This window comes from Anastrepha ludens, chromosome 2, assembly GCF_028408465.1.
Source record: "Anastrepha ludens isolate Willacy chromosome 2, idAnaLude1.1, whole genome shotgun sequence".
NCBI classification, from domain to species: Eukaryota; Metazoa; Arthropoda; class Insecta; order Diptera; family Tephritidae; genus Anastrepha; species Anastrepha ludens.
This window is the reverse complement of record NC_071498.1, coordinates 16,084,572-16,206,467: the sequence shown is the minus strand read 5'-3', so window position 1 is coordinate 16,206,467 and position 121,896 is coordinate 16,084,572. Positions and strand designations below refer to the sequence as shown.

General features: G+C 36.9%; 7 protein-coding genes across 17 annotated transcripts; 1 reads left to right on the top strand and 6 right to left on the bottom strand.

Annotated features, from left to right (window-relative positions):
• Positions 1–219: 219 nt before the first annotated feature.
• LOC128856534 (sodium-coupled monocarboxylate transporter 1) lies at positions 220–15,446 on the bottom strand. The gene is made up of 9 exons (XM_054091841.1): positions 14,733–15,446; positions 6,317–6,382; positions 6,115–6,234; positions 5,889–6,043; positions 5,561–5,810; positions 5,107–5,487; positions 1,526–1,719; positions 1,273–1,462; positions 220–1,203 (listed from the first exon to the last, which is right to left on the bottom strand). The coding sequence occupies exons 1-9, from the start codon at positions 15,090–15,092 to the stop codon at positions 1,141–1,143; spliced, it is 1,779 nt and encodes a 592-aa protein (XP_053947816.1). The 5' UTR covers positions 15,093–15,446; the 3' UTR covers positions 220–1,140.
• Positions 15,447–30,268: 14,822 nt separating this feature from the next.
• On the bottom strand, positions 30,269–34,002 carry LOC128863531 (neither inactivation nor afterpotential protein G). Its single transcript, XM_054102740.1, has 6 exons — positions 33,928–34,002; positions 33,718–33,849; positions 33,439–33,644; positions 32,108–33,321; positions 31,943–32,029; positions 30,269–31,874 (listed from the first exon to the last, which is right to left on the bottom strand). Exons 1-6 carry the CDS (start codon positions 33,938–33,940, stop codon positions 31,730–31,732), a joined length of 1,797 nt encoding a protein of 598 aa, XP_053958715.1. The 5' UTR covers positions 33,941–34,002; the 3' UTR covers positions 30,269–31,729.
• Positions 34,003–34,252: 250 nt separating this feature from the next.
• LOC128863538 (probable ribosome biogenesis protein RLP24) lies at positions 34,253–35,169 on the bottom strand. Its single transcript, XM_054102750.1, has 2 exons — positions 34,983–35,169; positions 34,253–34,853 (listed from the first exon to the last, which is right to left on the bottom strand). The coding sequence occupies exons 1-2, from the start codon at positions 35,061–35,063 to the stop codon at positions 34,359–34,361; spliced, it is 576 nt and encodes a 191-aa protein (XP_053958725.1). The 5' UTR covers positions 35,064–35,169; the 3' UTR covers positions 34,253–34,358.
• A 280-nt stretch (positions 35,170–35,449) lies between these two features.
• On the top strand, positions 35,450–37,540 carry LOC128863521 (apyrase). Its single transcript, XM_054102729.1, has 2 exons — positions 35,450–36,903; positions 36,978–37,540. The coding sequence occupies exons 1-2, from the start codon at positions 35,831–35,833 to the stop codon at positions 37,273–37,275; spliced, it is 1,371 nt and encodes a 456-aa protein (XP_053958704.1). The 5' UTR covers positions 35,450–35,830; the 3' UTR covers positions 37,276–37,540.
• A 363-nt stretch (positions 37,541–37,903) lies between these two features.
• Positions 37,904–41,735, bottom strand: LOC128863512 (exonuclease 3'-5' domain-containing protein 2). Its single transcript, XM_054102719.1, has 7 exons — positions 39,898–41,735; positions 39,363–39,839; positions 38,828–39,300; positions 38,592–38,760; positions 38,380–38,532; positions 38,142–38,309; positions 37,904–38,079 (listed from the first exon to the last, which is right to left on the bottom strand). Exons 1-7 carry the CDS (start codon positions 40,101–40,103, stop codon positions 37,980–37,982), a joined length of 1,746 nt encoding a protein of 581 aa, XP_053958694.1. The 5' UTR covers positions 40,104–41,735; the 3' UTR covers positions 37,904–37,979.
• A 3,040-nt stretch (positions 41,736–44,775) lies between these two features.
• Positions 44,776–47,341, bottom strand: LOC128856518 (solute carrier family 35 member G1). 2 transcript variants are annotated; one of them, XM_054091823.1, is made up of 3 exons: positions 46,811–47,341; positions 46,430–46,747; positions 44,776–46,371 (listed from the first exon to the last, which is right to left on the bottom strand). In XM_054091823.1, the coding sequence occupies exons 2-3, from the start codon at positions 46,636–46,638 to the stop codon at positions 45,534–45,536; spliced, it is 1,047 nt and encodes a 348-aa protein (XP_053947798.1). In that variant the 5' UTR covers positions 46,639–46,747; positions 46,811–47,341; the 3' UTR covers positions 44,776–45,533. The 2 variants fall into 2 exon arrangements, with proteins under 2 accessions (XP_053947798.1, XP_053947806.1); XM_054091831.1 differs by having other exon boundaries at positions 46,430–47,341.
• A 1,499-nt stretch (positions 47,342–48,840) lies between these two features.
• On the bottom strand, positions 48,841–114,589 carry LOC128863468 (glutamic acid-rich protein). Of its 10 annotated transcripts, none has more exons than XM_054102649.1 (11): positions 107,215–107,272; positions 94,340–95,612; positions 51,557–51,680; positions 51,354–51,443; positions 50,852–51,095; positions 50,278–50,787; positions 49,945–50,082; positions 49,607–49,869; positions 49,447–49,546; positions 49,266–49,382; positions 48,841–49,199 (listed from the first exon to the last, which is right to left on the bottom strand). In XM_054102649.1, exons 2-11 carry the CDS (start codon positions 95,406–95,408, stop codon positions 48,999–49,001), a joined length of 2,856 nt encoding a protein of 951 aa, XP_053958624.1. In that variant the 5' UTR covers positions 95,409–95,612; positions 107,215–107,272; the 3' UTR covers positions 48,841–48,998. The 10 variants fall into 10 exon arrangements, with proteins under 10 accessions (XP_053958624.1, XP_053958616.1, XP_053958609.1 ...); XM_054102641.1 differs by having other exon boundaries at positions 107,133–107,269; XM_054102634.1 differs by having other exon boundaries at positions 94,340–95,655; positions 107,215–107,244.
• Positions 114,590–121,896: the final 7,307 nt, after the last annotated feature.

The following is a 121,896-nucleotide window of genomic DNA, read 5'->3' as shown; positions in this document are numbered from 1 at the left end:
ATAAGAAAGCAAACCTTTTATTTTTATTTATCAAGAAAAGGGTTACTTAAGGGGTTACAAACGTCCAGCAGTGCCAAGAATGCGCTGAAAGAAAAACTGTTTTAAAAGGAATAACAATAGAATAAAAATTAAAAAAAATGTATACATTGTTTATTAGTACTTAAACTTTATAAAAAAAAAATTTTAATTTTTCTTTACAAAAATTAGTATATAAAAAATCACGTAAGCCAAAATGCAATAAAAAAAAAGTTGATCCACAGCCTGCATTATTTCTCCTTGAAATTTTGATGGATCTGTAAAAAGTTAGAAGAATCTTGTAAATAAAGTTGTAGTTATAGTCTGTCAAGCCCGATTTTTGATTTTCGAAAAATTTTGCAATTTACAGCATTTTAAAAAAAGTATGCGTTTTACGTCACAAATGACACACTTTAATAACTAAACATTTTTTAATAAAAATATCAAAATCCAATCTATAGAGAGAAAACGGATAAAAAAATAATCAAAACTATATGAGTTATCATGCAGGCCGTGCCCGAAAAAGTAGTTTCGTGAAAAATGAATTTAAACTTTCAAGTGCATTTCGCTCAAGGTGACTGCCTCACACGAAAGACAGCTACCTGTGCGCATCAAACTCTCGTTGGGCAGTTACCATAACTTTGTATCTATGGGGAATTTTTGCAATCGACTTCCACAGAAATACGCCTAAAACTATAAAGAATAATAATCTGTAAAGCAAAATAATTTTTTTTTAATTCTGGGCGTATGTAACCCCTTAAGGGGGCATGCCATAGTGAACAAAATGTGAGTGAGCTGTTATGTTAGAGGCTAGTTGAGAAAAATATCCTTCAAATCAGTTTTATAATTATGTTATTTCATCGTAATCAAGCCGCTTGACTCTTCGATTGCCTCTATCCACATTTACTGCAAAAAATGTATTAAATTTTATAACAATCAGCTTTCATTAGTCATACAAAATTTTTTGGTTGGCCTTTTTTACTTAAAATAGTTGACTTTTTATTTTAAATCATAAATTCGGTTTTGTATGCTAATGAATAAGAAACATTTTGTATAAAACTAAATACTATTCGGTTGTTTATCAGACATTGCCTTCTAATAGCTATGCCAAAAACTTGAATGCCCTCACAGAGCAACCTCATCGACACGTAGTCTCGCCTTTAATGGAATGTTGTTCTTAAAAGGGTGCTGAAAAACAAAATCACCAATCATCACCTTTCATTGCTGAGCTTATTTAACAAAAAAAATTCAACTCACGCTTGCATGCATGTAATCCTCATCGGTTTGTACATATTTTCTTATGCAGGGAGTCAGAAGCGTCGCGTCCACTTTCTTCGGATCGTGGCCACCCGCTATGCTCGAATACAGAATAGCAATGAAAATTGTGATCAAAGCACCCAGGCAAGTAAACCACATATAAGATATGCGATATAATGGAAATATTTCCCTTCAAAAAGAAATAATTAAAGTTAATATTTTTATGGCAGGGCTTTTACTTTTTAATATTTACTCTGCTGCCGCATTCAGCTCCGTCAAATTGGCGCTACTCAGTTGCAAGCCTGTTCTATCGAATTGGTATTCGCACTGGTCAACAGTGATCTGCTTTGTCTGATACTTAATAGCACCGGAGGCTATAGCCCATTGCGCCTTCAAGCTAATCCATGACATGGCAATAACGCCCACAATGCCACCAGTCAAAGCGCTCTGCGAAAGGAATTATTAAATATGAATTAGTTATTTAGCCAATAATTAAATACAGATTTGCGTAAATATGATGTGTGACTATTACATAATCTGCTTGTGAAGAAATACGCATGCGTCAAACGCCAGTGGTCGCCAGTTCTTTACCGAGAAGCGTTCTCTTGCGAATCCAGTACCTCTCGCTTTTATATGGTAAGCAAATCAGCATATCCATAGACTTAATTTGAATTGGAACTGTTTTTTGTTTTCGCTGGTAGTGATGACATTTTTTTTTTTAATCAATCTTCGCTTCAGTCTTTCTTTCCACTCATTCGGATCGGTGAGAGCAAAAACTTCGCTATTAAAATGCTGAGCGTGCCTCTTCATGTGCGATATGGCATATTTTTGGATTACCGCAGCAACTGGCTCAATACCAAGATCACGTTCGAGATCGCTACTACGCGCGAACTAAGAGCTGCTGACTTGGAGAGAAGAAATCCGGTCCCACTCTCTCTTCTTTGGCTGGTGTGGTTGCCTGCGTGTGAACAGGAGTTTTTCTCCAGTTGTAATTATGAGTTCACCCAAGTCTGACCATCTGATTTCGCACAGTCCAAGCACTAAGAGTTGATAACGCTGAAACTCTTTACATATTTGCGACAGTTTACCTGGCTCTAGTGGGGAGCGCACGTTCCATGATCCTATTCGTGATCCCGTTTTTCAAGCTGAAGGTGGTCATCAGTTTTTTGGTATTGTTATTAGTTAGTTTCTTTGTTTATGTTGGTTTCTGTAATCCGTTATTTTAAGGTGAGTAGGGGATTGGTCTGCTATATCTGATGCTGGCATGGCGTAGGATTTTCCCAGTCGCTTGTGGAAAGGTTATCCCGCCTTTACTCGGTTACCAAGACCTCGTTCGTTTTAAACAGGGGATGCCACGTGAAGGAGAGGTTAACATTTGGGAGGGAGAAGCTATGTATTCGCGTAACCATCCCCATTTGCTCATCTTGAATATTGAATGATGTGCTCCCCTCTGGTTGTATAGCAGTACTTCATTGTATGTGGATAAAACAAATCGCTTGCCCATAAGTCAGATCATATTTCGGTATTTCATTTTCAACTCTTTTTTTCTGTTTAACATCTTCGTTCCATTTAGTTTTTTTGTCTGGACTTGTTAAGTGCAGCACTCAGACAACATTAAGTCCATTGTGCTGCAGTCGGGTTCACTTTTTACTACCGCAGATATTTAGCGGTGTTATGATGTGGGACTCGTACTCCGTTTATGTACAAAGAAAGGTGTATGATTTTGTTGTAGGTAAAGTCGATATGTACCGATTTTGTTTTTAAGTTTATGCCCCATCTTGTTGTCCATTCAGAAATATTGTTGAGGTGAACTGTGTTTTACCAACCGACAAAATGGCCGTGTCGTCTGCAAATGTGCCTTTGGTGCATTTCTGATTGATGGGTAAGACTCAAGTAAAAAAGAGGTAAACGATGAGCCCCAATACATTACCCTGTGGAACGCCAGCTTTAGTTTCTTTGAATTCGGTGCATTTGATTCGAAAAAATCGATCTGACAACTTTGGTCTAAGAGGTTGTGATATTGCGTTAATCTTATTGAAAAGACCACCGTAGTATACTTTTTCGAAGGCTTTGGACACGTCAAGTTAAGGAATGCATCCGCTTTCCTACCGAAACTGCTGACACTGACTTAAATATCAAATTCTGTGGAATAACAAAGCGACAGCAACCAACAGCAGCTTAGCTTAGTTTAAGAATTGTATAATCAAATAAAGTTAGACTCAATTTGGAGTTTCGACTGACAAGTCAAACCGTGAATATTTAATTCGTCATGGAAGACTGTTTTTTCCAAAAGCTTTTTCAAAAACTCGAGTTAATCCGTGGACCTGAACAATAACGTGTTGTGACTATTGGCAAGTAATTTTTCCATTAATTTTGATGTTGCATCGTACATCGGTATGAAGTTACTTCGAGTGCTGGTTTTCCTGGGTTGTTAAAAATGATCAACTCAGCTGTTTTCCAGTAGATGGGAATGTATTTTGGTTTGAAAGTGGCATTTATACTGTTTGTGTCAGAAAAAAGGAACCGCGATTATTCATGAGGAATAAAAGATATATATTTAAATTTTTTTTACATAAAAGTATGTAAAAAGCTACGAGTTGTAATTACTCAATAAGCAGTGTAGTCTCTATCGTTGTCGAGTATAGCCTGACATCTTTCCCCTTGCTTTGAAGCTTTTCTGCGTAGCTCGTCGACAAAGAGGACTAGATTACGCGAACTTGACGCACGAGTTGCTTTAAATCGCGGACTGGCCTTCCGGCAAGATGCGTTTTCATAGTCCCCCGCACATTTTCAATGGGGTTTGCGTCTGGAGACCGGGAAGGCCAAACCATTACTGTGACACCATTTTCTTATTTTGCTGTTTTTCGATGAGTTTTTCTGAGAGTAAAGGTTTTGACGAAGTGGGACGGTAGGATATGTTCAGTTGTCGTTCGATGGTGTTGATACTCATATCTATTATAGAAAGAACTGATCGTGCTTGGCGTAGCCACAAAGAAGGGTCCCGCTTAAAAAGTTGGACGAACACTTACTCCTGCTTTTTTGTCGTCACTCGCTTCAAACCGCATTCGGGAAAGTAATCAACATTTTTGTACACTTTATACCGCTGATTCCACATCACAACCACCTTTTTGGTTTTTTATCACTTTTGCAGCAGCGGCGAAAGACAATTTCAACCCTTTCAAATGCGTGCATAAAAATACAGCCTCAAAACACTTCGCGTACTTCTTACTCATTTTTGTGTGGTTGCGTTTTCGGGAAAGTTTCGAACGACACTAACCTGAGTTAGCACTGGCATCGTAGCCCTTGATTGGGACTATTACGCAGCAAAAAGCAGAACGAAATATATCTTGAATTTACGAGAAAAAACGGGTTTTTTTCTGCTGACACAGACTGTAAGTTTTATTATTTTACTATAATATTTTGAAGAAATTGCTTTGGGATTTCGTTGGTTGTTAGATCGAAAACAGGCGGATTTATTTTAATTTAAGCTTTTTAATTATTTTCATTTCCTTCAGCATTCGTTGTAGTGGTAAGAATATAGCAAAAGAATGAGACGACTCATTTCGCATTGCAAAAATACGTTTTCTACCCAGGAACTGCATTTCTATGTTAAACCATTCGCGACTTCGGTTTCCTAACTGGCAGAGAAATACTTTGTTGTGACGATAAATGGAAGAAGCGCATGGAGTTTTGTAAGTAAAGAGAGAGGTATGTATTGAAGGTGGTTCTAAAAATATATATCTACATGAAATCAAAATGAAGTGTGTACAGTGTCAGCCTAGTTATGAAATAGTCACACCTAGTACATAAAAAATATTTCACATTATTACTTACATTGCCACTTATCCAAGGCATGAAAATGCCAATACTGAATATGCCAAATAGTGGCCCATTGGTAATAGCCTCTAGACTCATGGTCAACTGCAACACAGTTCCCATGTGCTCAACTACATAGACCAGACAAACGCACATTGCACCCATTCCCACCACAACCGATTTCATGATCCAATTGATGGCCGACTCAGTCAGCGGACGTTTCACAAAAGGCTTCACAAAGTCTTCCAGCACCACGGCCGACATCGAATTCAAGCAAGTGGAAAGCGAACTCAAGGCGGCGCTAAAAACTCCCGCGATGAAGAGGCCAGTGAGCCCAGGATAATCACCTAATGTGTCCATTACGAAGAGTGGCAGCAGTTGATCGCGTGCTTTCGCCAGCTGCAGAAATGAACATTTACAATTATTCTTGATAAAGCAATTAAGGCAAAAATGTGTTCAAGTAATTTCGCACCTTTGTGATGAGCGGATCGCAGTTTTTGTATGTGGCATAAATTAGCAAACCATTGTAGCCACAAAGCGCCATCATAACCAATACACCAAGGCAAAAGATTAATAAAGCTGTGCGCGCGGCGCGCAAGGTGGGCAATGCGAGATAACGCTGAATCATATTCTGGGAAACTGCATTGGTCTGGGTCCAGTAGAATACGCCGCCGATCAACTGGGACCATAGCGTATGCCGCACTGTTGGATTTATACTCAAGCTGGGGGGTGAGAAAATGTGGTTTAAGGTTGAAAATAAAAAAAACTCAAGTGCTTTAATATAATATATACGAACGTACTCGGGTCCTTCAATGCGATCTGTGTCCCAAGCGTTCTGTAGTACCACACCCGCTCCACCTATGTCATGGGTACCCTTGATGGCTACCAGTATTAGAGCGCCCACCATTGATACTGTCTGTACCACATCCGTCCACACGACGGCTCTGATGCCACCCTAAGCAAAACGAATTGGTATTCAACTTTAAGTGAGTAATTCAATTTATAACATTTTGTTGGATCGCTCACCAAACTGGTGTAGAAGATGCAAACTATGCAGACAATCGGTGTGATGGTATGCACGGAAACTCCGGTCACTTGATTGAAGGCCAATGCGGGCACATAAATTACGATAGGTAGATATGCGACCTGTGAAAATAAAACAAATTTTTTTGATTAATGTGAAATTCTTACGCTTAGTAATGACAGATTAATAAATTTCATTGCTTACATTCATAACAGCGAACATCACGGACCCATACATGCGTAGACGACGATCGAAACGGCTTTCTAGATACTGGGAAATGAAAGAGAGGTCAAACAAAACTAAGCATTTGCTACCATTAAAGTTGTCAATATATGTACATAAATATAACGGGTGTTTTTTTAGTTATATATAACTTTCGTTATCTGATATATCTGTCAAACCATTCAAGTAAGCTGATATGTTTGACCATCCTGTTCGGGTATACTGAAACTTAGGAAACTTTTCTAAACAACCTTGTGTTCGGTACCACAAAAATTGTAATAGTTATTCCTAAATTTTGCAAGTTCATGTTTGTTAGGTTAGGTTAGGTCTTTGTGGCAGTCGGCTTAGAAAAGCCAAGCCCACTTAGACCATTTAGGTTGTCTGTTGTGGTAACACTGTGAACTGCATGCATTGGCATCACCGGAGCATGTAAAACTTGTCCCAGTGCTGCCCTGAATGTCGGTTTGCAGCTCAAAGTGCAATCAGGTTAAAGGAGGTTGGCTTCCGGAAGCGATCTCTCAAGGGACATGGTGGCATTTTCTGGCAGTTAACATCGTATTTCTCTCTATCCGCAATCTAGAGTTAGAGGGTTGTGCTAGGGCAATCTTTCCAAATACGCAGAATTGGTTCGAGGTGAAAATCTGCACCGAAAATTCTTAGGGAACGCGGGAGCGAGGGAGATATTAACATTTTCTCCGACAGTCAAGCCGACATCAAGGCTCTTACGATGCCATAGTGTAGAACGAAATTAGTAAACTCCTGTATGGAGGAGATCAAATATTTTGGGTGTACAGGTAACATTTCTCTGATCTGGATTCCAAAAAATAGGAACATAGAGGGAAATGAAATTGCTGATGAGCTTGCCAGGAAGGGGCCTCAGAGATCTTCTACCCGGTCATCGACATCCCCCTGTCAGTTGTTAAAGCTGAACTACACAAATTATTTCTCAGGAAAGCGCAGAAAAGGTGGAGCTCCATTTCTTCATGTGCTATTTCGAAAACCCTTTGGCCCCAGTACAATATACGAAGGACTCAGAAAGTCTTTTGGATTCCTCGTCATTCAATTTCCAAACTCGTAGCTGTGTTTACCGGTCACTGGACAATCGCCACACACGCGTAAAAACAATGTTACCATTTAACCCCCATTGCAGAAGTTGTGGGGACTTTTCAGAGCAGGAGACTGTAGAGCACTTTCTCTGTATATGTCCGGGCTTGGGAGCTAGACGACTAAGGTCACTGGGTGCTCCTTTCTTCGACAGCCTGGGGCAGTGCGCCAACCTAAGTCCCATAAATATTCTCCATTATATCAGCAGCTCTGCCTGGCTGTAGATTTCTGCCTGTTGGAGGTCTCATAATGGTATCAAAACGGCGCTTCCGTACTACTTGAGGAGTGCCAGACTGGGACTTCAACCATTTCACCTACCTACCAACGACTGTGTAACACGGGGAGCTTACTGTTAGTGTCCATGGAGCCAATTAGACTCTCTTATGAAGCGTAGGATAGGTTGCATCCCAATAGCGGATAGTTCCATAATGGTATTTTCCCAAAAACCTCGCTCTACTCCTAGCTTAGGCTGGACAATTACAAAGGAAGTGTGTACTAGTTCTTCCTCGTCTCTACAACTTCTGCAATATTCATGCGAAAATATTCGTAACTTAGAAGAACCGGTGGCACAAGCCAAGACCTTCGAGATGTTCTCTCTTGAAAGCTTAAGCAACCCTCCTGATATTCTCCTATCTATTAGCGACCAAATTAGCTTGGTTATAACACGCATATTTTCCTCTCTCCATGACCTATTGGCCTCCTGAAGAATACTATCTTTTATTCTTAATTTGCGTCTGTTTTCAAGAAGTGGAAAATTGGTACCTTTATGGCTAGCTGAGCGGCCCTCCAATTTCCTTCAATATCTCTATGTCCCGGAACCCATATAAGACTGACCTTGAAGACAGTGGTAATATCTTTTAAAGCTGCCTGGCATTCTTGAGCAACCTTGGATCTTAGTATAGCCGAATTCATTGAATTAATGACCGCTTGGCTATCCGAGAAGATATTTATAGTAGTTCTGGTTACGGCGTGTGTGTTAAGGTACACAGTTACCTCATTTATGGCTAAGACTTCTGCCTGATATACGCTACAGTAGTCCGGAAGGCGGACCGATAACTCTAATCCTAATTCTTTGAAAAAACTTGATAGCCTACTTTATTTTCTAGCTTGTCACTCTCTTCTTGACGGGGTGTTAGCCTTGAACAGCCTATTGAAGGTGAGTTTAAGGAAAGAGTAGTCGATTTCTTCGTTACTCATAGTATGCAGTACAGAAGCGTGACCGAACCGCCGGGTCTTCCATAGCGCCATACTATTAAGTCGAAATCCTTCCAGATTTATAGAAGGTAAGTTGACTAGCACTTCGAACGCTTTGTTAGAGATGGTCCTAAAAGCGTCGGTGATGCCTAAAAATGCGGTTTTTGGACCTTGCTCAGCAGTTTCATATTCTAGGTTTCCATGTAAGTTTCCTATCTAGTATGAGTCCATATTAGTTAACGCACAAAAATTATCCCTCAGACAAAAAATTAGATAGCAAAGAGTGACGTTCATTTTGTGCTGGAGAAGTTTAAGCCGGCAATATTTGTTACTTACGAAAACAAACAAATTTATTTGCTGTGGAGTTTGGTATTTTGTGCACTTTTGCCTTTGCGCCGGTAAGAAACTTGCAGTTAATAGTCAGAAATAAAAAATTTACAACAAAAAAATGAGTATATAAGCAAATTTATGAGTACACTCTTCGTTAGGATTGATGGCTTATGAGGAAAAGATTTTTGAAGGTGTGTGTCGTTTAACAAACCTTTATTCGGCCCTGAGCGAGTTCGACAGAACCAGCTGATGGGTTGACGTCACTTGGGATGTGTTTATAAAAAAAATTGAGATTGTGTTTGTGATATATAAAAAAAAATCAACACAATGTCACTTCGTCGCCATCTGAACAACGACTGATTGGGCGAGTGTGTGAGTACATGTGAAATAAATGTGCAAAGCTCATGGTAAAAAGATTTTTAGAGGTGTACTACCTTGCAGACCGTTATTCGCGTCTGAGCGAATTTGACAGATATGCCGTAGCTCCCCTCAAAAAAATTTGTTTTCATCATACCCATCAAGCAAATCTGGTATCTACCATCCTTTTGCAGAACTCGTGTACCGATTCCTCAAGTGACGTGACAGCCTAAGTTCCCTCACAATTTGCTTTTTCACCATAGTTAAAGGCAAACCTGATAAATCTATCATCCTTGGATAGATTATCAGGTTTTCCCAATGAGCTATGGTGAAAAACAAAATTGTGAGAGTAACTTCGGCTGCCAACTCATTTCACCGCTGTCATGGCCAGGGCCATACGTCAGCCAATCAGCTGTTTCTGACCACATCTTCTCAATTATTTTCACCATGGAAGGCGATTTTGTTATCATTAATTTATTTACTAATGTGTCCAAAAAAATGACCATAAATATTTTCTATATATTGACGTTTTTTGCTGACAAATTTACCATTATTCGTTACTGACTACAAACTGCAAATTGAAAAACCGGAGCAAGCCAGACAACAAGCATAAGCGCGCAAATGACTAGATTCAAGAAAATATACAATTTGCAGCCATTTTTGTTCAAAAATGTGTTTATAAAAAATTCAATGATATGCTTTTAACTTTGACCATTAAATTTTTGAGTATAAGAGAATAACTTATTACAAATTTTTGTGTTATTGAACACAATCAAGGCGCATTCATTAAAGGTGGTGGCACTAGACTAACAACAATATTTTGTACGTTTGATTGTCAAAGAAAAGTATTGGCCAAGTAGATAACAAAAACTGAATTCGCCTTGTTTCACTTTGGGCTGACAGCCACATGGACACGGCGAAAAAAATAAATAAATCAGCTGATTTACCGATAACACATTTAATATATTCGCCTTGAACACAATTGATATCTATAGAGCCAAGCAGTCACAATTCTTTAAATTTTAGGCATAAAAATCAAAATTTATATTTTTATTTATTTTATTTCAAATTAAAAATTTATATTTTTATTTTTTTTCTTTCAAATTCAAAATTTATATTTTTATTTACTTTATTTCATTTATTTATATTTATGCTGCAAAATGAAAGTGAAAATAAATTTGTAAAGCAAAACTACTTCATTGATTTTGTGTGCGTTTATTTATTAAACAAATAATTTTGCCTCTTCTAAATTAGGATAGTGCAAATACTTTCCCTTAAGAATTTATTTATCGCATGCGAGAAAAAGTGCTCACGTGCTACTCTCCGCTCATTAAATAGACTCGCTGCTATACGTGAATAAACATGTTGCTGAGATCTTCATTCATAAACCGATGAAAGCTCAATTAACAATCGCATCAACTTAAATGCGTGCATACACATGCATACATACATACATATATGTATATATATAAGTATGCAAGCATTTGGTAGTGGGTATTTTTAAACATTTTACTATTTACTATGACGTGCTCACTTACGTAATAGTGTACATACATATATATGTATGGGTATGTATGGGTAGACACAATTGTTGAATCTTGTGCATTAACTAATCTAATTGAATTGGATTTATCTTTGTGCGAATGCTGCATTTCACTTGCACATGTTGATACATATGAATATATGTACATACGAAGGTAGCTACTTTAGTTTTGAGACATGGTAACACCAGTTTGGGAATAAGAAATCTGACATTTCGAACGTAAATTGTGACATTTTAAATGGTACGATATATTTTTTATAAAGTGATCTTTATAGGCACTTGAAACACTCATCGTAATAAAAACAATTCAATTAGATCGTATCATACACCGTTGCTTGGGCTTGACTTCCTTGGGCACTGGTCATGCCGTAAACCGCATAATTTGAGAGTCACTCAAAAAAGGCTCTAATCGATTAGTGCAAGGGAATATATGTATATAATTGGCGCGTACACCCTTCTTGGGTGTTTGGCCGAGCTCCTCCTCCTATTTGTGGTGTGCGTCTTGATGTTATAACACAAATGGAGGGACCGTTCAAGCCGACTCCGAGCGGCAGATATTTTATGAGGAGCTTTTTCATGGCAGAAATACACTCGGAGGTTTGCCATTGCCTGCCGAGGGGCGACCGCTATCAGAAAAATGTTGTTCTTAATTTTGGTTTTTCATCGAGATTCGAACCAACGTTCTCTCTGTGAATTCCGATAATCACGCACCAACCCATTCGGCTACGGGCCTTTCAAGGCGATTATTAAACATATCGCCACTGTGCCATTAGTAGAAGACGAATCCTTCTCCACACGACAATGCAAGTTCTCACACTTCGGCCCAAACAAGTAAATTTTTATAGCCGCTTCACACCATAGTGTCAATCACGGTTCGCTCTCATTCCGCTCTCTATCTGATAAAATATTTATGATTCAAATATTCATGATTCAATTATTATTATTCCTTACAAAAAATTGCATTTAAGAAGACGAATAAGGTGGAAAATATTAAATCCCTTTAGGTAAAAATGGTAGCAAAAAAGTATTTTCTTACTTAAATGGAAACAAACTGCGAACGATATTAAAAATTAATTTTAATTAATATTTGATGGTAAATAATGGTACAAATAGAATTTATTAGCGGAAATTGCCAAGTCTATTATTAAAACTAGAAATTATTGCACTTAATTCAAGATTTTATTTTGTGAATTAATTTTTAAATTGAAAACTGATCGCTAAATGGTTTTTTATGAGAAGCTTTTTCATGCTGGTACTGTGCTTTGCTAAGCCTCCTCTGGACACTTCATCCCTCCATGGGAAGGTGAGCTCATTAAAAATAATTCCCGTAAATTCCAACTTTTTTATAATGAGGAATGCAATGTAACTCTTTGGGAAATGATAGCTCTTTGCAAAACATGAATTCCGTCTAAACCACCACATCATAAGATATAAAGCTTTGTAAATTCACCACTCATCGATCTCGGATGGCGACAATTACTCTATCATGTCCTGACTTAAGCGGTATGTATTCCATGTCATACTACCATAGTCCTGAACATACTGATGAGCACTCTTTAGCGAGTTGTTGCTAGTAAGCAGACCATTTTAAAAATGAAATGGGTTTTCTACAAATTTTACTTTTCTTCCACTTTTACTCAAAATTTCTAGAGCTAGCAACCCAGTGTCTTACTAAGGGATCCGATTTGTCAAGAGAGAGCGAGAAAGCTGCTTACTGAGCAAACCTTTTATCATTGCATCGTGCGTTTATACCATGATGGAAAGAGAAATGAGATGGCGCCTATCGCGGTACCGATATTTTGCTCTCAGTGAATTTAACAATGACAAATTCTGCGAATTAGCTCATTTGATGACCAGTATGGCCAGTTTACCATTTTCTTAACTTGATTTAGCATTTTTTTGTTGTTATTTAGTCTCGGAGTTTTAGTTCTTTCTTCATGACATTTTTCTAGCCTGTGCTAATTAAAACGTAATGTTTATAATTTTGTAAAATATACATTTTTCTTTAAATTAGTTCAATAATTCACTAAGTTTTATTTAGCTTTACTTTTTTTAACATCTGGTCACATTGTTCGCGATTGTAGTTATTGTTGATGTTCTTCTCCTTCCAGCGGTCAAATCTCTCTTTTATAAGAATCCACAAATTTTCATTAGCACTAAAATCTTTTCAGAGTGACCTTTTTTAAGCTTCTTTTATTTAATAACATACTTTTTTTTTAACTTACAGTTTCGGTAGTTTTAAATTAAAAACAAACAGAAACAAACACCAAACTTAAAAATTTTCGCATTTTGGGTATAAAAAAGCACTAAATTTTTTGCGAAGAGCAAACGGTTGGTAACACTGCACAACTCAGTTAATATGACGTCACGCACTCTCTGATGGGCGCAATCTTGTTTCTATCATTCTTGCATTTATACTATCCCGTTCCACTTACGATCAAAATTAAGTCTAATCGTAAAATGTGAATATGGTAACATTTTATCAGAACTATGGTACGAAGCGGGTCTTCAGCATTCAACAAATCGTTGACTGAATTACTTCTTCGTCTTCAAAAACCAAATAAGTCAACGTTTTTTGAAGCCTTTGATGCCCTAAAGTCATTTGTTTTAGAATTTTCTCAATCGGAGCGGAAAATTGCTTCGAAAAACGGTTTATATGTACCATTGTGAAAAGATGTTTATGGTGTGGCCAATATCAGATCGTTAATCGGCTCTGAGCGAATTTGACAGAATCAGCAGATGTGCTGACGTAACAGGGGATATGTTTACAAAAAAACTGAAATCAACAAATGGCACTTCGTTTCCGTCAGAACAACGACTGATTGGTCGAAGATGTGAATGCATGGGAAATGGTATACTATTGTGTTAGTGGTATACGAAAAAAATTAACACAGTTTTCGCTTATCCTGCTTCGTTGCTATCTGAAATGATAGTCCAGAAATCGATTGAATCTCCCAAGTGACGTAGCAGCTGAAGTTCTCCACACAATATTTTTTTTCACCATAGTTAAAGAGCAAACTTGGTAAATCTATCATCCATGGGTTCATACACATGCGGAAGTGTATTGATTTTCATGGTCAATATTTTTGTAACGCAATTTTCGTTTATAAATATTTATTTTTACTTATACTTGCCCTAACCACCATTAATTCGTGCCCCTTAGATTTTTTCCTGTATACCCCGTTGCAAAATTATAACCAAACCTCCATTTTTTTTTTTTTTTTTAATATAGTTCATACTGCAACCAGAATTTTTCTTAATTTGCTAAATGTTTTTCGCTGAGATATCAGCATTTTTTCTATACCACGTAGATGGTCGAATTTTTTTATATGGAGGGAAAAGCCTAGTACCGTCAAGAAAAAAAATTCCCAAAATTCAGCGGGAATTGAAAAATTCTAAAAACTCTGGTTAAAAAGTTCAGAGCCTTGATAGAATTTTGAAAAAAATTGTACAAAGTTCTAAAATGTATATGGTTTTTTGGTTGTTTTTATATGGTTTTTGCTGTAGTATGAACTAAATTTTTTTTTTCATAATTTACGCAACGCATTTTTATAATTTTTGCGACCGACCAGTAAAAGAAATCATAGTGGATGTTGTTCCACAAATGAGCTTCGAGCTTCATGGTAGAAATACATTCGGAGGCTTGCCATTGCCAGCCGAGCGGTGACCGTTCTTAGAAAAAACAATTTCTATCAGTTTAGCAATTCGTGCACTAAGTGGGCTTTGAGCCCTACCGAATGGTAGTAACGCACCAACATATTCGGCTATAGCAAAACTCAAGCAGCAACCCTCGGACGTACATACGATCGTTTTGCGATTAACAAAAGTAGTATATTTTTATTATAAGCATCAACCAACTTAAACACTTACCTCATACGTCGATGTGATGTTCAACTCGTGAAATACGGGTAGATAAAATACTCCCATAACCACTCCCATAGCCATTACTCCCAGTGAGACATATAAATACTGTATGCCATAGGAGTAGACTTCCGTCGGCAATCCCAATAAAGTGATGCCAGAAATAAAACTCGCCACCAGCGAAAGGGCAATGGGTAGTATAAGCATATTACGTCCACCCATTAAATAGTCGGACTCCGAGAGGCTGCGATGCATGAATCCAAAGTAGATGCCAATCATTATGCAGATCACAAACATAGCTATGAAAACGCCATAATCAGGCCAAGTGAAGCGCTGCAACTTCGCGATAATATCATCTATGTCGGTCATTTTGGTAGGCCAGAATTACCGTTTGCACTACGAAGAATTTATGTCACTGAATCCGTAATTGTGCGCCAGGCGATTGCGTGTAGGTTTTCCACGAGTGGTTCCCGTTTTTAAAGAAATTTACGTTTTGTGTTTGTTGTGATTGTAGAATTGGATTACATATTTATTATACCTTTTTTATTTTTGAAAGTTTCGCTAAGCGCATCCCGCATTAAGCGCGCCAATCCGCGTTTGTCTGCTCTTTTCACAATTTTTACGCGAACTGAGATTTCCAAAAGCGCCTTCTAAACCATTTAAGCATCATTACAGTGCTTTGTATATGTATGAGTGTGTATGTCTTCACTGAAATTTCTCTTCTGCCCTGGCATCAAGAACAATTTAGATAAAAAAGAATTTTAACTCACTAACACAATTGCAATTCGTATTCGTCGTTATGTGCGCTGTTAAGTGTCACATCAACACGGATGGGGTATGCGACTGCATCCAACCATAATAACTGATGATTCGTCACTAACACTTACAAAATTATGTTTATAAATAGTAGGGTGCTAAGCGTTATTTTTTTTTTTTGTTGTTGCATTTTTATCTGATTTAATAAGCGCCTAAAGTCACTTAAATGCACAGTAGCGGTTCAAGAGGGTTATAATAGAACCGACGGTTTCGTTGTATTAAACTTCGGTAAAGCCTTGACCTAAGAAGTCTAAAACAAATTAAAAAGAAAGGTGTACCCAAAATAGTTGCTGATTTCCGTAATATTTTTTTTTCAAATTATAGAGCGAACATATCGCTATTTAGAAGCTTCTTATAATGGGACTATAACGGTTTGCTGTAACCTTCCCTTTGGCGCAATGTCTTTTGCAACGAGATTAGGGCGCGTTTTCCGCAAGGTTTCTCCATATAACGAATACACGGTTTTTTTTTATTATATGGAGAAAACGCCCATCATGCTCAACGAAAAAAACTATCAAAAATTAACGAGAATTTCAAGCTAATTTAAACTGAACTTTATCATACTACAATTTACCAGGCTATAAAAATGAGAACCCAATTTTTTTATTCTCATTAAAAATTAGAAATTTTGATAAAATTTGTGAAAATTACAAAGACAAACGAAAAATTTTCAAAACTAGCCAAAATGTTGCGGTACAATAGTTTTTCCGTAGGTTATATATTACAAAACAAACTTCAGAAAATAAAGGTTGATCAATTTTGATATCGGCCGCAACTGCTCTGTAATTCGGCCATCCGTAAACACCTATTGTGAATGACGTTCTGGAAGACTTCGCTCGGTATCTCGTGAATAATTTTAGTAATATTGGCTTCCAGTGCCTCAACCGAAGTCCAAAGGTGTAATAACATACGATCTTGGTGGCTAATCCACGGCTCCAAGGCGAGAGATAAATTGCTCAGCGAAACGACGACGCAGTAAATCCATTGTTTCACGGGATGTACGAGTATAACAAGTACCGAAGATCACAGGTTTCAATTTCCAACATCAAAAAGTTATTTATCATGAGGCGACAGCGTTCTCCATTCACTGTTACATTGGCGCAAGCCTCGCCTTTGAAGAAATATGGGCCGATGATTCCTCCAGCCCATAGGCCATATAGCGCACCAAACGTCGATTTTCGTAATGTAATTGCACGATTTGTAAACGTTTTTGAGGCCTACTTCTTTCCGTGAAGAAATGTCAATGAATACTTGAAAAAATTATGTATTCAGACAGTAGTCACTAGTGATCTGTCAAAAAAACTCTATTGGAAAAAGTACCTCCAATCTGCTCACCCTTTATTTAAATGGCAAAGAATGATTAAAAGTCGATTATCAATACAAAAAAAAACGTCGCTTGTGATAACTAGACGAGCTTATCGAAAAGATGAGGGGTTGAGAGTGGTCAGAGATGAGAAAATTACTATTAATTAAATTAAATTGGTATTATTTTAAAGAGCTAACTATACAGAGCTACTAAAATTATAATATATTAAAATCACTTTACAAACTTTAAAAACAAAAACTTTGCTTGGACGTAGTTAAATTCATCTCCCCTTTGCGGTAACCTTCATAGGTAGGTAGGTATAGTGGTTGTCGGTTGACACACCTAGGCCTGCTGTTGTCCTCGTTGAACCACCCTGGAATGAAGTTATCATTAATACTAATACTAGTCCTAGGTACCTCGCCTCTTCCCCAATTAACAGTGTGATTCCCTCAAGGGTAGGGGGGTTTAGAACAGGTATCCTGTATTTCCTGGTGAACATGATTAGTTCTGTTTTGTTGGGATTTACCCCAAGACCACTCGATGCAGCCCAACGGCTTAAATCGTTCAAATGCATTATGTTGCCGAGGGTATCTGGGAATTTCCCTCTTATTAATATAGCAACATCGTCTGCGTAGGCCACTACGTGTATCCTCCTTTCCTCTAGATTCTTCAACAATTGGTTCATTGCCAGAATCCACAGCAGAGGAGAAAGTACACCGCCCTGAGGGGTGCCCCTCTTGACGGATCTGCGTATCGTCGAGGGGAACAACGTCGAAATTACGAACCTGCCTAGTAGCAACTGTTCCGTAAATTCCACAAGGCCATCGGCGACACCCAAATCAGTCATCGCGCTAGTTATGGCCTCCGGTAGGATGTTGTTGAAAGTGCCTTCTATGTCTAGGAAGGCCACCCGAGAATACTATTTATTCTCTATTGATTTCTCTATCTCTGAAACTAGAGAATTTAATGCTGTCTCTGTGGATCTACCTTTAGAGTATGCATGCTGTAATCTCGCGAGCAGCGACGGTGTCAAGTTTTCCCTTATAAAGGCGTCTATTAATCGCTCTAACGTCTTTAATGGAAATGAGGAAAGGCTAATAGGTCTGAAGTTTTTCGGTTTCGTATGCAAGCTCCTACCAGCCTTTGGTATTAAAACCACCCTGACTTCCCTCCACCCTAGGGGGACGTAATTTAGTCGTAATGTTGCTCTGAATATGGTTATCAGCAATTTCATAATGTTCATCATCAACACCTACTAACCGAAAATTCTATTGCCTTTCGCCCATTCTGCTCCCATTCCCAGCAGCAGAACACGCCATCAACGAATGTCAATTTTTATAGAGTTCAAGGAAATATCAGTTTGGTTCTATAAATCCTTAAAATATACTAAAATCTGTATTCGCTGCTAATATACAATAACAAATTTTAATTTCATTTTGTAAGTAAGATTTTATAAATTTGAAATATGTACTTCGCACATTTATTTCTATAATCAAAATTACCTGTATTTAGTTGTAAGATATCTACGGTTTCTTTTTTCTCATATGCCCTTATTTAAGAAAACGAGTCGATAGCTTTTCATGCTTGTACTCCCCTCTTTTATATTACGTTTTATATTTGTTTATTCTACTTAATATAAATAAATAAAATAAATCAAAAAAAATTGTAGTTTAGGAAAATATATATTTTTTGGTTGTTTTAAGAAAACCTGAGAGTCTTAAAAAAGAATCTTTGGATCAACAAGTTGATGCTAATGCTTTCAATAAGATGTATATTATGAATTGAATGGAATGTTTCTTGTAGTACGGCCTTCACAGAAACATATTATGCTTTCGCAAAAAACGAGTTGAAAGATTTCGCTTTGCCTTTCGCATTGTGAGTTCGGAGCCCCTCGCAAAATGCAGCAACTTATTTTTTGAAAATTCTTACTAGGTTAAATATATTGCGAATTCCTTTTGTAGATTTTAAGCACCCTAAATTTAATGAAAACATTTTTGAAACGAAATTTCACTCCTAAATTTAATGAACACTTTTTTAAAGCGACATTTCTTCAAGGTACAAAGTAAATAGAGTTGTAGCGGGATCCGTTGAATGAAATACTCCGATTTGTCGATTCTCAAACAAAAGTTAATAGTAAAAATCGGATGTTGTTACATTAAAACTTTTGATTTTTGATTTAATTTACATTAAAATTAAGATGGGTATTTTGTTTGAAAAATGTTGCATAACAAATCTTTGCTGTTATATATGAAAAATATTTCCTATTTTGAACGATTAAGTTTTGAACACTAAAAAACTGATGTGCCTCTTGGCAATCATAAGAAGCTGAGAACCACTTGATTGATACTCGTATGACACTTTTATTTCCAATTATATATCAGTTATATATAATAAATGAAAAAAATAGATATACATATGTAAAAAAATGTACCACTTATTTTTTTAACGAATTTATTTGATATTTGATTTCAGGTTGGAAACCCATATTTCTAATTTACAAACTAAAAAATGCTCAATTCCAAGAGCCGACAATGCGGATTAACATCAGATGAGCTCACCAATTATCCATTTATGCGACCGAGAGCTTTTGTATTAAACCGCCAAATGTCAGGCACCCTCTCAGATATGTGCATTTTGGTTGTGAGCCGCACGCGGGCGTCTAGACCATTACTAATTTAATCAGTGATTCCAACCTAATAATTGGCGGTGTGCTAAACTCGTTGGGTATAGAATCTAATTTGAAATACCCGAGAGAGAATTTGAGTATATAACAGATGTTAGAATGTATATCTCAACGTTTGCGGATCCGAAGCAAAGCTAATTTAAAATGTTTCCCATTTTAAGTAGGAGGCGCCAAATAAAGTACACATCATAGTGGTTATACCCAATCGGAAATCGTTCGCTAAAGTTTAAGAATTAAAGAACATAAAGTAACTTCATAAAGCTGCTATATTAAAAAAATTGGCAATTGCCCTTCGTGTTTTCGTAGCATCGATTGCAAACCAGCGACTGCAAACCACAATTTTCACACCGCGTTGTGACCAGCACTCGTAAGTGTTCAAAGAAATGATTTTTAGACGTGTCGCCCTTCTTTTCCTTCTGGACGTCGACGCAATTTAAAAAGATATTCAAGAATTTCGCTTCGATTCGAATTTTCGCTCGCATGGCGATCGTTCACTGGAAGGAACGATAATACTTCCTCTTCAACTTTCTCTTAACAAACTTGGGAACATTGCAGAGTCTATGATTTTTTATATAGCCTAACTGAAATCAAGCCAACGCTTTAGTGCATGGGAAGATATCCCTATGCATCAGTTCTACTATCTGTGCAACACTTGCAAGACACATCCAAAACTGACTATCTGGCACCCAAAATGGATCTGAACAAAAACTATAAAATACGAGCACCCGACAGAAAGGATGGGCAGACCAGAGTCATATCAGATAATAAAGGTTACCATACTAACGGCTCAAAAATGGACAAAAATGGAACTGGATCGGAAGTGATCCTTTACACTCCCGAACCGCTGTAGCGTCTTCCAAGCTAAGGTCCACGCTATTGACTAAGCCGTCAAACGCTAGGACTAAAGGACTTACCATTTTTGTTGATACTCAAACGGCGATCATGGCACTGGCCTCAGCGTACATTTATTCAAGATATGTTAAAGAATACAGGAGGTCGCTCTCGCCAATTCAACTCAAAACACCACACTTTTTTGGTTCCCCGGCAACTCTGGGGTGGAGGGAAATGAAAGAACGGATGAGTGTGCCAGAAAAGACTCTAGGCTTGACCTTCAGCGAGTGGTAGAGAACATAAGTATTCTTTTAAACGAACTATACACTGGGACTGACTTGAGTGTAATCGCGGATATAGAATAGAAAATAGTCTCTTACTTCTAACTGCAGGGTCTAAAAAATACTCTGGCTAAAACTAATTCTTAAAAGGACAAAATGTCTGCTTGGATTCAACAGCTCAACTACCAGCGTTTTCACTTGTGTTATAACGAGCCGCTGCCCTATTAGCACCCTTGGGAGTAGAATGCGTGCACCTCACAATGACTTCTGCGGGAGTTGTGGAGATGAAAAAGAAATTTAGTCGGTAGAACATCTCCCATGTGAATGCTCTGCAACTTCGTATGTTCAAATCTCGGTGAAACACCACAATGAAGAATGAAGTTTTTTCTAATAGCGACCACCCCTCGACAGGCAATGGCATACCTGTCATGAAAAAGCTCCTCATAAAAAATATCTGCCCTTCGGAGTCGGCTTGAAATTTTAGGTCCCTCCATTTGCCGAACAACATCAAGACGCACACCACAAATAGGAGGAGGCCTAACACCCAACAAGAGTGTACGCGCCAATTCTTATTTTTATTCTTCTTCTTAATTGGCGCGATAACCGCTTACCAGTCGTTGCTTTCTGGTACTAATCGGCACCTGTTGGACACACCAAGTGAAGCCAAGTCCTTCTCCACCTGATCTTTACAAAGCAGAGGAGACCTTCCTTTTCCTCTGCTACCACCAGCTGGTACCGCATCGAAAACTTTCAGAACCGGTTCGCTGCGCTATATCTATGTCGTCGTAAAGCTCATGCAGCTCATCGTTCCATCGCCTGTGATATTCGCCGCTGCTAGCGTGCAAAGGTCCAAAAATCTTGCGCAGAATCTTTCTCTCAAACACTCCAAGCGTCGCTTCATCGGATGTTGTCATCGTTCACGCTTCTGCGCCATACTTTAGGACGGGCATGATGAGAGTCTTGTAGAGTGTTAGTTTTGTTCGTCGAGAGAGGACTTTACTGCTTAGTTGCCTACTTAGCCCAAAGTAGCACTTGTTGGCAAGAGAGATTCTGCGTTGGATTTCAAGGCTGACAATGTTATCGGTTTAAATGCTGGTTTGCTAAATAAACGAAGTTTTTTACAACCTCGAAATTATAACTGTCAACAATGACGTAGGTGCCGATACGCGAGAGCGCCGATTGTTTGATGACAGGAGGTACTTCGTTTTGTCCTCGTTCACCACCAGACCCATTCGCTTTGCCCCCTTATCCAGTTTGGAGAAGGCAGAACTAACAGCGCGGTTGTTAAGGCCGATGATGTCAATATCATCGGCTACACCAACAATTGTACGCTCTTATAAAATATTGTGTCTGAGCGATTAAGTTCTGCGGCTCGTGCGATCCTCCCAACATCAGGTTAAAGAAGTCATACGACAGCGAGTCACCCTGTCTGAACCACGTTTGGTATCAAACGGCTCAATTCTGACGGCGCTGCCGATATTGAGCAACATCATCTTGCATTGCCGTATTAGTTTTGCGGGGATACCAGTTTTAAATTCCCAAATTTGGGAAATTTACAAATTGTCTAACTGGAGAGACTAGTTACTTCTTAAAAAGATCTAAGTGGTTTACGCAACTTAGTTAGAGGATGAAAATCAAATACAGGTATCACAACGGGTCTTAGGGCCACCGAGTGTCTTGCCTTGGACAAGCAACCTGGCTAACCTAACCTAACTAGTTAGTAAAAGCAGTTTTAAGAGTCTGTAATACCATCACACTTAAACAATCCTGCACTAATAAAGGGTCTTTCAAAAGTGGCGCCTAGATCAGTAGTTAATAATTCGTAGATGGTAACTTTTTATGTCAGCTTTGACATTTTTCAAGCAGACAGATGGACACTTTTAGACAAAAGAATAACGCGTTAGAATTACTGGAACTTATTATGAAGATTGTCGATCTTTGAGAACAACATATCGCAAAAGAACAACATGAGCGCACAAAAGTGTCGACAATTCAAAAGTTGCTGGGAAAATGTCAAGAAAATGGTGCTGTCGAGGATAGAAAGAAGACTGGCAGACCAAAAACAGGACGTTCTGTCGAGAAGATTGCTGATGTAGCGGTAAGTGTTGCTGAACTACCTTCAGCATAGATATCTCGAGGTTCTCAACAATTAGGCATTCATAAATCTGTTTGGCGGATTTTACCTGCAGATGACGTGCTCATGGTGAGCATTCAAATGATGAAACCTGAAAGAATCTAAATTTTTCCATTTTCTTTTTTTTTGGTACAACATCTCGGCGCGTATTTTGAAAGAGCCCATAGTTCGTTTATACGTTCGTTTTTGGTCGCGTTTAAAATTAGTTTAAAACTATGCGCGCACTAAATGCTTTGCGGCTGTCAAATGGCCCTTCATTCGCTCTAAATCAAAAAATTTAGGTTTTGCTGCAGATATAACCTTCATGCACTGTAAATATTTGAATGCACCTTCCGCTACATAAATTCAAATAAAACAAAATCGTTTTGTCCATCTGCACAATGAATTGAAAATAAAATTTTCCGTCTTCGTGCCTTCACGTACGTTTCTATTCACGTGTAATGATGTAAGTGGCGCATGTAATGGATGTTGTTGCTATGATGGATGGGTGCAACGTTGATTTGCTGATTGATATTAATTTGTGGAGATTTGCATAAGTAATAAAATATTCCTTGAATAAATTGAGCAAAGTTTTCGGTGCACTTGAATTTGATCCTTCCACTTGAAGGTGAATGAAATGCGGTAGACAAAGATGATTGCAGAAAACTTAATCTCCTCTTTCCTGCATTGGTTTAATAAAGTAAATTTATGTGCATTTCTACTTAGTTACCTACACAAATATATTTGCACAGACAGCAAAAGTAGTGGTCGTTCAAATTTGAGATTTTCAGAACGCAAGCGGATTAATATTATTATTTTTAACCTTTTATTACTTGTTTCTGAACTTTATATGTTTTCGTGATATAAAACAAATTTTGGTTCAACAAGACTAAAAAAAAATGTCGCGCGTTGCTTTTGTGATTTTATTTATTTATTATTTTTATTTTTGTTTCTCTTTTCGAGATATTAATTTTCCATTTCAATCGCAAAATTGTTTGCATTCAAATTGTAATGATTCGAAATCAATTAAAACAAATTTTGATTTGACAAGACCAAAAAAAATTTCGCGCATTGTTTTTGTAACTTTATTTATTTATTATTATTATTGTAGTTTTTTATTTTCTTGTTTTGAATTATTAGTTTTCCATTTCAATCCCAATATAGTTTGCTTTCAAATTTCAATATTTCGAAGCCGATTAAATTGCATTCTACTCGCGGCACATAAATATGTACGTGTAACTTTATTTTGTGCTTATAAGTCCGTGCACACCACGAGTTGAAAGGCAACGACTGCTTCGCGACGATCAGCAACTGAACTGAATGAATGCCATGCAAGCAACCAAAGATAACCACCCCCACCCAGATTCAAGTGGAAGGAGGTTTGCACATACCCGCAGAAGGTACACAGCCACATATCCTCAGTCAGTAATGCATTTTGGCTGCAATGTTTAATATACTCAGGGATTCATGCATACATAAGTAGTGCATATATACACGCGCATGCACATATGTATGTAGCTAAAAGGCGCCACCTTCGGAAAGTGGTCGGAAAGTATAAAAACCTCAGGTACATATGTACGTATGTAGGTATGTATGTATTCTAATAAATAAAAAAGCTATACTGATTTGTTTTTGTACGTCTTCGTAATTATTTTATCAAAAAAATTCATTTATTTGCAATTATATATGCATGTATGTGTGTGTGTGTCGCGTGCACACGTTAATTTATTTAATTATACTTGAGCGTCGTAGGGTCTCGTCGACGTCGAGCGTTTCTTGACCACGCCAGTGTCCACAAACACTGTGCGAAGTGCAATGGACGTCATTGATAATGAACGTGAAAATTGTGTGCATTGCGGTGAAAAAGTTTTGCGCTCTCAATTGAAATACAAAAAATATGTCAATACATACAGAGTTGCACATGGCACTGCGTAAACATTCAAATGGGCATAACTAAGCGGGTAAAATGGGAAAGTGTTTGCCTCTCCCTCTCTTTATGCAAAAGTATTTGTGTGATTTAGAAGCGATTCTAGCGGTATTTCCCAATCACTCATGCGCAAGGAATTTTTCAATTATAAATGCAATGCATATACATACATACACATACATATAAGTAATTATGTGTGAATAAAAAGTTATTGAATCCCGTATATGTATGTATATGAACAGATCGCTTCAATTCTCAATAACAATTAAATTTGATTACAAGGGTAGTGCAGTAAAGTTGAAGTTAGAACAGGTGGCGTTTCCACCAAAAATCCAACATTTGGCTTAACACGGTATACAAGGTGAAGTCCAAAATAAACAACACTGAGCTAAAATAGAAACGACAGGACCTTCTTCTGATAACCTCGAGTTTAATTATTCAAAATACTCCCCTCTGGCCTCGATGCACTATTTTGCGCGATCTAAAAGCTTTTCAAAAGAGTATTTCAGGTCATTGATCGGAATGTCCTTCAGGATGTCAGTACAAGCCTTTCGGATGGCCTCTACGGAGCAAAACGTTTTCCTTTCATGGTCAAATGAAATTATCCGAATAGGTAGAAGTCACAGGGAGCCATATCAGACGAGCCATATGATGGCTAAAATGCGATTTCTAGTCAAAAAATCAGTCACAAGAGTGAATTGATGAGATGGTGCATAATAATTCAATAAGTGCCAGCTTCCTCCTTCCCTGAATAGCGCGAAGGAGGAAGCTGGCGAATTGGATGAATGCGATACAACAAACGCTTAAAAACGCCAAGATAGAAAATTGCGGTTTGGCTCATTGGCACAAACTCCTTGTGGACAATTCCCTTGGAATCGTAAAAACAAATGTGCATCGACTTGATTTTGGACTTCTCCAAACGCCAATTTTTGGGTGGTGGCTCGTCTAGGGCATTCTTTTCGGCGCTTTGACGCTTAGTTCCAGGTTCATGTTGGAAACACCTCGTTTCGTCACCAGTTGCAATGTTGTAAAGGAAGTTCTCGTCTTTTCTCGCCTCTTTATTGAGGTCTTTCGAATGTTGAATTCTGAGCACTTTTTGGTCCTCAGTTAACTTCGTGCGGAATGAAACGAGCAAAGACTTTTCGTAAGCCCGAAACATCAATTAAAATTCGATAAATCGATGTCTTGGAGATATTCAATTTCGATTCTATGAATTTTAACGATGATTTCGGTTCATTTTTGATAAATTTAGGAACAATTTCGCTGGAGTTTTCATTTCATTTTCAACATTTATGTCATCAAAACCATCTCTGAAACGTGTAAACTAAACATGAACTCTTGCACGAGATAGACAATCATCGCCATAAACTTTTTTCATCAATTAAAATGTTTCGGTGAACTTTTACCGATTCTAAAACAAAATTTGATATTAGCTCTTTGTTCGAAACTCATTTTTGTATCGATGACACAAACATACTGACACTTTAAACGCAATAACTTCGCTTCCACTGAACCGAATGTCACCAAGCTTTCACTGGTCCATCAAAACATTTTTATGACGCCAGTCTTGTTTATTTTGGACTTCACCTTGTATTGTCTTATACTCACGTCTAGCTAGAATTCTATTTCGAAATAACCTATTAAAGTATAGTTCATTCAAACAATAGTCAACAGAATTTGTTGGACTCAGACCGAGTATATGGCCGGTAGCCAACAACTAAATGACGCCATTGATTAGCGGCAAGCCGAGCAGCAGTGTTACCTGCATTCTGTTTACCAAACATTTCTAGGGGAGACAAGAATAAAAGGGTACAGGTAACCCTCCTATAACGCGGGACTTCTATAGTGCGTTTTCACAACAACGCGGTTCGCAAAATGCGGAAAATTTCCTTTAACGCGGTACTCCTACAACGCGATTTTCAAATTAACGGCAAAGTTACAACGCAATTTTTTTCTAACATTTACACGCGCATTTTTATTTATAAAAAGGGGATTTCCCGAAAATTAAATTTTGAAAGATTTTTTGGATTTTTATGTTTGTCTCGTCATTCACAGTAAAGAAGCCATGAGAATTACATCACCAAATTTTAAAACATTTGTAAAACAATTTTGTTAAAAAGTTTTCATAAAAGTATATTTTAATGGTAGAGGATTTATATGCTTGTGTTTTTTTGTCTCACAAGTTAATTTCGTGAAAATTAACGCGGATACATTTCATAATCAGTAATATTTTAATTTTTTTATAGCTTAAATCAATTAAATTGTAATTTAGGCCCCAAAAATGCCAAAACGAAAATTTATCTCAATGGAAACCAAAATTTTGGATAGACTTCGAAAAGGAAATGGTAGCTGATATTGCTAGACATTTTAAATTAAATGAATCAACAATAGGAACAATAAAACAAAACGAAGAGAAAATAAAATGTTCGATGTCACCTGAATCATTGGTACTCGCAAAAATCACTTCTCGTCCAAGAGCAAAGATAATGAAACAAACGCTAACGGTGTGGATAGAAGACATGACGAAAAAGCAATTACCCTTGGAAAATAATCAATTATTTAAAGGAAACAGGAGAACCATCAACCGATGAAGACAACCATCAATTTGTGGCTAGCAAAGGATGGTTTGATAACCGACATGCATTACACAATTTGAAAGAACATCCGTAGATGCTGATGCAGCGGTTAAATACCCAGAAGAGTTCGCAAAAATTGTTAAAGAACATGATTATTTACCAGATCACATATTTAACGCTGATGAGACGGGTTTCTGGTGGGAAAAAATGCTGTTAAGAACTTTTATTACGAAAAACGAAAAAACAGCACCTGGCTTTAAGATTTCCATGGACCGAATAATGTAGTAATGGATCTGGTGATTTCATGACCACGCCAATGTTTATTAACCACATTAAATCCACGATCCATGAAAGGATCCAATAAAAACAACCTTCCAGTGTATTAGAGAGCGAACAAAAAAGCATGGATGACTGCCAGTTTAGGAATTATCAACGGTCAAGGAAATCTGGACACAGTTCTCATTTTATAATTAACACTGAGAGCTTGCTGGAAAGCACTATTGCCGGGGGTAGCAGTTCAGGAAACTGTTGCTAATCCAGTAGAGGACGAATATAGAAACGTAGCAATACTGGCGAACGTAATAAGAGGCGATGAATTTTACGAAATTACTATGGATGATATTCGAGAATTAGTTACGGATGACGAAATATATGAAGCAGATTTAGTGGCAATGACAAATGAAGCATTATCTATTGAAGATAGCCCGATGTAGAAAATAAAAACTTGTTACTAAAAAGGGTGAAGAAAATTTTAAATCTGGGGAAGGAGTTGGAAAACAATTTATCTGCCTACTAGGAATCTATAAAGATTTATGAAATGAGGGAAACAGACTTCAATAAAAGATTTTTTAAAACCAGTAATCGCTAAATAGGATCAACCTGATAGCGGATCAAGCTCTGACTTTGAATTACGACGACTTCGAAAAAACGTTTCAAATACAGTCAAATTGTAATAAGTGATCCCGAGGAAGAAGATTAGTTATCATTGTTAACTAGATTTGAAATTCCGGTTTTATTTTTTTTTAGATTTTTTTTTTTGTTGTTTAAATAAATAAATTAGTATTAATTTATGTTGTTATGGTGAATTGAGTAAATGGAAAAATATCTTAAATAAATCTTTTAAAAACTATTTTTTTCAATAGGAACCTAACCCTGATTTTTGTATGAAGTAAAAGTCTCCTACAATGCAGACTTCTTCAGGAACCTATTGACTGCATTGTAGGAGGGTTACCTGTACTCAAAGCATCAGAAGGCGTGGTTCTAAGAATGCCGCTGATACTTATAAGCGCCATACGTTGAACTTTCTGAAGCCTGTTTCTAATCGTAATAATATGCGGTTACACACTTTTTACCAAGCCGAATTAACCTAAGAAGTAATAATTGTACTCTGAGCCATCATTTGGAGCCATCTACCATAGGATTGCTCAATTTTCCTGCAGTCGTCATTATTTATTTTTTTTAAGCAAATCTCACTTACTACCAAAAAACTATATAAATCGAACTTACAAACTTTATTCAAAAATTAGAAAAAAATTACCAAATTTTAATGAAAATTTCAAAATCTTTAATCAGGTTCAAATTCTTAAATTCAATGCATACGACGAACTCGCAAAAAAAGTTCCGTTCTCTTTGCTTTTGTTCTTATGCATTGCAGAGAACGTTAATGTGCATTAATTGTACAGGTAGCATCGCGAAACGTCATGGAGGTGGTCATCAAAAGACTGCAACGTAACGTGAAATAGTTCAAAAAGTGAAGAAGCGACTTGAGCGAAATCCCCGACGAAGGGTCCAATCAAATGGCGAAAGAACTGGAAATATCTGACCATAGCATCCGCCACGTACTGAAAAATGATCTCAAAGTCAAGCCTTACAAGATCCAGAAGGCGAATGATCTCACGCCAAAGCAGCAACAAGTCAGACTTGAGAGAGCGAAGGAGTTGCTTCGCTTGGCCGAGAGCGTTCAATTTCCGAACATTGTGTTTTCTGACGAGAAAATTCCTCAAATTGGGCCATTCGTAAACTGCCAAAACGATAGGGTTTATTTGATCGACCGTTCATACGATAACACTGTGGAACAAATTCAGGTTAGCAAAAATTAGGTCCATTCTGAGAGTGGCGGGTGAAAATAGAGGCGAAATTAGAAGACCCGGATCGCGCCGTTTTTTTATGTTAGTTCGAATTTTTTTTTAATTTCGCCTCTATTTTCACTCGCCACTCTCAGAATGGACCTAATTTTTGCTAACCTGAATTTGTTCCACAGTGTAATTTAAGATATCGATTGGCCACCAGGAGGCAGCACCTGCCGGCAGCACAGGTAATGGTTTGGGCCACTGTAACCGCAGATGGGCGCTCTCCAATCGTTTTCATCCAGCCTGGCGTCAAGGTAAATGCGAAATATTATCGGGAAAGTATTCTGCAGGTTGCTTTGAGGCTGTGGGCAGCCAAACATTTTTGGTGGCAGACCATGGACGTTTCAACAGAACTCGGCACTGTCTCACAAAGCTCGAGTGGAGCAAGAACGCCAAAAACACAACGTTCCGAACTTTATAACGTCCACACAAAAGCTCTCAAATTCACCAGATGCGAATCCGATGGATTATTCTCTTTGGACCATTTTGGAGAGCAATGTCCGAACTAAGAGATTCGCCAGGCTCGAGGCGCTGAAAAAAGCCATTGTCCGCGAGTGGGTCAAAAGTCACATTCGGGCAGCTTGCGATTCGTTGATTCCTTTCTGGACCATTTCAAAGCCGTAGTCAAGGCAAAAGGTGGACATATCGAGCAAAAGCAAATTGATTCTTAATTTTGTATTATTTGCACACATTTTTTACTTTGAATTGGATAAAAGTAATTTTCCAAATTAGTTGATGACCTTTTTAATCGGTTACACTTCGAGTGCCGGATCCTGTAAATTAACATAAATAAAAGCATGTGTTTCACAATTATTTTATAATTATTACACAATTTCAATATTTATTAATAGCAAATATTTGAAATTACAACAACTTTATGCATTTAACTATGTATGTACATATGAACATGCTTCTGTTCAATAGAAGCTCCTTAACTCTTATACATATTTTTTATGCACATACATGCATACACTGTGAAAGGAACCTATGTTACACATTTATTTATATAATATTTAGCTTTAATCTTTTAAACATCATTGATTAAGGGGTTATAACAGTTAGAATTTTCAAAAAACCGATTTTTTTCTTTTTTTTTCTTAATGCAAATATATTTAAGAATACACACAGAAAATTTAATACGAGGGCGAATCAATAAGTCCGTGACTTTTTGTATTTCTGACCTCTTTACTGAAAAAGAAATACTGCTCCTGTCAACAGGCATCTGTCAGTTGACTCCTGTCAAAATTTGAACTTCTGACGCAGTTTGTGTTTTACAGCTACCTTTATCAGACTACCCAGTAATTCACAGTCGACCACAAACGCAATCGTGTAGCAACTTCACAGGAAGGTTTGGCGTTGTTTAATCGCAATATGGAGGATTTTTTGCGCCGTTTTGTAACCGTGGACGAAACATGGATCCATCACCACACACCAGAGACTAAACAACAGTCGAAACAGTGGGTTTCTAAGGGTGAATCGGCTTAATAAGCACATGAAATTCAGTTTTTTCCATTTTCGCCTCAAATTACTGTGTAGTCTGATAAAGGTAGCTGTAAAACACAATATAACTGACGCAGCACGTTCAAATTTTGACGGGAGTCAACTGACAGATGCCTGTTGACAGGAGCAGTACTTCTTTTTCAGTAAAGAGGTCAGAAATACAAAAAGTCACGGACTTATTGATCCGCCCTCGTATCGTTCCGGTGAATATTTTCGAAAGGCGTTTCATTACTCGAAAACGTCTTAACCGTTTAAATTTTTACACGAGCTTCTTAAATATATTTTTTAGTAATTAATCGACGATTTTTTTTACCTATAAATATTTTTTTTTTTTATAAACAATTTAAGGCCGAAATTTTGATCAAAAATCGTTTTTTTTTTTTTTAGAAACAGCCATTATGTCAAAAAAATCATAACATTAACATAACATGCAGTTCAAGAAAGGTAACGCCGCATGAGCAAGATAACGACGCATTTTTTGGTGCGTGCAGCCGGCGTTATCACGTCAAAAATTTATTTTGCTTATTCCTTCGATTAATAACTAGATTTAACATTACTTTAACGTAATCCGTTTGGTTTTTTAATTTTAGAGGATTCGGTTCAGAGATATAGTGGTCACCGCAAGAGGAGCTCCCGAAGATCAGCTGTAGCTCCATTCCAAATAAATATTTTTACTAATACTAAGTCTTAAAATACAGTTAAAAGATAAGATTTTTAGATCAATAAATTTAAAAGTTTTCTCAGGAAAAATTCTGGAAAATTCGCTTTTTCGGCCTTCTAACTGTATATAACCCCTTAAATCGCATTATTATTTACTTTTATTATTCTTCGCTCCTGAAATAATTTATTTCTTTTTAATTTTTTCCCTCTGCAAAATCATCGTCGCGCCACGAATCGCCATGCCAATGATTACCGAGTTGGGATTGCCAGATATGGGTGTCGGTAGCACACTCGCATCTATTATGCGCAGATTTCCGACGCCATGCACCCTAAATTTAAATTTTGTTTACAAAATCGTCTTAAGAAATACTTGAATATGAAAGTTGATTAAACCTACTTGAACTCAGAATTAACAACACTATTATTCGCGGCAGTGCCCATGACACACGTCCCGCCCGGATGATGTGAGCCCAGTCCCACGTGTCTGTTGAAAAAACGAGGTGAAAAGAGACTAATTATTGGCAGATCTTTCAAACTATTTCGTCTTAAATAGCCGGCTTACCTTATCACACACTCCAAATACCGATCACCGGGCATATTTTCAACAAAATCCTGCTCCGTCGGCCCATATTTCTTGCATTCGTTAATTTTCGGCCAATGTATGCGTGGGCGCAATGCAGCAAAGCTTTCGGAAGTGACTACCTCAACAGCGGCACGTATCGCCCGAATTGTACAATCGATATCGCCAGCTTCACGCAAATAATTTGGATCGATGATCGGTTTCCAACGCGTGTTGGCCACACCAATAGTGACAGTGCCACGAGATTTTGGCTGAAAGCATGTCGATATTAGCACGAAGCCCTCTTGCGAGGTGTTATGATAACGCGGAAAGAGCGCACGGAAATACTCCTGCTTAAAGTTGGAAATCGTCATTAAAGCGCGTTCGTCCACTGCGCCGACGCCGAAGAAAGTCAAGCCAAAACTATCCTCATAACTGGAGTCAATGTGACCCAAAACACCGAAATTTCCCAAATGACCATAGCCATTGATCAAATAATTCAAAATTTGTATAGGATTCAGCAGTGAGCGCTGATTTAATGTCGGGCCAACACTGTCAATGGAGACAAAGAGTGGCAGATTAAGATGGTCATGTAGGTTTTCGCCCACCAATGGCAGTTGGAGCTGTTGTGCTACATCCAAATCCTCGAAGAGATACCCATCGCCGATACCAGAAGCGAGTAGTATTTGCGGCGATTGGTACGCGCCTGCGCAAAGTATCACCTCGCAGCGCACATCTATACTGAAAACGTATTCTTCGTGATTTTTCTTATCCATCACGCCTACTAAAATAGATCGCACCTCATTGCTTTCATCGTCGATATACTCAAGGTTCAAACGCTTCAAATAGGCATTGGTGAGCGTATGCAGGTTGCGTCGTTTCAGAGCAGGTTGCAAAAATTGATGGTAAACATTGTAGCGGAGTCCATTCTTAATGGTATAGCGGGCGCGCCGAAATCGCCAAGCTTTTTTCGAAAACTCCTTTTTAAGTTTGTGAAACGCCTCTGTTACTTTCGAATAATCAGGCGGTATTTCCAGTAACGAATGGGTTTGTGTGCGCACCGCAGTAAGAAACGGCCGAATGTCCTTCCAACGCCAATCGGTTAAGTTATGTCGGTTGGCCCAATTTTCAAAATCACGCGGCTCTCCATCAAAATGCAACATATAATTGAGCAGAGCAGAACCACCAAGACCTTTACCACGCGGCAAATATTGACGCTGCAAGAATAACGGAATTCGTATCAATTTAATATCATATACGAGTGTATATATGTGCGTATGTATGTATATGCATACATTTGTATGTAGATATATATGCACTTTTTTACACGCTACCTGTTCTTCGAGTCCACGCGAAGAATACCTTTGCGGCTCGGATAAAAATCCCCAATCGTTGAGACCTTTCTGCTGGAAGGTAGCCAATAAAGGAATTTTGCTTAACAAACCAAAAGAATCGCCCGCTTCAATCAGCAGCACCGACGATGTCGGACTGTGCTTGGAGAGCAGAGACGCTATCACTGAACCAGCTGTTCCAGCACCAACTAAAAAGCAATAAATACTCTTCACATTGCCCATACTGAAGGCCTAATCTATACTTAGATGTGCTACACCTACCCACTACGTAGTCGAAAACGTAGTCCGCTTGGGGGTTGAGCTCATTCGGTGTGCTATCGCCAAACAACGGCACAAATACAAACCACAAAAAGGCCAATAAAGCGATGATAATAGCACCAACAAATAATATTTCTTAAAACAAAATATATATACAAATTGGTAAACTGCAAAATAGTTATTTAAAAAAAAAATTAGTGATTTTATACATACGCTGGAAATGCATTTCAAGTTCGTTATAAAATTTCACTATTCACAACAATTTCGTTTTTATAACTAAAACAAAGTGTACCAGACATAAAGACTACCACTATGAGCACCAAGAGATATACAATGGTGGTGGGGGTGAATGGCTATAATCCAATTACAAAAGCTAGTCGCTTTCTTTATTGAGTCGACGGACAGCACATTTCATGATTCAGTATTAGGGGGTGAAAACAATTGGGCATTGAAATAATTTCTCAATTGCATGTAATAATCTTAGTAAAGAGTAGCAGGAAAATAAAATCATACCTCGCAACAAATTCAAGCCATTAAATATTTGTGTCACAGGTTTTTTTTTATAAATTAATAGAAACATACAGGTTTAAATCCAAAGATAATGTTACTTATAGCTAACCCCCGCAGCACTTGTTGCCCCTAATCTAAGCTTTCATCATTTCAATGTCTTCCATTGTTGCGCCTTCTTCCAGTTTCTTTTCTAATTCGCGCGCATCCACATAGGTGATTTCTTCTTCGGGCAGGTCCTCCTCCATAAGTGCCGCTTCCTGTGCTTCTTCTCGCGCGCGACGTTCTTTTAGACCCGCAGCTGGTGAACGTATAAGCGAAATATTGCGCTGTACGTTTTTCACATCCATCTGGATTTCCACTTCTCGGCCCTTGCGCAAACGCTGCATGACAAAGTTATCTTGGCGACGTTCCTTAATCTCAGTAACCTTCTTAATGGCATCCAGCGTTTTCTGCCATGCCTCTCGACTGTATTTCACTGGAACATTGCGACGCTTCTCGAATTCAAAGCTGGGGTCGATGGCAAGCTCTTTGCCAGCTGCCTTGCGATGAGCTTTAGTCCAGCGCACCTTACGTGGGTTCTTCTTCCGTTTGAATGCTCTGTGACATTTGCTGCGACAGAATCTAAAAATCTAAACAAATAAAATCCACAATTAGTTAAGCTGAAGAATGTGCGCAGATAGGCTAATTTAGCTGCAAAAACCGTTCATAAAACGTGACCGTCTCAAAACAAAAACAAATGCGATACGCAGTGCACTCACCTTGCAGTCATTACGCACAAATTGTATCCCGTGCCCCGGGTAAACTTTGCTTGAGCAAAAGTAACACGTTTCTATACGCATTTTTGCTGAATTTTATTAAAATTCAACAGATTTTTTAATTACGTACACACGTGTTGTTTTTACTAAGAATGACAATTTTAAAAGAAAGATAAACGAGCGAAGCAGCTGTCAAAATGCTAAACATCAAAAATAATTGACAAATAATAACACCAAGAAGAGTTGCCACCGCTATGAAGTACTTTGATGCGATGATTTAATATTAACGAAAGCAAATGAATAAATAGTAAAATAAAGTACAGCAAAGTTAGTTCTAATAGTTACTAACGCTTTTGTTTCAGTTAAATATTATAGAAGTAGAACTTATAAAATTATATATAAAAATTCTTAATAATGAAAACTTAAACACTTTGGGAGCTGCTGTATCGATTTGTGAAACAGCTGTTCAAAATTTGTTAAGTGATACACTAATGGTTATTAGCGCATTTCGTTTTCCTACACAAGATATCCATTAGTGTAAATTGAAAATAATTGTCGCAATACATTTCAATATGTACTGATTCAAAATTTAACTGTGTCAACAAATGCTTTGAGATACGCCACATCAGCATCAACATAACTGACATTTCACCGCCGAGGTCGTGTCTTTTAACCACTATATATTTTTAACATCGGTCATTTAAGTTTCAACGTTGATGTGGCTGGGTGTGCATAATGAAAATATATAAATTGTGGATACGCTGTTACAAACGTATTTAGTGCAGAAGGCGCGCGCTTCGTAAACAAAAAGAAGTTAAGCTTTTATTAGAGTGGTTATTTAGAGTACACAAATGAATTACCTCGGACGCAGCGATAACAAAAGCACTAACCCAAGCCATAGCACTGCCACGCCAATCCATAACAGCTCTTACACATATCATCAGGTCGAGAGTAACCCGCGCTCCACACATCACACAAGTGCATCTCATTCACAATCCGTGATGTACACACGCGATTGGCGTTCAGCGCTACGCACTCCACCTACCTATCGCATTGGAAATCGTACATTACGATTTAACTACCACTTCGCCTTTCTCATCATCTGCGCACTTATATTATGCTTCCTAATTGTTTACGTGCGTACTGGGTCACAATCATCTTCGGACACAGCATGGCTCAAAAGCTATAGCGGCTCAACGTACAGTAGTTCTGCGCGAAGTGCAACAGATAACGGAGATGCTGCAGCATACAACGCAAAATATCCACTCACGCCCCCACTAATAGGGCATGCCTATGAGGTGATATATCGCATCGCTATAATAGCCGATTTGGATACCAACTCAAAAGTTGTAAAAACAGATGGCAGCACAATGTGGCGTAGCTACTTGAAAAAGGGCTACTTAACATACCGTAAGACCAAACCAGAAATAACCATTAAGTGGGACAGTGGTGAGCCTGTAGTTTTAGAATCCGGGTTCGCTCTAAAAGGTCGGGGCATGGAACTATCAGAACTCGTAACGTTCAATGGCAAATTGCTGAGCTTTGATGACCGAACGGGACTGGTATATGACCTCACCAAAGAGAAACCCATGCCGTGGGTTATTTTACTTGATGGAAATGGACACAATGCCAAAGGTTTCAAAGCGGAATGGGCTACAGTGAAAGATGAGAAGTTGTACGTTGGTTCGATGGGCAAAGAGTGGACGACAAGTGCTGGCGACTTCGAAAACGAGAATCCCATGTATGTGAAGGTCATATCACCGAATGGAGAGGTGCGCTCTTTGAGCTGGGCATTCAACTATAAATTTTTACGCCAAGAAGCAATGCAAATCAATTGGCCGGGTTATATGATACATGAAAGTGGCATGTGGTCCAACCACCAAAAGAAATGGTATTTCCTGCCAAGACGCTGCTCGCGCAAAAAGTAAGTAGTTGTCACTTCTGTGCTTTATCTTTGTAACCACCAATCAACCAATTGTTTTTTTTTTGGTTTTTTAGATACAATGAAACGCAAGACGAGCATATGGGTTGTAACTTGCTTATCTCGGCAGATGAGCGTTTTACGAAAATAAACACAGTTCCTCTAGACGCCACGAACTGGGTGCATACGCATGGTTTTTCGAGTTTCAAATTCGTACCAAACACCGATGACCAACTAATAGTCGCACTTAAAAGTGAAGAATTAGACGGTAAGACATCGACATTCATTACAGCATTCGACACTGAAGGACGCACGATTTTGCCAGAGCAGCGTATCGAAACAGAATTAAAATACGAAGGCATCGAATTTATCTAGTAAAAGGAGCATAGCTTTTAATGCAATGAATTTTGCTAGCGTACTCAAAAATGTTCGATATCTAATAATAGAATTACCAACAGTAAACGACCTATGTTTGTATAAGCAAGAATTAGTTTTATCAAGGAAGGTTGCTGTCCAACTGTATAAACACAATATGACGATAGTTTGTTTTGTCTTAAATTTACTCTAAGTATTTATTTGATTTTAGTTATCTGCTTTTAAGCCGTAAGTGATAATTCATGCCTGTAATGCATACGTCTTATAAACATAATATTGTTTAAAATTATTATGAACGAACTGAAAGAAGAGGCTTTTCTTTCGCATTGCCTGTTTTAAGTGTTTAACCTTGTAGAGGTTAAATACGCCGCCAGCTTTAAGCTACAGTTTTGCAAAACACATTCTCCACAATATAAGTAAAAATGTGATTTATTATCTTAAATGTCTTATGTATTACCTTGTAAATATTACAACTAAGCGCATCACTATAGAAAAATTAATTTTGAATTTGACATTTATTTAAAAAAAAGATAAGTTACATACAAAATAATATCGAAATGGCTAAATAAAAACAAGGGGAATATGCAATAACTTTAGTCACCTTAGTCAAATTTTAGGTAAATAATTAAAAAAAAAAATTGTTTTTGGTGCAAAAAGAACTGATTGACGAGTCTGCGAAGAATTTGTAAACTCGAGTTGATTTTTCAGCACTTCGCTACCGATTCTACATCTGCAACTATGCTTAGACCCGCAACGATCAAATCTTCTTTTTCAACGCGACCCTCCTGCGCGCGTATTTCCAATCTGGAACAATTTATAGAGTAAATAACCGTTTTTGTATAGTAAAAAAAAGCGGTTGTTACCACCTGTTTGCATTATGATTGACGTTCCAAAGATCTGGCAGATATTTCGGTTTCATATGGGTTAGGAAATGTTGCCGCCACTGCTTTTCCAGTTCACAGAGGCCACCGAATGCAGTTTCATACATACTCACGACCTTCTCACCGTGTTGGCAGTAGTTTTCGTTACTCCGTCTAGAAGAAAAACAACTCATTTATTGATATTTATCAACTCGAAACTAATTTTATATATGGCGCAGTTTACGTCGTATCAATATTAGCGGCCTCCTTAATTAATTCATCTGTTAGCTGTTCCGTTTTGTAATGATCCAGCAGAATTTTGATTAAAATGTCCCGGCGCTCGGCAGGTATTTCGTTTTGACTTTGCAGCAACGCCCTCGATGCTGATTTAACTTTTCTATAAGGAGTCATTGTGATTAATTAAAAGATGGTTAGCGTGTTAAATCCTCTAAATACTTAAGCTCGGGCAGCTCGTAGTATTTCACAGCCGATTCTTCTTTCGTAAATGGCGCATCACATTGCTCCGCTAATTTCATTCGCATTCTTAAGTCATAAATATTACTAAGTTGATGGCAATCTGGGCACAGCAGAAGCACATCGTGTGAAGTATGTGACTTCATGACCACTGCAAGTTAACGCATTCATTAATTCCACAAAGCAAGACATGTTTAGGAGGTCTGACTTTCATTTACCTGGGAAATGCTTTCTGTATTCGCGTGGCACTACGTTTTTGCGTGACAACGGATCGAGTCGACCACACACCACACATCGGTTTTCCTTGGGAGTCTGATAGTAACGTCCCACATCGCCGACAGCACGTCCCGAGGGCTCGAAATTTAAGCGCACAGTTAATGGAGTTTCCGCTACCACTACGCCCAAGTTTTGATCCACATACCATTGTGCTTTTTTCGCGTCTATAGTGCAGAGCAATTCTCCATCAGGCGCTTGTAAATTGCAATTGTCGTATAAGGCTCTGGAACGTGTGCTAATGCTACGAGTTTGCATCTGCTTTTGTTTAGCTTTCCGACCAGTGGTCGTTATCGATTTTCTCCGTTCCGTAGCCATTATATTATTTAGAGAGCCTTCCTTGAAACGAATGTCATAGAAAGGTTGCAATCGCTCCTGAATTTTTGTGAAATTTATGCTGCTGAGATTCCAAAATGGCCTTAAAAACATAAATTTCTGTAAAGAATTTCCCAAATAAATAACGTAAAATAAGCCACTAACTTTGCATCCAATTTCTTTGCCAGCTTTTCAAAGATTTTCACTGCAACTAATGCATCGTTGGCCGCATACTGCAACTGTTTTTCGTTAAGCACTTTAGCCTCCCAATCAGAGCAGGAGAGTCGCCAGTTTTTATCCAAATGCACATCTAACAAGGATTTTGCCATTTTAGCTAAGCCTCCTGGTTTTTGATTAACCAACGCAGCCAGATATCGTAGATCTAGTGTGCTTGCCACACCTACGCCATAATCGAATGCCAATTTGTGTGCATCGTCTTGTGGGCCAACACCGACTTTTATCACATCATCGTCCTCGAGCAGATCTCGAAGGCCCTTTGGTATTTGTTGCAAAGTACAGAGTCGGAACAGTGCGCAAAGCCCCTTCTGCGAAGATAACTGCAGCAACGCTACTGGACGTCGTTTACCCCCCACAGTGACCCACTCGCAATCAAAGCCAAGTACTTTGTATTCGTGGCAATGGCTAAAATTATTTAACGAAATCAGTGAAACCACTAAATACGTCTAAAGTAATTATTTACCGCTTTAATGTATCTAATACCCGCTGACATTCATCAGGTGTTTCAATGACTCGTATTTGCTTCTCGCTCAATGGGTTTCCGTAGTTCCTCAGCCGAGCTAGAATACGAGCCCGCTGCCGCATAACAATGCACAACAAACCGACGCCTGCAGTTGCCAAAAATGCTGTTTTGGCAGTAATTAATTGTGTTTTTTTTAAATCTGCCATAATAATTTTTGTACTTGTGAAATTTATAGTGTTTCTAAGAATTTGAAATGCTTATGAAATTTATAATGTTTCTTATTTAATGTCGAATTTCAATGTTTTGCTGGCGTTAAAACATCTGTTCTTCGATGTCTGTTTGTTTACCTATGAGTCCTGGTATTGGTAGGAATTTATCGTTTCTTTTTTTTTCAAATAAGTACACCAACATTTTTTGGTATAATGGAAATTGAGCGAGCTTACTGATGCTTCAGTTTAAAGAATGCCTATATCTTCCCGCTGAATAGATTTTGGGCAATAAACAAAGGTCCTGTGCAGCACTGAAACGTCTTGACTTCCTCGGGTGGGTAAAAATATTTATTTTTCTTTAAAACTTTAAAACTTGGCAAATGCGTGTATTTAATTTATAATAAAAAATAAATAAAAATGTGATTGTTGGATTATGGCACATTCGGCACTTTTACATGAACAAGCAAATTGACCTCAAGCTGTCATTCAATCACAAACTACCAATTTGCTGTTAAACTACGCGCGGAAAAACTGCAGCTAAATGAGTTCGGGAAGAGCTAATAAGGGGATTGAGATGAAAAAACCGAAGTTTGGGAAAGAGGTGGGTTCATGGTGCATTTAATTAAAAACTTATGATAAAAAGAGTTTTTTTAGGCTTTGACACATTCCGACCAACTTTCCTCTTTGGCGTCTACCAAAACGGGGCAATCCTGGAATATATGGTTTAAAGAGATAAATTCTCCGCAGTGTGCGCAACCTGGGGGTGGATCCCCAATCAGGATGTGTTATGGCCAAGACGTAGCTGGGAGAAATGTTTTATTTGTGTTTTCCCTACGCCGGTGGGGTATTGTGGGGGTATATGCTCTCGGTTTATGGTACCGTAGTGGTGATGGGTGTAGTTTAGCCACTCTAGTTTCGATCTGGTGTTGAGATATCATTTAATTGTTGACAGAATATCTCTCTTTTCACATGTGGGATCCTTTGTTATCGGTGCTGAGTAGGCTTGTTTGACGGCACTGTCTGCCATCTCGTTCCCGTGAATCCCTATATGGCTTGGTATCCAAAGTAAGCATAAGTAAGCCTCCTTGCCAATGAGCGTATCTATTATTCTGCTAATGGTGGATGAATTGGATAGAGGGTTAAGAAATGCTTTGAAAACAGATTTGCATAGTGCATATGATTGTTTTACGGTCATTTTCCAGGGCCATGTTTATAGCAAGACAAACGGCACACGCTTCTTCAGTAAAAACAAATGCACAGTCCAGCAAAGTTTGCACCCGTAGAATGTCTCCGACTCTAGCTTTTTGACGTTTCCATATATTTGATGTATAAGAGAAGTAACTTTTTGTGAGCTTTTGGATCGGTTTATATTTGAGATGTATTCATCGATGATTAAGTTGGATGGGATTTAGGGATGAGTCTCGTTTGAATCTGATGTATTCTTTCTTCAATTGTTGGTAGGGCAGCCTCTGTTAAAAGGTTTTTTATTGAAATTGTACGAAGTGCAGAAATACTCGTTCGCGCCGCTTGTTGATATACCGGCCTGAAGGTGTTTAAAGCCGATTTTGGTGAGTTTCAAAAGAGGAACAGCGCGTACTCGATTTTACTTAGTATAACTATTTTGATTAAATATAGTTATAGGAGTATTATTATGTACATAACATTTCTTACGCCTAACATACCTAACTTGCACTTGAACTTCAATAAAACAAACATCTTTTATCCATCTTCGTTTCCCACATTCTGGATTCGTGCTCCCCTTATTTTGTCATAAAAATCTATTGTGACTTCTAAAAATGAAGAAAAAGGAGAAAATAATCGATAAGAAAACTGATAATATCGTTTCGTTCGCTTTCGAATAATAATAATCCGTTACTATTCATTCGATGACGTAAACGTAATTTATTAGCTCCTGGTGACGCTCAAGCATGCATGTTCTGCAGCTTATATGTGTGCGTGTCGGGTGCTTGACGCTAATATCTAAAATTTTAGATTTTCATCATGCAAAAGCCGGCAACAAGTATGTGTGACACGAAGCAAGTACGAGTGTCACCGTACACGCACACATATAAGCCTGTTGGACATGCATGCTTGAGCATCACCAGGGGCTATATGATCACACGTTGACGGCTCGTTTTCGCTTGTGACGTTTTTCCGATGCCTTACGATTTCGATATATGTTATGAAATTTGCATTTGCAAAATATTTTTTCGATGCTACAAGACATTTGTTGCTTATAATTAAGTGTCAGGGAAACTTGAAATTCATCAAACAGTATTAACAAAAACTAAATAAAAAATAAAAAAGTTTCAAAATTCTTACAAACTTAATATTTTATAGAATTTTTTAATAACATTTATTTAGTCGAATGGGATTCTTTGAAATTTACTGAGCTGGCGGCCCTTGATCGGGGGAAATCCGAGAACTCTCGGCATCTAAATTTGCGTTACTCTAGCGCAATTATGTTTTCGATATTGCAGCAGGTTAAACTTTTATCTATCCAGAATCGACATCGATAACTTCAGCTTATGTCAGACATGTAAATATACCCTACTTAACATGAAGCCCTTCTCAATTATTCCCTTGAACCTATTAATCCAATACACCTTTCCCTTTGGTTTCACCTTAGCGCAACTGAGTCTGAATACCGAAGTAAATAATATAAAGAAAAAATAAAAAAATAAAAATATGGTGCGTTAGAATTTTTTTGTTGATTACTGATTGCACTAAAAAAAAATTGGACTAATTAAAAATTGAGGTGATTTCGATGGTCAAAGTTCTATTTTACGTCTAAAGAAATCGTTAATATGCAAAAAAAAACCAATTTGATCGTTGATAATTAAAATACTTTTTTTAAGATTTTGTGAGGAAATGAAACTTTTACGAACAAATTTACATTAAACGTCTCAAAAATGTGCCCTCTTAATGTACATAAATATAACATTGATTACGACGACCGATGGTTTCACGGCTCTTAGCAGGGGCTTCTAAGCTACTACAACAACAACAACAACGATTTGGTTAACCCATGGCCGATGCCTTGATAAACAAGGTTGTTTCCAATATTTTATATGTAAGACTTTTTAATTTTGAAAATTCCAATTCCGGTGGTCACTAAAAAAATGAAAAACGATATTTACATTTTTAGGCTTTTTATTTATCTTCTTTTACATACAAAACTGAAACAAAAAAATGTATTTTTAAAAATGGTTCTGAAGTTGGCCCTCCCGAAAAATTGGACCTGGACTCTGTTGTCCATTTTGGCTCTTCTACTTATCTGAAGCACAAAAAACTATTAATCAGTATGACTGTAGCTATAACCCGTACCGGAATAAAAAAAAGAAAATTTGAAACAAAAAAAAGTGCGTGTAGCGTAGTACACATAACAGAAGTGAAACTTTCAAGGCAGATATAGAAAGAGGGTGAGACCCGAGAGAGAATGAGAGAGAGAGAGAGAGAGAGAATATATATCTAAATAAACTCACAACATTTGCAGAGAATACAAATAGGCAAAATTTACCAAAAACGGAGAAGCGTCGACCGGCGTAGCTAAACGCCGGACACAAACCGTGGAGACAACGCGCAGTACTCCGAGCGTTTATCACTCGCACAAACGCAGCGATTTCAGGACCGCAGAAACGTCACAAATTACCGCAAGGCAATACCAATAAATCCGACGCCGGAATGGATAGCACTTTATAGTACACACAAGCACTAGCCAGGAAACGGAAATAAGCGCCAAAAAGAAGGCACCAAAAAAAAAAAACGCCAAAAAAATTAGGACCAAAAAACGCCCCAAACAGTAGGCACAAAGGGAATATAACGCCAAAAAGTAGGCATCAAAAATATAGTTCCTACAAGTTTTCACCAACACACAAGCGCCAAAAAGTAGGCAGTGTTATTTCTCATTAGAAATTAGCAACCACAAGGAAAAACTCAGAAAAAGTAGCCTAAAGTGTATCTAAGATACATATATATAAGGTATAGCTCTCTCTCTTCTTTTCCTCTACATTATATCTTTTTTCTCTCTCGCGGAACGAAAATGCCCAAAACATTGTATGACCTTGAAATTTTACTCTATATTCTCGCTCGTCATCGAAGTCTAAGAAGTTTCACTTAAAAAAAATTCTTTAATATTAATAATATTAAAAATAGCGCTGAAGTTAGCTCTCCCGAAAAATTGGATTTATCTGAAACACAAAAACCAAAAAAATTATTAATCAGTATGACTGTAGCTATGTCCCGTACTAGAATGAAAAAAGAAGAAGATTAGAAAGACCAAAAACCAAAAAAATTATTAATCAGTATGTCTCGCACGGGAATAAAAAAGTTTGTTTTTTTGACAACACCAGGCCGGAAAAAGTTGTTTCGAGATAAATTAGTTTAAAGTTTGAGGTACAGGAGCGTGGGACCGCTCTCTACCTGGTTAATGGGCTGTAGAAGCTATAATATTGGGAATTTCCGCCTGAAAATTCCACAGTGTATTCTTAAGATACTATACTTTCGAGATATCGAAAAAAAACGATTTTTTGAAATTTGTAGAACACCGGGTCGCCTCAATTTCACTTTTTAATATCCTATAGAAAGCAGAGAATTATTAGTACTTCCGAATATAGTAAAGTTAAACAGAGAAAAACTTTTTACCGATGAAAATGAGATTTAGGTTTCGTATATTTTTTAATTTTGTTTTTTTTTACAAAATGATCTTTACATAATCTTTATGAAAATGAAGTTAACTCGATGTATATATATGTACACAGGTTTACGAATTAAAATAAAACAATAATCATCACATTTTGCGTCCGAAAGTATACGTAAAGAATTAATACCAAAATTTACATGTAAATATATATGTATATTACATACCATACAATTAACAATAACATTAGAGTTTCCAACAACAAAATATAATGAATAAAATAAAATAGTTTACCTATTTTCTAAATCAACAGGCTGTCTTACAAAATATTGTATGTACAATACATATGCATAACAAAAATAAAGTGTAATTGTACATTTATTCATAAAAAGTACGTCTTGAATGGAACTGGTGCTGTATTGAATGAATCAAGATGATCCATAAATACATACATTATAATAATACATTTCATTTTCTACGTGGAATTTATTAAATATTGTATTTATGTATGTATTGATTTTATTTTTTGAAACACTTTTTCGTTTTTTCTCGATTTTTTTTTTATATGCCAGCCTCACTTTAATTAAGTACAATCTAAAGTTCATTTCCTTTAGGTTTGATAAAATTACCGTTTTTTTTTGTTTTTTTAATTCTCAATATTTCGTTTGGTTTATTTTTTGTGAAGATGCAATATTATAATTATAGTCCTATGAGAGAAACCACAATGCGCTTCTATGATTAACGTAGTATTTTTCGTATATTCTAATATGAAGGAGTTTAAGTGAACTTTAATCCAGCAACAAATAGCGTAATCGTTTTCTAGCTGTAGACTCGCGCGGTAGCGATAATGCCCACTTCTTCAGTGCTGTTAATATCACTGAACTTACCACCAGCAAGGCGCCTAAAAGCGAAAAGCCCGTGGGAGTTTCACCAAAGAACATTATTTGCCATATAAATGCGAATACGATATCGGCGCACCGTGCAATAGCCACTGGTCCGGCCTGTTCTATTTGCAATGATAATGTCAGCAATATTTGGCCTAAAAAGCTAAAAATACCAAGAACCACAACTAGCCAACGGTCACGTCCACATGCTGGCCAGCACAAAGCGCCAATCGAGCCGCACACAATGAAAGTGTAGACAAGCGCAAATCCGCCAAAGTTTGCCATTATGACAGAGAAATGCAATCCTTTAAGAGCCCGCAACAATATATATACGTTGGCACCGAATAATGTGGACGATATGGCTGCAACTGGACCCCAAATGTCGTAGGTTTTTCCCGAAAAGCGTTCAGTCTCTAGTGAAGGCGCAGTGTCGCCAAAAACAAATGGTGGGCGTGTAATGAGAACAACGCCGACCAGCGTAAGTATGATAGTTACTATATTAAAAAAACTGCACTGCTCCTTGAGAAAGACGCGCGCAAAAATGGCAACAAATACAGGTGTTGAAAATATTATAACACTGGCATCGGCAAGTGGCATATGACGGAAGGCATAAAAACTTAACATTAGTCCGGTGGTGCCCATAAAGCAGCGAAGCAGTAGTATAACACGCTTGCCTTCAGGAAATACAGGATGACGTGTGTAGACGACAATGGGTATAGCGGGAAGTAATACACCTATAAACCTGCAAATGAAAATATGCTGTATCACAGTGGGAAAAAAAAAATTAAAATTTTACTCACCGAAATGAGGCAAGCTCCATTGGATTTACGTCGACTAATCCCTTTACTATAACTGAGCATAGCGAGAAAAAAAGCGAGGAGAGAGTAGCTAGTATGATTCCCAAATAAGGGCAGTTAAATGTTGCCTTGAGGCGTGTAAGTAACCTGTGTGAAGTCTCGCCATGGCGAAAACCATCGACAAACTGATGTAGTTCCAAATTTTCAGGCATCGTTGTTTAATAATTTATACCGAGTTTTCCTTAGCAGGCTTAGAGTAATTTCGATGCACTCCAGCAGCGTCGTTGCAAAACAGGCATACTAACTTTATTTCATATTTATCTAAATTATAATGGTAATGTACGCACTGAGCAGCTGAAAAAAGGTAACCGATTTTACACCAACCTCATTGCCTTTGCTCTGCTGTTGTTGTGTGTCGTTGTTGCAGATGGAAAAATCGATTTCCCTCCTAACGTTCGCCGAAAGTTGACCAATTTGGACATTCACTGTTTATTTACCGTTCTCTATATATTAAACTACACACACGTCTGCATTGTTTGCCTAATCACTATAAATTTTATAAACATTTTTATGCTGCCACAGAATTAATCTTTAATATAACACAAACTTTGTACGACTTCCGCATCCTTAGCTCTGCTTCCTATTGAGATGTAAAAGGTAATGGAGATGATACCGGTTACAAATATGGCTAGGTAGCAGAACCGTTTTTTTTTTTCATTAAGCCAAAACAAAAAACTAAAAACCGCCGACAAATATAAATATTCTCTTATAATACGTTTACATATAAGTAGATGATCTACTTTTTCGTGCTTAACTCCCAATCCGCAATTAAAAAGCGAGATTTCCCATACAAAATTTCTCTCCCAAAATCTAAGATTTTAAAATAATTCTAATAGCCATACTTTTTGACATACAACCCTGTATTTTCTGAGTAATAAAACATTATTTTTACGCGTGTAAAGGTAAACGTCAAAGTAAAAACTAACTAAAATGGATATCTGCAAACAAAACAGGTGTGTAGACATAATTCTAATAAAATGTTTGTTAACGATTATTAATTATGGATTCATATATCAGAAAAAAGCTTGTGCCCATAAACGTGTGTCTTCTTACTACTTATTCTAAAATGTAATATAGAATTTCAAATGCCCATTGCTGCCATAATATTTTTTTGTTTAGGCATATCCTCCAACTGTTTATTATTAGCTGCCAATTGCGCAATTAAATTAGCAACTCCTTCTCTTTTCTTCATATCGTTAAAAATAATTAAATAAACCAAAAACACCGAAATAATTTCTATGAAGAAAAACCTTTCTCAACAGTATTGACAGCTGATTGCAAATTGTCAGGAACTCTGCCATATGTGAACGGGTAGATTATTTCGTGGATTTATTGGTAATTAATGCATATGTGAAAGTACTTCTTTTCAACAATCAACAAAGGTCGCTCGGACGTTCCGGAGTGAAGTAACTAGCATTTAAATGCGTTTTTCTTAAAACTATGTTTTTTGAACTGATGATCACTGTAACTTGAAAACCGCTTGGTAGATTTCAATAAAATTTACACTGCTTTTGAGAAATATAAAAAACTCGTGCCTGATAGAAGGATTCTTTTTTTTAAATTTCGATTATTTTTAACAATTAATTGTCGGCTTTTTTCTTACATCAAGCACAATTTATTAATAAAACTAATATAATTTCCCTTGTCCGATTGATTTTAGATGAATCTCCAAGCACTTGCGATCACCGCAAGGGACTTCTGGAGAAACAGACTCCACACAAACATCGGTAACTTTTACAATTATTAATTTTTTTTTTTGGAAATTTGCCACGAAACAGGATGTATTAATGCTATGTTTTTACTTTTGTAAAATAAAGCAATTTACTAGCAAGACCAAATAATTGAAAATGATCATTTTTTCGGGCCTCTCATTACCCCTAACCCCTTTAAAACAAAACAACTCTTGTAGAAAAACAATTTTTTTCTCTGTAACTCGTTTAAACAAATTCATGTAAAAAGAGAATTAGGTGTACATTTAAAGCACAACTACACAACAATTTGAAGGTATTTCCTTTTTCCTAGTTATAATTTGTTGAATCGAATCAACTCTGAAATTATGTTCTGCTCGAAGTCAGCTGTTTGCTATGGTAACGATTATAGTTTGAGCGCCACTGCAAACACATATTTAAACCAAAAGTTCAAAACAAATGCATTCCAGAAAAAAAGTGCGGTAACAAACTATATTGAAGAAGTGAAGGATTACATTTACTTGGAGTTATCAGGATTTTTCAAAGCAGCTGTCTATAATAAAAATCAACTAACTGAAATTCTTTTTGCTGTTAATGGGAAACAAAGGACAACCAAAAAAGGAGCTTTAACATCTGCACAAATCAAAATAAATAGGCGGCAAGCAGTCGCGTTTATATGATAAGGTAAGTGGTTTATTAGAAAAAAAGAGTCCTAGTTATTCACATAAAAAGTAACTATAAATATCGCAATACAATATGAAAAAATGATCGGTTTCGGCTGCGCGCCTTTGTGCCATTTTCCACACAAATTCTATTGATATAGTTTAGAAACCTAGATCAGCCAAAACCGCATCCAGTTCAGCTTGTAAGTTCGCTGCCTTGGCGCGTACTTGAGTGATCTCATCTTGCAAATTATCAACATTGGCCTGTAGCAGCACATTGCATTTTTTCATAGCTAAAAGGCGGCTCTCGTGTTTCTTTACGCGCGGTTCCAAATTGCTCTTTTTATCAGCATTGCTGGCCTCCTGAGGGAGTAATATAGTTGTATTAAACTAAAAATGAAACAATGCAATTCAAAAATAGTGTCAAACCTCCGCTTCGGACTCGCTTTCTGTTTCCGCTTCGCTTTCTTCGGATTCCGACTCCTCCGACTCTTCTTCCTCCTCTTCGCTCTCTTCTGCCTCATCATTCTCCTCAACCTCCTCATCCTGGATTCACAATTAGCATTGAATCAATTTTTAAAAGTGATCATTTGGTTTTAATTGCTACTACCTTCTCTTCATCATCGTCCTCATCCTCTTCCTCTTCCTTCATGGAGGCAGCCATCTTCTGGACTTCCTTTTCCAACTTTTTGAACTTCTTGTTTTCCTCTCTGTCATATGGAAAAACCAAATTTGCAAAAATACTATTTCGATATATTTGTTCTACTTACTTGAGTATGACATGATTCTTTTTCATAGCCTGCTTTAGTGCCAATTTCTCCTTTTTAGCGGCTTCTCGCTTAACCTTTACCTTAGTCAATTTGCTCCTAAGCACTTTCACTTCCTTTGTCAAGCGCCGTTCGCGGCGTTCCACCTTTTTCTCTTCCGGCTCGTCAGGATCACTCTCACTCATTTCCAGATCTAATTCCGGCGAGCTGTCGCGTCCGCCATGCACATCGCTTGGACGCCTTGAGCCATTCAAAGAACCACCGCCCTATGAATTAGTTAAACCGAATTAGTTTGTTTTTTAATGCCACGGGGGTGCGCTGCCAGGCATGAAGTGTGTTACCTTGTTGTTAGTGTAGGAATTAGCACAGTTTTCAAAGCCATAATATGATTTCTCATCATCTGAGTCTTCGTATGAGTAAAAAAATTTGGTTTGCTGCCTTCTGCTACATATGGGACAGGGTGTGGGCGTCACATTACCCTTTAAGCGTTTTTTGTTTGTTGTTTTATTTAGTTTAAGTTAATAGCGATGAGAAGTAAGAAAAGCTTGCAAGTTGTTAGAATTCATTAAAGCGTTTAAGCACACAAAAGCTACTATATTATAAATTATTCATAGAAGCATTACATTTTTCGTTTATTTTCCATAAGCGGAAAGAAATGTGTTTTTCAAACTCACCTGCAATGCCTGCGCTAATTTACGTTCCAGCAACTGTATCGAACGTTTTTGCTCTTCAATCTCGCTCTTCGCTTGATCAAGTAATTCGCCTGTATCATGATATTTCTTCTCAAGATCCTTGGCCGTCTTGCGTGCGTCTTCTGCTTCCTGCTTGAGTGAATTCATGTATGCCTCTTCGCTTGCCGGTGTGGGATCCATGGTGGCCACAATAATACGTGAGCCATATTCTAGATTCTTCTCGCGCGACTTCTCGCGTTCCAACTCCGCTTCTAAAGTAGCTATTTGCGCAAGCAATTTCTTATTTTCACGTTCCTGCGCTTCGCGATTGCGCAGTTCGAGCGCCAACATTTGTTTCGTGCTTTGCAAGTCATCGCGTATTTTATCAATATCGTCGAGCTCATCACCGCTGGGATCGTCTATTGAGAGAGCGGCCACAATGCTGTTAGTAATGGCAGCCGGGTCGCTGGTGCCAGCAGATCCGCTCGCAGCACCAACAGCAGCAGTAGCAGCCTATTGAATATGTCATTAGATGTGTGATTTGTAATGCTAAAATATGGCATTTAAATGCATTCACCTCTGCTAGCAAATTAATCTTCGACTGGGACTTTTGTATCTGCTCCTCGATGGTCATTTGTTTGCGGAATTTCCGCAATCCCTCGATGAATGGTTTACTGCGATCATTTGTTTGTGTGGATCTCAGTTTAATACCACCTTGAATTTGTTTGAGTAGTTTATTGTGCGAGTTGTCCTTCTCTGTTTCGTAAATGAATTTATTATCCACTTTCGTCATTGATTTGCATGTCAGAATTGGCTGAGATCTGCAAAATTTATATACATACGTGTGGTTTCAACTAAACGTATAAGAGTATACAAAACTGTCTCCGAAAGCTAATTACAAGACGAGAGCAACTCATTGTTCTCATTCAATATCTCTATTCACTCTTTTTCTTTCGTGCAATTAGCTTAAAGTATCTTTATTTTCGTTGCCGCGTTTGCATTTTACTTTTTTTAGGCTTCTATTGTCCTTCCTTGAGTGGATGCACCTGCGTTGCTTACTCTTACGCTTTTCAACTCACCTGTCGCTGCACACCACATGCCGCAATTTCTTGCCAGACTCTACTTCCTTCATCATTTCTGACCAATCTGGACGCTTGCGCGGTCGTGTCCTACTCGAGTGTATGCAAAATGCAAAATTCAATTTATGCAATGGGTTATTTTTCACAATTAAGTCATAATTTATGCAAATCAGTAATGCCGCGAGTAACTTGATTCAACTTACTTAAGCTTTTCTAGGGTGGCCTTTTGTGATTCATTCAGCTGACGCTTCTCGCCAGGGCCGCCTGGTGGTGGTGGTGGTGGTGGCGCTCTGGGTACCAACGAAGGCAGCGGTGGAGGTGCGGGGACTGCAAATGTGATCCAACCGGCAAGTGACGAGCGCGTGCATACCCAAAGCAACGAAAGAGTAGGATACGAGCGGGAATGTGTGCATAAATGCATAAAAGAAAGAAACGCGATTGAAAAGAAAGACGTTAGAAAATTTTTAGTTCATCAAAAAACATAAGTCTAAAGTAAATTGCAGTGGCGAGTAAGTGAAATATTTAATGAGGTTACGATTTGCATGGTTGCGGTGCAGTTATACTTGATTCAATGGTGGTGCAAATTCAAGTCACTTTTTCCTAACTACTGGCATTTGAACCTGCTCTTTCTTAGCTATGAGTATTTTTTCGCTATTTGTGCTGTACGTAAGCGGTGCTTGTGAGTTCGCTTAACAGAGTTGGTGTCATTACTGTTGGCTGAGTAGCAAAGGATGAGTTACAGCCAGCCAACTATAGCCGAAGTAGCAATTACGCACTGTCGGTTTGTGCATTCACAGATGCAGCGCTTAACCTACATTGTGGGTTGCTATTGGTTTGAAGGTGTGGACACTTTGTGAGCTACTTTGTGCAAAAAAGTTAATTAAAGCATCAAAAGTTTGGTTAAGTAAATCTCAGTTGTGTTAGATATAAATATTAATCACTTCGACCAAGTGACAACAACTGAATTCATAAAAATTTTAATAAAACTTCGAAAGAAGCGAGCAGCGCATGTAGAAGTGTGGAATGGTTAATAAATATCTTAAAAGTGCAGGCCCAATACAGGCTGGCTTTGCTTGCTAGGACATGATTCAATTATACAAGGTTAAGTAAAGTTTGACAACTGATTTCGGATGCTACTTAATCCATTGATGCAATTTGGAAGCAAGGGAAAAAAGGGCATAAGTTTATCCCCTTTCTGAAAATGTAGTAAAAAATTGAAAAAGGTCGTTGTAAGCCATAGAATAATTTTATGTTATTTTATAACTGGTACTTAATTATTTATATTTTTAACTTAACTATTCCCATGGATTTGTGTCATATATATATGTATTTTGACCATGCATCGGATTGGAATCTATATGTGCCACTTGTAAACCCACTGAAGTAATAAATAAAACAAATAGAGGAAACTCTTAACAAGGAAAAACCACTTTTATTTCGTCACGTCCGCTAATCATACATTTGACTTTTTAACGAGATTACCTGCAAAGTTACAAGTATAAAATCTGTGTTAAAAAAGATAAATTTATATATACGCAGAAACACAAGTAGACGCCCAAACAATAAAAGCGTAGCTCCAATTATAATCAACTTGAGCTCTGCTGCAGATCGCTCTCAACTGCTGAAAGCTGTAGTTAAATTCTGCAAAGATAAGAGACGAGCACTTTTTCTTAGTGATGTCGGCGTCAGTATTGAAGGGAAGCTATTTATCCACGAATGTCTTGCAAGAAAAAATCGCGAACTAATGCGTTTGGCTATGCAGTATAAAAAGCAAAAGTGTCTAACGTCAGTTTTCTCTGTTCGTGGGCAAGTGTTTGTTAGGGCTCGACCCCAAACTGATGCTGTAATTATAACTGAAAAAACGAGTATAAAGAGCATGGCAACTGCTAATATGTAAAAACAAAAACATTTATGCGTTATATTATTAATGTTATGTCTGCGTTAAATTTATTCTCTTATTTATCATTTATGTTTTTCAAACTCTTTGCTTTGCATTGTAATCATTTTTATTTTAGTATCATTTCTATTTCGTTCATCTCATTGTTACTTTTCATATTCTTGGCTTTACAATGTAATCTTTTTTATTTTGATCTCATTCCTATCTATCTCATTATCCCCTTGCTTTATTTAAACTCCTTCACCGATTTAAATGTAGACCTTCTTTGTGATAATTTTTCTTCCAGGAGTTTGATAGGTCGTTTCCAATCATTAGGAATTTCCTTAATCAATGAATATGCTACTCGCTTTGCACCCCATTGCAAACCAAGTCTTTTGGATGTATTTTGCGTCAGTGACAGAGATTACGTCAGTCATATTGATCAGCTTCCTATGGCTGGAGTTTCCGACCACGAGTTGATATTCTTATCTTATAACATCCAGTTCAACAGACACAATCAAGTAAAGGAGATATTTTTTAGAGACTTTAAGCTTATTCAGCATGATCTCTTAAATAAGGAGGCTGCCGAGCTTAATTGGAATATGTGTCGGTTATTCACAACAGTGGATGAAAAACTGCAACATTTCAATGCTTTAGCCAGCTATCTATTTGATAGGTTTGTTCCGTTGCTTAAAGTTAAATTAAAACTTGTTAGATCACTCATTATTCCTCATGTATCATACGCTGAATTAGTATATTGCAGGCTTGATAATAATTCGAAGCAAAAATTGCAAATCGCTTTAAATAATGCAGCGCGTTTCGTGTTTGAAAAAAAAATGAAATAAATTGAAATTGAAAGATGCGAAAGTCTAAGCAAAATGGAATAGGCAAAACAATATTGCCTGCTAACTTTTTCAGCAAAAGTTTTAATTTCTACGCTTTTGAGTACTTTTTCTTTAGAATTTGCTCTGAAATAAAAAGTAGCTTTTCCAAGAGGACAACACGGATTTATTAAGTAGCTTCAAGATGGCTAACACAGGGTGAAATTAGGCTACTTACATCACCTTTAATTATTGCTTCATGTTGCTTGGATACGATAACTGTCAAAAAGGAATAGAACAATACTAAAATATATAAAATGAGCCCAAATAGCAGCTTTGCTTGAAGCGCTTGAAGTGCGGCGAAGTTTCAAATAGCTCAATGTTCTATTCAAGGCGAATCTATTAAAGGTGGTGCTGGTAAATCAGCTAAGTTGTTTTTTTTTCTTTCGCCGTGTCCATGTGGCTGTCAGCTCAGAATGCAATAAAGCGAATTCCTTCTTTGTTTTTTAGTTTCTCAATACTTTGCTTTGACAATCAATTGTACAGAGCAGTGTTGTTGGTCTAGTGCCACCACCTTTAATGAATGCATCTTGGTTCTATTTGCAGCACTTTTGACACTAGGAACTGAACACCCCTGTTTTTCATTTAATTTGATTTGGTTTAATATCATTTGTGAATTTCTTTTTCAAAACTGTTTGCAGAAAATTGCATAAATGCCATTGATAAACATAGATGCATTTATTATTCTTGAAATGTTCCTCGTATCTTGCAAGCTGGCGCAAAGCTGAAAGAGCGCATGTTTTTGTCGATATGAGTTTAATTCGCGCACCCAAATTTCTCGTCGTTGGTATGATTGGCGTCTTGTCTTGATGATTCAAAAATGTATAATGCATTATTGAATATGACTAACATCTCTGTTTCCTTTTTCCTTTTACGAATCATGACTGTTATGTCAGAGTTTAAAGCACCCATTTGGCCATACAAGTTTTTAAAGCCAACTAAAGTAAATACACTAAGAAAAGCCAGCCTGCATTGGGCCAGTAGCTTAAGTGTCGTTCAAAAGTGCTCAATCTGTACAGGCTATGGTGGGTGCATGTGGTGGGCATGGCGTAAAAAATCTAACTGAATCTTGGCACTGATGTTGCTGTAGCCGAGAAAGAGTCTACAATGAAGTCTTTGTAAGGTCAAATGCAACTAATATTTATTAATTTTAGAGCGACCGCATCATATCTGTGAGAAGATTTTCCAAATTAGAGGCAGTGCTCAACTCAACATGAGATTATAGGCTTCATCTTTTCGCCAGCGCTAGCAAGTAAACATATCTTGACAGCGCTGGAATCGAGCTGCTTAAAATTACATTTGTTAGCAAAATAGTGAGTTATATACGAGTTTCATGAGGTATGACCATACTGGCTAGCAGCGAATCTTGCTCGATAACTTTGTTTTTGCTTTCAAATGCATTTTTTTTGTGAAGTGAGCCGAGCAGAGAAGTGGCGAATAGAAAAGGCCTTATATGTACATTTTGCTATGCCCACTATAATATTCAGCCTACATTTTGCTCCAGTTTAGAGACAGTCATGAAATGGGTCGCAATGAATTAAATGATGTTGGAAACATTTTCATATGAAAAAAATGCGCAAAACTGTCAACAAAACAAAAAAAAGAGTAAAATTAAACGAAGAAAAAAAAAACAAAAAATAAAAAAAATATTATTATTGTTATTATTTATAGGAGATATATACATTATAACGCTAATTAGGTTAAATTAGAAAAAAAAAATTAAAAAGAAAAAAAAATTTAAAAAAAACAAAATTAAAAAAAAAAAATCAAAAAAAAATAATTAAAAAAAAAATCTAAAAAGAAATTCAAAAAAAATTTATTATTATTATTATTTTGAGGAGCTATATATAATATAACCCTAATTAAGTTAGTATAAATAATAATAATTTTTTTTAATTGTTTTTTTAATTCTAATTTTTTAATACTAAATATTTTTTGTTTCCTTTTTTTTATATTGTAATTTTACTCTTTTAAGTTAATGTTATATTTTATGTATATACATATCTTCTATAAATAATAATAATAATTAAAAAAAAAAAAGTTTTTTAATTTTCTTTTTTATTTTTTTGTTTTGTTTTTTAATTTTTTTGGGTTATATTGTATATATCTCCTATAAATAATAATAATAAAAATAACTTTTTTTTAATTTATTTTTATTTTTTTAATATAGTTTTTGTTTTTTAATTTTTTTTTTTTGTTTTGTTGATGGTTTTGCGCTTTTTTTCATATGAAAATGAAAACGTTATTTAAAAAAAAATAAAAATTAAAAAAAAGAACAAAAAATAAAAAAACAAAGCAGAAAGGTAAAAATTATATATGTACCTATGTAGCTGAAAGTTTCGAACTTTTTAGTCAGAGCTTTGCGAAAAATTCCTGGTATGCAGTTTTGTTGCTCATTCAGTTTTGGTATAATATCAGCCATAGTCAAAAGTATTCACAGTGTTTACAAGAAAGCTTTTGTTTTTTTGTTTGTTCAACAATTGTAATGAAAAATGTTGTTGTTTTTCAAATATTTAGAGTAAGCAAAGATAGCTAGTGCAAATTCAAAGAAAACAACGGTATATTTCACACTAAAGCAAGCGCTTGAATTTACGCGAAATTTCAGCTCGTGTAAATATTTTTGATTATGGCTGATATTATACCAAAATTGAATGTGCAACAAAACTGCATACCCGGGATTTTTTTCAATATTCTGACTATAAAGTTTGAAATTTTCTGCTACATAGTTTTTGTTCTTTCTTCTTTGTTTTTTATTTTTTGAATTTTTTGATTTTTATTTTTGTATATTTTTTGATTTTTGACTTTTTTTATTTAAAAAAAAAATTTTTTTTATCCAAAATTCTGATTATGAAGTTTAAAACTTTGAGTTATATAGTTTTTCTGGTAGTATAAACCGCGACAGGATAAGTTATTTTATTCTTTTAAATTCTTAATACATATATCGGGTGTTTTTTTAGCTGCATGAGAACCATCGATATAGATAACTATGGTTTCACAGCTGGGAATGGCAAACTGTGTTGATATTTCTCTTCAATAAAGTTTGTCAAGTCATCAAGAATCGTTTAACTTCAAAATTGTGGACCTTTTCTTAAAAAAAAAAAAAATCTGTTCGCTAACTTCATAGAGCCAAGTGTTGAAAAAGACGCCGAAATATCGATTCGTTGTCGTTCTCAACTTGTTGGCCTTTGTCCTTGGGCTACACGGAAAATCTTACGTAAGGATCTTAGCTTAAGTGCCTATAAAATACAGCTCGTGCAATAATCGAAGCCAAATGACCATCATTTCCGTCACATTCTTGCTGATTGGACTTATTTAGATTTATTATTCAGACTTATTCGAAAAAGTAGTCAAAAATAGGACTGATCGATTGGACCATGGAACTCATAGTTGCCGTGGACTTATGCCGGATATCATTCGCATGAAATTATCTACCAGATTATAGTAAAAAAATTCATTCCAGCAATATTTCTGTTTTGCACTATCATTTCGCTCTTAAAACAACTCCCGATATATAACAGGCGTTTACACCCTTTTAATTGGTTTTTGGCCCCTCCTCTTGCTATTTGTGGATAATATATTTTCTTAATATTTTTTCATAAATGGAGTGACCTACAATTTTACGCCGCTTCCGAGCGACAGCTGGTTTTTTATGAGTAGCTTTTTTCATGGCAGAAATTCACCCGGAGGTTTGACTACTATTAAAAAAATCCGTGCTATAATTTGGTGTTTCAATCTAAGGTATGTACAATATCCATCTGTTTATTAATAATCTCTAAAAGCTCACACTTCCTTCTTTATAACTTTCCCAATTCCTTTCCACCTTCTCATTAAAACTCTGCACCATAACTATTTTGCATGTTGATTTATCTTATGAAGTGCTTTTCGTTGCCTCCCTGATTGACCCCTGATTTCATTTGCCATGTGCAGTACAAATTTCTAGCGTTGACCTGCTCCATTCGTAGTTTTGAAATATCCCATTTGCCCTTCTAAAACCCAACGTCAACTTCATTAAAAAGAATATTTTCAGCATCTCGATTATCCTTTAATAGTTTCGCCTGCTGTGCTATAGACACCCTGTGGATTTTAAGTCTTCTTATTTGTGTAGCCGACGGTGGTTTGTTGTCTAATTTAGTTGTGCCTTTATAATTTTGTCTTCCTCTTCAATTTTTTGCGGTCCGTTAAGATAGCTTCAGAATTTACACAAAAATATTTTAGTAAATAATTCTGCTTAAATTCGGCTTTACTGCTAACTTTAAAGTCACTTTTTCGTTTACCCTTTAGGGTCTTCTTCTGGTTTTTTGCCACTTCCTTACTCAACTGAAATTAAGTTATTTAATTCGGCTAAATATATTTTTGGGGTTCTATGTTTTGTTAAAAAGATTAGGGAGTCTTCTGTAAGTTAAATATTACCAAGTATATTAGTTTGTGTGCATTAGTTTTTAATTAAATTAACATTTTGATATTTTTTTGTTTTTTTGACCGTAACGAGTTTTGGTTCAAGTTAAAAGGAAGCTGCAAAGACAAGTAGAAATTGATATAGACGGACAAGGCACATACAAACGCAAAAATTTTGCACTTGGATAGAATAAAAATAAAACTGCTGTTAAAATTGAATGCTGTATCTTTTTAACATTTGAAACTCTTTTTGAGTTAATAAAATACTATATGAGCTGGCACACTGTTTGTTGTTATAAGTTGCTGAATTATCTCCAGTGTCAATAAAATCTCACTGACATTTCAAGTGCAATTAAAGCTAAACTGTCATATAGTATAAGTGAGTGTTGGCTATTGAACACGACATCAGAGTAGGATCTCCGAATGATATAAGCTTGCAAATGATATACATACACGTACATATGTATGCACGTTCTTATCATTAAATACACATTCATGTTGCTACACATTTATAATTCACTGAAACAATGAAATTAGGTATATTAAATTCGTGTCGGTGCTTGCATTCATTTATACATTTTGTTGTTGTCGCATTCACAACCCTTTCACGCAGTCAAAATGTCAATGCCACAAAATGCGCCTAAAAGGCGGCTAATTAGCCTTATTCGAAATGCCATCCGACGAAGGCAGATTATTTCGTTTTCAACGCTTTCAATGAGTTTCATATACATTTATTTTTTTCCTTATTGTTGGTTTTGGCTTTTGTCTTTTTATTTCGTAGAAAAGTAAATCATTCTGTATGTGTGTGTGTGTGCCTTGACATATTGTCCTTGTGCTGATGTTTCGTGGCTGCTGGCGTTCCCGCTGCCGGGTTATATTCTGTCACGTTGGGCTTTGCTATGTTTGACTTTTTAAAAGAGACGTTTGTTTTGTATTGTTGCATTGACGCCTGTGGCGAATATAACGCTTTTGCTCCCCGTTGTGGCAAATAGCGCGACTTTGCGCCCAATCCGCCACTTAACCCCACGTCGTACACTCAGTATCCACGCGGCATAGTCGTCCTTGTTATCTTTTGCTGGTTTTTAGTCGCTGCGTATTCTGCGGCGTGGTTTTTGAATACTTATTTCGAATTTTGTTAATTTTTGCAAAAGCCCACAAAGTAAGGAACTTTTCTTTGTTTCTTTTGCTCAACACATTTTTTTTTTGCTTTTTTTGTTTTTGTTGTAGCAGTTCTTTGCTCTCCTTGATGTTGTTGTCGTTTGCTTTTTTAAGCATTTGCTCAACACTTTTGTCAGTTTTGCGCCAAGTGTGCAAACGGAAAATCAAGGATTTGTCTCTGTTGGCTGCTTTGCAAGATTAATGCTTATTTTTATTGTTTTTGTCCATTTATGTTTTTTCTTTATGTGGAGTGTACGACAAATGTTAATAGTACCACTCATAACCTCAATAAAAATACAACAATAAAAAATGAAATAAGCCTCTCCAAAAATAAAAAAAATCGGTTTAGTGGCATTTGAAAGAAATTACATTCAAAAGGCATTACAAGTTTGCATTACAGAGGAATTTCCCATTCATAATCTCACTACTTTTAAAATAGACCTACGCCTTGACGTTGGTTGTTTTTCCTCAGTTGCCACTCCAATAAGATCGTATGTTGAAAAAGCTACAAAATAAAAAAAGCTACAAAATAAAATAGACGGAATTCCAATTCACTTCGGCTTCTCTGGTTCGATCTAAACAAAGAAGCCGTTTCCTAGGCAGTCGTACCTTCTGTGATAAAGTTTGTCGACAACAAAGAAGTTCTTCAGAAGATACATTGGTTTTACGTACATCCTCCACCCCACAAATATTATTGGTTACGATAGCTTAGCTTAGGTGGCAACCACTTCACCCCTCACAGGGGAAGGGCATCAACGAATTCCTTTATTGTGTTGCCATTCAACGCAAAAGGGAAGGAAGAAGTGAAGCGGCAAGGAGACATTCGAAAGTCAACGATGAGTAATATGTACTAATACTATTATTTGTTTCAAACACACACGCATACATACATACATACGTGCAGAACAATAACTTTTATCTCCACATTTGTGACACAATACGGACAAAAGAAACTTGTTCGCCTTAAGCTGTTATGTAATTATATTTCAAAATACCACAATACACATACAAATTGTACATGAATGTAGATGTGTGCGGGTGTCACAATTTGTAACTGTTCTTTTGTGTGTATCTCTAATCGCATCTGTAAGACGGATTATACATTTTTAAAGCACATTTCTGCGCTTTCACATAATCGTACGCATTGTAATCGCCTTTATAGAGCTTCGATAATTGGCATGATCCGATAATGATTTAAGTTAATTATTTTGCGCTTTGGTCAGCTTCAAAATGTATTTCGCATGCAATATCCTTCATTTACTTGTCGAGGAACTATTAAACTAAACTATTCAATATTAAATGGAAAAATATTCAAAATAGTAGGCACACGTATAATTTGCCTAATCTTGAAAGCTTAGCTTCATAAGGTGCGTTTCATAATCATAAGACACCTTTGGTATACAATTTTTGAACTACCATGAGCTCGCTATCTACTTTCCGGAGTAGCTTTTATGTGGCGTCATTTTAACAGTTATAGACTTAAGACTTCCATCCAATTGTTTCTGGTGCGAAAGCTCACTTTATTTTGTAGAACCGTTATCTTTTTCCAAGAAGCTGCACTTTTGCTAGTCTTTTGCTAGTCTTTGCAGAAAACACTTAGAAACCAACTAGGACACGGTAAGATATGTAGATATTTGGAATATTTTTTATGTTGCCCAATTTCAGATTATTTTTTAAAAAGGTTATATTTTCAGACAGACCGGACCCGATGGTTTTTTAAATTATTGGAGAGATTTGCGCTAGAGCTCCCTCTTATTTTCCAAGCGCTACTTCGGTGGAGGTTCTGTTATGGTTTGGAGTGCATTTACGGCGAAAGCAACTCTTGATATACAGTTCACATCATCGCGCGTGACTAGTGGGGACTACAAAAACGTTTTGAAAAATAATTTCCTTCCTTTTATTCAGGATAATCGGGAAGTGCCCTTCGTTTTTCAGGAAGTCAACGCTCGAATCCACGTGAGCAGGGAAACAAGACCGATTGTTCCATAGAAACTATAGACTGACGGACATGTTCTCCCGATCTAAACCCAATAAAAACATTTGGAGTATATTAGCTAGAAGAGTTTACGCCAACAATAGGTAATTTGGTAACACCAACGAGCCTACAGCGGCAATTGAGGCAGAATGGGCTTCTCTAGATCCAAATTTACTTAAAAAGTTAGCAGATTCGATGAAAAAAGGTGTATTTTGTGTCGCTAAAGCAAATGGTGCATCCATAGAACATTAAAATATTCTAGTCCACAGAAAAAAAAATCGAAAAAGTATACTTTTTTTAAACGACCACTTTAATAAAACAGCGTATTATCATTTTAAAACGCCAGGGAATGCGTTTTTGCTAAAATTTGTCTTTATATATTAAAAAAATTCTAAATTCTGTAATGAAACTTTTGTTACTTTAATCGATGTGCACAATTTTTATTTTCCTCTGAAATCTATAAATTAAATTACTTTCAAAAATTAGGGGTGTCTTATGATTATGAAACGCACTTTAGATAGCTGCTTGGCTAAACCACTACTATTTAAGGAAATCTGTTTGGTTTTTTAATTTCCGAAGATCCAGTTCAGAGATATAGTGGTCACCGCAAAGCGTCTTTTTTGAGAGGAGCTCTCGGAGCTCCTTTCTAAATAAATAGTTTTACTAATACTAAGTATTAAAATACAGTTAAAAGATAACATAATATGTGCACACATTTATAAATCAATAATTTAAATAGTTTTCTCAGAGAAATTTCTGGAAAATTTGCTTTTTTCGGCCTTCTAACCCTTAAGCTTATTTCACACTTCGCACGAAAACGTCCAAGAACCATATCTTGCGGTATTTCAAATCAAATTGTTTTTTATATAGACTTTTCGCATTTCCTTCAAAATTAGCTGCCCATATTCAGCTCTTTCTCTCACTGTGAGATTATCATATGGAATAATTGGAGGCATTTCCAGCTGCCTCTCTAAATTAAGTTGCTCTGTCCGTTTCCTCTTCTCGTGTGTTTTTCGATACGTAAACTCAATTGTCAACTGTCACGTAGTCGTGTGTCCTTACAATTGGCATATCAGCTGTTTATTAGGAGGTTTAGATTCGACTCAAACATATCTGATATTAAGGTGACCATCAAGGGCAAATCTCCGTATGAACTTATAAGAAAGTTACTTTTAAAAACCATTTGCTGTTCTGACACTGAAGATTTCTGCAGAATATGGGGAATACATTTGTCCTATTATATTTTGAAATTACTGCAGATGATAGACAAATAATCAACTTTCTATTTTAGCAACCAAAAAAAGAACCAATCCTTCCTCTTTTTAAATGAAGTCGTGACCCGAAGTGAAATGTTCACTACCAGCCTTTGCTTGATTGTATGCTGATTCGCTTTGCAGTTTCTAGCTGAAGTTTCAGTAAATTAAATTAAGTTACTGAGTCAAACTTTTTAAATACTTAACCGTTATGAAATTGTTTTAGAAATATCTCGAATCCAGCGCTTCTTATCAATTCTACGATTCATCAGTTCTAGTCAATTTATTTCTTCAGAAATTAACCAAATCTACAAATACGATTTTACAACGAATGAAAGTTTTGTTTAATTTAATTTTTATAAAATTTAAAAATTTGATTTACATAGTTTCTGTTCACCATTCATAAAGGGTGGTTTCTTTTCGATAACTATGGCTGAGAACGGCAAACTGTTTTTGATATTTCTGTTCAGTAAGTTTTGGCAAATTATCACGAATCGTTTAACGCCAGAAAAACGCTTCCAAAGTGTGGAACTTCTTCTTAGCATCACAGTCCTTGGTAAATCATTGCTTCATTCACAACCTTGAGCCATCTGTCTATATCTAAGGCTACCTCCTTCTACCTTGGCGCCTTTCGAGTATCATTTGTTTGCATCGATGGGCCATGCACTTTCCGAGCAGCGCTTCAATTCTCACGAAGAAGCACAAAATGGCTCGATGATTGGTTTGCGGCCAAAGACGACCAATTTTGTTGGCGCGGCATCCACAAATTGCCTAAGAGATGAGAAAAATGTGTCGCTAGCTATGGCTATTATTTTGAAGATTAAATTTGTAACCATTTTTTGTAAATAACCATTTGTAACCATTTTTGAAATTGAAAAAAAAGTCTCATTTCATATCAGTCATGAAAAAATTAACTTTCCATACTCTTTGGCAGCTTATTTTTCTTTTTCGTTCACTTGCAAATTGGTTTATTCGTTTTGAATCGCTTCTATTGAGAGCAATTTATGCACCACCTGAGTACAGCACATACGATTATCAAAGAAGTAAACGCACAACCTCACTATAAAGTTCACTGGAACCGCTTCCCGCTTCATTTGCATTAATACAAATTGCAATAATATCTTAGATACACATATTTTCCATTTCCCCTTTGCTGTAGTACACCCCCAAACAGCAATCAGACTCACTGGCGACGACGTGACTGTCTGAACGCGCAGAGTTCGTACACATCCTCGTACACAAAGCAATCAAAGCCAAGCTACCAAATGCAAATCACAAACGCCAAAACTTCGTTTACATTTTCAATTTTGCTGTGATACCATATAATATACCATACCTGATGGTTAGCATAAATATTAAGGCGACGACGAATAGACTGTCGCTAATAATAGATTTTTAAGTAATGAAATTCAGCTCACTGCTACCGACCAACAAACTGAAAAGGTTTTTTATTCATGCAAAATCATCGCAAATCATCAGCAATGTAAAAAAAAATAGTAGCGGGACGTACTATAAATGGAGAAGAAATACATGCACACATACATCCATACATATACAAGTTGGGAAGCTGTTGCTTAGGTCACTGTACAATGCGCATTTATACATTGGCTTAAGTACTTCTACTTGTGAAAGTATGTAAATATGTAAGTATGTAAGAGAGCTCACTGTGGCGAGCTCCTTTCACGACGATCGTTAGCATAAGTGCATGAAAAGTCTAATGAATGGATGGGATGAGCGTAAGCTTGAAGATTTAGCATACGCTTCGGAGGAATGGAGAAAATTGTATGAAAAGAAATAGAATAAACAAATAAAATAAATAAAATGATGAAATAAGTTTGCGTTAGCTAAATTAAATTTAAATTGCAATATATGTATGTATGCGAATTAGTGCGTTGAGCGACCTGGCATTTGAGGGAGCTTAAGCGAAATCTTATTTCTTGGAATTGGCTGCTGCGTTTTACACTGCGCCCTAAACACATATTTATTTATTTACATTCTTATTTAGATTTGTATGTATAGTTACGATTTCTGCGCAAATTTGTGCTTTATTTTAAAGGTATTATAATAATTTCAAATACTAGAAAATTTCAGAAAATTATATTTACTCGCATCTCAAATTTGGGAGCGAAATTCAATAAGCTCGATTTAGTTTCGCGTAGTAATCTCCTGAGGTAGCCAAATTAAAAAGAATTTTGCTTTTCAACCATGGCAACAATATTTGGGAATTTACGATATTTGGTTGTGCACGGAGCCAGCTAGCCGAGAGCAAGGCAATGCGCCATTAATAATTCTGGTCATAATCGCAATAATGAAAAGCAATAATCATCAATCGCGCGCCTAAAACTGTGCTAATAATATTGGTAAATAGCGCAAAATATACTTGGAAGTAGGGGGGCGGCAAATGGCTTGTTTAAGAATGGCATGTCGAAAGTAATGAATTAGTGGCGGACGACCTTAGTGATGAAATTTTCAATGGAAATAATAAAATTTAATGGCTTTCGAACATCTTTAAAGTGGCGTACGAATTTAGTTTAAATATTTTTCGCACTTGCCATCGTTCGAATTATATAATAAAATATTTGCAGGTTTTTTTTATTTTTTGTTTTGGTTGTGTATTTTGCGCTGGACCATTTCACTAATTGACGTAAAAATACTTTATTGTACAGAATTTTTTTTTAAAGTCTATTATACTGTTGTTTACGCAAACATATGTATGTTTGTATGTCTGTACATACTCGTGTATGTGGATGTATATTTCGCCTATTCACTTGGAATTAATGCAAAATAAAATCATGAAGAAAATAAATAAACAAGCAAAGCAACCAATATTCAGCTTTCATGTTTCTTCATTCGTTATGCGCCCACGTATTTAGTATTTTATGTCTGTATGTATGCATGTGTTTTTATATTGTCGCAAAAATATTCAAACCTGTACTGAATAATAGCAGCGCGACATGTTACAAAATGTTGCTTATTTAAAATTTTTTAAATTTAATTTTTTTTATTTAATTTTTGTTTTTTGTTTTGGCTGTTTTTTATGTAGTTATTTATTTCTTCCTTTTTAATTTAATTTTTTATTTAAATTTTTGATCTTTTTTATTATTACTATTTTTTTATATTTTTTTATTTTTTATTATTTTTTATTTTTTATTTTCTTTGTGGTTGCTGTTTTTTACTTATTTAATGTTTTTTTTTGTTTTTTTTCCCACTTTTTTATTTAAATTTTTGATCTTTTTTATTATTATTACTTTTTTTAATTTTTTATTATTATAATTTTTTTTAATTTTTTCTTATTTTTTATTTTATATTTTTTATATATTTTTTGTGTTTTCTGTTTTTTACTTATTTAATTTTTTTTGTTTTTAATTATTTTAATTTTTTATTTTCCCTTTTTTATTTACATTTTTGATCTTTTTTATTAATATTATTTTTTTATATTTTTTTATTTTTTATTATTTTTTAATATTTTTTTATATTTTTTTTTGTGTTTGCTGTTTTTTACTTATTTATTTTTTATTTTAATTTTTTTTTTTGGTTTTTATTTTAATTTTTTATTTTTTCTTTTTTATTTAAATTTTTTATCTCTTTTATTATTATTATTTTTTTTATTTTTTATTATTTTAATTTAACATTTTTTTATATATTTTTTGTGTTTGCTGTTTTTTACAGGACTATGAATAAGTTCGTGCGGTTTTTTTTCGAAATTTGAAACTTTATTGACGTAAAATGGTTACAAATTTAATATTCAAAATATTGTCCATCGCTTACTACTACTTTTTCCCATCTTTCTGGCAATTCACGGATTCCCTTTGTGAAAAATTCGGTCGGTTTTGCCGCAATCCACGAATCGATCCATTTTTTGACTTCATCGTAATTACGGAAGTGCTGGTCAGCCAGGCCATGTTGCATCGATCGGAAGAGATAGTAATCGGATGGCGCAAGGTCTGGACTATACGGCGGGTGGGGTAGGACATCCCATTTGAGCGTTTCTAAGTATGTTTTGACCACTTGTGCAACATGTGGCCGAGCATTGTCATGTTGCAAAATAACTTTGTCGTGTCTATCGGCGTATTGCGGCCGTTTTTCTCGTAGTGCTCGGCTCAAACGCATCAATTGTCGTCGGTAGACATCCCCCGTAATCGTTTCATTCGGTTTCAGTAGCTCATAATACACAACACCCAGCTGGTCCCACCAGATACACAGCATAACCTTCAGGCCATGAATATTCTGCGCCGACGTCGATGTTGAAGCATGGCCAGGGTATCCATACGTTGCCCGACGTTTTGGATTGTCGTAATGGACCCACTTTTCATCGCCAGTCACAATTCGATGCAAAAAACCCTTTCTTTTGTGCCGTTGAAGCAGTTGTTCGCATGCCATAAAACGGCGTTCAACGTCTCTTGGCTTCAATTCATACGGCACCCAATGGCCTACCTTTCGGATCATTCCCATGGCTTTTAAACGTTTGGAAATGGTTGATTGATCAACTCCCAAAGTTTTTGCAACCTCTTCTTGCGTTTGAGCCGGATCTTGATCGAGCAATTCCTCCAATTCGGTATCCATGAACTTTGGCGGCGCACCCTCGCGTTCTTCGTCTTCCAAGCCAAAATCACCACTTTTAAAGCGTGCAAACCACTTCTGGCACGTTCGCTCAGATAGAGCATGCTCACCATAAACTTCCACCAAGATACGATGACTTTCGGCTGCTTTTTTCTTCATATTAAAATAATGAAGAAGAATTCCCCGCAAAAACACATTATTTGGCACGAAATTCGACATTTTCAAGTGTGGTAAAAATATTGTTGTTTACGCTTCAAATAAAAAACTTATACTGACGTTTGTGCCTTACGACAGTAGCTCTCCAATGAATGTTTGGAAATGTGGATCGATGGAATAATAATCAAGTTACGCCATCTGTTGTAAAACCGCACGAACTTATAAATAGACCATTACTTATTCAATTTTTTTGTTTTTATTTTAATTTTTTATTTTCCCTTTTTTATTTAAATTTTTAACTTTTTATTATTATTATTGTGTTTATATTTTATCTTTATTTTAATTTTTTGGAAATTTTTATTTTTATTTTTTTTTATATTTATTTTTTATTACTTTTGTTTTGCTGTTTTTTATTTATTTATTTTATTTTTTGTTTTTATTTTCCTTTTTTATTTAAATTTTTTATCTTATTTATTTATTTTTTTTTAATTTAAATTTTTCTTTTTTTTTATATTTTTTAGTTTCTATTTTTATTGCCTTTATTTTTTTCTACTAAAGAAAACAGTTTTTTTTATTATGTTTTTGTTTTGATTTGATTTATTGTGTTTTTTTTTAAAGACCATTTTTTTATTTATATTTTTTGTTTTTATTTAATTTATTTTATATACATAAATAGTTTAAACTACAATAAAATCCATACAATGTAAAAAATCTTCGAACTTTTTAGTTAGAATTTGCAAAAAATGCATTTTTCAAGTTGATTTTTGATAATTTTTTTCTAGTCCGTGTTATGTAATTTCTTCTATATAACGAATGCTCGACATTGTTTTAGGTGGGGAAAATGCACAAGACCCCCAAGAAAGAGAATTAAAAATCAACGCAATTTTTAATCTATTTTAAAATCGGATTTTTTATATCAAAATTCGATGGGCTATAAAGCTAAATATTCGCAATTTTATGAAGATTGTGATAAAATGATTGCAATTTTGATGAAAATGTGTTAAATTTTTTAAAATTTGTAAAAAGCTTAAAACTTTAAGTTATAACAGAAAAGAAAACAGAAAAAAATATAAAAATTAAATAAAATTTAAAACAAGAAAAAAAAAAATAAAAACTAAATAAAAAATACTAAAACTACTTGCGTTACGACCAGATAAATCTGGTCATCCTACAATCTGAAACAGACAAAAACCCTTATAAGTCTATCAAAACACGAACTAAGGCATATAATATCTCTTATCACCGGCCACTGCCTTTTGGGCACTCACGCACGTCGGCTCGGGGTTCCTCAAAACGACCTGTGCAGATACTGCGAGGACAAAGATGAGGAAGTATTGAGCAGACATTTGCTGTGCAGTTGTCCCGGTCTAGCCAGAAGTCGACTCGCTCTTCTAGGCTCTTCAACAATTGACATTCTTTCAGCACTCTCGGACCTGGAAATCGAATCTCATTAAATTCTCGAAGCGAATTAATATTTTGGACCAAAATCTATAATAAAAATCTCGGTTAGGTGGGGAAATCATATAAAATAATGATGGCACTCCGATGTGGGGTCACCCTTAAACCAACCCAACCAACCAAATAAAAAATAAATAAAAAAGAAGAGAATAATAAATAAATAAAAAACAATAAATAAATAATTAATCTAAACATTGCAATACATCGTGCTGCTATTTTTATGAACACAAGTGTATGCGCACCTCTATGAAAGCACATATGTCTCTCACATTCGCAAAGTACACAACGTGCCGCGATACTTGAGATCCAGTAATAAAATTAGAGCTTCGAAGCAAATTGGTTATTTTCTCTAAAGGTAGTAAAGAACAGAGATCTCTTCTTCTTCTTAATTGGCGCTATAACCGCTTACGCGATTTTGGCCGAGTTTAGCAAAGCGCGCCAGTCGTTTCTTTCTCGTGCTAACCGGCGCCAGTTGGACACACCAAGTGAAGCCAAGTCCTTCTCCACCTGATCTTTCCAACGCAGAGGAGGCCGCCCTCTTCCTCTGCTACCACCAGCTGGTACCGCATCGAATACTTTCAAAGCCGGAGCGTTTGTATCCATTCGGACGACATGACCCAGCCAACGAAGCCGCTGGATCTTTATTAGCTGCGCTATGTCTATGTCGTCGTAAAGCTTATACAGCTCATCGTTCCATCGTCTGCGATATTCGCCATTGCCAACGTGCAAAGGTCCAAAAATCTTACGCAGAATCTTTCTCTCGAACACTAAGCGTCGCTTCATCGGATGTTGTCATCGCCCAAAGAGATCAACCCATGATAAAATGCGCCTCGCTATCTTTGCATGTATTCCCTAACTCTTTGTGAGAGGTAATGGCTTCATCCAATATCCACTGTTAATAACCCGAAAATTTAAGGGTTAACTGCCACAGCTTGCACTCCGCATCGCATGTTACCGCAATCTTAAGCAAATATGATGCAAAGTCTTCAAATACCAAGTTGATCGCCGTTGATGGAAAGGCGGAGGCTATTACTGCGCAGTGGACGAAGCCAAAATCCTATCAACATAATGGACTCAGGACAGCGACAGGTTTATTTTGATGTCGTGAGGCTATCACCTCCGTAGCGAGGCACTTATTTATGAGTACATATGTATATACTTCCTACCAAGAAGCCACCAGTTTCTCCTGGTCACTGCGGTAGCAACACTTACACCCGCTGGACGCTGAGTGTTCTCCTAGTCACCCTTAGTCGCCTCCATGACGTCAAAGATGACAAAATATTAACTACTTTTATCGAGTGTCAATTAACACGCCCGTTAATCTCGCCCTAACAACTGCCGTTAGGTCCTTTGTGACCTTGGTGTTGTTCCAAAATGGAGGCATCTACAGTTTTAAGCCGACTCTGAACGGCAAATGGTTCTTTATGAGCAGCTTTTTCATGGCAGAAATACACTCGGAGGTTAGCCATTGTTTGCCGTTTGCTTGTTTGCTTTTTCTATCATTTTGTTGTTTTATGCACGGAGATTCGAACCTAAGCACTCCCGAATGGTAGTCATGGTAGATCCCAAAATGCGAATCGAATGCCAAAAATACTCGCACGATACTAACCTCATGCCCAGTTGTCCACTGAAACTCACTCATTTAACACACCTCTCTTTTTGGCCCGACCCCATCGAAGGAGCATTTTGCCTAAGTCTACAGTTAGACGAGCTCGGTGGCAATGTTTAGTAGAACACAAATCCAGGCAGGGCATGACAAGACTGCAAGCAACCACAATACAAAATTCAAAACCTTCTGATCAATAATAACTCCTTTTGCTTTAGTTTCAGACCAGTCATTATTTCAGCACTAAAGTTTCATGCATTAACCTTCTCGTCAAAACCAAATTTATACCCTATTTTGTTTGCTTCTTCAAGAGTTACCGAATGGGGCTGCAGTTTCAACAAGCAAAATTTATCTCATAGTCTCAAATTTAAGGTCTCTTTTTTTCGCCAAGACTTAGCAAGTAGCGAATAGATGAAGCAAAGGAACATATGTCGGCAACGCGGGAAGAGAACTTCCTTAAATTACATTTGCTTGCTGCGAGTCCTACTCGATAACTTTGTTTTGTTTTGCATGCAAATTTTTTGCCAAGTTAATCGAGCTAGCAAGCGGGTAATGACGAATAGAAGAAACCTTTAGACTTCTTTTGTTTTCTACATATTAAAATCGTGATGACGAGTTCGAATATAATGCTCTGTTTACATTATTCTAGCAGTATTTTAGTTCAGCGATCTAAAACAGCACTGGATTGGAACTGTAGTAATCCAAGCAATAAAGGATTGGGAGACTTTTCAATCTAACGCTAATTTAGTGACAAATTCAGTTGCAAATCAGTAATGACAAATCATCATACAGTGAACACGTTTTGGTATTTTCTGCGGATGGTTTGTTTTTTTTAATGGAAGAATGTAAGCAATCGCAAATTCAATCTGGCAAAGATGACAGTTCAGTTTGCTGGACTGGAGCGCTACTGGAATATTATTTACTTTATATTTTATAGTTATTTTAATAAGAAAAAAAATTAAATTTCCTAGCTTCCTTGAAGATCACTGTAAATTTAGAGATTTTTAGAGCATTTAGATTTTACAGTAAATTAAATTTAGAGATTTTTTGTTGACTGAGTTTTTATTTTTCTTGTGTGATAGGACTTTTTTCTTTTTTTTTCTTTTGAAAGTAAATTAGTGTATGACTAAATCAGCACATATCAAAAACAAAAAATCGTTTAGCTTCAGTTTTTTAATTGATTTCTGAATCTATTATTACGGAATTCGACAAGCGATGAAAATCGCGTTAAAATTTGCAATGCTTCGGTGCTTGAGCAATAAAAACGCTACTCCTCCCTTTGTACATCCGCCAGTGCATGTATGTACATGTATAGGTGTGTCTACGTAGTTCGAGTGTATGTGATTCTATGAGATCTTTGTGGAAAAGAACTGCTTTTTTTTCAATACTGCGTTTTGCATTTATATATTAGCCTTGAAGGCGCCTCCTTGATTTACAGAATTCCTTGAAATTGTTATTAAATTTCCATTGATTGCACTCCTAAGCATATTAAAATTAAAAAAAATGTCCTTGCTAAAGTGTGTACAAAAGTTTTGTGGCGAAGAAGGAAAGAAGATTATTTCTCTCGTAATTCAACAGCCACTAACAAACAACCAATTGACCACACAAATAGAAAAGCAAACTTCACTTCACTTAACAACATATTCACAGACCCCCTTTTAGACTTTTTTTCTAGAATTTGAATTAATCGTCACTTTGCATTTATTTTCATTTTCCTTCACTTTATACTCGCGCTCTTCGTTTCCAGATATTCTATGTAAGTATGTTTTTTGTGTGTGCGTGAGTGCGCCAATTGTGCGTGTGTTGGTGTCACGCTTTTTCACAATTGTATCTTTATCCCTTCGGATGAAACTAGAATTTTATTTTATTTGATATTTTTTAAAAAAATATATCCTGGCGTCTTTTGTATATAAATGAGGCACTTAAATAGATCCGACCAGCACAAATCTTTCCTGCCTCACTTCCCTAAGCCCACTTTGAGTTACACAAGCTTTTAGAGAACTTTTCATTTTAGCAGCTTGCCGTTGTTAGTTTGTTTTTGTTTTCATGCTAAGTTTTGCGAAAAGTGTGCACTCTGCTTTCTTGTCTTTTTTTTTTTTTTTGCTTAAATACTGTTATTATTGCTCTGGTTGTCCTTCTTACATTATTACATTATTGCCATTCTTTTGTGCGTGCTCTGCCCTGGTTTGTCGTCGGTAGGACCCCATTTGAAGCGGCTCATAACAATAAACATTATTACATTACATTGGTGGTGTTGCCTTCATCCATATCCGCGCTGCTCTCAATGGCCTTCTGCGTGTGCACTTCCCCACCTCTCTTTAAAATTGCGCTGGCATTATATCCACTTGAGTTTTGTCCTGTGTGTGCGCTGAAGTTACGTTGGTGGTCACCATCAAAAAAGAATATGAGCAGGATTTTTGACAACCTCAAACTCATCGTTGCTGTGCTATTTAATAAATGTCTTTATTTTGTTTTTATTTCATGTTTTTGTTTTGAATTGTTCTTTTTATTCAGCTGTACGAGTATGAGTTGCCGGTTGGAAATGTAGCACGGCAATAAAATAATCACCGAAGTTTGGCACGTGACAATCTGAATGCCATGAAGGCTATGAGGTTTTGAAAATTGGGCTAAATTTATGTCTTGACTTTTAGTGGATTTCGCGTTTTCGTATCTTAATGCCATGAAGGCTATAAGGTTTTGAAAATTGACCTAAATTTATAATTTGACTTTTAGTGAATTTCGTATTTTAATTTGCTTGCTTTTAATAAAATTTCATGGTCATAGTCATTTAACCCTTTCAATACTGACGGGACACATATGTCCCAATGAGTGTTTTCGTTTTACTAAATGCCAAATATTTCTTTGCATAGCTGTGTATTTTCTTCCCATCAGTTTTTTACGAGATATACCATCAATTATGCTCCGTATGACCCGTTATACTTGGTATTTTTCTCTACACATGTATTGCAGTCGTAATTAAATTGTAGCACGTGCTTGGTCAGTAAGTGGAAAAACGACAATTATAGATCTACTGAGTGTTCATTACGGGTGGGACAATGTTTTCCCAGGACATTTTCTCAATTCCTAGAAATAATTTCTTTATTTATACAAGAGGACATACTATTTAGATCACTAGTAATAACTTTTCATGATTAAATATTTTTCCCCTTAAAAAAAATCCGTATTGAAAGGGTTAAGGAAACTCATATTCAAAACTAAAACACTTCTGGAACTGTTGTGATATGTTTCTATATGTATCAATGGCAATCCACCTAAAATGCAAAGTTACGGGCATCGAATCAGTTGGTTTCCCCAAGTCGGTTTTTTAGTGTCCTGATTAGATCTCTTAGAAAACCAGATGACTTAAAGGGTTAAGGTAGTCAGAATTTACAAAAAATTTTTTTGCATTTTCTTTAAGTATAATTTCTTAAAAATATTGTGTGAAAATTTGAAGTGAATCCGGCAAATACTATTCGAGTTACTCAACAATTAACAAAGGGCGCTCAGGCGCTCCGGCTCTCTGACGACCTCTAACCCCTTAAATGTTTGACCCCAGTTCCCCTGGTCCTGCCCCAAACTCATACTTCACGCATTCTTCGTTTCTTAAAACAACACTTTGCTGGTCTCATAAATTGACGCTGTTGTCAAGAAATTCCGCTGAGTACATTTCGAATTACAGGTTACCGACCTAAAACCGTTGACCATAGCCTGACTACTTGAATCAAAGCAAATTTTTGATGCGCCTGTGATGCCTGCAATCTTATCAGTGCAGAGAACGTTCTATAGAAGTTGACCATCTCCTATTCTCTTATCTGATCACCACAGCTTCTGTATTCAAGACGGAGGCATGACCTTTCTTTATCATCCCGTTAGACACTTTAACTATTTGGAGCGCTCTAAGATGCAATGAATTTGAAACACGTCAATAAGTTGGACGGCCAGCGTCTTCTGAGGGCGACAATAACATTTTACATGCTAAACATGCCGAGCAGATGGTGTCAGCCGGCTTCCATCAGCCCAACGTGCCATAGGTAAGAAGGGACATCAAAACAGTTATATGCTTATATAATGTATTGACTGCCATCTGCCCTTATGGAATAACTCTCAGCAATTACACCTCTTTCGAAAGTTTGGCGCTTCAGCCATTAAGCGTTAGATTTCTCAACCTGTACACTTTTTATATTGTCTCAAAAACAGGACCAGTGATTGAGAGCAGATTGCAGTATTGAAGTAACTGAACTCTCACTAGAAGACTAGCATAACGCAATAAGTCATCTGCGGGCAACCTTAAGGCCTGTTGAGTTGGTGTGAAGCAGCAATTCGTTTATCAACCAGCGTGGAGCTTCGAGTGACCACTTTTCTATTGCGATTCCTATGTCACCGAATTGTCGATGCAAAGAGTACTCAACGTTTCGAGTTCAACAGCAAACCAAACGAAGAGAATAGTTAAAGACATCTTTCACAATCGGAAAGGCTGCCATAGCGAATTTCCTCCGACAAATCTGCTTCAACTGATCGCTCTTCACGCTTGATAAGGTATATTAATATAAAAAAATTTCATATTTTGGAGAAAAGACTACAGAAATTTCATAAGAAAAGCCGGAACAGTTATGGACAGCACTACATCAGCAGCACTTGATGGCTGTGGACAGTTTTTTCTTCCCAAATTTTTTTTTCCCCAGGTAGTGGTCCACATTATGGTATCAAATCGGACGTAAGTGCTACTCGTAGTGTAACTGCCATCTAATCTATCTACCTACCTATCAAAATATTCGAGTTTCAAAGCCGTAGATGCGCTCGATCACGATATTAATTTGCAGTCTTTTGGTTTAATTGGTCGATAATTTTTTTTAGATCATAAATTAATCCACTCTCCAACCGAACCAGACCAACACCGAATAGACAATGCAGCCCACTTGTGAGGTAACTAAACCTCATCGCTCATCCCTCATCAAGCTTGACTGACTCTCCCCTCCATTGGTACAGTGGTTGGCATCATCACCGTGCACTTTCTAATGGAAACTCATGATAAGCGTATGGGGTTTCCCTCTAATGACATCTGCCGCAGCTGCGGAAATGAGGACATAGTAAAGAGTGCTGAACACTTTCTCTGCCACTACCCTGCTCTTGTCAGAATGTCACTGTTTAAATTCTTGAAAAAATTGAAATTTGAAAAGATCGAACCAAGGAGCACCAGGAGATTTGGCGGCTCAGGCTAAAAAAGCCCATTGTATTTAGAGCTCTGGAAAGAGGGTAGATAGTCAAGGAGGGAAGGAGAAAGAGAAGATCAGAGAAAGAGATAGGAATGAATAGAGACAGAGACAGAGACACAAAGGTAGTTAGTCCTGTGAGAATTTTCCAGATTCTTTGGCAAATCTGTAGAAATGTAGAGAAAATGATCAGACTCCTGTGTGTCCTGTAATAATACGGACCATCAACCGAACGTCGTTAGAACTCTTAGTTCTTTGAATGAGTCTCGGAATCTGCAACTATCCACAATTTTTCATCGGTTGTCGGAGAGACAAAATGGTTTTACCACATCGAGAATTAGAGGAGGAAGCGTGGGCCCAAAAAGTGGTATTACAATGGATATACAGGCCTAAGTGGGTTCCTCTACATTGTCATGAAGAGTGTCAAGCACCATAACCTAATCTTACCTGAACCTACACTTTATGTCTGTTTTGCTACATTTTACCTTTATTTCCCTGTAAGAGGGTCCAACCCCGTTCTCTCTCTCTCTCTCTCCTCATATTCGCTAAACGAATTTCCAGCATAACAATGGCCTTGAAAAGACCTCGCAAATTATATTCCTACGGAAATTTCTCTATTGTCCACTGGGGTACCAACGATGTTATCTCAAACTTTGCCTTACTTGTACTTGTATGTGTGTGTGCGTGTTTACACATCCGCTAAAATTCTTTGTGTTTTTACTCAAAAGAGTGAAGCCCTCGCTGTCCTTCGAGCCGTTTACCTCAGAGTATCGCAACGATGTTTTGTTAATTTTTTTTTATTTTGTTCTTTGTTTTGTTATGCGAACATTTATTTGGAAAGTAAATGAATTGGAATGACCTTTGCTCGGCCAAATAATGCGAATGCCCCAAGGCAAAGTGTGCCCTGGAGCGATAAATGGGCCTTTGATAGCGTCTTGTTTATGCAGAATTATGCAATTAACCCTTGACTGAGTGGCTATCTGGTGGCAATACAACGGTAATTTTGAGGTGTTAATGCAAATACCCAAACAACTGCAAAGTGACAAGTGTCGAAAATTGAATTACTCTGCAACCGCCAATCGTTATTGCACCCATACACACATAGATTGTAGGTTATCTTTGCATTGGATACACAAACCAGAAGAAAAATGCAGTTAAACTGAATTACTTTTATTAAGACAGAAATGTAAATTACAAAAACCAGACATATTAATAGCCTTGAAATGCGTGACAAAGTATTTGCTCCAGGTCATTTACTTGAATGTTTTCTGTTTGTCTTGGTTTTTTGTTTTTTTTTTGTTCTTCTAAAAACAATCTTCAAAAAGGGGTAATTATTATGTTAAAACGCCTTCAGCCAAACGCATTTATTTAATTTTCATTCACATTTTATTTTTAGTTATTTCCACTTTGCTTCGTCTTAGATTTTGCTGCAAACAACGCAAAATCATCTTAGATTATTAGGCAGCAATTTTATTTTTAAATTGAATCTGCATATGTAAGTTTGTGTGTACAGGAAAATCATCCAAGAAAAATTCTACATGTCTTCATATATATAAACAGAGGTAATATTTACGAGAAAATATGCTGACGCTTTGAATTTTTGCCAAAATGTACAACAAAGGGTGTGCCATGAGATGGGTATATTTTTAATTTTACACTGACATTGCTTGAAGAAATAGAAAGAATAGAATAGAATAGAACACAGTCTACTGCATTGTTTGCTTGAACAACATTTCGAAATATCAGACACCCACTTCAAAAGTCAGAGCTATGTTTTCAGTGTAGCACCGCAAAAACGCACAAAAAATGCATAGAATAAAAAAAACGTACAGGCCTACACAGCAGCTATGGGATTAATAGTAAAGCAACAGAAGCGAGCGTTTTGGTCGACTCGAAGTTCTTTGCTATTACTCCAACTACAGAGAGCACATACAATTTTGTTTTTACCATTGCTCTGAGTTACTTACACGAAACGAAACATAGCTTGGAGCGGAGAAAAACAGTTGATCTCGCGTTTAGCGCTATCTGCTCTACTACTCATCTTTTGAAGTTCAGAGCAGTAGTGAGTGTAAAAATGAAAACTATCAAATAGCGCAACAATTTCAATCCCTGATCGCTCAATGTATTATATTGACCAACCGCGCTTTTTATACGTAAATTTGAGAAGCGAGCCAAGAGACTGGCCTGTTTGTTCGGTAAGCCTACTCAAGATTAAGTACTGCTGCTGTTGTCAATAGCTCTGATGGCTTATAAAGTTCAACCAACTTTGAAATGAAAGGCAAGTGAGCATACGCTTCCCTTGATGGGTATTTGGAGCAGATATCAGGTCTGTGCATGAGGCAAATATTTTGTATCAATTGGTTTTGGTGTTCAAGTACCTAAAAAACTTGCAAAATAGGGGAAAATGAGAGAGCAAAATGTCATTTCATTGCACTGAGGCAGTTGGAAGTTTTTACTGCATCAATTTTTACTTGTAAGCAATTGTAAGTGAGAAAAACAGCTGATGGCAAAGTAAAAATAAACACGAATCAAAATTTGCGATGGTGAAATGGAACAAATTATTGTGGACTAACTGAAATCATGTAATTCCGAAACTCGTTATTTTGCATTTTATTTTTTTTTTTTTTTAATTTAATACAAGGTAGCTCAAGTGGAAGAATGTTTAATTTTTGTGATGTTTCCAGCCAATAATTTAATCAGCTGTTTGACAAACTTGCGTTCATGTACTTTTTTTTATATTTTTCTCTTTGAGAGAAATTCTGAGAAATGAATCAGAAAACATGAACAGACCTATTGTGTTCAAAACTAACAATTTTGCTCAAATATTTTTTATATCTGCGACTTAGATAATATGCAAAATTGATCATATGACTGGTTGGAACTTGTATTTTATTTTATTTTTTTTCAAAATGAGGGAACGCTAACGCATACGAGTATATGTACTAACAACTGATACAATCGTAGCAATACGATTTTTTCTTGCGTGTAACGCAAAGTTTCATACCTTCTAAAAAAATGTTTAAATTTTTTCAAAATGTCATTAAAACTCAAAGTTGAAAGAAAATATAATAATTTTTCTGGGTGTGCAGTTTTATAGTCCATTGAAATTAAGTTTCAAGTGGCTTTTCAGCTTTTTAACCAGAATTTTCCGCATGATCCAATTATTAAAGGTTTGCTCACTAGTGACATTGGATTTTTGACACTTCCTTACAAAAGGTTGTTTTTAAGAAGGTGAATAAAGTGGAAAATATAAAATCATTTTTAGTAAAAATGGTAGCAAAAAAGTATTTTCTTACTTAAATGGAAAGAAACTGCGAACGGCTTAACAAAAAAAATTTTAATTAATATTTGAAAGTAAATAATGGTACAAATAGAATTTATTAGCGAAATTGGTACGTACAATTCTGTTAGGTGTTTGGCCGAGATCATCCTCCTATTTGTAGCGCGCGTCTTGATGTTGTTCCATAAATGGAAGGACCTACAGTTTTATGTGGAGCTTTTTCATACTGGTACTGTGCTTTGCTAAGCCTCCTCTGGACACTTCATCTATCCATGGGAAGGTGGGCTCATGGGAAACAAGTTCCGTCAATCCCAACTTTTTTATAATGAGGTCTGAAATGTTATCGATCGCGTCGGGACTATCCAATTATTCTCCCTTAAACACTTTGGGAAATGCTAGCTGTTTGCAAAACATGAATTCCGTCTAAATCTCGTCCTCATAAGAAATAAAGCTTTATAAATTCTCCACTCATCAATCTCGGATTGCCTCAATTACTGTGTCATGTCCTGACTTAAGCGGTATGTATTTCATGTCATACTAGCATAGTCCTGAACATACCAATGAAAACTCTTTAGCGAGTTGTTGCTCGTAAGCAGACCATTTTGAAAATGAAATGTTTTTTCTACAAATTTTACTTTTCCTCCATTTTTACTGAAAATTTCTAGAGTTAACAACCCAGTGTCTTGCTAAGGGAGCCGATTTGTCAAGAGAAAACGAGAAAGCTGCTTACTGAGCAAACCTTTTATCATTGAGTTATGAATTTTCCGGATATGCAATTTTATAGTTCATTGAATTTTAGTATAAAAAAGTGCAAATTTCAAGTGACTACAAAACAACGTTGATTTTTGAATTTTTTTCTGAGTTGTCACATTTTTTTTTCTCTGAGTTGTCACTTTTTTTCTTCCATACAAATTACATGCACGAATGTTTTTTAAAAGAAACGGTCTGGCATCGTCAACAAAAAAAAACCAACCAATGGCGCACCCTCTATAAATTCAGCAGAAATAACGATAAAACCGTCGGCGCTTACTCCGCTTTGACAGCGCCAAAAGCAAGGATAAATAGAAATTTTGTTTATATTTTGTTGTCGCAAAATTACACAAATGAAAAATGCATATGTGTGTGTGTGAGTACAAATGCTTTGCGCCAAATTTACACCCATCCATACATAAAAATGTTGGCGAGTACATGTGCATGTATGTATGTGTGGATGTGGGTATGGCTGTACCAAATGTATTTATTTATTTTCTCTCCCACACACCTTTGACGTGCAGCTGGCTGGGCTGTCATATTCGTGATACTCGTATATGTGTGAGTGTGTTTGTGAATGTTTCAAAGAAACTAATTGTAGCGAACCAGCAGCTACTTAAAAAGAAAAATAGTAAAATTTTATATGTATTTGTTTGTATGTGTGCGTATTTGTACACACATGTACGTATAATGTGAAGGTGACGGCCATATGCCATTCATAGTTCAATGAGAAAGTTGAAAACCCAACAAATTCTTAATTGGCCCACCCACATGCCGGATGTCCACAATATCGTAAATATGTGTGCGAAATGGAATGTTTTGGTGTTGGAAAATCAAATAACAGCATTTCAGTTACATAAAAAAATGTGTAAACGTTTTATTAATAAAATATGTAGCCTATTAGTTGTACTTTGTTTTCGTCCTTTCACCTCGCTCAGATATGAAAACATGCATGTATTTACAGGCTTATCAATTTTAACTGGTTGTTAAATGCTTAAAAGGTAGTTGTTCAATTCTAGAGATTTATTATACATATGTATGTACATGCCATTGTTTGGTTTTGTAATTACTTTCAATGCAATCAAACAGTTATGTGAAGCAATAACTGTTTCCTTTTATGGACGCCGTGGCGTATGATTGAATTATTAATTGTGAAATGCAAAAAACAAATGCTTTTTGCTGAGACGTTCAATGCACTTATTGTGGGTACTATGGAAGTCGATGTAATCTACTTTGGCACAAAATCACAGCTAATTATTTAAGATATTTGTAATATTAGATAGATCTAACTCTTTTCACCAAAATTCTCTAAACGAAAATATTTATTATATAAATTGGGCAGATGCCTATGACGTGTTGGATGTTTTCAGGGACACTCAAGTCACAAACTGTACAGGCGACAGAAAGTACATTCCCGCATTTAGCTTCAGAAGACTTCCTCTTGCACGAAAAATTAAGCTAATAGCGTAGGTAGAAAAATCATGGCAAAAATCTTAAATGGCTGTGCTTATAGAGCTTTGTCAAAAAAATATCGAGAATTGCTCATTTAAAAGGCGCGCGTTACACATATCTCTAGATTTTTTTTGCTGGAATGTTGGTAAAACTGTCCTCTATAGTGTCGCAGAGTTTGAACGTGAGCTGTAAATTAGCTTGTTTTTGGCATTTAATTATATCAGTCAACCGCAGGTGTGCTCTGAGATTTTCGCTATGGATAAAAATATCGAACAAAGAATTTGTCATAAATTTTGTGTGTTTGAACAGGATTTCGTGTGCCGAATCGTTAAAAATATTGCAGAAAGCCTATGGTGAGTGTTCTTTAACAAAAACACGGGTCTACGAGTGGTATAAGGCTTTTGCAGAGGGCCGAGAATTCGTGGAATTTGGCCAATTTGCTTCGATCTCGTCGCCCATCAACGTCTTCAACGGAAGAAAACGTCGCCAAAGTAAAGGAAATGGTGCTGGAAAACCATCATTTAAGTTTGAGGGAGGTAGCTCGTGACCTTAGCGTGTCTCAAGGATTAATTTGCAACATTTTACACCATCAATTCAGCATGAGACGCTCGAGGCATGAAGCGGCGCGACTCGTTCCAAGAGAGTTGAATTTCTTTCAAAAAAATCATCGGAAGAAGGTCACCGAAGACATGCTTGAGCAAGTGAATTCGGATCCAACTTTTATTCAGCGCATCATAGCAGGTGATGAGATGTGTGTATACGAGTTTGACATGCAAACCAGCCAGCAGGCGCCTGAATGGCGCTATCCCCATGAGCTGAAACCCAAAAAAACCACGTCAAAGTCGGTTAAAAGTGAGAGCCATGCTACTCGTTTTCTTGGATTATCAGGTGTTGTGCACTCGGAATTCATTCTAAATGGTTCTACGGTAAATAAAGAGTATTCTTTGGAAGTTATGCGACGTTTGAGAGAGAATATGCGTAGGAAGGGCCCAGTCTGTGGAAAGGAAACTCATGGATCTTGCACCAAGATTACGCACCGACTTACAAAGCTCATATTGTGAACACTTTTTTGACCAAAAACTCGACGAATATCATTTAACAACCAACGTATTCACCGGATTTAGCCCCCTGCGACTTTTTTCTTTCCCCAAAACTTAAATTGCCACTCCGCGGACACCGCTTTGAGTCGATAGAGGCCATTAAGGAGAATTCGCTGAAGGAACTGAAGAAGTTCTCTTCAAAGGTGTTTAAAAGGTGCTTTGATGACTGGACTAATCTCTGGCTTATGTGTATTGCATCGAATGGAGCCTATTTTGAAGGCGACAAAATAAATTTTGATGGTTGAACAATTATTTTTCGTTTTATTGAACAATTCCCGGTACTTTTTTGACAGAATGTATTTATCCTGCTGTCTCAAATAAAGAGTTAGGCCACGATAGCCTCAACAAATTTATTTTTATGCTTAAGACATCTGTATAACACCTGAAAAACTAGTTTCATAAAATATCTTAAGCAATTATTTCATACAATTTTATATGGTCCATTCGATCAGTCATCAGTGGTTACTTGAATATTGCAATAAATCGATTTTAAGAGCGCTATATGGCAAGTTGCGCCGCCTTGTTGGAACCAAATGTGGCCGCTGTTTAGCTGATTAATTTTTGGAAACAAAAATTCAGGCAGCATGGCTCAATCGCTCGTCATTCACCGTAACGGCAGCGCCTTCCCCATGTTGAAAGAAATATGGACCGATGATGAACTTGGCGAATAGATTTCAAAGTAAATTTCCACAATTTTGAGCAAATTTTGACTGATAATTTGACGAAATGTTCGAAAATACTTCAAAAAATATGAAATCAGTACTTTATAAATAGCTATTTAACAGCCAATCAAAGAAGTTTGTTTCACCTTGATATAAAGATGGCAGGCGCAGTTAATCTGGTCATACACCCTTCAAAAAAAAAAAGTCAAAGCAGAGTCGTGTAGCGGCTTTTTGTAATATTACAATACTTAAAAAAAGTATTATAATTTATACAGTTTATCGCATATATGAGCAATGGGGAACCTTTTTCGGAATTTTAATCTACTTCATTGCCCTCTCGAAAAGGTCCCTAAATATGCGCTCCTCTTGCGAAGATTGTCTGACCTGACTGAATTAAATGAAAAGCTAATTCATCACAGAATTTGAGAAAAAAACTATTTAGATGCAGTGGCACAGATTGTAACCACTCATGCATACATATGTATGAATAAAATTCTTAAATGTAATAAATATATAAAAATAAATAAATAAATAATTGACGCGTGTACTTCTGATATGCGTTTGGTCGAGCTCCTTCTCCTGTCTGTGGCGTGCGTCATGAGGCCGTTCCACAAATGGAGGGACCTACAGATTTACATCGACTCCGAACAGCAAATGATTTTTTTACGAGGAGCTTTTTCGTAGCAAAAATACACTCGGACGTTGGCCATTGCCTGCCAGGGAGCGTCCGCTATTAGAAAACACTTTTTCATTTTGCACGAATTACAGCTTACACATTTTTTAGTTAAATATCTGGTATTTTTTTATCAATTTTTGTATTTTTTTTTTCAAAAAATTTGTTTTTTAATATTTTCGTTTGTAATCTGCGCAATAAAGTCTGATAGAATTAAAAAAAAAATATATACTTTACTTAATATTTTCATTTATGATTTAGAAAACCTGTGGGAAAATTTTTTTTTTACAAACATTTTTTTTTTTATAAAATTTTTTTTTGTTTTTTTTATATTTTCATTTTATAAAAAATATTTTTTTTTAATATTTTCATTTATGATTTGCGCAATAAAACCTGATAGAATTTTTGGTTTATAAAACTTTTTTTAAATATTTTAATTTATGATCTGCGCAATAAAACCTTTTAGAATTTTTTCGGTTTTTTATAAAATATATATATATTTTTTTCTTAAATTTCATTTATGATCTACGCAATAAAACCGGTTAGAAATTTTTTGGTTTTTTATTTATAAACAATTTTTTTTTTCTTAATTTTCATTTATAAAACTTTTATAATTATTCTTTTTTTAATATTTTCATTTACGATTTGTGCAATAAAACCTGTTAGAATTTTTTGTTTTCCCAAAAAATATTTTTTCATGCCAAAAAAAATGTATTCTGAGGTTTGCCTTTATCCGGCGGAAGTGACCTCTGTTAGAAAGCGTTTTGTAGAATCATAAATCGTTTGGAGGCATAAAGCTCGAAGGTCCTTTATTTGTAGCGCAACACAATGTAAATAGCAGTAACTGGTCCTCTAAACCTGCCAATGTTTCTATTATTCCACATTTACAATTTCCTAAGCGACTTGTGAATATTGACATAGATATACATACATATAATATAAAATAGATATACATAGATGCCAACAACAAAAATAAGAGTGCAAACCAACAATCAATAATTTACTCCCTTTTCCTCGTGCTCCTTAATCAATTATTTGAATTGCAATATTTAAATCTTATTTATACAATTTTATAATCAACTTAAGTGCTCTGGCAAAAATAGCAAAATTTCACACAAAAAAAACTCCATTTAGCAATATCGAAAATTATTTGAAGGCATTAGTTCATTACTCACATTTTGCCCAAGGTAAAAATTTAGAATGAATAACTATTTTCCTCCTTGCACCAGTTTCCTTCACTTTCTACCGGCTTTGGAAATACAAGTACTACCAAAAGCAGTCACCGAATAAAATATAAAATGAGTATGCAACTGATGACCAAACGCAACTGAATTTACAATAAAATTCATAACCTGACGGACATTCAGAGAGAGAGAGAGAGAGAGAGAGAGCAACCGCCTGCATTTAGTATATGCGGGGAGAAACAGCAAAGTGAAAAACACCCGCAAGCCACAAAACTCATTAGTAAAATTATTTTTGATAGAATTTTTGTCCAACCTTAATCATGGATGGACAGAGGTGGTGGCAGAAAGCTTTTGTAGTGTTGTGCATTTAAGCATGTGGTTGGTGCAAACCACAGCAGCAGACCAAAAGCCACAATTGAATCAATGCAACCACATTTTGTTGTGTGCTGCTGCTGCTGCTGCCTCTGAATTATTAACAATAATTTAATAATTGTTGCCGTTTTCTTTTTGTAACTGAAATACCTGAATATGCGACTGTATTGAGGGTTCTTTTTATGTTTCGAGTGTGCAGATCAGTCAAGTATGGCAGAGTGTGAAAAAAGATGAAGTCCATCAGCCGTCATTCATTTGTGGGCACTGACTGTGTTATAGTGTGTGTGTAGTAGTTCACATACATACATATATTCCTCTATTTGCACCTAGGATGACAAAAATTTCAGGCACATTTCTCGATTGTACGCAGCTCTTTTGGTAAAGATTTGAGTGCATTTAAAGGTATAATTTTATTATAGAAACATTTCGTGCAAGCGTGTAAGAGCTTCTGATGCTTTTTTCAAGCATTAAATCGAAGAAAATAAAATAAAAATATCAAATGTGAAAATATGTGTGCTGAATTTCGACTGCGTTCCAAATAAAAATTGAGAAATTTCTACTTTGAGTTAAATATATAGAATTCGCTTGACTGACGAAGTGCAATTCTTCCATTCATAGCATCCAACCAGCAATTCCACTTTAAATTTTTTTAGCATTGCCGGTAAAAAAGAATGAAAACGTATATTCAAAGGAGATGCAATGAAAATTGAAACTGCAGTTTAAACAGAAAAAAGGTAGCACTTTTTTACAATAACAATAGTCACTATTGTCGAAGTGGCGTAGCGCGCCACACGTTTCAAATACGTCGACCGTCATAAAATTCTGGCAATGCTCTTCACATTCTTTTTGTCACCTGTGTATGTGCAATGCGCACATTCATTTATGCACCTACATATTAAAAACACCCCTGTAAAAAAAGTAAATTTTGGAATTTTGTTCATTAGGGACTAGTTCTCGTCTACCAAACACTAGTTACAAATAACATTGTTTATTAGGCTGGAAGTAAAGTATAAGTTGAACCAATTTCAACCATACATGAACATCTTTAAAGGGGGTTTGTCACATCTAATCACATCTTTTCTACACTAGGCTAAATTTTAAAGTGTTTTTTTTTGGTTAAAAACGCAATTTAATATATTTACCTGAAGTATCAAACATAAAAGAACTAAAATTTTATAATAGCGGTGGCCCTCGGCGAGCAATGGAAAATCTTCGAGTGTATTTCCGCCATGAAAAGGCTACTCATAAGAAACCATCTGCTGCTCGGAGTCCACTTTAAACTGCAGGTCCCTCCATTTGTGGAACGACATCAAGACGTACGCTCCTATTTGTAGCGGTCAAACAGGTAATAAAAAGTGTAGGAGCCAATTATGGTCGCTGTTGAGTAGAAAGGTAGTTCCCGCTAAAATAATCTGCCTCATCAGATCCCTTTACGAGAACTCCGAACTGGTAGTGCTACACAATTACCGCTACCACCACACAACCGCTACACAGCGACTCATTCACCACTAACACAGGCGTAAGGCAAGGTTGTCCCCTGTCACCCCTTCTATCGTTCTAGACGAAGTTTTAAGCCAATTGACTCTGCGCAAAAGAGTACTGTGTCAGATCCAGACATCTCGAGGATCTGGACTTTGCCGGTGACATCTGCTTCCTCTCTCAGAAACTCACTGACATGCAAGCGAAGTCGGACTGGAGGTATGAGAGTCAACAACAATTAAGCAAGACATATTACGGTTGACGGGTGCCCGGTGGAATTTGTCGAAAGTTTCTGCTACCTCGGCTGCACTATCACAACAGATACCGGAGTAGATGAAGATTTAAACCGCAGGCTAAACAAAGCAATTTCGGCGTTCGGGCGAATGCATACAGTATGGGCGAATTCGTAAATCTCCAGGCGCTTTAAACTGCGAATATTCAGCTCATATCTGAAGTCAGTATTGCTGCACGAAAGTGAAACATGGCTGGTCTCCAATACCATCACACAGTGGCTACAATATTTCGTCAACATAATCCTCCGTATCATCTGGTATTCTGACTGAACACCATCAGTCACGACGCAATGTGGAAATTAACGAACGAGGAACCCATCGTTAGGCAAATCAAACACAGAAAATGGCGATGGATAGGTCACATATTGAGAAAACCACAAGATAGCTTCACGAGAAAGGCACTGGACTGGAACCCGTAAGGGAGCAGAGGTCGCGGTCGGCCAAAGATTACTTTGAGAAGGTCGATGCTGCACTAGCTAACCGACATCACATGGTGATAGTCAAGCTGCCCTCTAGGCTCTGTTATCCCTTGAAGATAAATCTTTTTTAGCCCTAAAGCGCAAGCTTTTAAACTGCTCAGCTCTTTTGGATTCCGGGTTACATGAGCACCATCGTAGAAATAGAGACATCGAAAAAGGAAGCTGTTAAATTAGCCACAAAACTTGCGATATCCGCAATAGGACTCGAAATTACATGAATTAAGAAATAGTAGAAAATATTAAATGAAATTCACTGACAACATGCAGTGAGATAACATGGGGCAAAGATCTTATTGGGAATCTATAACCTCAAAAAGTTGAACACCATACTAATCTTTCAATCAGAACAAGCTAGGCACCCCATGGGTCACTTCAGACTGCAAAATTTATCTACGCAGAGTTGAGATAGGTATGCTCTCAACTCTGCGGTTCGGGTTTCAGAGGCCTCATTTCCTCCAAAGTCGGCTGAAAAAGCAGTGGGAGGAGTAAATACTATCGATGGCGTAAAGTGTCTTAACGCCCACAGAAGCGGAACCTGGACGCAGGAATATGTTGTGTCAATTGACATAAACGCGGCTCCACCTTGAAGATATGTTAACGAGGTCCCAGGATGGAAATCAGCCGAGGAGGAGGAATGGTATAGTGTTAGTGGGAGCATGCCCCACATACCATTGGTGTGACGGCATTTTTAATGACGTTTCTGACATTTTGATTTACACCTCGTGACTACAAAAAACAACAAAAAAAAGGGTCTCAGAGGCATCAATACAACTGCTCTTGGAAAACAATGCCATCTCGATAAGATGCGAAAAAAAACCTGTGCTCAGTACGGGAAAGAAAGATGGCATAATATATTATCTACAATCTAAGGCCTATTTAGATTTCATCAGAGCACATTGTTTGGATATAGTATTGCGAAAGAGTAGAGGGCAAATCGGTAATCGTCAGATCGGAGAGTATACCTCACATAATACCTACCTATAGATGTCTACAGGTATGTACGCGGCTTCGAGTGCGATGGCGCGTTATCATCATGCAAAATCCAAGAATTGTGTGCTCACATTTCCGGCCGGTCAGGCAGACACTAATGATCCGATGGCGCTAAAAAATGACAGATGTATGTCTTACAGTCTTACCGACATAAGAAAAAAATGTGGACCGGATCTACGTGCGCGGTTCATTTAAATTAAACATTACCGGTTCTTTTTGATCACAGATGATGTAGTCCATTTCGGACTAGTACCGAAACTACTACTTTTAAGAACTTGTTACTTAAATTTTCACTGAGGTGCTTGTTTTTTTTTTTTGTTTTTGAAAGCGTTTGCTGTATTTCACATCAGTGTTCGAACAACATACTCTGACTTTGAAACGCTGTTGTTTTTTGCTTTTTTAAATTAATTTTAAATTTTTTTTTAACTTTTTTTTAACTTTTTTTGTACACTTTAAAATTCAATGAAATCCCTTTTATACAAATATTTCAGATATCGTATTTTATTATAAGCATATTTTTTATTGCGTATTCCGCAGCCAGAATCTGCTATATCGAGATATGTGTTTTAAAGAGCAGTAAGGGAAGTGAGAAAAAATCGCCCCTGGCATCATACAGTCTTACTCGAATAGTTCTTGGGAGCAACACTAGCCAACTGCTATTTTAATACAATTTCTCACATTGGAATCACATTTTCTCATACCGAACTCATTTGATCGGAGGCTCCAGTTGCCATTAAACATTTTAGAAGCTTGCGAATTGACTTGAATGGGAAATTCAGTCATCTATCTAGAATAGTATAGCCACGTGTACCTTCAGCCGGTTGAGAATTGCAAAAATGTGAGATAGGCGGCTGATATAAGAAGCATCTAACAACACCGGGGGGGTTTAGCTGAGTGTAATATATTCCCTGAAATGACCTTTACGGTAAGATAATACCTTTCCTTAATATGTAATCGCCTTTTTTCTTTACAGCTTAAGCCTGAAATTTTTGAAAATTCAAATACATATCTACATATCGAGGATCACAGTGCAAAAGAAATCGGTAATAAAAAAAGTTAAGTGGAAAGGCAACGACTTAAATTAATGAATTAAAAAGTTGAAGGAGCTAATAAAATACATAATTCTTTGAAATCTTTTGGAAATCTTGGTAGAAACTACTGCCGAAAAATATGATCTCAAGTTTGTGATAATTCTGAGCCAATATCAACTATAAAAATAAGTGAAAATTTTAATTGAGCGAGTAAATTAATTTTTGGAAAAGGTTGTTTAGATTTTGCACAATACTGTATGTTTTTTGTATGCAGGATAGTTTATATAGGGTGGCTCGTTGTCTGGCTTGTTTTCAAATTACTTGTTGTTTTCAAACTGACATATCTTTCGTGGTCAAACAAGTAACAGAAACTCAATATCGACGCGAAATATATCTGCTTGGGCTACGTTTCAAAATATGAAAAACTTTCTACCAAACGGATGCTGTGTTGCCCAAACTGTAGCTTTTTCTACTCGGCTATGCTAACAATCCAAATTTCAGTATTTGCCGATCGGGAAACCCGAGTCTAATGTCAAATATCTAATATAATTATTATTATTATTATTTGCTATCGCTCCAGCTTTGGCTTTGTCTACTTCTTGCTTTCGTCTTAATTTGAGTTCACGAGAGAGATTCGTCAATTTCTAAATATTCCTCATCGTCACCAAGATCCTTTAGGGCGTCGCCTGCGGTGCGATCCTTGTGGGTTCCAGCCCTGCGCTATTTGACTTATGTCGGTCGCTCGCTTGCGCAGTGTATCACCAATCCATTTTCACTGTCATATTTCCATGTCCATTGGTTTTTGTCTGCTTCGATCCAGTTCTTGTTTCGTTTTTAGTTCAGTTGTCTTGGGCTCGCCGTCAGTTGTCGAGCTGCGGGCTATCGGACGGGTTATAGGTTGGGGATACGTTTTTCCTAACAAATAAACCGTTCCGGACAAGTAGCATATTGTGCGATACGAACGTAGTAGTTTGGACAGTGGGCTCTGTACAATCTTATACTTATAAAAACTAAAAAGTCAAATCCATCACCGGCAAGGCGAGGAAGAGCCGGCTTTCAATTAGTATTTAGCCCGAAACAGTGTATGTCTTCTGGCAAGCGGCTGAAAAATGAAATGCTGCTCCCACCAGCTAAATCTAAGATGGTCGTCCCGTCGTGCGAATAGGGAAACTACGCTAACAACCTATCGCTCCTTTTTAAAACTTGTTGCTGAAACCTAAACAAGTAAAAGAAAAATGCGAGAAAGAGCCGGCTTTCAATTAGTATTTAGCCCGAACCAGTGTCTGTCTTGTGGCAAGCGGCTGGAAAATTAAATGCTGCTCCCACCAGCTAAATCTAAGATGGTCGTCCCGTAAACAACCGTCGTCTCTGAAACCGAAACAAGTAAAAGAAGAACTAAAGCGCATTCAGGTTGCTAGCCTAGTGCGTTCGTGCGTGATTGGCCGGTCGGAGTTGGCATAAAAGCGAGTGTCCCACAATTTGAAAGGCAAAATCAGATAAAGGAACTATCATTCTAATAGAGGGACTATTATTGGAAAATATTGAATGTAGAATTTTAAAGAGAAACTAGTTGATGATGCATCCTCTTCAGGCATATGCATTTTTCATAGTAAAGGGTTTTCCAATAACAGCTGTTATTAGTAAATGGATTCCGCTATCGAGAGATGATTAACGATTTTTTATGGCCGGAATTGGATGGTATTGATCTGGACAACGCGTATTGTCAACAAGACGGCGTTACGTGCCACACAAGCAACCAAACCATTGATATTTTACGGGAAAATTTTCCGGACCGTGTTATCTCTTGAAGAGGTGAACACAATTGGCCACCGAGATCTTGTGATTTAACACCTTGAGACGTTTTTCTTTGGCGCCACGTGAAAGAGAAGGTCTACGCCAACAGCCCAGGGTCGATTCAAGACCTCAAAGATGGAATTCGTGAATTCGTGTGTCTATCGAGGACATGGGACAGCCACTTTGCAGTTCGGTTATGGAAAATTTCATGAAAAGGATATTGACCTGTAAGTCCTGTTGCCACCACGATGGTCATTTGCCTGATGTTATTTTCCACTATTAACGGCATACCTTCCTCTTTATAAAGAAATAAAGATCCGATCATTTATATTAAAAAATAGCATTCTTCTTTGAATATCAAAATAACTCCTCTTATTGGAAAACCCTTTAGTTGAATTTCAATGCAATGATGATGATTTTTTTGCATATTTTCTGGCTCAGCATTTATTCGAGCTTTTTTCAATCTATGTAGTATATTTATTTAATGGAATTCATCTAGTGCACAGTACACACATACATATATGTATATTATATTTTATTTTATTTTTATTTGTTAAATTGTTTTTGTGCTGCCTTTAGAATACTTTTCAGCTCACAAAAGGCTAGTTTGCTGTCAGATTTTTTTTTTATTTTTTGTTTGTCTGAGTGAGTTTATTCCACCAATTTTTTCCCCAAAATTTACATAGTCTGTTTGAGCTGTGCGTATGTTTCGCAGATTTAATTTTTATCTACCAAAAATCTAGTCCACTATATCTACTGATGATATCCAATTTCTAACATTTTTACATTTTACTCGATACTGTGCATGGAGCACTTACAATTATTTGGTGGGAAATTTTCAATAAGCATTCCTGGAAACCAAATAAAAGGGAAAACTATACACATACTTTTATTATTATTCTTTTTTTTTAAATTGTTGAAGAGTATGAAAATATCAAGTATATCTCGCATGAAAATACCCAATTCGCATGCCAAAGAAAAGTTAGTATTAAGGGGAGAGCCTGCTTTAGAGGTTTCAAAAAATCGATTTTTTTTTGTTTTGCATAAATGTCTTCCCAAACTATCCAAGACTGTGTGCTCAAAATTTCAGAAGCAAATTCAAAATATTTTCGGAGTTACAGAAGGAATTGTTGTGAGCAAGCGTCGGGCAGGTACATACCTATACGAGCGGCCGGTGTAGATACAAAAACTTAGACGCGCGATTTCTCGGTTTTTTATTTTTACGATTTTTCCTAATTGGGATAGGGAAAAAGTTAAACGTCCTATGGAAGCGAGATAACATTGATTGTATTCGGAATTAAATTCTCTTCTAGTTGAACCTAAAAAACCTTAAGAAAGTTATGATTAACCCATTTTTTAAACAATCTAAAGTGAATTTGTTTTTCCAAAAAAATGATTTTTTTTTAATTAGCGCATAATTTTTGAATTTCTCACTTTTTGTTTAATTTTCTTGGTTTAACTAGAAGCTATACTATATTAAAATAAAATTTTTTGGGGGTTTTTGGTTTCAGATGAAAATTGCGATTTGCATCTTTCCCGTCGCACGACACATGCATGCTCGAGGCGCCTCGGCAATGTGCTTGTACCACGCATAATATGATATATATTTTAATGAAAAAATTTGAGAAGACTTGAAATATATAATATATTAATAAAACCCGAAAGTTTCGTTTCAATCGAATATTTCTTTCCTTCCTAAAAAAATCCACGAAATAATCGATTTTTTGAAGCCTCTAAAGCAGGCTCCCCCCTTAAACCGTAAACGCCGCGGAAGTTTTTAAATTCCATTTGATATCGGGAATTAAATTTTGAAAATATCGCCAATTACAGAATTGCTCGAAGCTTATTTAATATAATTTTGTAAACTATATTCTGCCTATATTATTTGTTATTGCGTTAAAAAATCAAAACATGAACTAACCACCAATTGCTCCTCGCATATCAGCTTTGAACACCCACTGCATACATTGTTTTTTCTTCAACAAATAAGTTTCAAAAAATAGAATAAAGAAGACGATAGCGAAAGCAAATGTTCCTTTTAGCAAATGCTTAGCAGAGTGGGTGGTAAGCTGTCTGTGAAGAATCAGAATGTGTGGCTCTTAAAAATGAGAATTCTAAATGATTTACGCGCATTAGCAGCATAAAAAAGTATTTCAAACCACTTCAAATATCGCACAGACACCAACAATTTCGAAAACTAGCGAAAAAATACCCGCATCAGCTGTGTATTGCTACGCCTGTGGAAAATGGAAAGTGTATGTGTACAAGCAGGCGTATATGTATGTATAGGTGTAAGCAAAAAAAGTGTTAATATTCTGACCTCATTTGTAGGCTGTTCTTAGCACTGGCTGTTCAATTCAAATGTCTCTATTTCTACTTCCTGAATTATTATATTTTTTTTTAGATTTTTTTTTTTTTTTTTTTGATTTCAAAATATTTTAGCAAAAGTGTGTATTCGAAATGAAATGAGCGATGACCAAAATGTAAAATAATAAATAAATAACGGGTAGACAATACGGACGTCCAAAACAAGCGACAGAACGAAATATATATTTAAAACACTTCCTGTTCTATCTTTAGAAGATTTTTACTTACGAAACGTATGCGCTTGCAGTTTTGTTAGGGTTAATCAAGCGTTTTTTTTATATTACAGCCGGGTTAGGAGAGCCTTTCAAGGAGAAGCCTTCGTTCCATTAATTCTACGTGCTATTTCATCTAAGTTGCATCACTAAAATATTTTTTTGAACTGTGCCATCTTTTTCAACGCTTGCAATAAATTGTTGACTCTCGTTGTTGGTTAACTTTTGCTTTCAATATTTAAATTAACGTTTTTTTTTAATTAAAAATAAATTAAGTGTGAAGCTTTGTACCGCTTGGGGTCGTTCGTGCGCCCCTCTCACTGTGCGCACAAAAACTCACCATTTTTAATGCTGGGTTCGCGTTTGATTGCCGGCGCTTTGCGCAACTGTTTCGTTTTGAATTCAGGCTTTGGCTCTTCTTTCGGCTCTTTGAGTATTTCATCGATTTTCGATACCTTTTTCAATACTGGCCGTATTTTCATAATATCCTCGGTGCTCTTGCTTGGCAAGGGCTTCTCTTCGCGTTTCACATGCCGCAATTTTGGCTTCTCTAATTTAAAACGTAATTGACGTTCGTGTTCTTCTTCGTTTTCCTCCTCTTCATCGCCGCTATCACCTTCTACCTTTTTCATTGACTTATCGCGTTTGACCATGACTGGCCGTAATTTGGGTTTTTCAATTGAAAAACGTCTTGATAACTCACTTTCATTCTCCTTCTTCTTGACTTGTGGTGTCTTCTTGAGCTTAACGCCCAGGCGTAGCGAGGGTTGTGTAAATTCGTTTTCGGAGAATTCAAGATCGGAAAGCCCTTCGAGGTTCTCCAGCTCTTTCTCGTCCACCTCTATTTCGCTTTCTTCCTCCTCTTCGCTTTCTTCCTCCTCTTCACTCTCTTCTTCCTCAGTCTCCTCCTCCTCTTCAGTTTCCTCTTCTTCAGATGATGACGGAGTTGGTTCCTTCTTTTTTACAGCAGCAGCTGTTTTGGACGCAGGCGTTATTGTGGGTTTTTTGGCAGCTACAGGTTCTGGCGTTTTCTTGACCGGCGCCACCACCTTTTTAGCGGGCTCTGCATCTCGTTTAACGGGCGCAACCACTTTCTTAGCTGGTTCCACTGTAGCTTTCTTAAGAGGTTCAGCAGTTTTCTTGGTCGTCGCTGTTGTCTCTGTTGCTTTCTTTGCAATAGAATTGGCTGCTGGTGCCGCGGTTTTCTTGAGCGCTGCAGTAGACCCGGGTTTCTCGCCGTTCTCCTTCTCTTTTTCTTTATCCTTATCGGCTGCTGCAGCTGCTGTCTTCTTCGCCCATGGTACTGTGGGCTTGGCATTGGTGGTCGTGTCGTCCTTTACCCATGGCGGGCGAAAGGTGGTGCGACCAGTGGTACTGGTGGCTGTGCTCTTCGGTGCAACGAAAGGCATTGTGTTGATATTTCAGCTGATCGAGTTTAACAATTTTGTATTTTGACGTAGATGGTTGATGTTTCTAGAACATCGCTTTTAAACACTTACAACAATTACTGTTAACTTCTTAAGTTATTCTTTCGGTATTTCACTAAAAACGCTTAAACTATATTTCTTTGTCGCTTCGTCGAGTTTTGTTTCGAAAATTTTCACAAAAATTCACTGAAACGTATTTACTTCGTTATAACCAAAATGCACCAATTATCTGATGATATTTAAGGACTAATTTTTACACATTCGCGTTCAAATTAATTCTTCACTAAATTTCCTAATTCGTTTTATACGACAATTTATTCACAATAATTTTGTAGTCAGCAATATTTGCGCGTAGTCGCCCCGTCGAAACGCAACAGCTGTTTGAGAATTTTCATTTGATTCAGAAAATTTGTTCGTTCATGTATGTATCTACTAACGGTGGATTTCAAAAATACATTTGCTAAGCAGCGCAAAAATATATAGGCTAGCGGGAATACAACTTGTACAATTCCGAGTGTACAAAGCACGGCCACTGACGCTGTGCACTGGCGGCGGTGGTGATTTTCATCTTTAAAAATAGGCTAACAATGTGAGCGTTGGAGAGCTGCCATGGCTGGGTGTACGGAGGGGCAATGGGGGCGCTTGGCGAGGCAGTTGTGTGTGTTTGGCGTTGTTGCATTTCTTCTTGCTGATATAAACTTACGAAGTGGGTCCACGTCATTTTGTATGAATTTCATAAAATTAAAATAATGAGTAATGAGCGCAGAAAGATGGCTTTTAAATAATTTATTTTAAGCAAATCTTTAATTTTTTATTTCAATGTAAACATTAAAAGGCGCAAAAGATTAAGAAAAAAGTAAAAGCAAAAGAGTATTAATACATATTTTTAATGACATTTAGTGATGAGAATCGTTAGAAAAAATGTGTTTTCGCTATTTTTGCTTAAAAATTTATTGTTTTAGAAATTTCTTAAATATTATTTTGAAAAATGATGTTTTGTTTTAGTTTTTCAACACACGAGTTGACATTTATTTTGTGTACCTTTGCTTTAAAAATAAGTAAAGGGTCTTTAAAAACTGACGCCTAGATGCCAGTAGTGAATAATTTCTAGACGGCACCCTTTTTTATGCCACCTTTGACATTTGTCAGGTAACAATCAGGAAACAATCATCCGAATGAGTCGCGAATTCAGAGATTGGTGAAAAAAATTCAAGAAACTGGTTCTGTCGAGGATAGGAAAAGGTACGGTACACTAGACAGGGTTAGTTTACTGGGGCGGCAGCCCTTGGTCGGCAAAAACCTGAGTCATTATGGTAACGTGGAACCGGCGGATATGGGAATGAACAGACAATCAACAACATTCATCTGGAGACTCTTACACTGTCCGATTCAGTAGTTGTCGGTCTGTTTTGTCCGGGATCTCGTCCGCGTAGTTGAGGAGGTGCCTCCTAACGTGCCTGGGAGGCGGCTCAGGCTCAAGCTCCTTTACAGGGAGCATATGGGTCTCGTCGTGCAGAGGTTGTAGTGGCGATATCAAGAGATATCCTGTCGCAGTCCTAAGGCAGTCAAGTCTATAGGCGGCCGCCGTAGCCGAATGGGTTCGTGCGTGACTACCATTCCGGATTCACACAGAAAACGTAGGTTCGAAACTCGGTGAAACACCAAAATTAAAGAAAATCATTTTTCCAATAGCGGTCGCCCCTCGGCAGGCGATGGCAAACCTCGGAGTGTATTTCTGCCATGAAAAAGCTCCTCATAAAAATATCTGCAGTTCGGAGTCGGCTTAGGTCCTTTCATATATATATAGTACCTTCATCCACTGCGAATCACTGGTTCCAGCCGACCAGACAGGCGCAGCATAGTTTAAACCGCCTGGCCTATTGCCTTAAATGTCGATAGAAACATTTCTTTGCCTTTGTCCCAAGTGCTGCCGGCAAGCGATTTGAGAATCTTGTTGCAATTTTAGACTTTACTGAAATAACGGCTGTACGCGCTGGGAAGTGGAGCAAACTGTCGAAGGTAACTTCCAAGATTTTGGGGTTACTAACAGACGGAATTGGTGTATCGTAGACTTTTACCTTAAATTGCAATTTGACCTCCTTTGTCCAGGTGGTGAAGAAGGTCGCCGTGGACTTTGTGGGGGAAAGTTGTAGGCTCCTCGCAGTGAAGAAGCGAGAAAGGCAGGCGAAAAGGTAATCGTTTACCTTGGCGCACAGGCCATCAATGCCATTGCCCGACGCTATTATCGTGCAGTCGTCGGCGTAGGAGATCAGGTTAGGAAAAGAGCTGGCAGACCAAAAACTGGACGTTCTGTTGAGAAAATTGTTGCTGTAGCGCAAAGTGTGGCTGAACAACCTTCAACATCGATTACTTTATGTTCTCAAAAACCAGACATTCATGAAACGACGGCGACTATTTGGTGGGTTTTACCTGTAGAGGGCGTGCTCATGGTGGACAGTGATTTGATGTAATTTTTAACATATTTATGTATGTTTGTTAAGAGCCATATTTTGAGTAAAAATAATAGTGAAATCCGCAAGAATCAAAATTTTCACATATTTTATTTTAAAACGACATCTAGGCGTATCTTTTGAAAGACCCTTTATATTAAATTATAGTATAAAATAGAAAATTCTCAGTTCTTTTATGCTCACATGAGCCTCAATTCACAAGCGACTAGTCACAAAATGAGAAGCAGTCTAGTAAAGACTTGGTTTTAGTTGAGAAGTCCGAAATCCAGGTTGACTAAAATATTATACATTCTTCATTCTCTTTCTCAATCTATTTGAATGTGTATTTTACTAATGTAAATCAACTAAAAATTGAAATTTATTTATTTCTAATAATTATTTTTGGAACAGCAAATAACTCTACTAAATCATTCTGCGATATGCGGCTGCAATGCATTCTTTTAAGTGGTATAGCCCACTAAAATAGGCCTAGACCTTATATACTCTTATTTCAAGAACACTATCAGCTGAAGGTACTTTTTTGTGACGTTGGTTATAGCCATTTTTACAGACAAAGATTTTCGTCTCTGACTTTAAAGTTGTCTTGAAATGAAGGTTGCATTTTCACGTGATGCCATCGTTTATGAATTTGTTAGCCGTAAATTGATTCCTTTGCAACGAATGCCCGATATTTTTTATTTAGAAGAAAAAGGCAGCTTAAAACGAGAGAGAAGTTAACAAAACAAAAAAAAAAAAAATGTCTCAAAAATCAAATCGATTTTTCCGCCACTTAAAAACGACAGTTTATTATGATATCTTATAATTCCATGGGCTATAAAACTGTGTACTCAAAATTTTTTTTTAATTTGCGCACAGTTGATACCTTAGATATACAGTTGCGCTTTTTTATCACAACAATTTTTCGCAATCCACTGTGGAATCCGTTAGATTAAGAAGTCGGCTTCAAGTTATGCAATCACTTGGTAAACTTTACCTGTTGGTTTCGTTAATTTTGCATGAAATTTTTGTTGCAACGGCTTTTTAGTGCGTGAAAAAGTGTGTGAAAAATTAATATTATCGCGACTATCTTTGTGAAAATTAAAAAAAAAAACGGTGAGATAAGTTTAGTAAATTGATATTCTGTCGCTAATGTCCAAATTTTTATTATTCCGCATTCAGTAATGTCCAGAAGGAAAAATTGCACACCCGAGAAACGCGCCCTCATAAAAAAATTGATTGCTAATGCAAAAACTTATGTAGAAGTGCAAAATATCATTAGTTGCTCACCAACAATGGTACGTAATGCCATCAAGTACAAACCAAGTGGCAAAAAGCGTGGAAGAAAGCTAGCAATGTCGGCAAGAGAAGTTAAGTCTATCGTCAGATACTCAAAGCAGTTTCCATTTGCGACTGCTACTGAGATAAAAGATGCCTCAAAAGTGTTTTCGAGCATTGAGACTGTTCGTCGGCGTTTGCTTAAGCACGACCTGGGTGCCCACTAGGGCGGGCCGGTTTAAAAATCGCTCATTGCTCTGTGAAAATCGTATTCTAGGGATCAAAATAATAAACTTTGCCGAAGGAACCATACCTCTAAAACGAATTCTGATGCCCCCCAATTTGGGTCGAACTTCGCAAATTTTGAAAAATCCCACTTTGACCCATTTAGAGTGCTCTAATCGAGTCCAAATGTATGACCGACCCCCACTAACTTTGGACGGCCGATCCACCCATGCCAGTGGCACACCCCCTGGAACTCCCCTGGGAGTTCCCCATACAATCATATTAAAATATCACCATTTTTGGCCTTTACATGAAAAAATTAGCTAAATGGCTATGTTTTTTCTTTATTTTTATTTATTTATAGTAATATTTATTATTTATTTATAATAATAATATCTATTTTTTCTCTTAAGAGATTTATTTAGTCAGAACATATCGTCCCCTTAGTATTAAAATAGCCTATAAATTTTTTGATGTTTTGAGAAAATGAATTTCAAACTTTTTGTCGAAAGTAGCTCTCACTCAAATCTCGTTATGTCTGTAAATATTTATTATTTTTTGACTGACGTTTTGACCCACTTTGTGGAAATAGAATTTGATAAAATTTTGACCACATATAAAATCGACGATGGAGAATCCAAAAATTCAATAAAAAAAAATAATAGCCTATGAGCACATAGGCTATTGTTATACTAAGGGGACGATATGTAAATGAAAAAATTAATTTAAGTGAGTTATAAAAAAGAAACTAAAAAGTTCGACCCAAATTGGGGGACATCAGAATTCGTTTTAGATGTATGGTTCCTTGGCAAAGTTTCTTATTTTGATCCCTAGAATATGATTTTCACAGAGCAATGGGCGATTTTTTTGCCTCCCCACAAATTGACCCGGCCTAGTGCCCACAGTCCAAGAAAAGTACCGCTGTTGACAAAAACGCATGCAGAAAAGAGACTACGATTCGCCAAAGAACATATAAATCGGCCTTCGACCAAATGGCGCAACATTTTATGGTCGGACGAGTCGAAGATTGTTTTGTATGGTGGAAAGGGATTCTGCCAATATGTAAGACGACCACCTAACACCGAATACCAGCCAAAGTATACAACAAAAACAATAAAGCATGGTGGTTCTATCATTGTGGTTGGGCATGATTTTCTTGGCTAGGCGTGGGACCCATTGGGTGGGCTGATTGGGTTAAGGAAATTATGACTGGCGCTTCATATGTTGATATACTCGAGGACATCATGCTGCCATATGCCAGAGAGACGAAATGCCGCTTGTTTGGACGTTCCAGCACACACGTACAAACACACGTACAAAGATGTTTAAAATGGTTTGAGGAGAGCCAGATCAACGTAATGGAATGGCCGCCACAGTCACCAGACATAAACCCCATTGAAAATTTGTAGGTTGATGTCAAGGAGGCAGTAGCTCAACGCAAGCCAACATCTAATACGCAACTATGGGAAACTGTAAAGAGCGCATGGGAGTAGATTTAGATTGAAAGATGCCAAAAACTTGTTGACTCAATGCAACGCCGTTGTGCTGCAATCTAAAGAATAAGAGTCATGCAACTAAATACTAATGTAAATACTAAACAAAACCTCATGTAAAAATAAAAATAAAATCATATAAAAGTTTTGCCAAAATTTTTGTTACAATTTGTTACACTACCAATTTTTTGACCGCTCAAAATTCGCTGCAATCTTTCTAAATATAATTTTACCTTACCGAGATAAGATAAATGTTGGATTTTTTTTTGGGTTTGTTTGTTTGACATTTGGGCTATAATAGGGAAAAAATAAAATTTTTTATAAAAGCGATTACACGCACTTTTTTAACCCATTCCATTTTATGTATGTGACTACTAAGATTTATTTTGACCGCAGCTGTATATGGTTTTTGAAGGCTAATAAACCGTATTTTTATAAAAAAAAATGTAACTAAATGAGAAATAATTGTGAAAACTTGCCTATACGTCCTTGTGATATAGTTTTTTTTACGCCAGACCATATTTTACCAAGGTAAACAATCGACTTAATGGCTTAAAGCATTATTTTATGTTTTGCAAAGTGCGTATTTTTTCCCGATTTCTTAAATTTTTTAACAGTATTTTCATGCTAGTTAGGTGTTTTTTTTTTTTAATAAAGGCTTTTCGAGAGATTTACATCGATAACAAATCAATAGTTCCCAAACCCATGACGATGACGTGACCACTTTGGGCATTGTACACCACGAGTTTTTGCCAGAAGGAAAGGCAGGCAAAAAACGCTGTTAGTTGGGTGTTGTGAGACGTTTAGTGAAGCAATTTGTCCAAAAAGAAACGATTCGAGGGGAAAAAAACTCGTGGATTTTCCACCATTATAAAGCACCCTCGCACAATGCCATCCTTATCCTTATTTTTGACCAAGCACGAAACGAACAGCCTTCTTCGAGTTCACCTGATAAGGCTCTGTGCGATTTTTTTCTCTTTGATCGAGGAACGCGTTTTAGCAGTTGAAAGGAGGTAATAAAACAATATCAAAGACCATCGAAAAGAAGGCTATATCGAAAATAAAGTTTCAAAAATGTTTCGAGAGTTGGATCAAACACTGGCAAAAGTGCGTTGCAGTTGATGGAGACTACATTGAAGGCAATAATATCGTTTTTGAGGAATTAACTGTCAAAAAATATCGGGAATCTAAATTTTTTTTTGCTGGAAGGTTGGTACAACTGTCCTCTATAGTGTCGCAGGTTTTGAGCGTGAGCGTTTATCAAAAACTCGAGTTTACGAGTGGTATAAGGCTTTTGCAGGTGGCCAATTTGCCCCGATCTGGTCGCCCATCAACGTCTTCAACGGATGAAAACGTCGCCAAAGTAAAGGAAATGGTGCTGGAAAACCATAATTTAAGTTTGAGCGAGTTAGCTCGTGGCCTTAGCGTGTCTCACGAATCAATACACAACATTCTATACCAGCAATTGGGCATGAGGCGCGTGGCTGCTTGACTCGTTCCAAGAGTGTTGAATTTCTTTCAAAAAATTCATCGGAAGAAGGTGCCTGAAGACATGTTTGAGCAAGTGAATTCGGACCCAACACTTATCCAGTGCATCATAACAGGTGATGAGACGCGGGTATATGAGTTTGACATGCAAACCAGTCAACATGCAACCAGGCGGCTGAATGGCGTTATCCACATGAGGCGAAACCCAAAAAACCATGTCAAAGTCGGTCAAAAGTGAAAGTCTTGCTACTCGTTTTCTTCGATTTTCATGGTGTGGTGCACTCGGAGTTCGTTTCAAATGGTTCTACGGTAAATAAAGAATATTATTTGGAAGTTAAGCGATGTCCGAGAGAGAATCTGCCCAATTTGTGGAAAAAACTCATAGATCTTGCACCATGATAATGCACGTCTTACAAGGCTCATATTGTGAACACTTTTTTGACCAGAAACTTGACAAATATCATAGAACAACCAACGTATTCACCGGACTTAGCTTCCTATGATTTTTTCCTTTTCCCAAAATTTAAATTGCCACTCCGCGTCCGTCGCTATGAGTTGATAGAGGCTATTAAGGAGAATTCGCTGAAGGAACTGAAGAAGTTCTCTTCAAAGGTGTTTAAAAGGTGTTTCGATGACTGGACTAATCGTTGGCGCGGGTGTAGTGCTTCGAATGGAACCTATTTTGAAGGCGACAAAATAAATTTTGATGATTAAACAATTATTTTGCGTTTTATTGAACAATTCTCGGTACTTTTTTGACAGAATGTATATTCCGGGAACCTTTTGATCACGATGGATGTTAACCACTACATCAGGATACTCTTAAAATAACTTCGGCACTTTTCACATGTGGGCGTAAAGATTTGAGCGGAGTAAGTCTGAAAAGTGAATTTTCTAAACAACTGGAAGCTCGTGCAGAACCCGATTTGATTATCGAAACGTAAAGTCGTTTTAGACATCGAAATGTAAAGTCGTTTATTGTCAAAAAAACGTGTGGAAAAATCGAAAATTGATTTCGGTTCATCAATTTACTTTACATACAAATATAACCTTGTGCGCTGCACTGTGAAAGTGGTGGGTTTCGTAGCATAGTTGTTGTATGCTAAAATAATATAATTTTGCTCCATTTGTCATATGTAAAAGCAAGTGGACATACATACATATATGTATAAAATATAAGTCTGTTGTTTTTGTTTTCTGTACCTAATTAGCCTTCAACCTGTTCAATTCATTTCAACTGGCAATATTGTTTAAATTTACAATCAAACAGTTGGTAAATATCTTTCTAAATACATTTCTGGCGGTTTGTGCGAAAAAAAAATTCACAAAAAATCAACACAAATAGAAAAGTAAAAATATTGTTATTAAAAGACCAACGTTTTCGCCAAAAGTGTAAAGCAAAGCAAAGCCAAGAGGGACGCAAAAACGTTGAAAAGTGAAGCGTTTGCTTTGTGCTTTAACAGATGCCACTACCAGCATTGCCACCCCGCTTCACCCGCTAACGGTATAAACACACACACACATATATATGTATAATATTTGAGTAACGGAGAAAAGGCGAAAAACAAAAAATTTTTTTTTAATTTTAGCCTCTTGTTGTTTGTGTCTCTCTGTTGCCACTGTTGCTGCTGCTGCCTTTGTTTTCTTTTTTTTTCTGTTGGCCGCCGCTTTTCCAACACTTTTCCACGCGTTTTTGCGCATTCCTTTCAATCGTTTGCTTTTCATACACTTTAATTTCTGTTTCCATTTGTGTTAGCTTTTGCTTCGGTTTTAATTGTACGTCGCTTTTCTTTCGACTTTTAATTTTCTTCTCCTTGTTGTTGTTGTTATTATTATGCTTTTGCTTTTGTTTCGTGCACAATTTCTCGCTTTTGGTTCGTTTCTTTAGTTTACGTTTTGCATTTTTCATTTCTTGCAAGAATCTACTTATGGATGTGCGTTTGTATAGGCTTACACAGCTACAATACATACATTTGTGTGTGTGTGTATCGGTGTGTGCATGCCAGCTCCAAAACGAACAAGTTGTTTTTGATTCTATTTCGTTAGTTTTGTGTTTTTATGAAGTTTTACGAAAATACAACTATGCAAAGGCGTTGTTGATAAAAATGCAATAAATAAAAACGAAAAAAAAAGTATTGAAAATAATTTGTGAAAATGCTGTGAAAGCGATTTATTTATTACGCTTTGGTGGCTTTCTCCGAACTTTGCTAAATTGAATTAATCGTTGCATTTTTCTTTTCCTTTTTCCGCTTGTTTATTAAATTTTCAGTTTTTGAATTTTTTTTTTGATTTTTCTTCCTCTTATCCACTGCCTTGTTGGTGCATTGCTTTCTTTTCGATCTGCCATTTTCGCTGCACAGCAGTTTATTTGAAATCCACGCAAATTTGATAGATCATTAATTTCGATTGCAATGCAAATACTGTATTTGGAAATTTGTAAATGCTCAGCGCAGCGCTGTTGAAATTTTTAATTCCTCTACATCGAAGGAAATATATTTTGTTGTCTTGTCGTCGATATCATCGCTAAATTTAAATATTTCAAATAAATTTTGGGCGACTTGTTTGTACGTGAATTTGCAAATGTTTCGATCTAAGCGCTGAATGATTATTTGAAAATAAAAATACATTTGCATACGTACATACATAGGTACCACATACATTAGGGTGCGTCACCAAAAAAAAAAAAAAGATTCCAGCTTTTCCAACGAAAACATAAAATTTATTATATTTTAAGACTTGCGCCAAAATATTTTGGAAAAATATTATGATATACTTGAGCTGGAGTGCTCTACTCCTGGAAGGATGGGCTTTGCACCAACTTAGTGAGCGCTGGTCAAGTACACGAGTGTGTAAGGTTGCGAAGTCCTTCTGGCCACGTTTGGATAGGAGGCGTTCGAGGGATATTCTAAAGATGCCAAATCTCACCTTTCAAATTTCGTGGGCATCCTCACGGGGCACTGCCCGCGTCAGCTGTATGGAGGATGAGGTGGAATCATCTCAGCACCTGCTCCTTAGCTCCCCAGCTCTCGCGGGATTAAGATGCAAGCATCTTAGTTCCCACTTATTTTCTGCATCTGCTGATATAGCAGGTCTTGATAACAAAAATCTGATGAACTTCATCAGCAGCATAAAGAGGCTAACACAACCGCAGACTAGTCACCGTTCATAGTCCACAAGCACTCAACCCTCCCCACCCCTTTCCCTTTTGCCCTATCGTCCTTTTTCCTTCACCTCTTTCTCCCCTCTTGCAATGGTATCACAAAGGATGAACCAAACTTCTTTCGTCCAAGTGGACCCACTCTCTGGGCAACCATCACTACCTAACCTAACCTTGAGCTGGAACGATTTGAAAAGCGCTTAAAAATCGAGTTTTTCATAAATAAAATTAGTTTTTAAAAATATTTTTTCCAAAAATCCATTGAGATAATAGAGGCGAACTTTTAAGTTTAAGTTCTGCATGAAAAGGTGTAAATATTTTTTTTTTTGTTTTTCATAAAACACATAAGCAGTTAGATTCTTTCAAGGTTCGATATTTGTTTTCGAACTACGGCGCTAAACATTTATATATTTACAAATAAATAAAATAAATAATTGGCGTGTAAACTTCTGTTAGGTGTTTCACCGAGCTCCGCCTCCTATTTATGCCGTGCGTTTTAAGCCAACTCCGCACGGCAAATGGTTTTTATGAGGAGCTTTTTCATGGCAGAAATACACTTGAAGGTTTACCATTGCGACCGCTTTTAGAACATTTCTCTACATTTTGGTGTTTCATGCACTGAGATTCGAGCCGATTTGGCTACTGCGGCCATTTATGGCCAGTTATATGGTATGTGGAAATGTACAATACATCATTTAAATTTGTCCACAACGAGCACGTCGTCTACAGGTAAAATTCGTCAAAGAATCGATTCGTGAATGCCTAATTGTTGAGAGCGTCGAGATATCGGATATCGATGTTAAACGAAATGATGATCGATATCGCGATTTTGAAGGTTGTTCTGCAACACTTTGCGCTACAGCAACAATATGCTCAACAGAATGTGCAGTTTTTGGCTTGTCAGTCCTTTTCCTATCCCCGAAAAAAATTTGTTCACCAACTTTTGAATGGTCGACTCATTCGGAAGATTATTTCCACCAAAAAGATCACGAATTTTGCGATATGCTGTTTTTAAAGATCGACCATTTTTATAATAAGTTTCAATAACTTAAACGCGTTGCTCTAGCGTGTAAAATTGTGCATCTGGCTACTACATAAAAAAGGTGCCGTCTAGCAATTATTCACTACTGACTTCTAGGTCTCGCTTTTGAAAGACCCTTCATGCATGTAATGAGATGTGTGAAGGTACTTTCAATTCGGTGCAGCTTTCGTAAACCGTAATATTTTTCTGAAATTTTTTTTGGCGGCTGTCTTAAAGTATAATAAATTTTATAGTTCCGTTAGAAAAACAGTGACGGTTTTCTTTTTCTGTATGGCAAGTGATGCACCCTAATGTGCAAAAGCAGATATAAAAAAAAAAACAAAAAATAGCTGTTGCGCTACGAAGAGGCGACTACGTAGTAAAAACGCAGGTGTTTTTGAATTTGTTGAATTTGTAAAATTCTGCAGTCTTTTAATTTTCAAATATTTCAAATTAGGCGATTTCACTAGTTTTCCATTGCTTGCTTCAAAACGAAATTTCGCTTTCACATATTTCACAAAATCCAAAAAAATGTGTACGTATGTCTTTAGTACTGTTACAAATCATACACATCACATCACATTTCAATTTTAGTACAATATTTTACGCAAATATCTTTTGTTTTATTGCTGAATTTTTCTAGAATTTTGAATCATTCTTTTCGTTAACAAATATGCACCCAACAAACAGTGGAGTGTGAACGTAAGATTTTTCTCCGGTGCACAGCAGCCCACGGCTTCCAATTAACTAAAAATTGTGAATATTCGAATTGCTTTCTTCGTCGTGCCTCAATTTTTCAAAAGTACTCAAACTCAATACTCAAATTGCTAGAGAAAAGTATAAATTTGCTCCAACGAAATGCTTTTTTCCTCGAGCCTCGAGCCTCTTTGTTTATATTTCTGATGTATTATTGCCAGCAATATTGAGATAATTTCAAAATCTGTTTGCATTTTCATTTGAGTTTATTTCTCGGAATTCCCTCAAACAATTTTTGCATACAACGCACATAACTGACTTTAAAAAGAAAGTTAAAAAAATAAAATTAAATTAAATAAAAATTGCAACTGAAGCTCAGTTGCTGTTGAGTTGCAGTTTTGCTGCCGCTATGAAATTGGAAATTTTAATTTGAAAAGTAGAACTCACACAGCAAGCAAGCGAGCGACATATGCGCCGTTTCCCATATGTGTACACATACATACATACAAATGTGCCAAAACGTGCAACATGTGCGTTGAAAACAATGTGTGCCTGAGTTTGCTGGATTATTTGAATTTTGAGCTATCATTCATATTTGTGAACCTATAAAATAAATTGGTTTGAATTTGAGTAAAACTTCAAGCGCAGCAGTGGATTCGTAAGTTTTCATGTTTGTGTTTGTTCGTTTTTAATTATTTAAGTAGGTGCGCCGCATGATTCAATAATAAAAGGTTTGCTCAGTAAGCAGCTTTCTCATTACCTCTTGACAAATCGGCTCCCTTAGCAAGACACTGGGTTGTTAACTCTAGAAATGTTTAGCAAAAGTGGAAGAAATGTAAAATTTGTAGGAAAAACATTTCGTTTTCAAAAGGGTGTATAAGCACTTGCTCGGTATGTGAATAACCAAGACGATATGGAAAACATACTGACATACAGCTTAAATCAGGATATCAAAAAGCATCTTTTTGGGGCAATGAACGTGAAAGATGGACGTTTTGACAATTTGAGTCCAATTCCTTTCAAATACAGGATGGCTTTTTATGAGGAGTTTTTTCATGGCAGAAATACACTCCGAGCTGTGCCATTGCCTGTCGAGGAGCCTCTGCTATTACAAACAACATTTTCTATCATTTGGTGTTTCATGCCCGTGGTAGTTTGTCAAGTAGTTAGAAATGAATAATCGCGACTTGGGGGTCAAAACTCCAAACTTACGTGGGCATAGCATTAGGTAATATAATAACTTCATATTGGTAAAATTTCCCAACAAAGTGATCAGTTTTCAATTTAAAAACTAATTCTCAAAATATCAATCTGGGTTTTACTTAATAACATTTTTTTAATATCATTCCTGGCAATTTCTGTTTGTACCAGTTATAATTTAGGTAAAAAGAAAACGTTTTTTGCTACCATTTTTACCAAAAAGGTATTTAATTTTTCCACTTTCTACGCCCTTCTTAAATGCGACCTTTTGTAAGAAGTGTCAAAATTCTAATGTCACAAGTGAGCAAACCTTTAATAATTGAATCATGGGTGCGCCGCATATTATTGTATAAAAATCAAACAAACTTTTGTTCTGAAGTTTAAAATTAGATAACCTATTTTTTCTATTTTAAAATTTAGTTGGTGTAAGTCGGTGAACTTTTTCAAAAAGGAAATTATAAAAATATTTTGGAAACAAAATTTTTAATAAAAAAATAATTTTGCTTGCGTATAAAATTTGGCCACAGTTCAGTCCATAAGTTCGTGCGTTTTTTTAAGGCGGTTTTAAAATTAATAAAAAATATGTTTCAAGTATTTATTAATCAATAATATATTTTCCTTCATTATTTACAATGTCTTTGCAACGTTTCGGCAAATTTTGAGTTCCCTGCTCAAAACATTTTTTGCCCATGTAGCCAAAATACGCTTCGATATCCCTTTTATAGCTTCTTTTGAGGAGTAGTTCTTGTTATTCATACGGGATTGAAGTTCATGGAAAAGGTGCTCCCATCCGAGCTCGTTCACCTTGCCTAATGTTTGCCTTGCGGTATGAGGTCTTGCGTTGTCCTGGTGAAACAAATCTTTGCGTCTATTCACTAAAGACGGTCGATTTTTTTAAGTGCCTCATTCAGGTTTGATAGCTGATGGGAATAATAATCAGCAGTTATCGTCTGGTTTGGTTCCAGAAGTTCATAATAAACAATACCGGTCATATCACACCAAATAGACAGGAGCATCTTCTTGGGGTGAAGGCCGTCTCTAGGCGTCGGATCTGGTGCTTCATTTGCGAACAGGATTATTGTAAAGGACCCATTTTTCATCACCAGTAATGATACGGTTCAAAAAACTTTCATTTCCAAGCCGTTACAGCAGCTGTGAACACACATTCACTCTCTGCTGAAGGTTGGCCACGGAAAGTCTATGCGGAACCCGTTTTCCCAGCTTTGAAACCTTTCCCAACTGAACCAGGTACCTGTGAACTGTGAACTGTTCCATGCGATGAATTTAACCTCTGAGCTATCATATCGACTGTTAAATTTGGCTCAGCTTCCACGAGTTCCAGCAAGGCGTCGGAGTTAAAGACTTCAGGACGAGCAGCGCGCGGGGCATCCTCCACGTCGCAGTAACAACTTCGGAATTTTGAAAACCACTTTTGCGCAGTCCTTACACTCACGGTATCCTCTCCATTTTTATCACTTTTATTATATTAAAAAAATACAAAATATGCCTCTTATACGCGATCGAAGATTCCATTTTATTTTTTAGCACACGTGCTTCTATTCGCGATTAAAATCATTTGTTGAACGCACAATATATCGAAGAAAATACAAATAGTTCCGCTATATTCTGCGAATAATTTTTTGTATGCAAAAATCGTACAGAAGTGAAATTATGGGTAAAGCGCAGCTGGAAAGATTCCTTAGCATACATTTTATAAATTCACAAGCCTGTGATTTCAATTCACAAATCTATAAGGGCCAAGAAGTTAGTTCAAATGAAGAAATCCTCAATGAAAAAACACATTTTTTGAGGGCTTTGACAAATCTTCTTATTCGTAAAACTTAAAAATAATGTAGAAACATTGAATGAAGCGCGTGGAACTAAAAGGAGGACACCTTGAAAAATTAGTTAGCAGTGACCAGTTTTGTTTGTGATAGGAAAAACACTATGTGGTGCAGGTTACCGGTTGGTTTTCAAAATGAAACAATTACTAGCTTAAAGAAAAACTCGCGTTCTTAAATTTTTATAGGAGTTGCAAAAAACTTTCCATAATTAATTTATGAAAATATTTTGCAAAACTTTTAATGCAATAATTTGCTTGCGTTTTATTCTCTTTTTATTGCAAAAAAAATATATTCGCAAATAATTAGCATTTCTAAAGCTCTTCTATGACTTCGCAATTTTATTTTATTATTTCTTAATTTTTTGTTGGGCTTAAAAGCTTTTCAAATAAAAGTGTTTGGGTTTTTATCGGAAAATTAAGGAATTTTCTTTAATATTTAAGCAACTTGTAATAAAATATTTGCTAGTTTGGGAGTTTTTTATAAGAATTATTAATCTTAAAAAAAATCTGAAAAATTGAAAAACTGCTCGGAAGGATGCGTCGAGAAATATCTTCTGTAACAAATGCGTTTTAAGATGCACACCGGAATCATTTTCCGAGACGATGCGGAGATTCGCGGTCACTCGCTCAATTTTCAATATTTTGCAATGAATCTGGATCTATTTTTCTCCTCTTTCGTTGACTCTTTTCACCGAATTAATGGTTACTGTGCTGCTAGTTGATTGCGGCTGTTGACACAGATCTACGGCTTCAAAAAGTCCCTCAACATAAAGCCTAATGTGGACAAATCGTACCTAATGTGGACCTCTGTTAGAGATAACCCTACCTTCCATTCGTTTATGCTTAATACCAATTTTGAGCCCAAATTAAGGCTCCCTTTCCTCTATGTTAATCAAATTTCCTGGGTCATTTGGGTTTTGTACTAGTGCAGGTACTTGAAGGCTTGATGTAAAATTCTCTAAGCTGAAGTCTCAGGCCGCCCTTGCCGAATGAGTTGGTCCGTAACTACCAAACGTGGAGGGCTGCCATGACCCCTCCAGGTTTAGACATTTGACGACGTGCGGCGTGTAATCACTGCAGTTACTTCTCGACGCCCATTTCCCGACGAGCCCCGCATCTAGTAGCACGGGCCTGGGAAGTATATCAATCCGCATTCGAAGCCGAGGCTGGTTGCTGGATAAGCGCTGCCTAGCTTTCGCCATTGACTCCTTTAGGCACTTAAAGTCGCCTGGTCCTGGTCCTGACAGCATCATTTCTGTCCAACTGCATCATTCTGCGGAGGCATCATGCCGTTGGCTGAGCCCTATCTATGCGAGCTGCATAGCCAGGGGCTATATGCCAAGATAATGGGTTGTCTTCATACCCAAGGCAGGCAAGCGCGCGCCTGTCTCCCCTAAGGACTTCCACCCAATCAGTCTCTCATTTTGTTTCTTCTGAAAACTCTTGAGAGACTGATTGACCAGCATACAAGAAGCGAAATCCTTCAGGGCCGTTCGTCGCATACCGAACATGCTTATTGTAAGGGAAGATCGGTGGAATCTGCCCTGCATACAATTGCAAAAGATTTTGAGGAGTCTCTGCGAGAGCTTGCAGTGGGCGCCTTCTGTCTCTGGGTAAACTGTGGGTCGGAACCGATTTTACCAGATTTATCTAGAGAATGCTTAGCGGCAGAATAGTCGTGGCAGAGTGGGGCGGCATCTTTCTCCGCCGGCAGGTGAGTAATGGCACTCTGCAAAGTGGTGTTCTCTAAGCATTTCTCTGGTTTGTCGATGTGAATGAATTGCTGGAAGAGCTGGAGAGAAGAGGCTGCAGGGTGATTGCGTACACGGATGACGTGGCACTAATTGTAAGAGGAAAACTTGTGGATGCTCTGTACAATTTGATGGAGGAATATCTGAACGTAGTTGTTAGATGGGTAACAGATTGCGACCTGTTGGTGAATCCTCTCAAGACGGAGCGAGGAAATATAAATTACCCAGAGTTCAACTTCCCTCAATAGGGGGCGTTGCGTTGGTGATTTCAGACAAGGTATTATCCTCGACAGTAAGCTTGGCAATGGCAAGCCTGCGAGCGTATTTTTGCCATGAAAAAGCGCCTCATAAAAAATCAACTGCCATTCGAAGGTGGCGTAAAACTGTAGGTCCCTCCACTTGTGGAATAAAATCAAGACGCTCACCACAAATAGGAGGATGAGCTGGGTCAAATACCAAATAAAGGGTGTAAGCGCCATTTATATATGTATATATATAGGGTTTTTCAGTAAGAGCGCTTCAACTTTTGAACTTTTTTGAATAAAACACAAACGGTTTGACTTTTTTAACTAATTTTTTTTTTATTATCGAGTTTGAACATATACATTTAAGTATGAAATTCGATTTCTTTTGCATGACCACCGCGTGCACGTTTTACGAAGTCCAATCGACCACTCTTTTGCATAAATCGGCCGAGATTCCAGCAATTTCGCGTTCAATATTGGCTCTGAGCTCACAAATCGTCGCCGGTTTGTTACTGTAGACCAATGACTTCACATAACCCCAAAACGGGACGGCTTGTTAAATGGACCGTAAAATGGCCGTAATGCTCTTAAAGTAGCAGCAACAAAACGATTATTTTCATAAAAAATTTGCACGATCGTTGTTCAAGTGTGTAGCGTTCCATGATGAAATGTATACTAATGAAGTTTACAAATGACAAGCGAAAAATAAAAAAATATTGCGTCGTTCGCCCTCCCTATCGGAAAAAAGTTGAAGCGCACCTATTGAACAACCATATATATGAGTCTCCGAAAGGACGAGTTTTGTACGGCTAGGAATTGACTGCCTCGGACACTTTCTCAGACAGCGGGGATGTTCTCAGCCGATCTGGTGTTCCTTTGACATAAGGATGTTGGCTGACTATTTACTGAATAATGAAGGGTGAACTTTGAAAGGTCATCGCACAACGTTTTCACTAACGAACATTAATTGAAATAATAAAGTTTTATCTCTTGATATCCAAGTGATATCTCATGCAATTAACGGCACTCTTATTGAACTTACTCATATTTACTTGTACTCACACTGAATCTCTATGCGATAGGGCCAGTTGATATCTATTTGGGATATACAATGTTTGCGTATAGTTACATAAAACCCATCCATTTTCGAATAAGTGCTTCCACTTTCTACACAAAAAATCGTTAATAGTATTTTTCGGAACTTCACTATTTAACTGCACATATTAATGTCCATTTGTACATCTTCGAAACTTTGCAATCCGAGGAAACATTTATGCAATTTCACGTGCATGGAGCAACTAATTTTCCTTCTCGATTTTTAGCCCGAAGTACTGCGTTTCACTATTCATTCTTCTATTCGTTCAAAAGTCAAGAATTCAAAAATTTTTGGCGCTTAATTAGTAAAAATTGTTGGAAATTAAATAAAATATTTTCAACTACTTTGTGAATTACGCGAAGTGTCAACGCGCGTCGTTTGAAAGCAGAATTCAACAGAGTAATGAAAAGTAAATAAAACGTAAAAAGTGGAAAATGAAAAGGAAAAGTAAAAACATCGCAAGTCACTGCAATAAAAAACTGCATAATAAAATGCGCGCTGATAGCAGTGAGTGAGTGTAAAAAAAAAGGCAAATGCAGAAAAACAAGCAAATGCAAAAAGCGAAACCAAATTAAAATTACGCAAGTTCAATTTACTGTATTCGATTTTTGCAACTGCTTTTCCAACGAAATTAAGGAAAAACTTCACAAAACTACAGGCGCTCGTTTCGCCGGAAATCTCAGATACTTAATTTAACGTTTGACAGGCCGCTCTGACTGGCTTGTAATTAATTAGCAAATGCGCTAATGTTGACTTTTAAGCAGCATTTTTTTTTTGCTGCTCCGTTTGGAGTTTTTGCTTCTTGTTTTTAACTCTAACGGTATAACGCGCGTGCACACTCGTTGGAGCAACTCACAAGCATTCACTTTCAAGCTTCAAATTTTATTGAGGTCAGTATGTAATTCTTCAACTTGTAAGTGTTGTGGATAGGGCGTGGGTGAACATATGAAGGAGGTGTTTGTTTTACCTTGCGACAAGAACCACTCGTCCAGAAAATCCAAACCCATGACTGTTGCTGATTAAATTTCTCAGTTATTTATTTCAATTTACCTGCTACAATCTTTTGTTTAGTAGGTGACTTTCTTAAGCAACTTATACATTTACATATGCATTTCTCTTTGAAGAAGTTGAAACAATTTTCACATTTGCTTAACATTTATTACTAAATACTCGGTAGTCATTATTCGCTTTGCTGCGTAGCCGTTGTCCACTTAGCGATCGTATTGCAACTGTCTGACGTTTGAAAAAATTCTAGGTTCATTGTGGTATAGCTTCGCATTTTGCTCAAATTTTCATGGTTTTGTTGTTGCGTATACGCAACGAATGCTGTTCGATTCAATTGCAATAATTGGGTGAAGCAATGCATTTAGTGAAGTGTGGCATGCAAGGCTTGGGCAATTTTTACACTATAAAAAAAATACGTATCCGGAAAATGTACCTCCAAATGAGGCGATCGTAATGGTTAAAAAAAGAATGTTTTATAAAAGTGTTTCTATTATTATTTTTTTACTAACCTACGCTTGTATTGACTACACATTTCTGCCATGAAAAGGCCCCTCATAAAATACCATCGGACGTTTGAAGGCGGCGTGAAACTGTAAGTCCCGTCATTTGTGGAGAAACTTCAAGCCACTCACCGCAAATTGGAGGAGGCGCTCGATCGAACACTAATTAAGGGGTGTAAGTGCCAATTATATACAGGGGTTTCCAATAACTGGTGTTACGTGGTGGTCTTACTACGCCATTTATAAAAATGGAGTGATACACGCTTAAACGACACAGAGAAATTATTAAAATTCACTACAAAAATGGCGAAAATTTCGCAGAGACGGTTCGTAAAACTCGAACATTTTTGGGTCATCGTGAAGCACCTTGTCGGACCGCAATAAAGAAATTGGTGAAAAAATTCGAGCTGTTGGGACAAGTTAGTGATGTGAAGAATAAAACCCGTGAACGTCGCTCAATAAGTGTTGAAGAAAACCCAGTTTTGTCCATTTCTCGTCGTTCTTTGGAATTAGACATTCCACAAACGTACCGTACACCGTATTTTGCATAAAGATTTGGGTCTCAAGGCTTATAAAGTGCAGTAAACACAAGAACTAAAGCCGGCTGATCATCAACAACGTCGTGTCTTTGCTGATTGGGTCGTTGAAATGCATAAAAATGATTCGAAATTCCACCTCGGTGGCTTCGTCAACAAGCACAATTGTCGGATCTGGGGCTCAGAAAATGCAAGAGTAATTGTTGCCTCTCTATCCTCAACGTGTGACTGTTTGGTGCGGTTTATGGTCCGGCGGAGGTATTGGACCTTACTATTTCGAAAATGAAGCTGGAGCAACAGTTATGGTGAATGCATTGCGCTATCGAGAGATGATTAACGATTTTTTGTGGCTAGAATTGGATGGTATTGATCTAGACAACGTTTATTTTCAACAAAATGGCGCTACGTGCAACACAAGAAACGAAACCATTTTTTTTACTTACGGGAAAATACCTCCTCTTGCAATAAGACCCTTTACCCTTTACCTAACTATATTGAAGGCCATGAAAAAGGCCTCATAAAATACCATCAGCCGTATGAAGGCGGCGAAAAACTGTATGTCTCGCCATTCGCAGAAAATTTTAAAACACCACATGTCCACAACGGGGGCTACTACCACCATTACTCTGGTCTATCCTGGCTAACGATTTGGTACAAAAAACCCTTAATAATAAAGGGTATAAAACAATAGGGTATGCAGATGACATTTCTGTAATAATTAAAGGCAACCACGAAAGGACCAGAAGGAACTTAATGCAGGATGTCTTAAATATAACCTGGGAGTGGTGCCGAAGAGGGGGATTATCAATCAACCCTCCCAAAACCACTATTTTCCCATTTACCAGAAAAGGGGTTCTAAATATACCCATCCTGGGAATAAATGGAATAGAGATACCTCTAAAGGAAGAGGTTAAATATCTAGGAATTATCTTGGATAAAAACTCACTTGGCAGGCCCACCTCAGCTCAGTAATAAAAAACGCAACGAAAAACCTTTGAACAACAAAATAGCTCTTGTGTAAATCTTCGGGTCTGAACTCTAAAATGACCTTCTGGATCTACACCCAAATGGTAAGATCTATTGAACTATATGGGGCTTTGGTATGGTGGATTAAAATACATATATCAAACTACTGCTATATCAAAACTGTGTAAACTACAAAGGCTGGCATGCCTAAGCATAACAGGGGCCATGAGAACTACCCCAACTGCTGCCATGGAAGCGCTTTAAAATTTACCACCACTACATTTAGCAGTACAAGAGGAAGCCGCTATGCAAGCACTCTCTTTTCATATGAAAGAAAAACTTAAACCAGGATTTCTTACTGCACTCCTTAATATCTTGAACAGGGTTCAACAAGCAGTATGCCTAGCCCAGGCGAATGACCACACGGAACCCGTACTCAATTTTATAAAGAGATACAAGGTTAGCTTCCCGTCTAGGGAAGAGTGGAACACTAAGCCAATGGGGCTAAATGATGAGTCACAAAAATGGTACATATATGGTTCCAAACGCTCCAACAAGAAGTAGCAGCAGGAATAGTGGGACCTAGAGCACACATATCCCTACCACTAAGTACAGATATCACGATTTTCCATGCGGAGCTCTTCGCCATAATCTAAACAGTGGAAATCATATCAATCGGTTCTCAAAGCCTTGAATAGCTTCACATTCAAGTCAAAAGTCCTAATAGAGTGTAACAATGCACTCAACAAACTGGCCACTCATAATCAGGTCCCACTGATTTGGGTACCAGAATATGAGGGACACGAGGGAAACGAGAAGGCAGGCTTTTATACCAAAAAAGGGGCAGAAGGGCTATTTATTGTACCAAACCACCTAAAACAGGAAACCAAAAAATTGATCCAAATAAAAATCAGGGGAATATTGGGGCGACACAAATGGCTTTAATCACTCCAAAAAGTTTCTGGACTTGAATACCAACAGAGCAAAATCTGCTCTAACCCTAGATAAAAAGGGCCCTCAGATTGCTCTGTGGAGCCTTACAGGTCACTTTGGCTGTAATACACACTTTAACAGAATAGGGTTATCTAGTACAAGCTCATGCAGGTTTTGCTGTGATCAAGAGGAGTCTATGGAACACTTAATCACCAACTGGAGACAGCCACAGGAGACACAGAATCCTCGGCTCGTACCTACCTACCAATACCATTACCATTAACTCAAGACGTATTTAAATTAATGCTATAACGAGATACAAAAATTTGTACAACGAAAAATAGAAATTCAGGGTTAACATTGAAATAGCAGTGGTCTTATAAGTAACACATTCTGCCTAAGTTTAGAAAAAAAAAATGAAAAAAACTGCATTGACTTAGTTTGCAGTTATATAGTTGAAACTAATATTTAGTTGAATTTTCCAATTGTTTTATAAAACGTTTTGTGGTGAATAGTGAATCATTGATAGTATTGCCCATCGCTGGCTAGTACTTTTCCCCATCTTACTGGTAGATCTCGTATACCGTCGCGGTAAAACTGTTCATCCTTTGAGACTATCCACGGATCAAGCCATTTTTTGATGTCTTCATATGAATGCAACTGCTGGTCAGCTAGACCATGTGCCATCGATTGGAACAGGTGATAAGCGGACGGCGCAATATCTGGAGAATATGGCGGGTGGGGTAGGATTTTCCATTTCAGTGTTTCCAGGTAGGTTTTAACGGGTTTGGAAACGTGAGGCCGATCGTTGTCATGCTCAATCGCGCATTTGCTCGTCTCAATCCCATCAATTGAAGTCGATACCGATTCCCAGTGATGGTTTCGCTTGATTTTAACAGTTCATAATAAATAACATCAACTTTCTTTTCTTCGGACCGCTGTAATGAATCCATTTTTCATCACCCGTCACGATGCGATGAAGAAAACCCTTTCTTTTTTTCCCGCTGGAGCAGTTGTTCACAGGCGAAAAAAGAAAAACGAAATTCAACATCCCTTGATTTTAACTGACAAGGAACCCAAGTCCCCTGTTTCTGAATCATTCCCAAAGCATGCAATCGCTTGGAAAGGGATTGTCGGGTAACTCCTAATACTAAAGCAAGCTTTTCTTGCGTTTGACACGGATCCTCATTGAGCAATGCCTCCAATTCAGCGTCTTCGAAGGTTTTTGGCCTTCCTTCACGCGGACGGTCGTCAACATTAAAATCACCGTCTTTGAAGCGACGGAACCAATCTCGGCACGTTGTTTCACTTAAAGCAGCATCTTCATAAACTTTTTGTAGCTCTCGATGCGCTTCCGCCACAGTTTCTTTTGAATGAAAGAGGAAAATCAACACCTCCCGCAAATGACGATTATTCGGCACAAAATCAGACATTTTCACAAAACCAAAAATATATGATACCAAAACTAAATCACTAATGTGTCGAAGAAGTTTGTTTACCATATGCCTAAGCTTGGTTTATGAAGTTTAGGTTATGTTAGAATCGACTAGCACACGCTGCCGGCGGCATCTACTGACAAACAGCGGTAACTTAGTTGCGCACCTAATATTGTAGTTTTGAGAAAAACACATTTAAAGTTTTGCTGCTGCTAGCGACTTGCTCTCGAACGCTCCGGAGCGCCCGAGCGCTCTTTGTTAATTGTTGAATAACTCGAAAAGTATTTGTCGGATTCACTTCAAATTTACACACAATATTTTTAAGATATTATACTTTAGAAAATGCAAAAAAAATTTAATTTTTTTGAAAGTTCTGACTACCCCTAATCCCCTAAATGATCAAACTGTTTATTTTTTTTTTAGAACTTAAGTGGTTATTTGGCGCCCAAGGTGGGGCGTAAGCACATTTCGTCAGAATGACTTATTGTGTGATTCCGCTTTTGGCAGACATAGCGTCAGCAAATTTTTTGGAAAAGCTGTGTCTAGCTGTTCTTAACTTGTACAAATATTTAAATATATACAGTTTTGCCGCCTGCAAAGGGATCAAATGGACGCAAAGTATATATTGACAGACAGTTTCCTTTTATTGTCACCATTTAAATTGATACATCGATGCAATGAGCCGTTTGATTTCTTGTTTGCCAAAGCACTTTATTAAAACAGCTACAAAAGCAACAACTACAGAAAATGTTCACACATGAACAATAAAGACAATGATACAATAGCAACAGTTATTGTTTTGGTTTTTTTGTTTTTATAGCCAAAACTAACAACATAAAATTGTACCCTTAAAGAGTAGACTTTTCACAAGTAAATTTAAAAAAAATTAGCCCAACGCAAATTCAAAATGGTCATTTGTTTGCTAATGGAAAACAAAGCAGTAAAACAAGTTTCGTTCCAAAAAAAAAAAAACAAAATAGAGCAAAAGTAACAGTAATAGCAGCGGAGCTGGTTGTAGCAATAAAAACGTAAACATTCCGGAAAAACTGTTGGCAATTTCATTTTGCCACAATGGCAGTGACAACAACAACAACAATAATAATAAAGGCAAAAACAAAAAAAGAAGAGAATTAACGCCACACCAACAAAATAGCGCGTCAATTGCTGCTGTTTGTCGCAAGTCCCGTTACAGCAATAAACATTGACGACCATCGATGACTGCAACAATGGCAGTCATGGCAAGCCAAATACAGTAGCGAACAACAAAGCGAAATGTACGTGACAACAACAATAGCCGCAAACTGTATTTTACACAGCTCTCTTGCAAATCGCAGCGGTAAAATAGCAACAATGCAGAACAGTGCGTCCGCACTCTTTTTCCACGCGCTGTTGCACTTTTTCTAAAAAAGGTGAAAAACATTAAATGTGAAAAAGGCAAAGGCGAGAATGGGGCGATAAAAATGGCTGCAACAACAAAATCTATTTCAACTCTGGAAAGTGGAATAAAATGGCGCTTTTCTGTTTGTCACTTTGCATGAGCAGCGCGGCGCGTCCAGTTTTCGCTGTACTTCACTCGATAAACGCACACATTCACATGAGCAACCATTTTATATTTATGGGCATGTTTTACGAGTATATTGTTTACAACAATTGTTGCTGCTTTGCTCTTTACTGTTGTTCTCCCTCCCCATTGGCGTTGGGCCTTTATGGCATTTCTATGAGCTGCTGCAACAATTAATTGCTGTTTTCCGGTCTACAGAGTGGTGGACTCCTCGTCAACAATAACTCAAACTAATCATAATTGTAAGGGCAGTTGAAAAAAGTGGCGGTAGCCCGCGAAAGTAGATTTATTTCTCCCCTTTCTCACACTCTCACAAAGCGATGAATGAACTGCCTGTTCAAATGTAGTATTTCCCCTTTTGTTGGTTAGATTCGATTTCGCTTTGCTGCTATTCAAAGTTTATGTGTGACTTTAGTGCTTTATGAGCAGTTCAATTACAAAACTTAAGTTTTTCATACAATGGGGGCTAATAGGACCGTAAGGGCGTAAAAGGAGGTTCGAGTGGTGTAAATTAACAAAAAACAAAAAAAAAAGTAACAAGCGAACAAAAGATGATATTATTTATTGAATTCACAACTAGCTTTATGCAGCGAATATGAAATTGTAAATAATACAGAAGAGTTATTGTTTGTCTTTGTTTTTCGTCCTCTTTCAAATCGACTGAAGCTTTTTTCAAATTGATTTTACGGTACTCTCAAGTTCTTTAATGGCTCTATGTATTGAGAGCGTGGTCAATGTTAAATAATAACAACAATTGATTTTTCGAAAATTCGCAAATTTATTGATAATTTGGTAGTCAATACTGAATGCAAATACTCAATGCGCATAGAGAATACCTCCAAATTTTCCGAATTTGTCGAGAAAGTTGATCTACCAGGTGTATACCCATGAAGTGAGACTTTTTTTTCATTTTCAAACGTTTATTTACAAAAAATTGTTACAAATTTAATCTTCAAAATAGTACCCATCGCTAGCAACACATTTTTCCCATCTCTCAGCCAATTTGTGGATGCCGCGCCAAAAAAATTGGCCGTCTTTGGCCGCAAACCAATCACCGGGCCATTTTTTGCCTTCTTCGTGAGGAAAGTGCGTGACCCATCGATGCAAACAAATGATACTCGGAAGGCGCTAAGTCTGGTGAGTAAGCCGCATGCACCAGCGGTTCCTAATCGTACGTCTCCACCAATTCCCGGGTCGCTCTTGTTCGATGTGACGGTGCACGGCCACGCTGATCCCAGAAAACACACAGCATTGCCTTGCGGCCGAAGCGATTTGGTTTGGCCGTTGTTTTTGGCTTGTGGTCGGGCGGACCATACGATCGTTTACGCTTGGGATTGGAGAAATACATCCATTTTTCATCACCCGTTACGATTCGATACAACAAAGACTTCCATTTGAACCGGGAGAGAAGCATTTCACAAGTGGTTTCACGATGTCGGCAAATCGTAGTTTGAAGGCACGAAATTCGACATTTTTAAGAGCGAAAAAATGCATTGTTGTATGAAACGTAGCAAACAATGAACTGAATATTGTTGACAGATGACAGATGAAAAAACAAGACATTTGGGAAGGTTTAAAAATACTCCAGCGACA

Bases quoted from the DNA above. Each gene is read 5' to 3' on its own strand.
- LOC128863531 (XM_054102740.1), bottom strand. The intron at 33,645-33,717 runs GTAGGTGTAGCA...ATTGCTTTTTAG, and splicing joins CGTTTTCGACTACGTAGTGG to TTGGTGCTGGAACAGCTGGT. The intron at 32,030-32,107 runs GTAAGCCGGCTA...TTTTTTCAACAG, and splicing joins TATTTGGAGTGTGTGATAAG to ACACGTGGGACTGGGCTCAC.
- LOC128863538 (XM_054102750.1), bottom strand. From the start codon at position 35,063: ATGCGTATAGAAACGTGTTACTTTTGCTCAAGCAAAGTTTACCCGGGG. The intron at 34,854-34,982 runs GTGAGTGCACTG...TTATTTGTTTAG, and splicing joins TTGTGCGTAATGACTGCAAG to ATTTTTAGATTCTGTCGCAG.
- LOC128863521 (XM_054102729.1), top strand. From the start codon at position 35,831: ATGAATTACCTCGGACGCAGCGATAACAAAAGCACTAACCCAAGCCAT. The intron at 36,904-36,977 runs GTAAGTAGTTGT...TTGGTTTTTTAG, and splicing joins AGACGCTGCTCGCGCAAAAA to ATACAATGAAACGCAAGACG.
- LOC128856534 (XM_054091841.1), bottom strand. From the start codon at position 15,092: ATGACCGACATAGATGATATTATCGCGAAGTTGCAGCGCTTCACTTGG. The intron at 6,044-6,114 runs GTGAGCGATCCA...CGTTTTGCTTAG, and splicing joins GCATCTTCTACACCAGTTTG to GGTGGCATCAGAGCCGTCGT. The intron at 1,720-5,106 runs GTAAGTAATAAT...TTCCTTTCGCAG, and splicing joins TGCCTTGGATAAGTGGCAAT to AGCGCTTTGACTGGTGGCAT.
- LOC128856518 (XM_054091831.1), bottom strand. From the start codon at position 46,638: ATGCCTGAAAATTTGGAACTACATCAGTTTGTCGATGGTTTTCGCCAT. The intron at 46,372-46,429 runs GTGAGTAAAATT...TTTCATTTGCAG, and splicing joins ATGGAGCTTGCCTCATTTCG to GTTTATAGGTGTATTACTTC.
- LOC128863512 (XM_054102719.1), bottom strand. From the start codon at position 40,103: ATGGCAGATTTAAAAAAAACACAATTAATTACTGCCAAAACAGCATTT. The intron at 39,840-39,897 runs GTAAATAATTAC...AAATAATTTTAG, and splicing joins GTATTAGATACATTAAAGCG to CCATTGCCACGAATACAAAG. The intron at 39,301-39,362 runs GTTAGTGGCTTA...TATGTTTTTAAG, and splicing joins GCAAAGAAATTGGATGCAAA to GCCATTTTGGAATCTCAGCA.
- LOC128863468 (XM_054102649.1), bottom strand. From the start codon at position 95,408: ATGCCTTTCGTTGCACCGAAGAGCACAGCCACCAGTACCACTGGTCGC. The intron at 51,681-94,339 runs GTGAGTTTTTGT...TCACATTTGCAG, and splicing joins CGAACCCAGCATTAAAAATG to TCCCCGCACCTCCACCGCTG. The intron at 49,547-49,606 runs GTAAGTAGAACA...TCCATATGACAG, and splicing joins AAGAATCATGTCATACTCAA to AGAGGAAAACAAGAAGTTCA.